We start from the raw sequence: 129,339 nt of genomic DNA, 5'->3' as shown, positions 1-129,339 counted from the left end.
GATTTAATATGATCACACATATTCATTCAAGCTGCCTGGAGGTTCACCTCACCACTTTGTGTCAATCATTAATTATTTTGTGACTAAATGACTCCCATTTACAAGCTAATCTGAATTTGGTAATACACTAATCAGTGCTAATGCATCCCTAATTTACTTTCCCTTTCTTCACTTTCTCCAGGGTCTGGACCTTCTGGCCTCTGTAACAAAAATACTTCAAGAGCACCCTCTTCTGGTGAAGAACAGAACATATCTAGAGCCAGAGAGATTGTTGGACTATATCAACTCCCATGTAATCCCATGTAATATGTGAACAACCATACAGCCAAGAACATGACAAGAACAAGGATGTTATAGCCAAAGACTGTAAAGAAAACACAGCGAAACCAACACTAAGAATGGAGGCTTCTCGTTCAACCTCTACTCCTACCACAGTCATAACCAGCACTGTCCCAACTCCCTCCTCTCCCAGCTACCTGCAATTCTTCTGGGAGTACCAGGACACTGATCTCATTGTGAAGCATTACAATCACACTGGCAAGCTGCAGGGAGACCGTTACCGCGAAGGGCTCAAACCCGAGGGAATAGCCTTCCTGGTGGTGTGCATCCTGATTGTCCTGGAGAATGCTGTGGTTCTCCTGGCCATCTGGAGGAACAAGAAGTTCCACCTACCCATGTATTACTTACTGGGAAACCTGACACTGTCTGACCTGTTGGCTGGAATTACCTACATGGCCAATATCATTATGTCTGGACCCAACACTTTAAGACTGACACCACTGCTGTGGTTTCTGAGGGAAGGAGGGGTCTTCATCACACTTGCAGCCTCTGTCATCAGCCTCCTGGCTATTGCCATCGAGCGCCACGTTACCATGGTGACCATGAGGCCTTACCATGCGGCAAAGCGGGGCCGGATGTTGGCATTGATTGGTGCAAGTTGGGCCTTAGCGGGGCTCCTGGGTGTGCTGCCGATTCTGGGGTGGAATTGCATCCGCAGGTTGGACCAGTGTTCAACGGTCCTGCCACTGTACGCTAAGAGTTATATCCTCTTCTGCGTATCGGTGTTCATTGCAGTGCTGCTAGCCATTGTGGTCCTTTATGCCAGAGTGTTCCGCATTGTGCGCACCAACACAACACGCCAGCGGTCGGGCCTGGCGGGTAGCCTAAGAAAAGGCCTGGCCAGGAAGTCGGAGAAGTACATAGCCCTCCTCAAGACGGTCACCATTGTCCTGGGTGTCTTCATTGCCTGCTGGCTGCCACTCTTTCTCCTCCTCCTCCTAGACTTCTTCTGCCCTGCTCGCACCTGTCGCCTGCTCTACAAGGCTGATTACTTCCTGGGAGTTGCCATGGTCAACTCACTGTTTAATCCTATCATCTACACTCTGACCAGTAAGGACATGAGGCGGGCCATCCTCCGGCTGCTGTGTCGGCCGTGTCTGATGACCAAAGACGGCCAGGTGAAGAAGCTCGGGGTGCCGTTCCTGGAGTGCAGCTTCAGTAAGACAGAGGTGGCCTCCCAGAAGTTGGAGGGCGGGCAGGAAACCACCATCTCCTCTGGGAACAACGTCACCACTCCCTCCCCCATCAAGGACCTATACCCCAAGCTCTTCAAGTCCTGAGGACCCTAACGGACATGCATTTAGTGTGGGTGTGTGTGTGTGTGTGTGTGTGTGTGCGTGTGTGATGGATCTTATTGGTCTACTCTGCGTTGTGTATTAAAGGCTGATGTCCCGAGGGAGAGTCGAACTGGGGGCTCCCGCTCCGCGGGCGACGACATAGACCGCTGCACTAAGAGGTGAATTCACCTCTGGGTACCGTACCTATGCGTCTATTAACCCTGTTATGAGGAAGTGAATTTAACTCGCAGCCCGCTTACTGCCACAGTCACTTCTCAACACACCTGTTTCTGTGACTGTGGATATACTCACGGACCTCCGTTACACGTGCGTGCGTGTGAGTGAGTGAAGGATGAAATGTGTGCCTAACACACCTTCTATTAAAAGTTAAGCACTTCTGACATTCTCCTGTTTTGGAGCAGCGTCTGCAGAACGACCAAAGGCAGTGGCACATGATCTAATAGAGAGCAGCCAATAGCTATGGGTGTTGGCAGCTTCACGTTTAAACAAATCTCTCCCTTCAACAAGTCACTAGTGGTGCACTCACAGCAATATATCCACATCAAAGGATTTTGTTGTGGGAATGATTATAAAACATTGGGCCAGGTGGATGGGACTCAAATGTGAACAAGTCACTAGTGGTGCACTCACAGCAATATATCCACATCAAAGGATTTTGTTGTGGGAATGATTATAAAACATTGGGCCAGGTGGATGGGACTCAAATGTGAACTAAGCAAGTTTTTTTTATGTGTAGATGCTAAACTCTCCCATGATGGATTTGCAGTTGCACTGAACTAATGTCATGATAGAGTGAGCTGCCTTGGTCCTGAATTTTACTGTGGTACTTTTGTTACTCTGTTCTATAACCCCAAAGATTCTAAAGTTGTGACTGAACTCAATGTAAATGCAACATTCCAACCTAAGCTCACTGGGTCGCTATGGCAAATCAACATGCATCCCTTTGCCCTTGTTTACTGTGTTTTTCATGAGACTGTCTCACAGAGGGCACAATGTGGGCACGAAAGCGAATGCACCTGTGGACGTCTGGATTTCGCTGGCTCGAAGTCCCAACTAGTTCTGATGACTTGTGTCGTACCACCACGCAGTCTACCCAAACGCAAAAGGGAGAAACAGAGGGAGACAGAGAGAAATGTGAGAAAGAGAGAGTATTTGTGGTGTTTCTTGTCAGTCACTCATTACATGCAAACACAGGAACCTACGTTTTACCCAGAATATCTGACAGGTGTGAGAGGGGGGGGGGGGGGGGATTCTCATACCGGGATATGACTGGGTGTTAAAACCCCACACCACTCAGAAATGACAGGCGGCTCACTGAGCACGATTCTCGTCAAATGTCGAGTGGAAAGTCTGTGTGGTTTGTGTCACAGTGTCATCCCCCCCAATTGGAAGAAAACCACCCCAGTAAGAAGAGTCAAAATAATAATAATAATAATTAATAATAATAAAATAAAGTACTAATGTGATGACAGAACTTTTCCTAAAAGAACAAGTTCTTTCTTTGTGGAATAAAACACCCGATGAGTGGCAATAGCGGCACTCCAAAGGAAATATAGAGATGCAAGACTTGTGGCTTGGTTCACTATTCTTTCTTTCTTTCTTTCTTTCTTTCTTTCTTTCTTTCTTTCTTTCTTTCTATCTTTCTTTCTTTCTTTCTTTCTTTCTTTCTTTCTCTCATGACATTAATCATGCCGTTAATCTTTTCACTGCAACCACATCTCACATCTGAAAATGCAAATAAGGTATGAGGAGTTTGATGGACAAGAACGTGCTTGTCCTCAGAAAAAAGCCAAAAGCTAAACAGACTTGGGCCAAAATCAGCTGTGCACAGTGCAAATATGAGTTCTAACAAATCCCCTCGCTATACCTTTCACAGGGACATGAGAACATCTGTAGTTACAGCACGTAGCACTGAATGCATTGCCATCGACAATTGCAATACATTTTATTTCATTTGAAAAAAGTATTTTATTTTGTACAGCCTTGTCACTATATTGATGGATGACCTATGCTATTTTGTACTGTACATCATGTATTAAACATTGTATTTTTGTATTTTTTTGTGCAACATTTTCTTATGGTTTGTATTGTAAATTATATGCATTTTGTATACAAAAAAAAGAAAAAAGAAAAAGAAAGTTTCTCTAACTTCACCTCTGACTTTATCAAAGCAATAAAATGCTTTCTTCACATGTGTGTGTGTGTGTGTGTGTGTGTGTGTGTGTGTGCGTGCGTGCGTACGTGCGTGCGTGTATGTGTATGTGTGTGTCTCTCTCTTGTGTGAGTGTGTGCATACTGTGTTTGTAGTTGTACAGTATATGCATGTGTATTTCCCAATGAGTCGACGGAGGTGATTGCATGAAAGTACAGTTCTTGAGAGAAAGCAGCAGGAAGTCGTCCCCCATTTCACATCTGGTAATAGCATTGGTTGGCCTGGATACTGTAGCTGCTGTCTTCTGCCAGCATTGCATGTCTCTGGGCTGCTCCCCAACACACACTGTGCTCTTTCTTCAAAGCCAGACCCCTTGACCAATCTCCTTCCTTACCTGCGCACAGGATTGGTTGTCACAACACTTTGACACGCGTGTCCATGCTTTTTATGCATGAAACATTGGAAGACCTCCACAGTAAAAACCATATGCAGCTGGTTTAAACATTGTTCTCCGCTATCTGTGCATCATATGCAGACATGTTAAGAGAAAGCCAAGTCTAGAGGCTATTCAACATTCTATAATATGCCATTCCCTGCAGGCCTAGTTCTTGAACTATGTCATCCTGACATCCAATTTAAAATGTAGTCTCTCTGAGATTTAAAAAAAAAAAAACATTAAAATATATTGTTACTTTTATGATATAGGGACCAAATTCCTTGTGTCCCATTCTGTATCTGTAGTTTAATTTGGACAGACAGAGCAACTTAAACATCCACATTTCTCAGTGCAGGAGCCTAGGACAGTAGGATCTGTGGTTTAATAAATGCTGCCCTATACCATATCTGTTGATATTTAGATAATTAACAATGAAATAAACTCCTAGCTTGACCTGTGAGAAATGAATCTGCTTGTGTTGTGTGTGAAACCACACAACTGTGAAACCACATGCACATAAGGATCGCTTCTCTGTATAAGACTGCTTTCAAAACTCCAGCCACAAAATTATCAATCTGAATCCAAACATGAGGATGACATATACAGCAACATTTAGCATAATGCAAACAAAGAACACACAGGAGCCTACCTAGGGACACACAAGAGCCTACCTAGGGACACACAGGAGCCTACCTAGGGACACACAGGAGCCTACCTAGGGACACACATGAGCCTACCTAGGGACACACATGAGCCTACCTAAGGACACACATGAGCCTACCTAAGGACACACAAGAGCCTACCTAGGGACACACAGGAGCCTACCTAGAGACACACATGAGCCTACCTAGGGATACAATACAAGGTTTCCAAAGCTCTCAAAGAGGCTTGGCACAGGCTAAGCCACTCCGCTTGAAAATAAACACATTTATTATCCTCTTGCGTGACAAAGCTATGTGGCCACACATGCAGAATAATACATGGGTATAGAATAGTTTGTGTTTTGATTTAACACTCAGTAAGCCCTGTTGAGCAGCAATAAAACAAACTACTGAGACTGTCATAACTCGTGAGACTGCAATAACCTTTGATGGCATTTACAGGTGCCCAGACAGTGCTGTGGCTGCCCTCGCAGAGGTCAAGGGGTCAGAGAGGTCAAGGGATTCAGGGAATCCTTCCTGTCTCCTGGCTTCCTTCCTACAGTAAGGTTAAATCATAGAACAAAGGGGACAGGGTCTGTTGCAGTAGTTAATACGAGTGAAGTTGTTCTTGACGACTGTCATCACCCCAAACCATAGGCTGCTATACAGATAGAAATAGCATGTTTCATATGCTCACTCACGGCACTTGTGCTCAACGATGCAGTGGGAAAACATAAGGTGGTAATCAGAATAGTATTCTTTTGTTTTATTTCCTCAAAAAGACAATATTGGCATAAATATAATACTGCTTACAATCATAAATATCAGCTTTAAAGGGTGGGTAAAGGATCACACAAATGAAAAGGTGGGTAAACTGAGTTTTGTTGGGTTTACCCTCCACTACTTGTTTTATTTCTCAATAATATGATTCATTATTTTAAACAAAACATACATACATACATACATACATACATACATACATACATACATACATACATACATACATACATACATACATACATACATACATACATACATACATACATACATACATACATACAACATACATACATACATACATACATACATACATACATACATACATACATACATACATACATACATACATACATACATACATACATACATACATTTATGAAATAATACAAATATAATTAAATATAAAATAAAGTCCTGAAAGTCCTAAAATCCTGCATCCCCTATAGTATATTACATGCAGGTTTGGGGGGATTTCTACCATTGAATAGTATTCATGGGGGAATCGCTAGCCTGATCCCCAATCAGTCTGTCTGTATACTGTAGGTGCAATGTCACACCATGCACCTCCTCCCCAATGCTAAACCTTAATGAAATGAAGAAGACAAGCTGTGGCAGAGGTAGAGGTGGATAGACAATATGGAGCATGTCTAGGTCTGTCCATCAAATACCCAGGGGTGATCTAACCTAATTATGCTGGAATGGTATCTGAATGGACAGGCATGCTCATTTCTGTTCATATGGGAAATACTTGATTCAAGGTTTCCCAAAGGTGTCGTATGATATCAAGGTTTATTCGTGACCATTGAAGCTGCAAGGATGACTTCTTTCAGACAGTGCAATGGACCTTTTTAAATCTCATTAACATGAATGGGTGTAATCAAGTGTGGTACCTGGCTGCAGGCAGGTTTTAATGAACACATAGCCAAACTAATAGAAGAGATTTCCGCACATTTAGATCTACATTTGTAAATATTGAAATGCACACATTAATGCCAGTGCAAGTCAGTTTTGAGCCGCGCCATTCTGACTCCTACAGTATCTACAGTACCATTCTGACTCCTACAGTATCTACAGTAACTCTGAAAATCTCAGAGCACATCAACCTATATATAAATAAAAAATAAATGATATAGGTAATGCATCTAAAATATTGAAAAATTAAATTTTTGCTGACGATACAAATGTCTTTTGTGAGGGAGAGAACCTCCAAATGCTATTAAAGAATGTCGCAGCTGAGCTAACCAAGCTGAAAGTGTGGTTTGATGTAAATAAATTATCATTAAATATAAAAAAAAACAAATTCATGATATTTGGTAAACGTGATATACAAGTAAATACACCGGTTGAACTAATGATTGATAGTATTAAACTGGAGAGGGTATTTGAGAATACATTTCTGGCTGTGATAATAGACCACAAACTCAACTGGAAACCTCATATCAAATATGTCAGCACTAAATTGGCACGGAGTGTTGGTGTTTTATGCAAGATAAGACACATTCTAAACCAAAAAACACTGTATACACTGTACTGTACACTCTTCCTACCATATATGAGCTACTGTGCGGAGGTGTGGGGTAATACCTACAAAAGCACTCTACAGCCAATATGCACCATGCAAAAAAAAGCAATAAGAATAATCAACAATGTAGGATATTATGAACACACCAATAACTTATTTATAAAGCTACAAGCATTGAAATGTATGGACCTAGTGGATTTCAAACCTGCCCTCATTGTATACAAAGCCAGATACAAACTAATCCCAGGCAACATTCAAAAATGGTTCAGAGACAGGGAAGGAGAATATAACTTAAGAGGGAGAGGGAATCTTAAACAACCAATGGTACACACCACGCTGAAAAGCATGTGCATATCGGTGTGTGGAGTGAAGTTGTGGAATAATTTACCCAAATACATCAAACTGAGTAAACATGTGGCACAATTTAAAAAGCAGCAAAAAGAATACACATTAGAGAAATACAGAAATTAGTATTGAGGATAAACAAAGTTATGTTATATTGTGTATGTAGTGCTGTACTATATTCACTGCTGTCAAGTGAATCAAGTTTTTTCTTTTAATCTTTTAATATAAGTAAAAGTATATTCTATATTGTAATATACTAAATGATGTTATATCTAGTAAAATTAATGGAAGAACAAATATAAATGTAAGGGGGTAGGGATCAATAAGCTTAGCTTCCCTCTACTCCTTTTTTGGACATGTCTGCTAACCAAACACATTGCTCTTGACCTTTTGTTTATAATTCCTTTTTTTTCTTCTTTTTTTTTATGTTTTTTTATTTGTTGTTATGATTGTTTGGTTTGACGGAACAAGATACCGTGAGTTGTTTGGAGAAATATGGAGAATAACATGTTCAAAAATTTACTTTTCATTCATCATTCATTCATTCATTTAACCTCATTCCTTGTCCATTTGCAATTGATTTATTACATAATTTTTTTTTCTCAGTTTATCAGACCTTCATCAGCAGCCTACAACTGACTTTTTTTTTACCCTGTATGGACAATATTGGTCATTGGTATATACGTTATTTTATAATCTGATAATCTGATACGAGAGCAAATTATCATTAATGTTTAAAACCTTTAAAATCTTGACTCCTCTAGCTACAGCCTTTTCATTGTCTCATAGTAGGGTTATACCGCCATCTTGTGGTTATGAACCAGAACAGAAGATTCTCAGCCTGGATTACGTATTTTCTCAGGAGGAGAAAAAAACGTATTGGTGTGTCAGCACCTGCCAGGAGCAGGCAGTCTATTGAGCTGGCGTGTACTGTTGGAGTCCTGCCTCAAAATAAATAGAGAACCTGGCTCTTGGATACCTGGGCATCTAAGGTGAGCTAGGGCCTACAAGGGAACACGTATTTAGGGTTTTGGAACGCTGAGGGGAATTCACATTTCCATATTGATTGATTGATTTAAAACTGTATTAACAGATTGCAGAATGGGTACACTACAGTACAGCTCAATACACACAATTGTTAAGGGGATGCAGACCAGAGAAAGACTTTCGTCTTGTTTACATCAGGGTCCCCCATTTTCAATTCATCGTAACATTTATGACATACACGACATACAGATAGACAGCAGGGGCGGATTTAGGATTGTAGGAGATCCGGGGCTTAGCCCAGATGGGCCCCCCTTTTTTAAATTTTTTTTTAAAATTTTTAATTTAATTTTCTTAATTTTATTTATTTATTATTATTTTTTGGGCAGGCAAGGGGTGGTTTTGGCGGTCAGGCACGACCCCCTCCACGACAGATTTTTTTTGAATTTAATGAACCTGTACGTGCAATTTCCTGCAATATAGAGCCTTCAATCTTGACCAATAAAGCTGCTCTTTATAGATTGGGGGGGATATATCATATTTTTCATATAATCAAAAAGTGGTGGAGCAAGATCATACCTTTGCTCCCCCAAGTTCAATAGTGGGAGAGCAGAGATGCTCCGAATGCTCTTATGGCCAGGCGTCTATGATTCACCGATACAAAGTAAAATAGCGCAGTGCAATAAAATAGTTAGTAAAATAGAATAAAATAATGCAACAGTGCATTGCAATAAAATAGTTATCATCGTATTTTTTCGGGAGGCCGGTAAGGAGTGCATTACAGTAGTCGAGTTGGCTTGAGATAAATTGGCATGGATCTGGTTTTCAGCGTCCTTTTGATTTATAAATGGCCGTACTTTAGCTATGTTTCTAAGGTGGAAGAATTAAGTTTTTGTCAACTTGTTGATTGTGATTTAAAGCTTAGGTCTGAGTCTACCATAACACCAAGACTTAACTCACTCAAATACAGTTAGCAGCTGGATAGACCACAGATGGAAATTAGCTTCTGCTAAATCTGGTGCAAACATATTTTCATGTAACAATGATGAATTGTAAAAAATTAAAAAAAATAAAAATCATTTTTCTTATTTTTTTTTTATTTAAAAAAAAAATTAATAGATTTGGGGCTTTTCAGAATACATCCGGGGCTTGAGCCCAGGTAGCCACCCCCTAGCTCCGCCCCTGATAGACAGTACTGCTACATCCAGACATTTATGACATACAAGATATCCAAATGTACACTGCACAGGGGTGTATTTTATCATGTTATTATCAGGTGCACACTAAAGAGATAGTATTTTATACTATATGATACTGTTGAGATGTTGCTTCAAGGTCTGTTGTGGTTGTTCTCGTTGCTGCTGTGATCATTATCTAGCTTAATTGAAATTTATTTCAACATGTAAACTACAGCCTTCAATCACAAGTGCATAGATAGCATGCTGATTCTAACCATTTCTACTTTGATCAATCCTATTTCACATGATTTCACTTGCTTTTAAATATCTCGTCTATAACTAAATAATCAAATTTTGAACAGATGTGATTGACAGGTAGCCAGGCTACAGTTTAAGAAATGGCCTTTATTTCCCTTGATTCTGAGAACTCCTCCTCAATAAAAGACCCCTCCCTCCGAGCATAACTCACCGCCATTAGGAGTAGTGAGAGGGAAGTCCCGTCTTCTCGAGGCGGACTCTTATTGTGACAGCGAGAGGAGGCTCGTACAATGCTTAGTCATGGTGAGTTACAGCTTTCCCCCCGCTCCGATGTGGCGCACAGCTAGGCACAACACAGCGATGGAGGAATGGAACTAGACACTACGTGAGTTTCTTTTTTTCCTCTTCTAAATATCAGATATTACAATAGATTTTGATAAACGAAACGTTATTGATCTGAATACGATAACGTGTTTATTAGCAGGAACATATTTCGATGTCGCTTTAGTAACATTAGTGTTCGCGGAGGATTGGACACACTGTGTCGCGGCTACTAGGTCTAGGAGCCTATGTCGCTGTCAGCTTTATTTCCCAAACGGTATAACTTGTTATTCCTCGGGTCTCTCCGGCGTCGATCGTGAATTAAATTAGTTTACACTCGTCGCTTAAAACACGGGCTTCGATCGAGGCTGTCGGAGTTGCCGTCATGATGTCGGTGCAGCGTGTCGACACTTCAGATGATTGTGACCAAGCAAGCGCAGAATTCATTCCTCATTTGATTCGAGGGGAAACCAGTCCTTTGTGTGTTTAGAGACCAGGATCTATTGCGCGGCAAGCAGATCCCCTTCTCTGTGGGTTTCTATAAAGGACTGGCGTCACTTCTTCTGGCTCATGTTTTGGTTACAGTCAGTTCCTCAACCCGATGCTCGTTAAGCGACATAGTTAGTTCGAGATGAGTCACTGGTGACGGCATGTTGCCAAATGTCAATAAAACATGTTACTGTAGGCTACCTACTATCTGTAGCCTATATGACTACAATCTAGCCTACCTTTCAATACTGACATGTTTTAAGTCTAAAAAAAACCATTTGTTTCACTTTGGACACACAATAACCTAGATATGAGCCGAGCACATTTGATTTTGACTCGATTAATAATAAACCGAAAGGCTCTAAAGTTTGGCTTGTTCGGACGAACTGGAATATTATTGTGCAATGTGTGTGTGTGTGTAGGCTACCGACCTGCATCATTTTAAAACAACAACAGCAGCTGCGGGTGTAAGATCGCATGTCAAACTGAAACTGTTTCTTTATCGCAGGAAATATTAACGGTAAACGATCAACTTTAGCCCGTGGATTCTAAAGGCCTGTCAGTCAAGTCATTTCCATGCGAGTGCGTCTTGCATCTCGGAGAAGGTTGAGCAACATGTTCTTCTGTGAAACTATTTTACCTAGAAACTTGGAAGGAAAAAGCAACACCCCAAATACAAAACGGTGTTGCATCTAGGCCTATTATGGCTCTTCTGTTTTATACAACACTGATAGAAAGCTAGGGCCTATGATGTCGTGTTCTATGTGCCATCGTGCCTGTGTCGTTATTCTTGATGAAGTCCCAGTGAATATTCATCTTTGGTTTCTCTTCAGTTGAACGGATACAGTGGCGGGAGTCGGGACACAATGACCTACTTAGAAATATACACACTCTTGGGTATCAGCACTTGCACTCCCTTATCAGCTTCAGGTAATGATTACTGTACGTGCACAACTTAAAGCATTGTGTTATATAACTCAGAACATCTGCTGCACCGTTGTTGCTGAGTAACCCTGACTCTCTCAGTTCAATGAATGCCAGACAGGCGAACAGTGGGCTGGTATCTTGTCATTGTTGCAACAGATGTCTGGAGACACCAACTTGTAGAAGACACTCTACCAGTGGTGCAGTGGCAAATTGACAGTAGGTCAAACGCCTAGCGTAGAACAAATCTGATAAACATCACGTTGCCTTCCAAGGACCTAATATGAGCATTCCCAGCTTGTCCTGTCCTGTGTTCTTCTACTGGAATACATTTCCTGAGAATGGTGTTAATATTTGAGAGATTACTCAGCCTTTAAGGCCCTGCATAGTGCACACAATGGCTAATTGGCTATAGCTATAGACCCTTGAATTTCGGACTTTATTTGCTATATTGTGCTAATACACTTTGCGTACACACGTAGGTCACACGTGTGTGTGTGTGATGAGTTTCCTAGCCCACCATCGCCATTCTTTCACTCCCACCTGGCCCGGTCACAGGACAGGGCGAAAAAACACCCAGTCACGATGACCAGCTAAATTCAGGCCTAATTTAAGTCACTCCGTCTTCCTCTGTAATGTGCGTCACTCCCAGTCCTCCCCACCCAGCTATCTCTTACACTCCCTGCATTCCCATGTGTGCGTCTGTGGAGACATTCTAGAAGCCCTCCGAGGCGATGTCCACAAACAAATCCAACAGTCATGTGTGGAGCCCTGGAGGGCTCAACAATTTGGATAGAAAAAAAACATCTTAATTCACTGATATTGCCATATGATTGACAACATTAGAAGGAATTATAATTTGTGTCGCCACGTCTCATTTTAGTTGAAAAACATGTTAAAATGTGATTTTTGTGAGGCTCTGTGGTAAATAATGTTTTCTCAAGTCTGGAGTAGAATACGATTTATAGGCCAGGACATCTCTGCAGCACCACAATACTTAAATTAGAATGGTATTTTGACACAAATTTCACCTTTAACAAATATTGCACCTCCTGTGATAGATGGATGGATGTTGCACCATATTTCGATGGAATTTAGATTAATTATTCAGCCCTACTATGCACCCTTGAAAGGTTATAGGACTTGAATGAAACAAAGCAATGGAGTTCTTGGTTGTCGAATATAGCTCATATATTCACCCTTGATCAGCACCTCTACTTCTGCATGACTCTTGACATACTGTACATGTCTTGTGTAGATTTGGTCACAAATATAGGCTTGGATTAAACTATAGTTTGTCAAACTTGTAATTGGTCATGGGCAAGATGGAAACCGCCTCAAACCGGCAGCTACATTTTATCAGTGTAAAAGTGAATTGGCCTATATTACAAGTAGTCTAGCCTTTACCTTCATGGGCTTCAAAACGGCGCTTTAGAGCTGTCCTCAATGTAAGAAATTCTTAGTCGACTAATACTAATCATAGGAGTTTGTAGATTCGTCGGATTAGTTGATTTAATCAACAAATCGGTAAAATGATGCAGGACCACTTTAAATCTAGTGCTCGCCAGGCATGTGTTTATAATTCTTTCAGGAAATGACTCATTCAGGCGCAGGGGGAAAAAGCACATACACACAAAAGAAAAGAAAAGACAAATTGACTTGGTGGACTAAGACCAAACCGAGTGATGAGTCGACTCAGAGGGGACAGCGGTGCTTCCACCCGTACGGTCTTATCAGAGACACATCTTTGGTTCTGGATGTGATGTTCAGGAGCACGTTCACCGTGACTAAGAGGAAACTTTGACCCCACTATACAGTACAGGGAAGAAATGCCATGGTGTGAACATCTTGATCATTTTGCTCAAATAGACTGACAGTGCACATTTAGCTTTTCTTTCGATGAGCCACTTGCTTCCCATATAACTTTCATCTGATATTCGATCATGTTCATAAGTAGCTCTATTGTCGAGCTTTGTATGCATATACAGTACGAACCACGACGATTCTGAGGGTTAAGTCAAAACTCGCCCTAATTATTGCAAGTTCGCATTGTGTTTTTGAAGGGATCAACAGAAAGCTCAAAGGCCGGTGGGGTGAAAACACAAGCAGCTGTACTGTAAATCCAGTATAAAATTACTCTTTTCTCTCCAAAGCCGCCTTTCAAATCCTCCAGTTGACGAAAGTTTGGTGCTGCCACCACTGGTGGTCACCAATAAGATCAGCACCTTGACCTGACAGGTTAACAGTGATAGTATGTATAGTATAGTAATGTGTTCTATTGGTGACCAGTGGTGGCAGCACAGAGTTGTTTGTCAAGCTTTCCCAGAAAACCACAGAAGAAGGGTCGGCTGGAGGATTTGAAAGGAGACTTTGGAGAGTAAAGGGTAATTTATACTGTATTTCAGCAGCGTCTTGTGTTTTCACCCCACCGGCCTTTGAGCTTTCAGTTGATCCCTTCAAAAACACAATGCAAACTTGCAATAATTAGTTAGGACGAGTATGACTTAACCCTCAGAATCCGCAGTGGTTCGTTATAGAGCTTTGCATACAAAGCTCGTCAATATAGCTAGCACTCAGCAAACGTGAATAGCTTATAGGCTATATAGACAGTATTTATTTTCTCACATCACTGGTTTATACATAACCAGTGACATGTTCATAAAAGTTGTATAAAGCTGCATATGTACAACTTTAGGGTTGTAATAATGTATAAAAGCAGGTGTGAACGGCAGCCTGTGTCTAAAGGCTATTGTATCAAATCCATTGTAAAAAGAAAAAAGAGCAAACAACACAAACACTCAACACAACAACTCTCTCTCCCTTCTCTTCCAGTTGTCTGCTGAGCCAATTGCTTCCCGGTAAACACAGCGGTGCAAACGGATTCCTGAGCCGTGCAAACCTCTAAGAAGGCCTCTCCAGAGAGATCCACTGAGCAACCCCCCACACGCACACACACCCCCATTCCTGAGGCTACGAGCTGTGCTGACGACACGTTTGGCACCTCTCATTCCCCACAGAGTTGAAGAGCCTTCCACGGCCTCATCTACAGGAAGCATCCCTGCAAAAGGAGTGTGGCACCTCTGAGGGGAGGATTTAATTATTACCTCCCGTTAAAATGTGGCCGTAAATCAGCCTTCACTTTTCTACCCACAGAGTGGAAAATCAATATGCAAGTTTTACTTACCCATCACTCACAAGCAAGCATACATTTTCACTGCAAATAGTTTGTTTTGCTCTTCAGATTTCTATTTGAGCTAATTGGCTATTTTGGAAACGGGAGTGTGAATCTAAGAAATTCATGTTCCATTAGACAAAAGAGAGTTCCAGTAGACTCCTTTTTGTTCGCTTAGATTGTTCTACGGATTTGTTGGTCACATTCTCAACATCCCACTAAGGAGGGAGAGAGAAACTGGTTTGTGCCAACACAAACAGTTGGAACTAAAACAGGCAAATGATTTCCTTAAATTCTTCTTTAAAACCTTCTCCCTTAATCCTCCCCCTTGCCTTGATTTGTGAGTTATAATACGACCAAACGTAACCTCTGGACAGAGGCGGAGGAATCCAGAACTAGGACGTTAATGATACAATAAATCATACTGGAACTTTGACAAATTTTACAGTACAAAAAACAACCATGGCTGGCAGTTGGCATAAAAGTATCTAGTAGCTCCTTAACGATCACAATGGCTGGACTCGAGTACTAAATAGAGCCAGAAGAGACTTGCATATATGCACACAAAACTAAACCACTCTCAAACCTCCAACCAAAAACCAGACTCATCCAGAAGGGGAGCAAACCCTCTCAGAGTTCCTTAGTTTAAACCTTTCCCATATTTCTCCCTTGCCCTTCAGTGGAGTGAGGATGCCCCGTAACACGAGCCGCTGTTCTTGAGCCGGGGGGGATAAGGAGGGGAGGGGAATAGGCAGGAGATGACGGAGTGCATGACAGAATGCAAGGCGCTGGTGACGCCGTCCACTCGCAACGGCCACCGTGTGTTCAGCTACACGCTGGAGAGCCACACGGCGGCCGCCTTCGCCATCATGAACGAGCTGCGGCTGGAGCGGCAGCTGTGCGATGTGACGCTCCACGTGCGCTACAACGACCTGGAGGCGGTGGACTTCGTGGCCCACAAGGTGGTGCTGGCCTCGTCGTCGCCCGTCTTCAGGGCCATGTTCACCAACGGCCTGAGGGAGTGCGGCATGGAGGTGGTGTCCATCGAAGGGATCCATCCTAGGGTGAGTCGTACAGTCATCTATTTTTTTTATTTTTATTTTTTTTCACTGGGTCGGCAGTGGAGGTAGAGCAGTAATCTGGTAAAAAAAACGGGAGGTTCCAGGTTAGATTCCCGCTCCTCCTGGGCAGCATGTCGGAAGTGTCCTTGAGCAAGACACAAAACCCCTAATTGTTCCTGATGAGCAGGTTGGCACCTTGCATGGTTGCTTCTGTCGTCTGTGTGTGAATGTGTGAGTGAATGGGTAAAATGTGAGGAACAAATTGTAAAGAGCTTTGGATAAATGCAGCTATTTACACATTATTACATGATGGAATTCCTTTGTAAGGAATTCTATATATTCTTATATTTTATTAGAATCTAATTTATTGTCACTAAGTACAGTACAACAAAAAGCAAATGTAACAGTAAAGTGCAATATTAATGTACAATGTACAGGTTATTAAACTGGGTATGAAATATATAAATGAGTACTACTGTGTGTAGCGCTAATCGGATACATGTACAAAGATGTAATATTAATTATGTACAGTGATACAGGTATCTAGACAATATGGTAGTAGACAATATGGTAGTAGGCATACTGTCCAGCAGTGTAACTAGTAAGAGTAGGTAAGGGATATAACTGGATAGATCGGAGAGATAAGGGATGAAATGATGTCCGAGCCGGACGCACGGCGGCTCAAGTGCATGGTAAGTAGTAAGTACTGTGTCACAAAGTGTCCCAATTGTAATAGTCTATTTTAAATGCTAGCTTTGGTTTTTAATACAATGATTGAAGGGGGTTGTTAATTATTCATGTCGTACAATTCTCCACCAAAAAAAATAAAGATAATCAGACTCCATTCCTATCTTCCCTCCAGCTAACTAGGATGATTGTTATATATATATATATATCATCATTTTACACTTAATGTCACATTTATGCAAACATTATATGCGTGTGTCTTGGCATTTCCTGTGTCATGACATAGAGGTGAATGGATATAGTGACCTACTGTACATTACATTTACATTTAGTCATTTAGCTGAACGCTTTTATCCAAAGCGACTTACAAGTTCTGTACGACAAGTCGGCAGGAAGGGCACAACTCTTACAGCTGAGTAACAATGTTCATCAAAGAGTGCTGAAACTTGGGCGCTGCAGTGTTGAGTGCATATAATAGTAAAGACATATTGGTATAGTAGGAACTAGGAAGAGTGCATGATAGTATAAGGGCCAACTTGTGTTTTTAGTTGACAGCGAAAGATTGATCCGATTTCGGCTGTCCTAACTGGTGGGAAGTTCATTGCACCATTGTGGAGCAAGGACCGAGAATAGGTGGCTTCTCTTTGATGAGCTGGTGGGAAATATGCTAGTTTATTCTACAGCATACTGTGCACAGATTAACTAGATGCATTGAGGGCAACACTTTTCCACATTGATTGATTGATTGAAAACTTTATTAACAGATTGCAGAATGGGTACAGTACAGTACAGCTCAATACATACAATTGTTAAGGGGATGCAGACCAGAGAGACTTTCGTCTTGTTTACATCAGGGTCCCCCATTTTCAATTCATCGTAGTTCACACAAGCAGCTATTGTCAAACTGGTCATTGGCCAGCTAACTCTGAATTGACTTACAAGCTGGAAATTACTTTATCAATTATGATCAAACGGGGATGAATTAATTAAGTTTGACTTATGTTTTTAAGCTGTATGCAGCACCTTTTCTCTCAGACTTGGTGAATATTTGCCAAACACGCACGCTGTTATCTGTGTGATAAGCTCAGGAGATGGTAATCTGTCTGCCCCTTCCTTTGGCGACTTAACGGACCAGAGTCCCAGAGCCTTGGCTTTACCACATTACAATGTTTATACATTACAATTTAGATTCTCAAGGCAACAATTTGATATTTGGAAATATATATTTTTAGCTATGGGTCAATTCAGTAACGTATGATTGGTGATCCAGCTAACACAATCATGTTGCAACATTTCTATCAAGTCACAAGCGTGTGCAACCAAAATGAGGTTGAGAGTGCAATTAAGCTCTGCTTAAGACTTGAATGGGGGGGGGGGGGGGGGGGGGGCATTTATTGGGTACTTGGGTTAAAACCCTTGTTGAATTGGACACTTGCTATACAACAAGCTTTTTTCTTTTTAGGGGATTTGGTTTCTACCTGTAATCCTTATATCAGGGGCGTTTCTTTCCCATGAGTCCTTGCTAGTTTCCCATCTTGGGAGTATATACAATTCATGAAGCGCTGCTAATGCTATTTGTTTTTTTGTTTTGATCCACTTTTTCTCCCATTTTCTATATTTTTCTCCCATCCCAATTTCGTATCATCCAATTCAACCCTCCCCTGTCACGGACGCTGTTTCTTGCCTCCCACAAGTCGGCTGCAATGTGGACTAAGTCATACATAGCACAAGTCCCCTCCGGTACTTGAGGTAACAGCAGTCGCATCTTTTCACCTGCGCAGCTCGATCTCTCAGTGGCGAGGAGTAACGCGTGGGAGGCTCACGCTGCCCCCGACACTTCCTGATTCTACTGTGCAGTCGCACCAACCGACCTGTAGGAGTCGCTGTCCACAACGCCCGATCCCCACCCTTCAGTTTCCCTCCCCGTAATACGGCCAATGTGTATTACTGTGGACGACCAGCTAAACTGAAAGCAAATGTGTCACAAAGTGTCCCAATTGCGAACAGGCGAGCCCAGCGTCTCCAGATTTAGTGGCGAGCGCCTTGCCCACTACGCCACGTAGCCGCCCTGCTAATGCTATTTGTATAATTTTCGGGAAATCTATTTGTGATGGGCTGTCGGATATTGTGGTGGACAGCCCGCTGCAAATAAATCTGTAAATGCGGAAACAAGAAAATGTACATTGCATGAATTGAATTGGGACGGTTGCCTTCTTGAATCGATGTATCCATCCAAATCAATGCGTCGCTATGCCATGAGCGTTGACCAATGATTTATACGTGATAATGTAAACATGCTACAGCTTTGATAACTAATATATCTGTTCCTAATCTCTGAACCAGTTTACATCCAAAGTCTGGTTAGTAACACCCCTGTCTTGCTGCTTCCTCGTTTCCCTCCAAAAAACCCTCTTCTGTTTCTCTCACTCCTCTCCCTTGCTTTTTCACCATATTCTCCACCTTTTCACACTTTCTTTTCACCCCCCTTGCCTTCTTTGCTTTATCCATCCATCTTCCTCACCCCCCCCCTTCTGCTCTCTCCCCACCATCCCTCTCTCCTCCTCTCAGGTGATGGACAGGCTGATCGAGTTCGCCTACACGGCCAGCATCTCTGTGGGGGAGAAGTGTGTGATCCATGTGATGAACGGCGCGGTCATGTACCAGATCGACAGCGTGGTCAAGGCCTGCTGCGACTTCCTGGTACAGCAGCTGGATCCGAGTAATGCCATCGGCATTGCCAATTTTGCCGAGCAGATTAGCTGCACCGAGCTGCACCAGAAGGCCCGCGAGTACATCTACATGAACTTCAGCCAGGTATGCTGTATACAGAGGTTGATGCTAGGTCTTATGTGTTTTCAGTATGAGCTGTGTTTTATACAGTTGGTATCAAAAGAGTAGGATGTACCGGTAGAGTTAAGGCTTTTTCACATTTACATATGTAACACACAAAGCTAGCGAACTGCCATTCAAATATAATAAACTAGTTTGTGGAAAAAGTTGGCCCATTATTTTATTGGCTAATAAACCAATTTAAAAAAAATAGTGCAACGTGAACCTCGGTGTAAACAAACCAATGCTTTCTGAAATGGAGGGCAGCGAGTGTGATGCGGGAGCTCCCGTTCCCGATGCAGAAGAATAATTAGTTTGAAAGACTAATTGCGCTTTAAAAGAGTGCAAAATCAACAGGCTGGCGATTATCAAAGGACTCGCTGGTCATGGATTATCAAATGACATAAAATACTGCCCAAGAAAGACCCTGGGAACAACCCTGCCCTGGGAACAACCCTGCCCTGGGAACAACGCTATGAAGCAGAATGAGACCGATGGCTCCATGGCTGTTTTGTGGGGTCTTGCGGACAAATTAACAAAATTATATGCATGCTTTTTATTGCCCTTTGAGTAGTGTTGATCAATAAGGATCACTGTAAGCCCCACAGCTAGTGGTCGTTTGTGCTGTGTGGTGAAATTAGTGCAGAACTAGCCCTAGCGCTACAACTCAGGTTATCTCGCACTCCTCCACTTGCTGAGTGTGCATGTTGAAACACGCGTGTGCAGTTACATACACATGGCATGGAGAGATTCACACAGCAATGGCCTGTGAAAAGCTGCAGCTCGAGGGCTAACGAGAGGGCAGGACCCTTGCCTTGTTTGAAGCGTTTTGTTATTTCATCAAGTTATGTCAAGCAGTTGCTTTCCAACACTGGCCACCATCGACTGCTCGCACTAGAACATATTCCAACACTGGCCACCATCGACTGCTCGCACTAGAACATATTCCAACACTGGCCACCATCGACTGCTCGCACTAGAACATATTCCAACACTGGCCACCATCGACTGCTCGCACTAGAACATATTCCAACACTGGCCACCATTGACTGCTCGCACTAGAACATATTCCAACACTGGCCACCATCGACTGCTCGCACTAGAACATATTCCGAAACCTTGACCTAGGGCTTGACTTGGCGGGTAGAATTTGGCTAAGAAAGTGGCTTTTCTTTTGCCTTTCGGTCCCGAATAAAGGCACTTCTCGTGGTGGCACCACCATTGTGTTAGCCATCAGAAGATATCCAGGACTGCTCTGTTTCCGTTTGGACCCCCGGAAATATTTTTTATAATCTTTTGGAAAGTTGTGCATGGGGAAAAAAGGCAACAATTTTGGCAGCGTGGGCAGCGGCAGCAATCGAGTCTACAATTGGCCGAATTGTCCTCTAGTCTGCAGTGTCCATAAATACCTGACTGTAATGGCCTTTTCTCTGGGTCTGCCTGTAACGCATCCATCCAGTCAAGAGTTTTATTTGTCTCGGCATACAAGCATACAGTGAAATGCGGGGGGTCATGCCCGCAGCGATTGTGCAATAATGCAAGTAATAAGAATAGGAATGAGAATAAGACATTTGTGCAATAATACAAGTAATAAGACATAACGGGTATAATTAGGGATGCACCGATATGAAAATTTGCCACCGATACCGATTGTTCAACTAACACAATCGGCCGATACCGATATTTGTGGCAAAAAATATTTTGATATTCTTTTTGTACTATTTATATTTATTTTGTAATTTAATTTTTTTTTATGAAACTACTGTATATTTGTGTTACAAATTGTGCTCACCGATATGAACATAGGCCTCTTTACTTACTTAAAAAAAGGAAACATCAAGAAATAGCACTATCTCTCTCCCAGTATGGTCTGCCGGGCTGCAGCTATATACTAGTTCTCCCAGTATGGTCTACCGCAGTGGTTCCCAAAGTCGGGGTCGCGACCCAAAGGTGGGCCGCGAGCAGCCACGGGAGGGCCGCGAGATGATTAATAAAAAAAAATTCAAGCGTTTTTTTTGTCAGGCCACTGAACTTAGAAGCAGGCCAGGACAGTGTTTCTAGTTGTATTCTAAAATTATATTCTATTGTATTCTAAAATGTGACTATGGTTTTATATTAACTTAATAAATAAACTAAAACAAAAAAATCTACTTATTTCAACAAACATTTCAAACTAAATAACAGATTATGCACATAAAACGCTGAAAACAACCGAAGCAACAATAGTATTTTAATGAGGCTATTATTATTATCATTATTTTGCAACAAGTTAGCCCTCTCATAAATGGCACATATAAATGAATAACTAACTTGAACTAACTTAATAGGATTGAAGTGATATTTGGCTTAAAAAATCGGTCGCCTGGCAAAAAAAAAAAAAAGCCTGACTATGTGCATTGGGCCGCGGCTCTCTGACGCCTTATTTTCTGGGTCCCGGCCTGAAAAGTTTGGGAACCCCTGGTCTACCGGGCTGCAGCTGGATACTATTGTCTCAACCAGAGCTCTCAACCAATGAAATTTTGATTGACAGTCGATTCTGCCAATTACGTCACACACCGCTTGCACCCGCCTCTGCTGTTACCACCAATCGGCAAGCGCGTATAAATGTTTTACTTCCGCTTTTGTCCGCCATTGATTTTGACGAGAGCTGAGCTCGTCTACAACAACAACAACGTTAGATCCCTGCGGCGGCGCGGCCGACTTTTAGCTTTTAGCTCCGCAGGATGACTAAACGAGGCATAATGATTTTACTGCAACGAATGTTATAATAAAACGAAGCCTTTCTATACATGTGTCTGATTGAAAACTTTATTAACAGATTGCAGAATGGGTAAAACTCAGGGCTCTATGAGCAACGGAAGGAACTGAGCTAGTATGAACGAGTAATGCTTGCTACGTTCGGGTAAATAATATGCTGATGTTATTGAACGTGTAACACTAACTATATAACGTTAATGCCACAAAACGAATGCATTTGTTAATCATAAGTAGTAACTTTGATGCAGTAGCTTGTGTGGGCCGGGGGTGGCGTTGTGCAGGTCGCGACGCGACTGAACTTTTTTTTGCCTTTTGACGCGACACAAATTGATGGATATTTATCGGCTACTGCCATCGGCACATTCAACGCTCATCGGCAGTCAACAAGGCACTTATCGGCCGATACCGATACCCGACCGATACATCGGTGCACCCCTAGGTATAATGTACATAAAGTTTACAAAAAGCATGGTAAGACATGCTAAGGTCCTGCGATAGTGCAATACAATGTTAGCTACGGATGAGGCACTGGGTCTTATGTACACTACTATACAATGCTATACTATACAATCTACATTTATACTATGTGTCCTTATGCTAACTTGATATATCCATCTATTTACTATACAAGCACCACTCCCATTCTCTTTATTTTTTATTTTTTTAAAGTGACCGTTGAGCGTGTGCAGCATGTGTGTGTGTGTGTGTGTTCATGCTAAAGTGACTGTTAGTGTGTGAGCGTATACAGTGTGTGTGTTTATATGTGTGGAGAGTTCAGTGTTCAAGACTGATGGCCTGGGGGAAGAAGCTGAGCCGGAGTCTCTCTGTCCTAGTTGCTGGTGTTCGCATGCGTTTGCCTGACCGCAGCAGCTTGAACAGGCTGTTGTTGGGGTGGTGAGGGTCTTTCATTATTCTGCAGGCTCTGGATTTGCACCTCTTGTTATTAGGGATGGGTACCGAATTCGGTACTTTTGAGGTACCGAACCGAAACACGCCGGTACTACCGAGTATCGATTCAAGTGAGATACCAAAAAAAAATAATCTTTTCATGTCAACGTTCACACGCACAATATATGCTTACCTAGGATTTGACTTGATTCAACAACAAAGCAGTCGGAGCAATGGCAAGCCGAAAACTGTCGAAATTGTAGTTATTTGAAGTTTGGATAATTTTTTACGACTGAGGTAGGTAAATTAAATTTCTTGAGACTAAAGTACCGAAAAAAGGTACCGTTGGGTACCGGTATCGATTCACAGGTACCGGTACCGTATCGGTTCAAATGTGAAAGGTACCCATCCCTACTTGTTATATAAGACCTGCAGGGGTGGTAGTGCAATACCCGTAGTACGCTCAGCTGAGCGCACCACTCTCTGTAGGGCCTTCTTGTCCTGTGCCTTGCTGTTTCCATACCAGGCAGTGATGTTTCCAGTCAAGATGCTCTCTACAGCTCCGGAGTAGAAGGACTGGAGTATCTTCCCCGATACTCTGAACTTCCTTAACTGTCTCAGGTGGTAGAGGCGCTGCTTCGCCTTCTTTACGACTGAGTCTGTGTGTTGTCCATGTCAGGTCTTCTGAGATATGGACCCCCAGGTACTTGAAGCTGCTCACCCGGTCCACGGTAGTCCCGTTTATCCTCAGTGGTGTGTGTGTCCCCTGCTGTCTCCTCCTAAAAATCCACAATCAGCTCCTTGGTTTTACCAATGTTCAGGAGCAGGCTGTTGTCCTGACACCAGCGTTCCAGTGCATCAACCTCCTCCCGGTAGGCCATCTCGTCATTGTCAGAGATCAGCCCCACCACCACCACCGTGTCGTCCGCAAACTTCACTATGGAGTTGGAGCTGAACTTGGCCACACAATCATGTGTGTATAGTGAATACAGCAGGGGGCTCAGAACACAGCCCTGGGGGGACCCGATACTCAGGGTGATGGTGATGGAGGTCTGACCCCCCCACCCTGACCGCCTGGGGCCTTTCACTCAGAAAGTCCAGTATCCAGGCGCTCAGAGCGGAGCTCAGACCCAGCTCGATCAGCTTGTCCACCAGTCTGGTGGGGACTGGTGTTGAATGCTGAGCTGTAGTCAATGAACAACAGTCTCACATAGCCCCCCTTCTGGCAGTCTAGGTGAGAGAGGGTACTGTGTAGTACTTGAGAGACCGCATGAGAGAGAGCAGTGAAGGAGGCGAAACAGCGCTTCTCAGGGAAACTGCAGCTGCAGTTCTCCGAGGGGAACTCCTCCTCAGTCTGGAAAGGACTCAAAACCATCACCAACTACAAGCCAAAATCCCCACAGACATCTGACAACCTTCTCCTTGCTAATGAGCTAAATGAATTCTACTGCAGGTTTGACAAGGAACCCCCGGCCCCCTTTCCTCACCCCCCCAGACCACAATCTCTTCCCCCCCCCCCCCCCCCCCCCCGGTCCCCAGTGGTAACCCTGTCTCCCCTACCACGACCCCTCCCCCCACCCACCCCCCCTCTCTGTCACAGAAAGAGAGGTGAACCGCCTGTTCAAGAGTCAAAACCCCCGGAAGGCTCTATTTCACCTGCCACCTTGAAGCACTGCGCCGACCAGTTGTCCCCAGTGTTTACTAACATTTTTAACACCTCACTGGAGCTGTGTCTGGTCCCAGTGTGTTTTAAGGCCTCGACCATCATCCCCGTCCCCAAGAAGGCCAAGGTCACAGGCCTTAATGACTACAGACCGGTCGCCCTGACGTCTGTGGTCATGAAGGTCTTTGAGCGCCTTGTCCTGGCCCACCTGAAGTCTACCACAGACCCTCTTCTGGACCCCCTGCAGTTTGCATACAGAGCCAACCGTTCCACAGACGATGCTGTGAACATGGCTCTGCATTACGTCCTGGAACACGTGGACACTGCAGGGACCTACGCCAGGATTCTGTTGGTTCAGCTCGGCCTTCAACACCATCCTCCCGCACATCCTGGAGCATCAGATGTCCTTGCTGCAGGTGCCGGACTCTACCTGCAGGTGGATCACAGACTTCCTGACTAACTGGTCACAGCGGGTGAAGTTGGGAATTAACATCTTCGATCCCAAGTCCATCAGCACTGGCTCCCCACAGGGCTGCATTCTGTCCCCACTACTATTCTCCCTGTACACCAACAGCTGCGTCTCTCTGCACCCCTCGGTCAAACTCCTGAAGTTTGCGGATGACACCACCCTGGTGGGTCTCATATCCAGGGGTGACGAGTCTGCCTACAGGAGGGAGATCGAGAGGCTGCAGAGCTGGTGCAGCTGCAACAACCTGGACCTCAACGCCCAGAAAACAGTGGAGATGGTAGTGGACTTCAGGCGGATGGCAGCCCCCCCCCCCCCCGATCATTCTGGGAGGCACCCCGTGGAGTCCTGCCGCTGCATGACACTCTCCCGAGACCTGAAATGGGAGCTGAACACCATCGCTCTCAACAAAAAGGCCCGGAAGAGGATGTTCTTCCTACGTCAGCTGAGGAAGTTCAGGCTGCCGAAGACTATGATGGTCCAGTTCTACACCGCCATCATCCAGTCCATCCTCACCCTCTCCATCATCACCTGGTTCCCTGCAGCCACGGTCAGGGACAAGGCCAAGCTGCAGCGGGTGATACGATCAGCGGAGAGGGTGATCTGCTGCCCCCTTCCCTCCCTCGAGTCCCTACATTCCACCAGGGCCTTGAGGAGGGCGAGGAAGATCATGGCAGACCCCGCCCACCCGGGTCACGGCCTATTCATTATGCTCCCCCACGGCAGGCGGCTACGGCTGCCCAAGACATTAAAATCCCGCCATAGACTCGGCTTCTTCCCCTCAGCAGCTCGCCTGGTAAATGAGTCTGGTGTCCCCCTGCTCCCCCCCCCCCCCCCCCCCCTCTATGGCGAGCTGCTAGGGCTGGACCTCTGGACTTGAACTGTGCTGCACTGTATCCATGTCCCCAACCACTGCACGTTACTGTCTTATTGTTGTCTCACTGTTCTGTCCTGTTTTGCACTTATTTATTTATTATTATTATGTTATTCCTATTTGTGAAAAAATTCATGCACTGTAATGTCAAATCACGTTCCATTTGTACCTGTACAATATGGTGAATAAAGTAATCTGAATCGTCAGTGGACCTGTTTGGCCTGTATGCAAATTGCAAAGGGTCCATATCACTGGGGAGGGAGTCACAAATGTAATCCTTAACCAGCCTCTCAAAACATTTCATGACCAGAGGTGAGTGCCACCGGTCTGTAGTCATTAAGACCTGTTGGGGAGGATTTCTTTGGTACCGGTATTATAGTGGACACCTTGAAGCAGGCAGGGACCACGGACTCAGCCAGGGATAGATTAAATATGGTGGTGAACACTGGAGCTAGCTGGTTAGCACAGGACTTAAGTATACGTCCTGTTATCCCATCTGGGCCAGCTGCCTTCTCACACTGTGTTCCGTTACTGAGAGAGTGCGCCCCCCCCCCCCCCCCGCGGATGCCCCCCCGCCCCCCCCCCTCCACGACGACCGGTGCGTCAGTGACGTCGTTAGCTGGTGAGCTAGCGTCGACACTGTTTGCACCGAACCGTGCGTAAAAGGAGTTGAGTTGGTCCGCTAGAGAGGCGTCGGCACTCCCCATTGAGGGGGTACTGACTTTGTAGTAGTTATCGTCCGTAGTCCTCGCCATAAACCTCTTGTGTTGTTCTGGACCATTTGTGCCTCTATCTTGTCAGCGTACGTCCTCTTAGCAAGCTTTACAGCCTTGCGCAGAGTATAGACTGTAGCCTTATACTCCATGTTTCCTGACGCTCTGCCCAGGTTATAAGCAGTGGTGCGAACGTTCAGAGCCACTCGGATAGTATTGTCAACCCACGGTTTCTGGTTCGGGAAGACTCTAACCTTCTTCGTGGGTACAATGCTTTCCGCTAGTGTTGCTATAAAGCTAACAACAACATCAGCAAACTCACTGACGTCACTGGAGCTCGCCTGAAGCATTCCCCAGTGGACGTCATAGAGTGCGTCCTGTAGCGTGGGCTCTGATTGGTCAGACCACTTCTTTACCTCACGTGACACGACAGCGTCACGTGATCTCTGCCTGTAGGCCGGGTAGAGCAAGATGGCGTCATGATCCGATGTGCTCGTTGAACCAGCTAATGGAGGAGCCGGTACTGCCTTGTAACCGGCTCTAAACGGGGTGTAACAATGATCCAGCGTAATTCCTCCCCTGGTGGTGCAAGCGATGTGCTGGAAGAAGTTTGGCATCACTTTCTTCAGATTCGCCTGATTGAAATCGCCGGCTATGATCATGGCTGCGTCTGGATGTTTGCCAAGAATGTCCTTGGTGATCGAAATAAATCACAATTTTCTGTTATTCTTCATGCTGGCTAAAACACACTTATTTATTTTTCACTGTTGCTGAGTGGCTATCTTTCTTTAGCCATTAGCTTGCTTCCACCGGCCAGATTAGCTAGTCCAGAGGGTGACATTCTGAATAAACAAATGGTTGGGAATTATGATTGTGACTCCACAGGAGTGCCATATGCCCTCAAGACTGTCGACAAACAAAATGTGGCCAGAGCATCTGATGTAGCATAATGATGATGGATGCAAGATAACTTTGACTGTTTGCTAGAGAGGGTTATTGTAGCCATGGCTACGACCCTTCAACTAGAACAGGGTCATGGTCACAGAGGTCAATTTATCGTCCTAAATATAGTCAAATGGTGCATTTTATATAGAGCAGCACCATACACTTTTATCCAAATCGCTTTACAATTATGTTCCTCACATTCACCCATTCACTCACACATTCACACACCAACTGCGGAGGCAACCATGTAAGGTGCCAACCTGCTCATCGGGAGCAATTAGGGGTTAAGTGTCTTGCTCAAGGACACTTCGACACGCTGCCTGGGAAGAGAGGGAATCTAACCGGGAACCTTCCGATTACCAGACGACCGCTCTCCTGAGCCTCTCACGCCTAATAGTGAATTTGTGGCAACAGACGCACTCTAGGCTTAATGTACAGCAAGTGTAGTCGTCAACATGACTGTACCGCATTGGCAAGAAGGACACAAACTCATTGAGACACAATTCTTTCAGCAGAAACATCTAGTTTTGATTTAGTTAATGCCTCACGTGTCATTAGAGTGTGAGAAAAGGTTACGTCATCTCAACTTCAATTTGAATCTGTGCTCGCCCGTCACATCAGAATCCCTAATCGCTGATAAGAATGTGAAGTAGGGCTGCAACTAATGACTAATTTGGTAGTCGACTAATCTGTCTTATTTTTTCGATTAGTCGACTAATCGAAAACCAATTATGTAAACAAAAAACAAACAAAAAGGATATAATTTTTTATTTTTATTTTTTTAAACTACCTATCTTTGTGAAAGTGGCTTCTCAGCTCTGGTCCAGCTGAAGACAGAGCAGAGGAACAGATTGGACATTGAGCATGACCTCAGAGTTGCTTGTCTACCATCACCCCAGACTTTGAGACTCTTGTCAGGACCAAACAACAACATCATAACATGATGATCCCATAGCAAATTAAAATAATGACTCATGAAACATTTGAATTTGGATCTTAAGCCACTTTAAATGAAAATGTATTTGAAGAACAATACAGCAATCACTCATAACAAGATAGATAAATTAAATAATACAAATTAAAGTGGAAGTGTACTTTAAATAACTAAAAAAATAATAATAAAAAAGAAATAACTAGCAGCATCTGCCCCCAGCACCGCGGCTGATGGGGCTGTAACTTGGTCCAGGACCAGGAGGGTGACGTGGAACAGCTGTAAGGGGAGAGGGGGATGAGTCAGATCGGGGATGAGTCAGATCAGACAGACTTCTAGGTCTTTTGTTTGCTGTGTGTGAGAGGAGTCCGTGTGTGTATGTGTGTGTCTTACTCTGATCGCTGTGTGAGTGAGAGGAGTGTGTACTGTGTAATTTGTGTGTGTGTCTTACTCTGATCGCTGTGTGAGTGAGAGGTGTGTACTGTGTAATTTGTGTGTGTGTGTCTTACTCTGATCGCTGTGTGTGAGTGAGAGGAGTGTGAATGTGTGTGTCTTACTCTGATCGCTGTGTGTGAGTGAGAGGAGTGTGTATGTGTATCTTACTCTGATCGCTGTGTGTGAGTGAGAGGAGTGTGTATGTGTGTGTCTTACTCTGATCGCTGTGAGTGAGAGGAGTGTGTATGTGTGTGTCTTACTCTGATCGCTGTGTGTGAGTGAGAGGAGTGCGTGTGTAATGTATTGTGTGTCTAGTCTGATCATCATCTCCTGCAGGGGAACAATGTTTTCAATGTCCAAAATTTGCTATGGGATCATCATGTTATGATGTTGTCTGGAACCCTGAGAAGCCACTCTCACAAAGATAGGTAGTGCGAGAAAAAAAAAAAAAAAAAAAATTAAATAACGTTTTTTTTTTTTATTTTTTTTTTTTATGACTAATCGACGCAACAATTTCTCGTCGACGATTTTTTATAATCGACGTCGTCGATTATGTCGACTAATCGTTGCAGCCCTAATGTGAAGGTGCACCCAAACAGTAAGCCACCATGGGTGACAAAATCACTGTTGTTGAATAGAAAGAGATGTTCAGGAGGGCAACCTCTCGGAATCCAACTGGTTGAAAGGGAAGTGAAATCTGAGAGAACGAAGCAGAGTTGCAAAGAAGTTCAATAACTTTTAGTTCAGGTTTGATGCCCCTAATTTCAGGAATATCATTATATAGCAAAAGATCCAACATATCGTTAGCCTCATAGCATAATTGCCTACGTATTTTTTTTGCCAAATTGATATTTCTGCCTAACTCTACTCTCCTCACACTGCTGCACCACCCTGGCTTAGTGGCTGTGTCCTCAGCCAATCAGCACCTTGTTATTTTAAGAATCCCTTTCTGCCTAACTCACTCGTGTGACTTTTTTTGTGAAAATTTGTTTTTTCTTTTCCGAAAGTCTTAAAATGACTTAGGCAATTATGCTATGAGGCTAACGATATCCGACAGTGATGAACGCCCCTTTTGATGGAACGTCAATACATTTTAAACGCTCCAGAGCTAGGAAAAGGCCTGGGCCTGACCATATGAGTAGCCGTCTGCTCATCTCAACTACTAGTTCTCATTGAATTTTACAGCTGTCCTTCGGTCAACCGAGTGTAGAAAATTGGGAATACTGTCTCCAGTTATCCCATTGGCCAAACACAATCATCCCCAAGTGCTCAATGACTTCAGGCCAGTTGCCCTGACCTCCTTAGTCATTGAAAGAAAAAAAGAGTTCCTTACAAAAACAGAATCTTCTTGACCCACTACAGTTAGCTTATAGGGCTCAGCGAGGGGTAGAAGATTCTAGTAAAAGGTAGCGAAGGTAGTAAAACGCAATTTTATTTATTGATTTTTATACAAAACCCCACATTTTAGGAGACAAGCTCTTAAGAAACCTTGGTTTTAACATAGTGGGCTGGATTCTTGACTTAATGGTTGCTTGTCTGAAGAGATGTCGTCATGCACAGGGTCTCCTCAGGGGTGTGTCCTTTCACCACTCCTCTACATTCTTTATACTGACTATTGCCACAGCCAGCGTGACAAAACACACATTTTCAAATTTGCAGATTACTAATCACGGCTCTGTTGTTGATGATTTTGTACACTGGTGTGTTGGGGACATTTCTGCAACCAAATGTGGCAAGGACGAAGGACATGCTCATCAACGAAGAACATGCTCATTGATATTAGGTGCAAGACCTCTACTCCTCAGAGCACTACCATCAAGAGGCAGAAGAAGGTAGAAGTTGTAAAAACATACATACAAGTATATTGGTAGCTTGATTGACAATAAGTTGAATTTGAACTCTAACACAGTGATTCTTTGCAAAAAGGGACGGCAACGAATGTTCTGCCTTCGTAAAGTTCCATGTTGATAAGACCCTTTTTTTATTTTTTCCTGTATTAACATTTTCTGTAATCTGCTGGTATAACAATCTCTGTGTCAAGGCTCAAATGGTGAAAATCAACAGTAAAATCCCCCTCACTCTGGCTCCAGGTTCAGATTTCCTCCTGTAAAGACCAAGAGATACAGATACTCATTCAGTCCCACCGTCATTTCCCTTCTGACCTCAGGCCAGGGGGGTACATGGATAGTAGTGATGGTGTTGTTCTTTGATGATGGTGACTCTAACTACAGTATGTCGATTCTGTTTTGTTTTTGTATATGATGACATTGTCGGCTATGTTGTTTACATAAGGTTGTTGAATTGTGCTACATATCCATGTTGTATTGTTATTGGTGATATAGGGATCTTGTAATTGATTGAAATTCAGCATTATTCTGAATATTATCCTATTATCCACTTCTATGTTGAGAAGGCTTCCCTTATACTGCCATAACCAGCAGCCAAAGGGGGCTTTCAGCAACCTGGTCCTGGTTATGTTTGACAATTTTTTTGTTTTGTTTCACCTAATGTGATGAGATTGAAATGCGTATTCGCACGGCTAAGGTTTAAAACGGATGTGGTGTAGCTCATGTCTAAAATCGATATGGACGAGCTTGTCTTGACATTTAATTTTGCCTTCAGTGCAGTCAGGCTTCTGTAAAGTCGAATCTAATCTGCATGATGTTGGGTCGCAATTGATGCCTTTGTGTAAAGTATTAGACAGGTACCGTACAAGGCCAAGACCCTTTATATCTGGCGACAGTGGGGGTGTTACTTTCAGCTGTTCTATTGTGGTTTCTTTAGGCGCACTCTTCTGCTTCAAGCCTGAGAACAGTTGGTCTTTGCCTTTTATGTGGTAATAGGCAAGTACTGTATGAGTGTGCAGTGAGTCATGGTGTTAGTAGTATGTAGGTTGGCACTTAGGGGTTTACTTGTGTACCAAGCCTGCATAACCTTTGCTGTAATTCTAACTAAGTTTCTACTACTGTGACATACAGTATGGATTTCAATTAGGATTTTGGCTTCCCATGATCATGAAAACAAGATAATTGAGATTAAACTATTATTGTGCTGCATGCCATGTTTTCCGCAAATTTTGTCTTGTTGTAAATGCAGTGCACCCTTCCTTCACAGCGGTGCACTCCGCTCTGCCCCTCCCCCTTTTTGCCATAATCAAGCAACCCATCTGTGACACAGTAGAAATGTTGGGCAGAGGTGTGTCTCAAATTCTCCTCATGCACACTCGGGTCTTCACACACTGTACCACACAGACACAATTAAATCATGAGTATAGTTCTTAAATGCATAACTTAAGGTCCCCAGATAGGCAATTGTATGGAAATAGCCAAGCTAAATGAAAATGAATAATTCATTTTGTGAACCTATTTAGTATTCCCTACAAATAAGACAATAATGGTGCCATTACTCATTCAAAACATTATCCCCCCTGGTCCTGAAAATAAAATGTAGCATTACTAGCTATTTCCATTCTGTGGAACATTCTGTTTCTCTTTCCATGTCTTCGCAAGAATCCTGATATTTCACCAAATGAATCGCTCCTTGATATTTTCATGACTTCTTTTCAGACCAGTGCCTGTTCAAAACCAGTGTCCTCATATAGTTGTTTTAACTAGTTTTCAGAAAGTTGATCTCCAACCTGCATAAAATAAACAGAGACCCAGCTCAAACGGTGAACTCTAAGCCCACGTGGTTGAACAAAAAATTCAAAAACAGACTAAGAAATGACGTAAGCACCATGATCAAAACTGCAAAAAAAACTGAGGAACAAAAACAAACCCCACAACCAACTAGGCTGCAGCAAAAAACTAAACCAGATTTATAAACAAAGACAGAAAACACTCATCACAGACAAACTGGATGTGGCCAAATACCTAAACATATTCTTTACAAACATAGCCACAACACTGGTTAATAAACTACCCTCCCACGCATTTTGGGGTATAACACATAGTAGCATACTACAATAACCTAGGGGTCCGCAAAGACTACTTCAAACTTGAAATGGTAACAACAGATGAGGTACTAAAAAAACTGAGCGCCCTCCAACCTAACAAGGCCACTGGCCATGACAACATCCCCTCCAAATTCCTCAGAGACTCAGCAGCCGCCATCACCCCAGTCATCACACACATAATAAACCTCTCCATAAAACAGGGACACGTCCCCAAGGACTTCAAAATTGCGAGAGTGACCCCCCCCCCCCCCCCTGCACAATAAGGGCAGCAAATTAGACCCATGCAACCACCGCCCTGTTTCTATTCTTACCTCCATCTCGAAAGTCATGGAAAAAAATCGTCTACAAACCGGTCGAAAAGTACCTTGCGAAAAAAATATCGAATCTACGAATTCCAATCTGGCTTCAGAACATCCCACTCCACTGACGCATGCCTTCTCTATTTGAACGACCACATCAAACAAGAGGTGGATGCGGGCAAATACTGCGGCATGGTCATGCTGGACCTACAAAAGGCCTTTGACACTGTCAATCACTCCATTCTGATTGACAAGCTAAAAGCAATTGGTTTTGATAGTCAATCAGTGAGCTGGATGCAATCCTACCTGGAGGGGAGAGAACAGATGGTGGGGGTAAACGGTGCTCTATCCCAGGGGTTCCCAAACTTTTCAGGCCGCGACCCAATTTTTTTTTTTTTTTTTTTTTAATAAATGGAAATGTATGGTTGAAACATGCACACGTTCAAACGCACACACACTAATAAGCATTGGAGGCTTTTAACCAGGGCCGGACTGGGGAAATCATTCAGGCCAGGAAATATAGTGCAAAATATAGCCCCAGTCAGGCCACTTTTTAAGCAGGGGGTCCCCCACCAGGACATTTCTTGTTACAAAGACTTCATTTCCTGCATTCTGGTGCAGGCATTTTTTTATTTGTACCCTTTAAATGCCAATGTTTGTGATGGCATCACAAATTATTGTTAAAAAACAGGCTAGCATATGTATGATTAGCAACAACACTGATTTTGATGGATTTTCAGTTTTTTTGTAATGTCAGATTGAAAATAATACAATCTTTTATTCAACTTCAGCCCTGATCATAACACCACATATTAATTTTATAATTCTAACCCTTTAAATGCCAGTGTGTGTGTGATGGCATATATTTGCAATATATCAAATGCAAAGTAGATTTTTCTGGGGGGGATTATTACAGGCTAGCATGTGTCAATGATTAGCAACAACCGTTTTTAAGGGTCCCGCCTCCACCAATCACATGCGGCTCCTTTTGTGTGTGTGTGACAGAGCGAGAGAGATAGTTCTCCAACTTGTGTGAGTTGCAGTGATCTCCTGGTTGTTCCCCACCTAGGTTATCTAACTATTGCGCTGCTGCAACTAGAAACACTGTCCTGGCCTGCTTCTAAGTTCAGTGGCCTGACTGCAAAATTATTTTTCAATCATCTGGGGATTTAAAACATATATTTTTGGTGATATATGATATTAACGCTAACATTGAAGTGGATGGTGGGCATTCAAGCACTAAATTGTGCGCCCCCTGCTGGGCACTGAAAGTGTTAAAGAGCACCTACGGGAGGCTGCAATTCGAAACTGGCCACCGTAAATGTCCAACCCCCCCCCTCCTAATAGACAGTCTCCTCTCCACCGTATGTATATATTTTCTCCCACCCCCTCCTAATGTACAGTCTCCTCCCCATCATATGTATATATTTTCTGTTAGGATCTCTGGGTAATAGGTTAGAATCGATTATAATAAAAAAAAAAATTGGTGTATTGTTTTATTGACCTATAGTCCATTCATGCTGAGTGAATCAGTTCCCCCAGCCACATTTGTGGAAAAAAAAATTGGGGGGAATTAACTGATAGAAAATGTATCAAAGTGATCAAATGAAGAGATTTCATGATGCATTGAATCGTTGCCTGAATAATCGTAATAGAAATTAATCGTTGTGAGGTCGCATCGTTACACCCCTACTGGGTAACACAACAGTACTGTATATTTGCATATCGTATATGTCACAAATGTAACGGTACTATATACCTATATGTCCCTATGCCATAAATGTCATGTATGTTGTGTATGTCATAAATGTCACTATGAATTGAAAATGGGGGACCCTGATGTAAACAAGACAAACTTCTTTCTCTGGTCTGCATCCCCTTAACAATTGTGTGTATTGAGCCGTACTGTATTGTACCCATTCTGCAATCTGTTAAATTAAGTATTCATTCATTCATCCAGGGAAAACTGGATCCTAGGGGTGGGAATCGCCAGAGACCTCACGATACGATACTATCGCGATACTTGCGTCACGATACGGTAGTATCGCGATACTAAATATATCGCGATACGCTGAGTATTGCAGTTTTTTTTTTTTATCACATTTTATTTATTACCTTTTTTCAACTGCAAAGTAAAACTTTGTCAACATGTTTTATCTAATAAAATAAAGTCTGTTAATCTCACTTCAATAATTTTTAATGCAGAACATGGTATTTTCTCAAGCAGACGGATGTAAACACTGTAATCTGACTGTGTTGCATGTACCTGACAAACTGAACTGTTTGTATTACAGTCATATTCCAACTTAACTGAATGCACATGTGTGTGTGTGGACTACTGTACTATTACAGGTATTGAAATGAACAATGCAACTTCCTTATACAAAGAGAAATATTTTTTTTTAAATTTATTTTTATGAATAATTAAATATCGATACTTGGCGTCCCTGTATTGATACAGTATCGCCGCGCAAAGTATCGCGATACTACTACGTATCGATTTCCCCCACCCCTATACCCTGTATGGACCTGAGGAATTCGGGACACTAATGTAATGAAGCTTGTGCCGTAATGGAACCTACATTAGGTCTGGGAACTAAACGGGTCCACAGTAGAGAGAGTGAGTGAGAAAGCTTCTTTCATATTTAGGGCAGCTCTGGTGGCAGGCTGATTTTGATCTTTAAAATAATATCTGGTTTCTTTTCATTTCACTGTATGTCTTATATATGTGACAAATAAAACTCTTATCTTTGTCCTCTCGGTTCCTCCTGGCCCCTCAGTTTCCGTTCACTTACCTGAGACCCATGGTAATAATGTCAGACTCAACTTGGAGCTCTGGTTGGGTCTCAGACTCAACTTGGAGCTCTGGTTGGGTCTCAGGTTTTCAGTTAAGACTGGACTGCTGAAGACCTAGTTTGAGCTAAATAGAATAGTACTTTTTATGTTTCAATGACTTAAAATTGTGTCTCTGACTTCTTTTAGTTTGGTATTACGTTTTTGACTTCTTCCCTACTGCAGTTGTGAGTATTAAACTCTTAAAACACACTACCTGAGGCAGTTCTGGAATGTAATTTGGCGAGAAATAAAACATCCAGATTAGGGATGCTCGATATTGGCTTTTTTTACCTATACCGATATTGTCCAACTCGTAATTTCCGATACCGATATCAACCGATACCGATATATGCAGGCCCCCCCCCCCCAAAAAACGGAATAATTTCAGGTAATTAACATTACATATCTCTTGTCGTGTAATTAACACAACATTATGCATACTTTGACAATAAATAAAATAATAATTTGTTCTTACTTGCTTGCCTGGGTAAATAAAGTTTAAATAAATGTAAAAAAAAAAAAAAAAAATGAAAACCGATACTGATATTTTCCCATTATCACATTTTTATGCCAATATCGGCCGATAATATTGGACATCCCTAGTCCAGATATCGTGTGCGAACAGCAGCAGTTTATCCACAACTAATTTCCGGTCCCAATCCACACTTTAAAGATCCTTCCCTTCCTCCCTCTTCACCCTAGGTGGCGACCCAGGAGGAGTTCTTCAACCTGTCTCACTGCCAGCTGGTAACCCTCATCAGCCGGGACGAGCTCAACGTGCGCTGCGAGTCCGAGGTCTTCCAGGCCTGCGTGGCCTGGGTGCGCTATGACCGGGAGAACCGGCGGCCGTACGTCCAGGCCTTGCTCCAGGCCGTGCGATGCCACTCCCTCACTCCCAACTTCCTGCAGGCCCAGCTCCAGTCCCTGGATTGGGACCCTCAGTGCAAGGACTACCTGGCGCAGATCTTCCAGGACCTCACCCTCCACAAGCCCACTAAAGTCAACTCCTGCCGGACCCCCAAGGTGCCACAGCTCATCTATACGGCAGGCGGCTACTTTCGTCAGTCGCTGAGCTACTTGGAGGCCTATAACCCTTGTACGGGAGCCTGGCTAAGACTAGCCGACCTCCAAGTCCCCCGCAGTGGCCTGGCGGCGTGTGTGATCAGCGGGCTGTTCTACGCAGTGGGTGGGAGAAACAATGCGCCTGACGGTAACATGGACTCCAACACGTTGGATTGCTACAACCCTATGAACAACTGCTGGCTGCCTTGTGCGCCAATGAGTGTACCACGGAACCGTATCGGAGTTGGCGTCATAGACGGGATGATCTATGCGGTGGGCGGGTCGCACGGATGTATTCATCACAATAGTGTGGAGAGGTAAGTGGTTGGAGATGTGACGTGCGTTTTATACAAGTGCTTTTGATGTGTTCTGTGTAGGGATGCTAATTCCAACTGGAATCTGGATATACGGTTATTTGCATAATGAGGATAGCGGCTACAACTACGTGAACGTGCCTCGGCCGAGAGTGAAGCATCGGTCTCACTCTGTTCGCCTGCCTCCACCTGCTTTGCATCAACAGGGACTGCTCTGCTTCAAGTGATAGCCTACTTGGTCGTCTGTTGTAACTAGGGCTGCAACTAATGACTATTTTGGTAGTCGACTAATCTGTCTTATTTTTACCGGTATATAAACGAAACAAAAAAAAATATATATATATATATTTTTTTTTTTTTTCTTTTTTTTTTTTACTACCTATCTTTGTGAAAGTGGCTTCTCAGCTCTGGTCCAGCTGAAGACAGAGCAGAGGAACAGATGGGACATTGAGCATGACCTCAGAGTTGCTTTGAGACTCTTGTCAGGACCAAACAACATCCCCAGTTATCCCATTAGTTCCCCCAAACTTACTGTCGGTCTGTTATGTTAAGCTAAGAAGTTAAGAAGTCTTCAGCTGGCTGGACCAGAGCTGAGAAGCCACTTTCACAAAGATAGGTAGTGCAAAAAAAAAATTATAATATTTTTTATTTATATTTTTTTTTAATGACCAATCGACGCAACAATATCTCGTCGACGATTTTTCATAATCGACGTCGACTAATCGTTGCAGCCCTAGTTGTAACCTTTCAAGCTTTTCTACGTTTCCCCCATTGATCACAGATCGCTTGGACATTTTGGCATGGTACGCGCGGCCTGCTGAATCGGGCAACCAAATGAACAGAAATAAAGTAGCCTAACGTCTGCTACAAAGTGTAAACTTGAAGCGCTCCGAGAAAATCAAACATTTCCCAAGGGATGGGAATTGATAGGATTTTATCGATACGATTCCATTATCGATTCTGCTTATTGATTTGATTCTTTATCGATACCCTTATCGATACCTGATCAATTTATAATTTACATAAATAAATTGGAAATGCAACAGAACTACATTTAGATTTAGTCATTTAGCTGACGCTTTTATCCAAAACGACTTACAAGTTCTGTATGACAAGCCATCAGGAAGGGCACAACTCTATCAGCTGAGCAACAATGTTCATCAAAGTGTTGAGTGCTACAGTGTAGGTTAGTTTATTAGGACAAGTGCATGACAGTACGGTTAGTTGGGGTTAGATATATTTTTTTTTATTCAGATAATGGTTGAAGAAGTGCGTCTTTAGTCGACGGCGAAAGATTGGATGTGATTCGGCTGTCTTAACTGGGGTGGGTAGTTCATTCCACCATTGTGGGGCAAGGACTGAGAATAGGCGACTTCTCTTTGATGACCCTCCCGGAGCTTGGATAGGAGTAGGTCTGAGGCGGCCAGAAGATGCAGAGCGTAGGGGTCTAAGCTGGTTAGAATAACATGCAACTTGACATTTCTGATTGTCATTTATTGTTGAGCCCCCATGTCAGAAAAATACAAAAACTGTAAAAAATAAAACATTAACTATAGCCTACACTTAAATAAAATAATGTATTTGAGATTCTCTTAAAATGTATTTATTTTTTTATTCTTAAACTAATTTAATCTATTGAATAACAGGTCGTTATTCCTCTGACTTCTGTCTCACACACACACACACACAGAGCTCCCTCCCCGGGCCCCTGTCCTATAAGGTATTGGCTTGTGTTGCTACACGGACACATTTGTATGTTGCACCACCTCGGTACTTCCTGGCTTACAGTGTACAGACTTGTAAACAAACACTCCGCCTCTTATTATATGTGAATTAAAGAGTACAAGGTTTACACAACAGCCCCCACCTGCTGTTTTATTGTATTTGTACCTGTACTATCCGCTGTCAGCTGTTTATCTCTCTTTGTGAGCTTGATTAAATAGCGTTAGCTCACGTTACCTAGCGTTAGCTCCGCGGCTAATTTGAGCTCACCCTGAACTAAATCAATGACTAGGTTCTAAAGCATTCAAGTAGTTTTCACTGCACATAGAAGTAGCCAAACAGTGGGAGCATTTCGGGAGCATATTACCAAAACCCAGGCAATTTCGAGCCCTTAAGGAATCAAATAGAGTCTGCCATGGCTACATGCTAACGTTATTGCGCAACTGTAGGAAAAACCTGGCAGCGATAAGGGAATTGAAAGTAACGGGAGCCACACGGTTCCAGGCATCGGCCAATTAGGAACCGGTTCCCAACGGGAACCGGTTTTCGATTCCCATCCCTCACCACTCACCTTCAAGTATGAACAATTAACCGCTAGCTATAACGTTTATGGCTACAGGTTGTAGTGTAGAACTAAACTACACTTCACTACACTACATTTATAGAGGGGATTAAATGTTGTTTACAGCAAAAATACCATACAGTCTCCATAGTAAAGTGTAGGAGATTTTGAACCAAGGGGATGGGGCAGAACGGAATGTCACTCCTGTGGTCTATAGTGCTTCTAGCCAGCGGAGTGCCCTGCAGGTCCCCATAGCTGGATTATTTCCCATTCTGCATTTACCACACAGCTCGGAGCATTGATGGAAATGTCTGTTCTATACATTATTCTAGTTCGATTTACCTGCTGCTACGTGCTCTAAGTGTAACACTGTGGCATAACACAGCCGAATATAGGGTTTCCCAGGGATCTCCTTGTATTACAGTAGGCCTACATAATGTTATATTCAACAAATAAGGCTGTAATCAAAATATCTAACTCTGAGAACTGTCAGTCTGGTTATGAAACATTCATATTATGAGCTCATAGGAGAGAGAAAATACTGAACCCCTTTCAGAGTGAAAAGCAAATTCTGTCTCACTGGAGTAGAGGCAAAACTTAGATTATACTGTAGATGTAGAGTCCAACTGGAGTCAGCAAGTGACCTCGGCACGTGGGGGTAAAGACACAACATGGGAGAGAGTGAATAACGGTTGTGTCACTAGGGTTTACACTAGCTAATATCAACAGGTGCACAGTTGGAAACTGTAAATATTAGTGACTGATGAACATGTTCAAATCAATTAAAAAGGGGTGCCAGAGAGTTTAAAGCTGCAATAACTCTTTTCTGACCGTATACTTCACATTTTCAAAACTTCTTCTGCCATCAATGGGGGTCCTACTCAAACAAAGTGTGGTGCCGGTGGCTAGTGTGTTGTTATTCCATCAATACTTTTCATTGTGGAAAAAAGACCCGGCCTGCACTATAGCTCTGCATAAACCTATGCATTTAAAATGTATTTAAATCAGTCAATCTCTTTTAATTACATCAATATTGTGCTGTCTGAACAGTAATGTGTTTGTAGGTGAGGGATTTATTGTAGTTAACATTTTCAGTAAATCTCTTAGTTTCCACTTTTTTTATGTTTATACTGATGAGGCTTTCGTTTTGTTTGTAGTGGCAACTCTATTGCAGCTTTAAGGCTCACAAGAGTTTAACTGAAAATAAATCCTAAATACAACACTAGTATTTCTGGACTTGAATGAAGCGTGTCTGACAGACACTTCTTAATCTAACTTTCTCATTTATTATTTTCAAATGCCTATGTTGCAGTGAGTCTTTCTAACCGCACAGTATTCATGAGGAGGTCTGGTAGCTTTCTAACCGCACAGTATTCATGAGGAGGTCTGGTATCTTTCTAACCGCACAGTATTCATGAGGAGGTCTGGTATCTAACCACCACAGGAGACAGACTGGTGCAGAGTAGGGTTGCCGCTGTGATGTGAAATTGCCCATGACTAATTAACTCATGACAACACTGGACATTTTACAAAATGACGCTCAATACCTTGATACCTTACCTTGATTTTAACTTTGATCTTGATTAATCTTGATCTTGTCTACCCCCTGTTTTTAATAGTGTCTATTTGTTGGACAGTTGACATTTGGTTCTAATTAAAAAAAAATAAACCAACGAACGGAAATACCTTCCGTCAATTTTCTATCCGCTCGTATACGCCGGATCAATGTAGCTGCAGCCTTATTTAGCGTATCGCACAAACATACTTTTGCTGGTCTGGACTGATCCTCTGAGCTCCTCCAGTTGAGCTGCTGTAGGGTTTGAATCTGACTGATTGCCAAATGCTCCACCATAGACCACCACAACACTTCCGGTATTCTGAAATCATGGAGGAGAAAATTAATGAATGTGGATGAGAGCCTTGCCATTAAGTGGTTGTAGCTACGGCTGTGGGGGTGCTGGAGACCTAATCCAATAGACTTGTATACGCTTGGGGCGGCTACGTGGCGTAGTGGGCAAGGTGCTCGCCACGAATGCGGAGACGCTGGGCTCGCCTGTTCGAGCCCAGCGCTCCACATTGCTTTCAGTTTAGCTGGTCGTTCATACTAAAACACATTGGCCGTATTAGGGGGTGGGAAACTGATGGGTGGGGATCGGGCGTTGTGGACAGCGACTCCTACAGGTCGGTTGGTGCGCATGCGCAGTAGAATCAGGAAGTGTCGGGGGCAGCGTGAGCCTCCCACGCGTTACTCCTCGCCACTGAGAGATCGAGCTGCGCAGGTGAAAAGATGCGACTGCTGTTACCTCAAGTACCGGAGGGGACTTGTGCTATGTATGACTTAGTCCACATTGCAGCCGGCTTGTGGGAGGCAAGAAACAGCGTTCGTGACAGGGGAGGGTTGAATTGGATGATACGAAATTGGGATGAGAGAAAATATAGAAAATGGGAGAAAAAGTGGACCAAAAAAAAAGACTTGTATACGATTGAGTCTCCTGAACACGGAGAGACCAATCCCAAGTCGATCGGCACTTTCTTGGCCGAGCTATAGTCCCTTTTCCGCACCTAGTCCCCAACTCTGCATGCACAGATTGCCCACGGAGTCTCTCTGGTTTGTCCAGAGATCTAGGTTCATCAATCTGCGCATGCGGAGTGAAGTTCACGTGAAGTTAAATCTACTCTAAAAGTGTAACTTAAGCTACTCTGTGCTGCAACTCTGCTTTTTTTTTAAAGCGATGAATATACAGAAATGAACAAAATGGGTTTTATTTCTATTTCTTTTAAAAGCATACACTGGTGGGGGTGAATGCCTGAACACAGAGTAACACCTGTAACACAGACTACCATGGAAAGCCTAATCCTAAGGTTTCTCTCAAATAATTTGATATCACTTGCCCAGTCCAAAAACATGCACTGTTCTTTCACCAAATCACAAAGACTTTATAATGTTAACCTTTCCTCCTCTGTTTCCTGCTATAAGGGAATGGCAGGTGGTCAGGGCATGGCCACCTTCATTTCACTATGTCTTGTGTGTGTATGTGATTAATAAACCTCTTGAATCTATACACGTCTCATGTCCTCCATCAAGATGGGGGAGTAACCATCCCACTCCTTAACACAATGGCCGCCAAAAACGAGTTTACTCGAGTCGTTATTGGCCGCCATCGAATAGCGCCAACAACGAGTTTACTCGTTTTTGGGATCGTTATATCGTTTATTCGCTATATCTATTCATAATTCATAGACGCAGCCTCTGGTATAGTCTTCAGACCCTGTCTGAGCTGGCAGATGGTCAACACCGCCCTCTACTGCCAGGCAGAGCTATTGCATCTCATTGAAAATGGGCTTGTGTCTTTTAGGAGGCGAGCTGAGCCGGGCGGGCAGGGTTTAAATATTCAGGCGAGCCACTTCTATACAACGATGGCATCAGTAACTCCGCCCGCCCGCCATTGTGAAATGGTCGGTAGTGTGGTACGTACCTCCACAAGCATTATTTGGAATTGCGATAAGATATTTGGATGATCTCTTTTGCATTACATCAGATACGAGGTAAGAACATCATATATGAATTTTGACATTTTATTTCTACCGCGATCAAAGCGATCTGTGTGTAGGTGTATGTGCTTATTACCGTTGGCTGCAGTGGGGGGACGCTACGACGGTCATTTCATGTATGGACGAGGAGACATAATAGTGATAATCTAGCGTTGATTTCAGGATGATTAGATAATCAGCCGAAAGATTACAACGTGATAACTGGATTACAGTCAAATGCATTTCTCACCTTTTCCTGGAATTACTGAAAAACACCCAAACCATACTCAATTCAAAACGGTATAAAACGGAAATGTACGAATGAAAAAACAATCTGTCTCGGCAATGTTGACTAGAAGCAGCTCACTGAGACCCGACAGCGTTATTAGACCCATAGATATAATATAAGATATATTTTAAGCACTCGCAAATGCCAGTCTAAAACTATATCCATTGAATAAAGACCTGGCAATGAATGGGGTATTAGCGCCCCCTGCTGTGGCGGTCAATGTGTTAAAGGAAAATAATAATATCCAATCCAACATTGGGAATGGAAAAGGCAGATTTCTAAAGCACCCAGATTGCCAGCAATTCATCACCATAACGGACCCAGAAGGGGAATCTGTGATTCATTTTCATGGATAATAAAACAGCCCATCCATCAAAACGTCACACCAGTAAATGCATTACCCATTTATCCCACTCCACAAGCATGACCTAGCCACCTAGACGGGGGACCTGTGTCTAATCATGAACGTTAAGTAGGCAAACAAAATTACCTTGAGAAGGGCAAAATCACCTGCCAAATGTGTATTATATTAATAAGACATTAGTTTTAACAGGTTGTGATTCTTATTGGGGGACCCTGATGGAAACAAGACAAACGTCTTTTTCTGGTCTGCATCCCCTTAACAATTGTGTGTATTGAGCCGTACTGTATTGTACCCATTCTGCAATCTGTTAAATAAAGTTTTCATTCATTCATTGTATTGTCAGGTATGACCCAGATAGGGACCAGTGGCAGCTGGTCGCTCCTATGCTGACGCGGCGTATCGGCGTCGGAGTGGCCGTCATCAGCCGGCTGCTGTACTCCGTGGGCGGGTTCGACGGGACCCACCGCCTCAGCTCCTCAGAGTGCTACAACCCTGACCGAGACGAGTGGAAGACTATGACCGCCATGAACACTGTGCGGTCCGGTGCAGGTGAGGAAGACACGACAGACTGCCGCAGTCGCATTAAAACCTTTTCCTTAACAAATAATCAAATTTTAAGGGATTAAGAGAAATTATGTTATTTTCATATTAAAGGGGAACAATGGTCGTTTTTTTATTGTATTACATTTTAGGGGGTAATACAACATGTTAGAAAAAACACATTAATCAGAAACAAGCTTGAAAGCCTCTTGGGGAGAGCAGCATCAAAGTAAACACACGCCAGGCAGCTCAACGCAGAAATTAAAACTTAAAAGAAAATACATATTCAATAACTGAATACCATTCACTGGAGGAGGAAACACTTATAAGATGGGACAGGGGTATCTTACATTTCTGTGTTTGGTCGTTGTTCTGTATCCTTTGGTTTTGTGAGCTTATTCTCTGGGAAGCATGGACGGTGCAGTCATGGGCTGTTTGGTCCAAGTAGCACAGTCTTCGCTAGAAAGCAGTGCAATGGAAGCGATGCACTTGTAAGTTATGCTTAACGTTGCCAAGTAAGATTGAGTTAGAGTAGCGATGGTGATATTGGTGGCAATATTTTGTCATTTTAAGTCAGGAAACGCACAATGGGCCTCATTCATGAAATGTTCTCATTGCACAAATTAGTTTTGACACACTAGGAGTTTTTTAGCCATCAATTTAGTCTTGCATACAGGAAGCAAGGCCTGCTGGCTATGTGTAACTCCTTGACCTTGACAATGACATCTATTTTGAACCTCTTGTAAGTTACTGGCAATCACCCAGGCTTGCAAAGACATTCATGGTGTCTAAATCCAGGGGTTACGTAGACTTTAGCTTGAAGGCTAAAAGAAAGCTCCATGAGTGTTTTAAGAACTATTTTGTGCGTAACAACATTTCATGAACGAGGCCCATTGAGGGCAATTAAGTGCAAAATGGATCAAGCCGGGATGGTGCAATAAAACAAGCCCTGCCTGAACTGATGCACTAACTACCCTTGAGTGCTAACTGCATCAACGGACAGGGGGAAACAAAACAAACTCAGAATTCTAAGACATATCTGTCCTGGCTTACAAGCGTTTACACACTCTCCCCAAGAGGCTTTCAATTGCACATGAATACACAGGCATGAGTACGTTGCAGTGTTTCTCCTCTAACATGTTGTACTACCACCTAAATAACATTTAGTTTTCGAAAGATTTAGAAAATCCGTTGTTACCCTTAACACATTCGGGCCATTTGGATCCGTCTAATCTCACTCTATAAGGCCAGTTTATCATAACAACCTTTCATTATGCGTGAGGCTGTTTGTAGAGCTAAATCTATACTTTATATTATTGCTATCTGTCCATTGTCATTGTCAATTGACACTATAAACCAGGGATCGGCAATAGGCGGCCCGCGGGCCAACATTGGCCCGCCAGCAATAATTTCTGGCCCGTCAGATTATTTTGAGAATATGATATTTATTTGACGCACGGGAAATATTCACTCGGGACGCCAAGGTGTCTTTTATTGTGAAGCTGTATCTATCTACCGGCAGTCATCAAAAGCATGTCTGTCACTATAGCCAATTGAAATGCTAGAAATGGTCAGGTGGACTGGGAGAACCAATGGAATAGTCCCACCGGGCCCTGTGTCTTTCCCTAACACACTTTCACTTCCGCGTTCGAGATGCGACTCGCGGGCGAGTTGAAGAAAACAAAACAAACATCTTTGGATAGATTCTTTGCAACGGGGAAATATAACGCTTCTTTTAATAAACAGGAGCCATACTTAAAATACGGGTTTATCGTAACAGGTCGGTGATTCTTGCGTGCCGAGCCGACGTCCTCTCTGCATAATATGTGGCGACAACAACAACAACAACAACGAGGCAAGTTGGCAGATAAAGTAGCTGCATTCAACGCCAATCTGGAATTGGAGGGCGGCGAGTGGATGACATGTTTCAAACATTAGCAGGGATTTTGGAGGACTTAACAACAAACAAGAAGGTATGGTGAGTCGTGTTTTCATGCATTCTGATCTGTTCATCACCTGCCGGTGTTCTGCAAAATTCTACTCTTCCTCGAATTCTGCTGCCAGCACTCCTGCGCGCAGAACACCGGCGCCGCGGTGATCTGCAACAGCTGAGAGCTGTTCATGAATGAATGGATGAGTGAGAACTTTGTTTGGCGGATTGCAGAGTGGGTGCAGTGCAGTGCGGCGCAGTGCACACGGTTGTTGGGGGGATGCAGACCAGAGAAAAACGTTTGTCTTTTTTCAATATCAGTATATTAAATTAGCCATTGTTTTTGATCCTGGCCCGCGAAGCAAGGGCTTGGGGAAAATCTGGCCCGCGGCAAAACCTAATTGGCGACCCCTGCTATAAACCCTTCAATATGCCTTAAATTAAAAAAAAAATCATCAATACGTTCCCATTTTATAGCGTTGTGAATATGAACTATATACCAGAATGTTCTGGGGTATTTCCTGGAAGGAGAGATATAGGGTGCTAAGCTAATAACGTTAAATCGAATGACGTTTCGGCCCTACACGAGCTAGAGCTAAAACTCAAAATGCATATTATCGGTATCATGGTCCACCATGAATGCATGAAAGGGGGGGGGGGTCTTGTTTCTGATTATTGATTACCAATAACGGCATTAGCCTCATACGCTGACCGGGTGGATGGCTATCAAAGCAAGGCCCGACCAGGCTGAAATTGACGTCAAAATCGCTCTTACCTGTGGCCGGTTGGACTGCATTGCTGATTCCTTTACTGCATACTGATTTCAGCGTCCCAAAAAGTATTCCACGCGATCGGCTACAGGCATAGCTTCAGGCTAACAAAAAAGTCAACTCATGATAAAAAAAATTAAAAACACCGGTCTGTAACAGGGAACACTGCATTATCGAGACAGTGCCCCTACGAGGATCTAGCCGGTAATGCACTTTTCCGAATTCCAAGAGTAGGGTAAATCTGCAGTGCCGCTCTGTGATATTGAGTAGGATATTACAATGGAATAAAAGCCAAAACAACCTTACCACGTATATATACGTGGTTGGCCCTCAAGCGTTGGATCCGAAACACGTGTATATATACGTGGTTGGCCACGAATGTGTTGACCATTGAATCCGGGAAACACATTTGTGTGTATATGCAGGCAATATAAACGGTAATGTCACCCATTTTAAGAATTCACATGTTCTTCCTGTGCCCCAGGACAGTTCAGTCAGTATTTGTGAACATACACCACTTGCTCCTAAAGCTAGAAATCGGAGAGAGAACCCTCCAATCGGTAATGTCACCTGGATGTAAAGTCTGGGGCTGCTCCGTAGACGATGAATGGGACTGACTTTGTGAGGCTATCAAATGTGAGCTCTTACACCCAAAGGAGGTTTATGTTCTAGCATTGCTAGAAGGTCTGAACCAACATTAAAACCTCATTTGGGATTAACATTTCATGGCCTCATAAAGTCATAGCCCTATTCCTTTTCTTTGGAGCAGCCCCAGATTTTACATTCTAGCAACGTCACCAATGTAAGGGTTCTCTCTCTCTGATTTCTTGCTTTAGGAGAGAGTGGTGCATGTTCACAAATACTGACTGAACTGTCCTGGGGCACAGGAGGAACATGTGAATTCATGTTAGCCAACTGGTGTCTAAATGCAGGGGTTACGTAGGCTCTACGTCCTCTGAGACCAGCTTGAGGGCTAAGACATTTATTTTGCGTAAGAACATTTCATGAATAAGGCCCATTGAGAGTAATTAAGTGCAAAATGGATCAAGCCAGGACAGTTCCCACGCATTGCTAGAGGCTACTTCAGAGCAGCGACAGGAAGTTCAGTTCAACAGAGACTGTAACTGAGGGGTACAATTCCCTGACTGTATTGTTAGATATGATACTTACTACCACTACCTCTTGTACTTTAGACTCTGGCCACCCAGTACTAGGTATAAATAATTATGATAAACACTCCCACCTGATGAAACGGATCCAACACAAATGTACCAAGTCGAAAGTCTGCGTTTAATAATAATACATAGCAAAAGGTATGTACAACGATCACTTAATTACATTTATGATTTGAAATAGTATGCACTTTTATGGCAAATGAGTATTCGTAGGTAGATCAATATCAATGTCCAATCTCTGATTGCGCAGGAAGCAAATATACAACCTGGAATATTTAGGGAACAATAGCAATGATACTTGAATGATTATATAGCTGGATACACTAGGGGAAGGTTCCGACTGCTTGTAGGACAGCTGGAGGGGGGGGGGTAGAGTCTGGCTGTATCCCGTCTGGCCGAGGGTATCCTGGGAGAGCCCACAGTCGTGCGACCCGGTGCCCAGCGATCCTCGATCCACAGATGAAAGCAGTTGGACTCTCTGTGGCCGGCGTCCTCCGGTCCACGATGGAGAGACGTGAGGCGACCTCGTCGTGTAGAGCGTCTTCTCACCTGTCGTCCTCTCCGGGGGGGGGGTATTTCCAACACACCGCAGTGTTGGCCTTTATCCATAGAATAATCAAAGTACTCAAAGCATAATCCAAGCCGGGGAAGGCTAGCCGTCGTCGGTAGAATAATCCAATATACAGGTCCACTCGCTCTTTGGCCTGGAGCTCCTCGGGTGCAGCTTCACGTGGGGTCAACCACCCTGGATAAGCGTCCAGCTGATGCCCAAAACGATGGGGGTGCTGATTACTATAGAACTCTTACCGCACGAGGCACTACATATGAATAGACTATTATTAGCTTAATAGAATACGTCCAACTCGACGATATAGTGCCAAATATGACTATTCAAATATTAATATACACGATGTCTCAATGCCGATACTGGGCCGAATTGGCCTTACTGCCCACACGTGGTTCGCGGGGAGGCTTTTGCGTCTGTCACTCTGTTGGAGGGTAAGGAACTGGACTAAAAGGAAAGCTCTACTTTAATAGCGCAGTATATATACGCACTATGAACAAATAGTACCATTAGTGGTGCGGTAGACATATTCCTACGCGGAACTAGGACTTGTCCATACATGTTGAGCGGTACGATTGAACCTGGTCTGAGGGGTATGGCGACCTGGCACCAAGGTCTCGTCCAATGGTAGAATGGAGACTATTATGGGATGTTCAGTAGACTAGAAGGGATATTCAATGCATATTGTACAAGGAATATACAAGGGATATCAGGGGATATACAAATACAATTAAATATATATATATAAATAAATATATATATTCGGTTTAATCTGATCCTTCAGAACAGCCGCCCCCTAATTGGTCCCAACCCAATTAGTTAAGCAGAGACTGATTAACCGCACTGTCTACCACTCAAGGGTTCGCTGTAAGGGTCAGTCAACTCACAAAGTCATAGGGTCATGGTCATCATCGATTGTGTCTGGGAGTCGGGGCAGTTCTATGAGCCTCGCCACAGGACGGGTGTAAATGCGCCCCTGGACGAGTACTTCAGCTGCTCGGACCTTGCCATCGGCACCGGTGATCACTTTGCTTACGCGGCCAGCCGGCCACATAGCTCTGGGTAGTGACTGGTCAATAATCATGACGACTGTTCCTTCCGTCAAATTGTCTCTCTCTTTTACCCACTTCTGGCGGGTCTGTAGAGACGGTAGGTAGTGCAGTAGGAAACTGCTCCAAAACTTGTCGGCTAATACTTGGCTGTACCTCCACATTCGTCGGCCGTTCGCTTCTTCAGGCCGGTACATTGTCTGGGGTAACGCAGGATCTAGCCGCCCCATCAGGAGGGTGTTGGGGGTGACTGGGTCGACATCTGCTACATCACTGGAGACTTAACCGAGGGGCTTTGAGTTCAATACTCCCTCAATCTCCGTGAGGACTGTCATTAGGACTTCTTCCGCCACAGTCTGGGCCCCAAGTACTGCGTACAGGGCTGTCTTTATAGAACGTACTTCTCGTTCCCAAGTTCCACCGAAGTGGGGTGCGTTTGGGGGGTTGAATTGGAAGTCAATCTGGGCTGGAGCGAGGTGGGTCTTAAGTTCTGGGCCCATAGCTTGGAAGCTCTCCCTCAGCTCTCTTTCTCCGCCTTTGAAGTTTGTCCCGTGATCGGACAATAATGTAGACTGTTTTCCTTTCCGTGATGTGAATCTTCGGAAGGCCATAAGGAATGAGTCTGCGCTCATGGTCGGAAGGAGCTCGATATGTATCGCTCTGGTGGTCATGCATTTGAATACAATACCCCACCGCTTCTCGGTGCCTCTTCCTTTCTTTATGTGCAGCGGGCCAAAACAGTCCATGCCTGTTGAGTGGAATGGCTTGTCGCCGAGTCGGAGGCGACATGGAGGTAGGTCAGCCATCCGTGGTATGCTGGGCTGTGCGCGCCACTTTCGGCAGTCTAGACAGGTTCGCTGGAAGCGTCGCACCGCCTCTCTTCCTTGAAGTATCCAGTAACGACGTCTGATTTCCACGAAGACTCTCTCTGCTCCTGCGTGGTGTACATCCTCGTCGTATTTCTTTATAATCAGCTCTGTGACCTTGTGTCGGCTGTTCAATACGATCGGGTACTTAATGTCATCCGGTAAATTGGGGGCTCTCCGCAGGCGACCACCCACTCTGATGAGGGTATGTGTGTCACTCTCGGGGGCCAGATGAATCAATCTGCTGTCTGATGGGACGGGCTTTCCTCCCTGTAGACAGTCTAGTTCATCGGGGAACGAGTCTCTCTGGGCTCGTTGCAGTAGAAGCAGTTCTGCTTCCTCGTAGTCAGCTGCTGACATATCAGCGGGGGACTTAATCTCTGGGTGGTGCCGCAGGAATGTCCGTTGCTGCGCACTCTCTATGGTAATGCAATCGTCTATGTTGGGGTCTGCGGAGACAACAGTGCTCAATCCACAGAACATGGGTTTCTTATTCTCAGCCTCCTGGTCACTTGCTTCCCTCGGGGTGGGCGTGGGCCAATCTCCTTCCGGGAGCTTGAGGAATGCTGGTCCGTCACTGTAGATGTTATGACGGGTTAAGTCATCTAGGGACATTCCCCGGGTGATGACGTCACCTGGGTTGTGTTTTGTATCAACATAGCGCCAGTTTGCTTCTCCGGTTAACTCTCTGGTTAACTCTTGAATCTCAGTGACTCTGACTCCCACGAAGACTTTGTATTTGCATGAATCCGATTTGATCCAGGCGAGTACTGTCGTGGAATCTGACCACAGGATTGTTCTATGCACCGGAATGGTGAGCTCACGTTGGATGAGCGTGGCTAGATGCGCTCCTGCGAGGGCTGCGCAGAGCTCTAGACGTGGGATAGACTGTTGCTTGCGTGGGGCTATTCTCGAGCGGGCGAGGATGAATGCTGTGTAGATCTCTCCCCCCTCTTCTTGGGCCCGCAAGTAGGCTACTGATCCGTAGGCGACCTCGGAGGCGTCACTGAAGACGTGTAGATCCATTTTACATGTCTCTGGCCTCACCGTGGGTGGGAAGTAGCTTCGGCGTATATTAACGCCTGGGAGTGAGTGGAGTTCCATCTCCCACTCTCTCCAGATGGATGCAAGGTGTGCGGGAATGGGGTCGTCCCAGCCCTGGTCCTTGTCCCACAATGCTCGTACAATCATCTTTGCCCTGGTGGTGTACGGTAGTATACATCCTAACGGGTCATATTGTCGGGCGAGTGTTCTGTACACACTCCGTCTGGTGGTCGGTATTGCCGTCGACCTTCCCTGCTCCGTGGTCAGGGGTTTGTGTCTATAGTGGAGCGAATCTGTTTTGAAGCGCCACACTAGTCCTAGTGTCATCTCTTGGGCTTCTCCTGGGATTGTGGCCATCCAGGTCTCGCTGCTCGCTGCCTTGTCCTCGGAGGAGAGGCTGCGCAGTACGTGCGGATCGCTGCTGGCCCACTGCCTGAGATCAAAGCCGCCTTTGATCAGAGAGGCGCGGAGTTTAAGTAGGAGAGCCTCGGCTTCTTCCTGGGTCGAAACGCTTTGTAGACAGTTATCTACGTAGAAGCTGTTCTTCACACTGTGTCGGACCTCTTCGTCCGCTGCTGGGTCCTCTGCGACATGTCTCTGTAGTGCAAATGTAGCACAGCATGGGCTGCATGTAGTTCCGAAAGGGAGGACTTCCCATTGGTAAATGGCTGGGTGCTCATCTCCTGGCCTCTCTCTCCATAGGAACCGCAACAGGGGCTTGTCCTCCTCTACTAATCTCACCTGCAGGAACATCCCTTTGATATCCCCGCTGATAGCCACCTTGTCCTGGCGGAAGCGGAGTAGTACGCCTAGTAGGGAGGGGCCGAGTGTAGGACCGGGCAATAGCTCTTTATTCAGATTTTGGGATCCGATCTGGTAGCTGCAGTTAAACACGATGCGGTCTTTGCCGTTGTGATGAACCTTGTGGTGGGGCACGTACCACGATTCAGTCGTCTGGTCGGCCTCTTTAATGTCAATCTTTGTGACGTGTCCCGCTGTGATGAGCTTCTCAATCTCAGCACGGTATACACTTTCTTGGGCGGGGTCCTTGGCTAAGCGCCGCTCTGTGTTTAGTAGGTACCGCTCTGTGGCGTCTTTCTTTGCGTGAAAGGTAGGCATCCCTTCCCGCCGCAGGAGTGGCGTGGCGTATCTCAACACGCCGCTGACTGGGACTCTCTTTGTTCCCGTCTCGAGGAGGTTAATGGCGTAGATGTCGTCTTTAGAGCGAATGTCTTTCTTTTCGTTCTTAAAGGGCATTTGTTCTAAGGTCCATAGCCTCTCTACATGCTGCAGGAGTGCGGTGTCTCCCTCTGTGACTCGGGAGTGGAGACAGCTTGTGGCTGTGGTTCGGTTGAGAGATTTGGCGAGTGGGCCTTGGAGAGTCCATCCTAGGTGGGTCTCGACTGCTGCAGGACAGCCTCTGGGTCCGGTATGAACCCGGTCTATCGGGACAATGAGGTCTGCATGGTCGGAGCCTATCAACAGTGTCGGGGTAGCACCGTCTATGAGTGGGATCGGTAGCTTGCGTAGATGTACATATTTCTCCATCAGCTTGGCTACGGGGTATGTGTACCGCGAGAGTCCTATTTCTTGGCTGGTGAAAGCGTCTGTAATCCTGTACTGTCGCTCGGGCTGGCCGCTTGCTGCGATAGAGAATGAGACATTCTCGCCCTTTATCGTTTTCAAATCTCTTCTTATTGTCCGAATTGTCATTTGGTTTTCGCTCCCCCGCAGCCCTAGCTGGGCCGCAGCGGACGCGAGCAGAAGGGTCTTCTCTGACCCGTCATCATGGACGGCGTAAGTGTCCATGACTTTATTCTGGTAGCTCAATGTCACACGGACTACCTTTAAGAGCACTCTGGCTCCGCTGCTGCTGGCGGGGTCGATGTACATGACGCTTGCTTTGCTGCTTGATGGTGCGGGTGGAGGCCGCCGTCTGTTACTGTCGTGGAGTATGTCCAGATGGGCTCCATCGCACCGACTGCACTTTTTCTTTAAGCGGCATTCGGCTGCCATGTGTGATCGCGCACAGCGAAAACAGCGTCTGTTGGACTTTATCCATTGACTCGCTTCCTCCGCATTCATCTTGGGGAATGAGTCACATTGTGACAGCCAGTGTTCTTTCTCACAGTAGGGGCACACTATCTTCCACTTCTCCTTTCTTGAGGGGGTACTGTGGCTCCTACTGCTTGGCACTGACTCCGATTGGTGCATGACAGTCACCGATCTTCTTCCATCATTTAGTCTCCTGGTTCCTTCTCTGGAGCCAGGGGTGCTCCGTCCGAATGTATCTAGCCGTAAGCTGCTGACTTCTCTCGCCAGGAAGTCGGCTAGATCGAGGAGGTTCGGTTCGGGGCCATTAGGGTCTCGTGGTCTCTCTGCCGCCTGAAGCGCTCCTGTCGGGCGGGCGGTAGCTTCTCCAAGATCCTCTCTACATTTGAGTTGGCGTATAGTTCATGCCTACCCTTTTCCCTCTGCGCTCCCAGCATCCCTACCAGGGACTGCACTCTGATGGACAGGTCGTCCAGTGCTCGATTGTCTGTTGCTGGGGGTAGGCGGTCGATGTGCCTGATCTCCTGGATCACGTAATCCCATATACGTCCATATCTCTGGTCCAACGCTACCAGCGCTGCGGTGTATGGGGTCGTGGAAGTGGCGTAGGCGAGCGCTATGTTGTGCGCGCGGGGTACCTTTAAATGCTTCAGTAGTATCGCGTATTTATGGCGTTCATCAATGACATCCACCAACATTGTCTCCAGACACATGCGGAGCTCCGTATACTGGGCCCGGTTCTCCTGGGTGAAGTCTGGTACCATAGGTGTGCCAATGTATGACGCGGATTGTTGATACATCGGCGAGTGTTGGGGGAGAGGCCTCCTAGGCGAGTCTCCTCCTGCTCCTTGGCGTGGGCTGGTACCGGCTGTGTACCATGGCCCGCTGGTCCAGGTGCTGTTCCTCGGTGCGGGTCGTGCGTCGTGCTCACCCGTGAATAGCGTCGGGGGTCTGTAGCGCAGCTCCGCGGGGGTATAGCCTGGGCTGTACAGGACCTCCTGGTCCGGTAGAGTACTGTGCTGTCGTCGGGCGTGGTTCTCCTCCTCTTCCTCTTCGTCTTCCGTTAGGTCATCCAGGGCTTGTAGTCTCTGATTTAGCCTCTCCGCAGTGTATGCTGCTCCTTCCCGGTGGCTGGGTCTCGCTTGGACCGGTTGGGGAAGGGGGTCTGCGGGGGGTATAAACCTCGTCTGTTGGTCAAGTTCAGGGTCGCTTACTCGGCTAGGGGATGCCGCCCTGGAGTGATGTCTAGACGAGTTCCTGGAGCCTCTGGTGGAGGGAGGGGGTGTTGTCCTTCTGATCAGCTGTTCTATTAGTTGCGCTTGTGCTCTGTCGCGCTCGGCTTCGCGCTTGGTGAGATCCGATTCTCTCTGGGCACCGGTGGCGGCGCGCTGGGCGTCGGCCCGGTCTCTTGCCATATTCTCTTCCATCTGAATGCGTCTTATTTCCAGGCGTATGTGCTCTTCTTCGCTCCGTTGCTGTATCTGCAATCGATCGCGTTCACCCTGGAGTCTATCGCGTTCAGTAGAGGCTTTCAGGCTGACGAGGAATGCCTGCTGTAGTGTCCTCTCTGCCTCGCTGGGAGAAGACGGTTGTATAGGGGGGCCGTCCCTTGGGGTACTCCGTGCGGAGTCTTGGAGCTCTATCTCCACGGTGCTCTCCTCATCTTCTTCCGTGCCGAGTTCTCTCTCGGTAGTGTTGTCTTCCTCCCGGGACTCGTCGGGGACTACTTCTTCGGTATTGGCGGGGTGTAAAGTCATGTCTGGTTCCCCCTGGTCCCCACCGTGAGCTGGGTCAGTTACGTTAGAACCCATAGGGGCCTCTATGGTCGGGGTAGCCTGGTCGTTAGGGTTAGACATAATTTTACTTTCTAGTTTTACCGCGTTTACTGTTGGTAGAAGACTAGGTTGTTGACTGACAGCGTAAGCCTCTAGGTACTGAGGGAGCTGTCGTTTGCGCCGCGGGCGTTGTTGGTTAGGAGGATCGTTTCGTGGAGTGTTCATCATAGGCCATTTTAATATTAATAACACTATATTAATATTACACTGATTACCATCCGGCTCGAAGGACCAATTGTAACTGAGGGGTACAATTCCCTGACTGTATTGTTAGATATGATACTTACTACCACTACCTCTTGTACTTTAGACTCTGGCCACCCAGTACTAGGTATAAATAATTATGATAAACACTCCCACCTGATGAAACGGATCCAACACAAATGTACCAAGTCGAAAGTCTGCGTTTAATAATAATACATAGCAAAAGGTATGTACAACGATCACTTAATTACATTTATGATTTGAAATAGTATGCACTTTTATGGCAAATGAGTATTCGTAGGTAGATCAATATCAATGTCCAATCTCTGATTGCGCAGGAAGCAAATATACAACCTGGAATATTTAGGGAACAATAGCAATGATACTTGAATGATTATATAGCTGGATACACTAGGGGAAGGTTCCGACTGCTTGTAGGACAGTTGGAGGGGGGGGGTAGAGTCTGGCTGTATCCCGTCTGGCCGAGGGTATCCTGGGAGAGCCCACAGTCGTGCGACCCGGTGCCCAGCGATCCTCGATCCACAGATGAAAGCAGTTGGACTCTCTGTGGCCGGCGTCCTCCGGTCCACGATGGAGAGACGTGAGGCGACCTCGTCGTGTAGAGCGTCTTCTCACCTGTCGTCCTCTCCGGGGGGGGGGGGGTATTTCCAACACACCGCAGTGTTGGCCTTTATCCATAGAATAATCAAAGTACTCAAAGCATAATCCAAGCCGGGGAAGGCTAGCCGTCGTCGGTAGAATAATCCAATATACAGGTCCACTCGCTCTTTGGCCTGGAGCTCCTCGGGTGCAGCTTCACGTGGGGTCAACCACCCTGGATAAGCGTCCAGCTGATGCCCAAAACGATGGGGGTGCTGATTACTATAGAACTCTTACCGCACGAGGCACTACATATGAATAGACTATTATTAGCTTAATAGAATACGTCCAACTCGACGATATAGTGCCAAATATGACTATTCAAATATTAATATACACGATGTCTCAATGCCGATACTGGGCCGAATTGGCCTTACTGCCCACACGTGGTTCGCGGGGAGGCTTTTGCGTCTGTCACTCTGTTGGAGGGTAAGGAACTGGACTAAAAGGAAAGCTCTACTTTAATAGCGCAGGATATATACGCACTATGAACAAATAGTACCATTAGTGGTGCGGTAGACATATTCCTACGCGGAACTAGGACTTGTCCATACATGTTGAGCGGTACGATTGAACCTGGTCTGAGGGGTATGGCGACCTGGCACCAAGGTCTCGTCCAATGGTAGAATGGAGACTATTATGGGATGTTCAGTAGACTAGAAGGGATATTCAATGCATATTGTACAAGGAATATACAAGGGATATCAGGGGATATACAAATACAATTAAATATATATATATAAATAAATATATATATTCGGTTTAATCTGATCCTTCAGAACAGAGACGATTAACCCTCTTCAACTTGTCCTTTGTTATTTGTGTGCGTCAGTGATTAAGGTCAGAATTTACTTGTGTTTAACTGTAAAGCTAAATTATTTCATGTGTATTTCCCAGTTTGTGTTCGTAAGATGAATTGATAAGCCACGAGTGCGCTAGCTTAAAATGTGAGTTAACGTTTGTTTAGGTTATAGTAATAACCTTGGTTCTCTGAATACCACCTGTACTACTCTTCCTGGGGAGCTGTTTCAACATTTTTGTTTGTAAGATTAAAGATTTATAATTGTACAATCACCCCTACTGTCCCTAATATAAGACAGTGTTTTTGCCACACATTACACCCTAAAAAAAGGGTGTTTCTTTTATAATTGCACTCTAGAAATTGGAAAGTAGCTACTCTGGAGTGATATTTATCCCAGTAAGCTAGTGTCATGTTTGATAACAATGGATTCCTAGCAATCACAAGATTCATATGATATCAATGACTTTGTGCTAGCTTGAGCCCGGTACAGCCTTCAAAAGACTGTGATGGTGCAAGGTAAGGATGGTATATGGGCTGCTAGCATTAGCTAGCAAGTGTAACCAAACATCCCACAACTACACACCACTAAATTCTATCAAACAGGTAATTCAATCTCTGGTTTTGTCAAATCTTGACTATTGTACTGCAGTATGGTCGAATGTAACGACGAATAAACTGAAAAAATTACAAATGGTACAAAACAAAGCAGCACGTATAGCGCTTCGCTGCGAGTACAGAACTAATGTTGCAGCGATGCACAGTTGTTTAACTTGGTTACTTGTCAAACATAAATTACTCTGCTCACTCCTTGTATTCACTAGGAATATTCTTGTTACAAAGATCCCCTCAATTTTATATAACAATTTATCTATAAGTCTTGACAGACACAACCATTCCACCAGACATGCTTCTGCACGAGGTTTTACACTTCCAAAAGTGAGGTCGAATGCAATGAAGCAAACTGTCATGTTCTGTGGTATGCAGGAATGGAACTCTCTTCCCAGACATGTTAAGCAGGAGAATAGTAAATGTCGTTTCAAAATCGTGGTAAAACAACATTTTCAACCAAAGAAATTGACATTCCCTAATAGATTGTGTGTACGTAAATGAAAATGTATGTGTCTGATAAAGGGATAGGTATATATGGATGAAAAGGCATGTGTCTGATAGGGATATATTAGTAAAATATTGTATAATTGGCTGATATGAACATAGATAATGTATGTAAAAGCTAAATAGTATATTATGCTGTATTGTATTATGAATGAATTATGAGTAGGAATTATTGTATTGTATTATGAATTCATAAGGCGTATATATTGTTATATTGTATTATGAATTTGATTAGGGTTTTTATTGTTGTTTTAATTGTCTGTATGACATGTAAATGTTGTGAGTGTATAAGTCTGTAACTGTATTTTATGTGTTATGGACCCCAGGAAGAATAGCCCCAGCACTGCTGTGGCTAATGGGGATCCAAATAAACTTAAACTTAAACTTACACATAACATTAATTGCACCATGGGTTTAATTTGGGTGAACTTCCCATTTTAAGTTGAAGCCATCAGCTGATTTACTTCCTAAATTGTCCTTTCATCATAACTGCCATGTAGCAGTTCCTAGAATAGAATAGAAATCCTTTATTTATCCCGATGGAAATTCGGCACTACAGATCGCTAACAGTAAACATTTAGGTAGTCAATAAGAATCAAATTAATGAATAATCTGACCACCAAAAGCTGTCATTGTAGTTTTTCTTCTTCGAATATCTGAACCATATTCACTGCTCTTCTACCCAGGTCTAGAAAATGATGAATGGCCGCAGAGGCCCAATTCCCTTCCCTTAGCCCAGGTGTCAGCAACCTTTACTATCAAAAGAGCCACTTTTCCCCCCTCCCACAAAATAAAATGTTCAGGGAGCCGCACAACCTATTTACCCTTAAAATTAAGATAACACAGTGTAAAACGTTTTATATATCCCCAAGCATACCCCACATTTAGCATAAAACGCCTGACGATTGCATACCCAAAGTAATTTGCGATTTATTATACTTATAGCAGAGAGTTTGTTGCATTAGTGGAATTATAAAGCAACAAAAAGAAAATTTTTGACTTTTTATTGCTGTTTTTACCCGTTATAACAAAGGAAAACCTCAAACTCTTATGAAGAGGAGAAAAAATACTGGCTGTGTAGACCTATTTTTTTTAATAAAACACAAGAGGATACAAAACACTGGTGTCTGTAGACCGACTTTGAAATAAAACCCTGAACTATTCAGGTATATTGAGTCCTTCCCTTATTTGTAGAAAATCTATAAAATAAAAAAAAAAATCGCAAATTTCGCACCACATATTAGGCATACAGGTATGTATCGTTAGTCGTGAAAGCAAATTAATCTGTCCACGCTGAATTAAACCCTCTATTTTCCTCAGACTTTCCTTTTTTGGGATGTATCCATGGTTAGCTTACTGGGGGGTCGGAAACTCAAGATTAGCCACTTGCAGACAGCAGGGAGAGGCGCGGGGTGTGACATACTGTATATTTTAGTTGATGAAATATTTTTTCATTTCAGTGTCACAGTATGACATCGATCTCCAAAATAAGCGAACAAAAAATAAATTAAAAAAGTAAAAGTAAAAAAATATATATATATATTTGGGCCAGGGAGCCGCAGCTGATTGGCTAAAGAGCCGCATGCGGCTCCGGAGCCGCAGGTTGCCGACCCCTGCCTTAGCCCTATTCCTAGTTTTGGAGTGCCCTTGACTGGGTTGTGGTCCTTCAAAACAAAGCTATAAGGGGTAGGGATTAACATCTTCACCTAGGAAATGAGACATCCCTCGTTTTGTTATCATTAGTAAAATAATGTAAAGGACCTATTTCTGTAGTGATACAAGTACGTATCAGCTTATTTGTTAGTGTAGTTGCATATAATAATGAATCATAGACATACCTATATTTCTTGTATGTATTAAACACAGCACTTTACTGAAATGTAGTGGAACTGAAATCTTTGGAATGCTGTGCATCTGGAGAAAAAGACACAATTTGGCGTTTTTCCTAATATCACCATAACTGGACAGGTCTCCTACATTACTGACACCAGCCGTGGAGAATAACCATCATGCCTCCCCGCTTTTTATTTGGAGCAATGGAAATGGTTCTAATCATCTTTGTGAACGGTGTGAGATAGGAAAAAAGCGACATGCAAAAACACTCTGTTTGGAGGACCACTTCCCCTTAATCCACAAAAGGTCAGGCGGCAGGGCCAGGCGGCAGGGCCAAGGGAAGGGTATTGGGATTAACCCTAACTCTTTTCACCCTCGTCTCCTTCCAGGTGTGTGTGCTCTGGGAAACAGCATCTACGTGATGGGGGGCTACGACGGCACCAACCAGTTGAACACGGTGGAGCGCTACGACGTGGAGACGGACGCCTGGAGCTTTGCTGCCTCCATGAGGCACCGGCGCAGCGCCCTGGGAGTCACCGCCCACCACGGACGCATATATGTACTGGGTAGGTGGCCGGGGATCACGGAACAGGATATGCACACGAGAAACTCTCGTCGCCCCGGTAGAAAAGCCACCACGTTTATTGATGTTTAAGGCCTTCAGTTAAACATGAAACAGACGGAAAGATGGGGGGGATTATGAAGGAGTTCTAGCCACACTCCGACTCGCCCACCCCACTCCATACCACACCTGCCTATACCCGGGAAGTAGCCTTACCATTTACCGCACAGCTGTGTTTACCAGAGGGTAAACACAACGGTATTTTCTCTGGTGTTCACAGAATGTAGCTACTGTATCATTGCAAAGTGAAACTGCCCTATGAATTAACCAACCAGTTAACTCATTGGCTGCCAGCTATTAGCCTTATCCTGTGGTAGCTACTGCCACGCTGTAAACGATGGGAGTTAGTCACCTTGTTTGTAGAGCTAAATCTATATTCTTATTTTTATTTTTTTTATTGATCTTTTTCCCCCTCCTTTTTCCTCCGATTTTCTCCCATCCCAATGTTAGTCGTTATGCCAATTCCCAATCCCCTTCCTGGTCGCTGCGCACTTACCCCCCACAGTCGGTCTGGGAGAGTGGAGGCTACCACGTGCTTCCTCCGACACACGTCCAGCCAATCAACCGCTTCTTTTCACCTGGCAGCGCGGATTTTCACTGAGAGGGCGTAGCGTGTGGAAGGATCACACTATCCCACTTAGATCCTATCCGCGCTTAGCAGGCGCCCCGACCGAACTGTAGGAGTCGCTGTTTACAACGACCCGGACCCACCCCGCCAGCTTCTCCCACCCTCTTGTATTAGTGTGAACGGCCAGCCAAGCTGGTGACAACCCCGGAGCTGTGAGCTGGATTCGAACAGGCGAATCCAGCCGCTCCGGGGTTGGTGACGAACGCAATCTCCGTTACGCCACCTGACCGCCCGCTAAATCTATATTCTATATTATAGCTATGGTCATTTGACATTGATTTTCTTCCGGTCAAGATGCAAAAAAATAGATAATTTGTCCATCCATACGTTCCTGTGTTATACCGTGGTGAATATAAGTATGGTTTTAGAGCGGTCTAGGGTAATTCATGAAATGCTTAGTTATGGCAGTATACGTCGATTCCATTGTAGACTTTGCCGTTTCTTGCCTGAACCCGCTATTGCTCCAAAATCAAATCTAGATCATAGCTATATGGATCGGAGATATTTGACGTGCTTCAATGTAACCGGCAGAATCGTTCGTCTTGGCCGACAAGGGAAAATGAAATCCGAGACCTGGGGCCGTCTCACAGAGAAATATACAAGGATAGAAAGGGTGCTCGATACCGCCGTCTAGCGTGATGCGGCCGGTATTGCACTTTTACATTGGCATGAGGATTCCCATGTTAACCCCCGAGTCAGTGGGCCTGTAATGAATAGAAATATTGAATAAAAGAAATAACAAGTATACTTGTTGTTGGCGTTCAACGATTGGCAGCCAATAACGAGTATAATCCTCATTGGCAGTGAATGAGTTAAGAGTAGTAGTGGAATAATAATAACTAGTGCTGTCAGGTGATTACATTTTTTTATCTAATTACATGATTTGTAATTAATCGCATTTTAATCGCATAACTATTTTAGGCCTGATATTTTATATTCTATAATCATATTTCATGATGACAAAATTCAGTACTGTATCTACAAAACCTTCTGTTTAATCATCTTCCATTTATTAATTTGCTTAGATTTTTCAGGTCTGGTAAATTTTAGCAAGGTGTTATTCACAGTCAAAAAAATAATTTGAATTGATATTCTCATTTGGTTCATTACAATTTACTCAAGCCTAGTAACAGACACAGTATTTCTGACACTGGGAATACATTCCCTGAGATCCATAGATGTCCCTAGAATCAGATGCCAAGAACATGCAAATAACTCATAAAAAAAAAGAAAAGATAAAAAAAAGTTTGTAAATGTGTATTCTACATTCTTATGGAATGAATGAGATAAAAAAAATAGTTTAAAAAATATATATATTTTTTTTTAATTAATTTAGTTAATTTTCATAACGCGATAATTTGCTGTGTAATCTAATTAACGCGGTAAACTGACAGCCCTAATAATAACACAATAAATCGCCCATTTTATATTTACAGGAGGTTACGATGGCAACACCTTCCTGGACAGCGTGGAGTGTTACGACACGGATACGGACACGTGGTCAGAGGTGACGCGCATGACGTCGGGGCGAAGCGGCGTGGGCGTGGCAGTAACCATGGAGCCCTGCCAGAAGGAACTGTCTCAGAGGTCGGAGAGGGAGAGGGAGAGCGGCGCGGCGTCACCGCCCTTTCATTCCGGCAGCTCTGGCTCCGGTTCTCACCACGTCGTCCAGAGGCACGGCGGGCCCTTCAGTAAGGGCATCTGAGCCCTTCGCTGGATGGGGTGTTGGAAGATTCACGCTCTGAGCTCTCTCTCTCCAAGTCTTCCATCGTGAGAATAAAGTGCTCCTCCTGCCTGATCTGAGTAGAGACCGACATTTTTGTCGGAGGGGGAAAGAAAACCCTGCCTGCCTCTTTTCATTCTTCACTTGCTTTGAGTGACGAGTTACAATAATCATTTTAAAAAAATTGTACATTTTCAGGTCAGTTTCTAATTCACAACTTTGGTTATTTGTGGTCATAGAATTCTGATCATTCGAGTCAAAAGAGATCTAGTCAGTCCATGTTCAGTTTAGTTCAGTTCTGACATTTAAAGTCCCCAACTGGACCAATGTCTCCCACTCATTGGGAGAAAAGGGCTGAATTAATAAAAGGCTGTTTGCTGGCCTAGGGCTCAACAAGTAGTCTGGGCTTTTTTTATACTTTAAAGACCAGCCTGTGCAGACAAACCAAATCTAAGGAGGGAGAAAAATATTTCAAAAAGGTCCATTGTTTTTGTAGTGATGGAATAGCATTTGTCAGTATGAGGAAGTAAAGTGCCATTAGAACGCCTGTGGACTTGGTTCAGTAGACTCTCTCAAGGTGCTTCAGCTGGAAAGGTACAAAACAACAGCACTGTTCTTTGGCATATTAACAAAGTTAACTCGCAAGAGGCCCAGCCAGCTGCAAGGTGAAGCCTATACTTAAAGATGGGGCTATAATGTCATTGAAATATGATCAGAGAAAATCTCATGTTAGGACCTGATTGTTAACAACATAACTATGAACTTCTCTCAACCTTATCCACGTGTAGCTTGATTAGATCTGAAGGATTTGAAGTTATAAGTAAAATTGTGAGACGCTACATAGCTTGACTCTTTTCAGAGGACAAGATCTGTTGTATTACAGTTGTTTTAGACCTACATGAAGTGCCAAGAAGGTGTTGGAACAGGGGCCGTGTTTTGATCATGGCCAAGGTGGAAAGGGAATTCTGTAGCATTTACAAGTTTGGATTCAAGTTAGTGTATCACCGAATGTGTAAAAAATATATAAATACAAATAAAAAACACTACACATGGACATAATTCAAGACCTTCCCTGCAGTTGATATTTAGTTACCATTTCCCGCCAAACCTCAGTAACAAGTGACCATGTTTGTGCATTAGGGGCACATGAATATTGGAATGGAAGAAAAATTCTCTAAGAAATGTATTTGTAACAGCAATTTAAGCTTCAAGGGTTTTTTAAGTGATGTTTTGTACATTGATATTCTAAGACGTCTTGTACAGAATTTAAGAGCTCAGTTTTTATTTATTTGTCCCTTTTTTTCTTGTTCACCTAAACTGACAACAAATTTTTATTGAATTGGACTCAGATGTTGTTTCTTGCTAACTAGCATGCGTAACTAAGGAATGCCTGTGAATGCTAATTTTGGATGTTTGTAAAAATTTGCTGCAGTTTGAAAGGGCAGTTTTTCCTGTCAGTCGGTAGTTGAAATTAAAGTATAGAATAGCCTATTTAAGGTCTGCTTTGTACATTTTTCAGCAAAACCATACCCTGTACAAAACACAATGTATAATAAAAGTATATGTTTATTGTACCATATTTGCAATGTATTGATTTACAAAGGGAATTGTCTGCGTCTACTGCCTTAACATGCAGGAATCCTCAGTCTTCCTTAGGGTTCCGGAATGTCGAGAACCCAGTCTGCCTTATAAACATTCTAAATTGGTTAACTTTGTAAAAACCTTGTCACTTTTACTATAAATCCTATATTTTTTACGTTTTAAAGAGTTATAAATTACTGAAGCGTATTGCCAATATTTAGATCATTCTTTTTATATAGTATTTTCTAGTTACTGATTTGCCGCAGTTTTATTAGCTGTCTAAATTAAAGGGCTCCAGTGATTTGGACAATTTACTTGAATCTGTGTTTAGTCTTGTTAATCTGACTTATTTCAAACCCTGGCCAAATGGCAAGGAGAAGCCTACCTGACATTTCCCCCCAGCTAAAATAATTAGACTAAGCAAAAACCCATCTTCCGTATAAATGTCTGTTGAGATGAAATAATGGAAGTGTTTATCTCGGATCCTTATGAATAAGGCCCCATCCACTATGACCAGGTCGTAGATAAGAAAATTATATAAAACGGTAACATTGTAGAGAACTTGCAAGGGGGAAAAGGTCATGACATGACCAAGGTTCTGACAATGGTCGCTAGATGGTGACAGAGATCATTTTTTGGAAGACAGGCCAGGACCAGTCCAGGTTTATAACTAAATAGTTAATTTCAACATAACAGACTAGTCATATTATTTTATTGTGTTGGCTTAAATTTGATTTGCACAATGTTTGATTGTATACACGTCTCTATAGTATTACAAGTCGTATACACGTGTAATATACCGGCAATAGGCCTCCCGTGATACTTGTCGACACCCCTCGTTCCCTTGTTGAATCTGGCAGATGAATGTGACATTATCAGAGGAAACCCTGCATAACTACACGAAGGCGTACTTTACAGTATCTGGAAGGTATAAGAATATGGTATAAGTCACTAATAAGTGCCATTAAAAAATAAGCATAGGAATACAGTAGGATACAGTCATGTTCATACCTTGCCGTAGGCCTGTTAAAAAAACGAAGTCCGTTGCACATGAGTGGTGGCGTGTTTCTGGAAGAGGAGGCTCCTGTCTCACCTTCGAGATAGAGCTGCTGCCCTGCGTGCAAATGAAAGGACCGATTGCGTGGGTAGGACTGGAGTCAGTCTAGCCTGTCTGAGTGTACACTACACTGTGAATGGAACTATGCTAAAAGGCGCTGTCAAGCTGTGCTTATGAATTCCTTGTGTCAAAGTCACTGTCAACCGGGAAAGAGAAGGACGCGCAACTACTACTACTCCCCAGTTAGAGCGATACAATCCTGGCTGAACACTATGGGACAGCGCTCCTCGTGATTCTCTGTTTTGGAGAGTTCCAACTGACACCTGTGGATCCAGGTAAGTTGATCGCACCGCACCTGTAACAATTGTTTGATCCCCCCCCCCAAATCTACTTTAATGTACAGTAGTTGTCACGTGTAATATATTATCATAATCCAAGGACAACTCGAATAGGTTCAGAATGTACAAAGAGGGAAAGAATGCTATGCCTTTCACTAGTAGTAGTCATTGTGACGCTATTATAGGCCTACTATAAAAATGCGTTAAATTGTATAACCTCAGATTCCGTTTATTCTATTTAGCCAAAGTCAGTTCATGAAAATACGTATTCTACTTACAAAGCCTTAGGTTAACGAGTTGGCAAACCTATTATGTAACTTTGAAGAAAGAATAATAGTCTATACCGAAAGATTATTAGACTTTGGCTTCAAATCCCTGAACGACTTTATCAGGATCGGGACTAAGTTCTCTAATTTAGACTTTGTACACGATACAATTACCTCAACTGTATCCCTTCCCTAAACGAGAGGAACCTTTCTTTTTTTGTTCTCGGCAATTGTTGTCAAACTAGTTTATCCAGTTTGAAACCCTGTACTGTATGGGAACTGACCGTTTAGGGACATTCAAGGCTGTTTTCACATGATCCTTTTTGCTGACAAGAAATATTCAGCCTTACATAAAGTATATCCTCTATAAACCTGTCCTTTAGTTAAACGGGCACTTCACCAAAAACAATGCTGAGTGATTTATTTAGCACATAAGCTCACACACATCCAAAAAACGTTAAACACTTGTGCACACTTTCATTTAGTTTGCCAGTTATTGTTGAGAGTAAATTTGTTTGAATATGCCCACCTGTGATGTCAGCGGGGACATTGCATTCTTGTATTGTGTTAATTACGTCTCAATGATATACAAGGTATTGCTATGTTTTCATCTACATCATGTCATGCTGCTGTACTGAACACAACACAAGGATCCAATGTCCCGATGACATCACATAATATATGCAGATCATATGATACTGGCAAGAGAAATTCCCTAATACTAAAATCTGATACCATGGGCGTTTGCAGCATAACAGAAATCAAACCAACTACCTTTCTTCATTTTTGACATAGAAGAACCACATTGGATCTCCCTGGGGGGGGGGGACAATTGGTTATATCAAAATGTTTTGTCTAATGGCCCCAAAATAATGGTCTGTTTCGTTGGTAAAAGTAATTGGACTAGTAACCTACACGGTTTTGTCTGATAGGCTTAAAGGAGCACTTCATCCAAAAATTATAATTTGTATATCAATTACTCACCCCGTAATGCCTTGAATTCATGAAGGTTTATTTCTTCTTCTCACGTGTCTCCACTCAAAGGAGAATCCAAAATAACAGTAAAATACTTGATGAATTGAAGTTAACAGATATTTGGTTTAACAACAGCAAAACAATTACCACACATCCGTTTACAATCTCACAACTTGTGCAGTATAATCCAAGTCTCATTTATCCAGTTGTATTCTCAGTACTTCACAAACATGCATTTTCGTAAAGAAATTAAAAAAAAATAACCTTGCTAACGAAAACATTTCCAGTTCAATGCTGCAAATTGAACTTGTGAGTTTGTGATCAAGTGTGTTGAAGTCATGAGGACACCATTGCTATAGGCAACTGCTGGGCAATGTGTCTTAAGCCACTGAGGCTAACGATTTCCCACTTACAACGTTACTTGAATACCACAACCGTGGGCCATTCATTGACTTTGTGAACACAGAAAACACAAGTTCCATTTGAAGGCAGCACTTAACCGGAAATGTTTTCGTTGGCAAGGTTTTAGCCAAAATGCAATGAGACTTACTGCACAAATTGTGAGAGAATTAGTAAACAGATGTTTTGATATGGTTTTGCTGTTGTTAAACCAAATTTCGTTTACCATGGAGACATGCAAGAAGAAGAAAATAATCGTCATGAATTCAAGGCATCGCAGAGTGAGTAATTGATATACAAATGATCATTTTTGGGTGAAGTGCTCCTTTAAGACTCAAAACCATATCTGCACTGAAAAAGTGGTAGTTGTATGGTGCACTGCATTTTTCATCTCACATTTAGTTCCCCATTGGCTATACTCACTTTACCATCGCCTTTCCTTTCTCATTTCAGACACCAGCAATAATGATCCCAGTAGGTGAGTTTCGGAACTTTGCCACGGAACAGAATCCTCAGTTCCGGGTCCTGAAGCCATGGTGGGATGTTTTCTCAGAGTACCTGTGCATCGCCATGCTTATGATTGGAGTCTTTGGATGCACATTACAGGTGAATTTCCTTCAAACCAACCGTGTGTGCACCATTTATTTTTAATACCATTAGGTACAGGGGTATAGGATCTATTGACTTCGCAACCACTTGACGTTGACATCTCTGTGCCTACCGATAATATGCAGGACTGATTTGAAGCTATTTGTCAGAATGAGTTTTTGAAGGAACCTCTCATTCAACAAGAGAAGGTGTCAACAATACTGTGTTTGCAAAGGCCCTTGCCGTAGAGACCTGTGTCTAATCTAGTGTCACATTCCAATAACCATTCTTACACTATGTGACCTTCAAGTTAGCCAAAGATTGTGTAACTGAACCAACATTCCTTAGTCTTTCCCTGACCCAGTCACCATGGATTAAGGTCACTAACTTTCTGTTTAATGTGTCATCCCCAAACCACCTGACTTCCATTCCTGTTTCATGTCAACTGAAATTAAAATATAACACAACACAAAAAACAATTTTATATGTAAACAGTGATGGAAGATTACAACACTGGCTCTCTAGATTCAGAACATGAGGGAAGGGTAGGGCCATCCATAAGAGGGGGGGGGGGGGGGTCTGGGGCCCAGCTGCTAGGGGGGTGGGGCTCATGGAGGCCAGGAATAAACGTATGATATGAGTTAAGCAGGTTTGGGGAGGGCCTGAGGAAGGGTAACAAATAGACGTGCTGCTTTGTTGCTTTCTTTTCTTTTCGTTTTACTTAATTTTTCAAGAAAGGTGGGAAGGGTTCTCTCTCCTCGACTACCCTCCTTAGCTGAGACAGTAGGATTGATTAGAGGGTTACAGAGGAGAGCTGAATTGAGGGAGACACAATGGTGTCTGGTAGGGACAGCAGTGAACATTTATGACTGCAGGTCCAGGCACAGCAGTTGGAGCAGCCTCTCTAGAAGTGCTCCTTAGGTCAAAAGTGATTATATACTTGTTCTTTGGAAACCCATAGACTTGACACAGGGGAGCGGGGCTTTGCCTGTAATGCAGGTGGCTTGGTCAAATAATTACCCACTAAAAACCAATAAGCTCCAAATCCTAATTCTACAAGAATAATTACACTTGACCTTCATCAGTCAAAGCATGTGTCAGAATAGTCCATTACCTGACGATTCCAATGACATTTTTTCTCTTTGTTTTAACTTTTAATTTTCCATAAAAAAAAAAACTTGAAATCATAATAATAACATAGTAACAAAACATGCTGTCTCAAATTGTTATACACAACAAAACATGGCATCTGTCAATTAATGTTGATTTAAATTGTTTCGATAATTTCAAATTTCGGATATTTCATAGATTTTATTCAGAGAAAGGGAGGACATTCATTCATTCATTCATTCACTTTCACAGCTGACCCAGGATAAGATCTCCTGCCTTCCAAGCCACTTCACCAGCCCCACCCCGGAGGCCATTGACTGCAGCCACATTCGACGCTATGGGCAGAACGAGACGTGGGAGCACTCACTCGTCTTGCCAGTCAGCCCCATCATTCAGGAGGTGTTTGGCCGCAAGAACAACCTGGACATCCACCAGTATGTGTTTGTCAACCACTACTGCTACGAGCGTGCTGTGCACTGGTATGGGAAATACTTCCCATATCTGGTCGTCATCCATACCATGATTTTCATGGTAGCCAGCAGCTTCTGGTTCAAGTTTCCTGGGACGTCCTCTAAAATTGAACTCTTCGTCACCATCCTGGGGAAGTGTTTTGACTCGCCCTGGACCACCAGGGCCCTGAGTGAGGTCTCTGAAGAACGAGGTGAGGAGAAGTTGGTTATTTTGAGGAGAAACACCATGTCCAAATCCACCCCAGATGGGCCGACTGCAGAGGAAGAAACTGTGGGGCTTCTGAGGTCCTCCTCTGTGAAGTCCAACCCAGATAAGAAGACTCTGGAGCCTCAGCCAGCTGCCTCTGTCTTGGATAAGAAGGAAGGGGAGCAGGCCAAGGCTCTGTTCGAGAAAGTGAAAAAGTTCCGAACTCATGTGGAGGAGGCAGATATCCTCTATGTCATGTATGTGCTGCAAACATGCCTCAAGGTCTTCAAGTTCCTCGTAATTACCATCTACAGTGCAACACTGGTTCCTAACATTGAGATTGTGGTGCGTTGTGCTGTTCCCCCAGAGCTGACTGGATTTGATATTTATTGCTGTAACCACAACAAGGCCCACCTCTTCTCTAAGTTGGCCTACTGTTATATCTGCTTTGTAACGGTCTATGGCCTCCTATGCATCTATACCCTCTATTGGCTGTTTCATCGGCCTCTGAGGGTATACTCCTTTGAGCAAGTACGGTTTGAGACAGGTATTAACGACATACCAGATGTGAAGAACGACTTTGCTTTCCTTCTTCATCTCAGTGACCAGTATGATGCTCTGTACTCAAAGCGCTTTGCCGTCTTCCTCTCTGAAGTTAGCGAGAGCCGGCTTCGCCAGGTGAACCTCAACCACGAGTGGACTGCCAGAAAGCTACGTGCCCGCCTTGCCAAGAACACCAGTGACCGCTTAGAGCTCCACCTATTAATGCTCCCGGGGCTCCCTGACACTGTTTTTGAGGTTCCAGAGGTGGAGTCGCTCAAGCTGGAGCTCCTCACTAATGTCACAATCTCAGGTAGTGTAGCACAGCTAGGTTCTCTTCAGGAGCTAGCATTGATCCACTGCCCTGCCAAGCTCCAGTTAGCTGCCCTGACTTACCTCAAGGAGCATTTAAGGGTCCTACGTCTGGCCTTCGAGAGTTTAGAACAAGTGCCCCTGTGGATGTACTCCTTACAGGGCCTGGAAGAGCTGCATTTGAGTGGTCCTCTTACTAATGAGGTGTCCAGAAGTGCCACTTTGGACTCCCTTAGAGGGCTCAAAGCCCTGAGAGTCCTTACTCTCCGCAGTAACCTCACCAAGATCCCGCCCAGTGTTGGGGACGTGGCAGCACAGCTGCAGAGGCTGTGCATCTATAATGAAGGCTGTAAGATCCAGGCTTTAAGCAGCCTGAAGAAACTAACCAACCTCACCTCACTGGAGCTGGTGGGTTGTGAGCTGGAGCGCATACCCAGCGCTGTCTTCAGCCTGGCCAACCTCCAGGAGCTGGACCTGAAGGAGAACAAGCTGACCACTGTGGAGGAGATCCTAAGCTTGCAGCACTGCCAGCGTCTGGTGACACTGCGACTGTGGTACAACTCCATCAGCTACATCCCCGAGCACATCAGCAAGCTCCGTACCCTGGAGACTCTGGACATCAGCTGGAACAAGCTCCGCAAGCTGCCCTCCAGGCTTTTCTACTGCACCAAGCTTCGGCACCTGGACGTCTCTCACAACCAGCTCACCTGCCTGCCTCCCGAGGTGGGCATCTTGCAGAGCCTCCAGTTCTTCTCTGCAGCCTTCAACTCCTTGGAGTCGTTGCCCGATGAGTTGTTCTCCTGTAAGAGGTTAAAGACGCTGGCTCTGGGGAACAACCGCCTGTCCTCCCTGAGCCCCAGGGTGGCCAACCTGACACAGTTGGTCCGCCTGGAGATTAAAGGGAACCGCATGGATTATGTACCGCTAGAGATAGGGGACTGTCCCCTGTTGAGGCTCAGTGCGTTAATACTAGAGGACAGTCTGGTGGATCTGCTGCCATCAGATGTACGAAACAGGATGACTGACAGTTGAGTTAGTCACATGGAAAGTTGAGTTAGTCACAGTAGTTGGCTGTCATCACTTCCATCACTGAAACATATTCAAAATGCGATATGATGGTCTTCTTCATACTTGCAGAGATGGAATTGAATTTGTAAAGAGTCTTAATGTATTCTCTTATGTATGTATTTTTTATAGAAGAAGAGTTTTTTTCTTCTTATCCCTCAAACTCATCAGCAAAGCAATCATCAAGAGATGTTATATATCGTCGCTGGCGGAAGAAAACCTTGTAACTAAAAATAAAAATCTTCATAAATTAACTCAGTAGATCATCCTCCATATGTGTGTGTGGTTTTACAAAGTTTAAACAATAGGAAAGCATTAAACCGATCATCTGTCTAAACCTTGTAACTCTATTCACCCTCAAATCTGTGTTCGTTTTTTCATCTCCTGAAATCTTATCCGCCAGCGACGATATTTTGATCAAATCAATGTAATAAGTGAATAATCCACTTGTAAAGTTTTATTAGAAAACATTTTATATACATTTTAAATACAAATATATTTGTAATAATACAATGTTTATAAACATTTTGGTATATGAATAGTTGTGTTGTAGATATTTCCCTATGTCTTCTTTTACACTGAAACTGAAGGGTGTTTAATGTTGTGCTAGTGCTGGTCTGAAGGAAGTAAGGTTTACAGTGAAAGACAGAGGACTTCAGAGTTTCAGTCTACTGTTGCAGTAGTTGTATACATCACCACTAGCAGGTATTGTCTTAAGGTTTGTTGGGTCTTTCTAGCTGGGTTTATTTTTATTCTAATATATTGGTTGTTTTTTTATATTGTCTTTTGAGTAAGAACTCTTACAGCGTCCAGCCACAGACCAAAAAGGGATGGGCAGACTAACCTGAATCCTGTTCAACAGGTTTTTATGCAGAATGAATGAGCGTTGTATCGTAGAGCACAACGGCTCAAGTTTCTGTCTTTCAGTGATGAGACAAGTGTGGAGAGGAAGCCTGCCTTGGGAATTGATCTTTCCTCACACTTTCAGTCAAACGGAGGGCAACTTGATTTCATACACTAGATTATGAATCGCATGAAAGTTGTTTTCAGTCAAGATTGGAATACAACACAGAATACTAATTATACAAGAATGCAGTATGCAATGTACTACCAAAAGCTGAAGTGAAAAGTTAAATCTCTCTTCAAATTTTGTCCACGATTAACGATTGCTACAAATCTTAGCAGAAAATTTAGTTGTGCCGTTTTTGCTTATTTAGTTCTATGTCTACCTACCTTGTCAGCACAAGGTTCACCCCACCTTTGAATTCCAGATATAAAACTCACCTTTTTCAGAGTGCTGTCAAGGGATTGTCTGACAATATTATTTAGGAAATTAAATAGTCACCAGAAGGGAGTTTCATGGTCACTTGAAACCCAATATGCCTGTAGCTGTATTTGCGTGAGGTCAATATTATTATTACACACACAGGTGCAAATTGCTACAAGTTCATCATAAACATTGCACATTGTGATTCAGTCTAATTACATGCTTATCTCCAAGGTGAATGGTAGGTGTTAAAATATTTGCACTTCTCAGAAGCGTGTTATATGCAATATATTTTTCTCTCTCTCTCTCTCTCTTCCAATCTCTTTAGAAAAGTACGAGAGAGGCTTGTGAGTCGGAGAGAGTGCGGCCCTCCTCTGGAAGGTGGGCAGGGATAGAGCCACTGAATGTACTAGAGGTTGTAGAGTGGAAGCGCTGGGGGTCGATCACCTTGGATCAGTGGAGGTGACGGCTATTTTATGACCTTTTTATAACAACACTGACCCACCCTCTTATTTGACAAGGAGTTGTGAAGTACAGGTGCCAACCTTTGGATGTAGGTATTACATAGGAAATAATAGGCCACATAATTCAAATGTGCAAATATAAACCACTCCAAAAATGAAGATCCAAAGAAAGGATGCAGAAGGATGGGTAACAGCAGCTTATCTGGCATACAGTCTCACTGATTGGAGGCAGTACAGAGACTGTTGCAGCTGGGCCAGGGAGCGTGAGGAGGGACTTCCATCACTGTCACCATGCTGCTTTCATTCCAAATGGTCTATTTCCATTTTGCATCACAATTTGCATCACAGATACTGCTTCAATGTGCAGTTTGTATATTGGATTAAGAGATAAATAAATAAAATGGATAACGCTGTTGTAAAAATGTTGTTGTAAAACCTTTAACAATATACCTCCCAGCTCTACACCATGTCTTGTCCTTTAAACCTTCTCAGCTGGGGGAGTTCCAGCAAATCAAAGTAACTGATGTCAGTGAAGGTTCATTATCAGTCCACACTGAGGGGGTGGCATCAAGGTGGCTGTGGGAACTTGAGGCTGAGCTCTTCTCTGAGAGAGGATGTTGGTGCAGCCTGTATATAAACCTTCCATACTGCTAAGCAGTGCACTGAAGGATTATTCACAGGGTTGTTGTATTGACAAGCAGACATGTAGCACACCTTGACCCAAGTGATCAGGACAGGTGTCTTTTCTCTGGGGAGACTGAACGAGTGGAGCATCATGCTTTGCCTGATGAAGGTAAAAGAAGGTAGGGCTTAATTTTTACGTACTTTTTTTTATCTTATTTGGATGGTGTATTGTTTTAAGTTGATATTGTTTTATATTGGATTGCATTTGCAACAATAAAGACATTTTAGAATTTGAATGATCTCTTTCACTCTTTCTCTGTACCACAGACACACTATTTTCTGTGTGTGTGTGTGTGTGTGCGTGTCTCTCTCTCTCTCACACACACACATACAGGTGGTGTGGCCAGTGTTTCTCCTCACCCAAACAGCAGTGCACAGTCATGTCCTGGCTTGTGTCTCTACAACACAGGATCGTATATTAGCCAATACAGGGACATACCTCAGTAATCCTTCAAGGCAGCTGGAAACCTGTCAGGAGGTTACTGCCAGTCCTAACGCAATCCGAAATTTGACAGGGAAGGTATACAGCACTTATAGAGGGAGAGAGGAAGAGAGAGAGCACCAGATGGAAATTTCCATAGCTGGGTTTGTAGACCCAGACCACATCATGATCTGACAATTATTTCCCTTTTCTCTCATGAGTCTGGCTTTACTGTGTCATCGATCTGTAAGGTTGAATGATCATTGCATGCATAAATAACATTCCATCCAACTGGAGTTAAGGAATGATACTCTGAAGTGACACTTGTTGGACTCTCAATAGCCCTGTTTTATGACCTCAGGAGTGGCCTTTAGTTAACCCTTTAGGCCTACCGGTCACTTCTTGAAATACCTGGAAATTCACAATTTCAACTCTAGAATGTTATTTTGGTGCTATTTCAAAAGTTATCTACAATAAAAAATAAAAAAAAAGATTTCCCCCTGTAAATTTTGGCTGCCAGGAAACGCTTAAAAGCGTCATTCCCGGCCATGCTCAAGTTGCCGGAGGACGCTTTACAGCGTCCTTATATCAATATTTCAAAAATCTGCGATCGGATTCATATGTCCCCTCCGCTGGCCTGAGATCCACCAGGAGGACCCACTGAGCTCTCTGGCGGTTCAGGAGCGCCATCTGGTGGCCGATCGGCGCAATCGCTTAACAGGAAGTGGCATAGAGGTTGTGCTGGACGGCCGTATTACTTCCGGGCACTCGCTATAGGTCCCGGCATTCTAGCTCGTCACAATACACAGCGATCGATTGCCAATAACTCGATAAACAACATGATTTGGACGTATATACCATTATACAAGCTGGAGATGGACCGGGTAAATCTACATCCCATAATGATAAAATGTCTACTCTACGATGATCGCCCAACGGCGCGCGGAGACTGGGGTGAGTTTTAGCGTGTAACGTTACCGTCTTCGATACTAACTGCTATGATCAACATTTGACCCACATTAGATGATTGGTATAACGCTGCCCACGGAATTATAAACGCCCCCTAGCCCATCCGGTCAACATCAGATGATGTGTAGTAACTTCTAGAAGTACGTCTAGTTGGAATTTTTTATATCGCGCTGATTGCCATAAAACTGTATTGCATCATCAATATAATGCATTTGGGGCTATAGATCACATTCTGGAGAAAGCTGCAGAAAGAGATGAAAACATACTTATACATTAGACCATACTTTACTATGAATATGTGAATGAAAAAGTTTAACGTTGCTACACAATGAACAATACATATAGGACTTTGAATGGGCCCTAATAATGGCAATGTAGCAATAGAATTTAAAAAGTTATAGCCATGCAAAGAAGGGGTACTTCTCCATAGCCAAATAGAGCCGGCAACCTATGGTATATCATGAATTTAACCCATGGCAACCAAAGTGTTAGGTCCGTGAACAGGCCCTCGACCGGTACCCAAAAAATGTGGGTGCTATGGGGCATATTTTTCCTTAGGGGGCATATCTATGAAACTTGGCAGGCTGCTTCATAACCTAAAATAAATAATAAAATGTATTGGGAGTTTTCTTGAATTTGCGTTGCCATGGCAACAGTAGCCGATAAAGGCCCAAAGAAGAATAGCGGACAAAACTATATAACTACATGGTACAACATGGTACTACATGATACTACATGGTACTACATGATACTAACAGGGTAATACATGGTACTACAGAGTACCAATGTACAGTGTCCCCCCTACCCAACCCCCCCCCCCCCCCCCCCCACCTCCAATGTACAGCCCCACCCCACCTACCCAACCTCCCCCAATGCACAGTTTCTATGTCAAATGTATATACACTCTTTTTCTGGATTTTTTTAGTATCACAAACAGTACTGTATTTGAAAATCTGGTATGTCATAAATGTATAGATGTAGCAGTACTGTCTATCTGTATGTCGTGTGTGTCATATGATGAATTGAAAATGGGGGACCCTGATGGAAACAAGACGAAAGTCTTTCTCAGGTCTGCATCCTCTTAACAATTGTATGTATTGAGCTGTACTGTACTGTACCCATTCTGCAATCTGTTAATAAACTTTTCAATCAATTAATCAATCTACATGATACTACAGGGTAATACAGGGTACTACATGGCACTACAGGGTACATGGCAATACAGGGTACTACAGGGTACTACATGGCACTACATGGTAGAAGTAATACCCTAAGTGTGACTGACTAGATGCATCGGGCATAGGTCTAAAAATTGACACTATGTCACTTCACCTGAAGGGGCATATGACCGCTTATGGCTTCACCACTTTTTAGCTAACAACAAATCCTGATTTCACTAATCCTATGCAAAAAACACCTATCCCATCCTTTACAATGATTGTTCAACTGCAAAAATTAGTAAATGTTATCAATTCACCATGACTTGTTAAGGAAATAATGGATTTTGAAGAGTAGAAGCAGGTGCAAAAAATTGCATTTTTTTGCTGTGGTGAAAAGAAGGAAGTTGCAGATCTCCAGGGTCTATCCTGATTGGTCAGATGGGATGGTGACAATATCTGTGTCATAGCCTGACCTGTGCTGATTGGCTGGAAGAAGTTTTTTTCATAGATTAAAGATCCCCCCTCTCCCACCTGGCTAAATATATTGTATGGGGAAGTGGCCAAAAATGGTTACTTGGCCGGTAAAGGGTTCTGTATCGTTAGTGGCTTAGCTTGGCATCGCCTTCTGCACTATCTCGCGTACGTGCACGCGTACTGAATAAACCACAAATGTACCTCTAATACCAGTATTAGTCTGACCACACCCCTCATCAGCTTACCTTCATAAGCAGGTGTGTGGTCACCTGCTCTCCTCCTTCTCGCTTTCACCACAAGGAAGAGGTGCCTCGGTAGATCCCCACACTTGACACCATGATGGAAGAAATTGGATTAGGAACAGCTTGGGAAACAAGGATACGTTGACATCATATCTTTATTTTCTCTCTCACTATTTTCGAGAAAATACGGCGATATTGTCTTCGTACTGGAGTGTCTAGAAGATGATGATCATTCTACAAACCCTCCACCGGTTTTCGTATTGGGAGCACGCCGCTGCATGCTTCTCAACTGCAGTTCCTTGCTGTGTTTGTTGGGGTGAAACCTGTCAGGCCACAGCTGAACTGTCGGACATGCCGCTGTTGTGAGGAGCGGTGCGTTCCAGGTTGGGTGAGTAGTGTTTTGCTGGCGGGCTCCACTTGTCTGTTAGTGCTATGGGGGCTACTAGACAAAGTTTATGGAAACCGGCCCCAGGCTAGGGTCCTTTGTTTAGCCGTCTAGGCGACAGAAGGCCTTGGTCTGGCGACCATTATAGTTTTAACTAGTGGGCCGCGACCATTGACACTGGTGATCCCTGTGTGTTCTGGACGAGTGGATTCTCTCTGTCACCGTGTTAAGACCCCATCTTTCATATCCAAATGAGAGTATTCCTTCACGAGGGGATATGTGCATGTAATGTGCGATAGCGGCAGATTCATGTTCAAAGTCAGCTATACAGGCCAGTTGGTACTGTGCTGATTCCGCCGGACGTGTTAATGTCACCGTTGTGAAGCGGTGTTGACGTCTTGTTTTCTCTTTTCTCTTAAAAAGTGAGGAGGGTTCAGAACGGCGGCCTGTCTGGGTGAGTGTTATGTCATTGTTTACATGTTCATAGCTTACGGTTAGCCGGTCGGTGGCCTGGCGCGGGGTAGCTTGGCTTCTCGCGCGCCGCCGGGAGCTCGCTCCTGATCGCGTGCGTCGTAGATCGGCGTCTCGCGAGCGGAAGCGATAGCACCCGAACGGTTGGAGCAGCCGTTAGCTTGATGCTATTCTGTTGAACGTGCTTTGATTTTTAACATGTTTTACACTCTTGACCACGACGTCATCCTTGACAGGGGATGTTCGTCAACCCTGCCTGAGCCTAGACGGGGATTGCGTCAACAAAGAGGGCTGTGTTCTACGGTGGCTTGTGACTGCACTTCGCTGATCTGCGTTCCGGGCAGGTACGGGGTTGGCCAGACCCTCATAACACGTCTTCTGGTTTTACCTTGCTAAATGTATTGTGAATGACGGTGTTTTTTCCCAAAACGTGTGTTGTTGCAATGCATTTGAGATACGTTGCGGGTTGTGTGTGAGCTGTTTTTGTCACTGGCAGTAGCTTCTCCGTGCAGGTCGTGATGTATTGATCTGGTTGTTGTGTGAGAAACATCATGGTGTTTATGTGTACCGTGTACTCACTACTAAGGCAACTAACCTATGAAGCTATGCTTGGTGACGAGTGAGTAAAAGAATGTTCTTTCTCAGACTGTAATGACAATGGACAGTGAGTTCACACATTAACAGGTTTTCCTGTTTTAACTGGCCGTATTGAGGGTAAAATAGGAGGATTGTGTTTTTCCCCCCCCGGTTCCCTGGGGACTTTATCACCTCCTATCAGACATGTTGTGCATTAATTGTGTCTTTTGTGTGGTAGGGATACGATGTAACTCTCAGCTTGATTGCTGAGGTTGTGCTAAATCTGCTGGAGAAACTTATTTCCTAAAGGGAAATTGGTTTGGTTGCTGTCATGTGTGCTTAGCAAGGCCTGTGGTTGATACTAATCAAGAATTATGTATTCTCTCATTGTGATGATGATGGGTTGTGTGTGTCATGTGACCTACAACTGGGTTGTACTGGCCACAGAAGCACATGTGTATGTTGGACCGGGGTTCTTAGAGCCCTCTCTATTCTGTGTTTTTCCTTAGTAAAAATCAGATAGCAGGTTAGCTCGTGCGCTGTGTGGAGCTGTGAAACGCTTCATAGAGCTGACTATGACTGTGTCATATTCTCTTTTTGTCGTTACGTCGTATCATGGGTGTGGGGTCGTAAAGGGGTGAACTGGTAACCTTTCCTCTCCCCATTGTTCTGTCGGTCAGGGGTACACCCCCTGTCCTTCAAGGTTCCCGTCACGTGGCGGTTCGGCACGTTACGGGGGGGGGGGGGGGGGGGGGGAGGGAGTTCCTGGTCCCACGGCCTGGTATATTGGGCGTGTGCACCGCAGGAATTCCCCCGCCATAGAGTACGTCACCGTGCGCGTCTCTGTTGGTAGGACTTCCGTGTGCTGTTCAGGTCCATGTGATGGATCTGTTTTCAGGGGGGGTGGTCAGGGCTCCTCCTCACCAAGCGCCTACTCAGGCCTTCTGTGAGTTCGGACTCCTTCTTCCATGTGATCCATGTGAGGAAGCCTCCATCAGAGTACAGAGCCTTCCTCCTCAGATTGTCAAAGTGAGTGGACCCTCTAGAAGGGTCCTTTTCTATTGTATGTATATTCGATTCAATTCGTTTATTGAGTGTGTATGGGTTCGGTGCCTCTTCCCCGGAGGCCCTAAAACCAGTTTTTTACATGGCTCAAGGTGCAATATATTCTTTTCAATCTGTACAGCTCGCGTGGGAAGTCTCTCTGGGGATCCCCGTCTCTTTCCTATGGGAGGGTGGTGGGATGTAAAAATGTGAACATTTTTTACCCCGGCTGTGTAGACTGGGATACATACTGTTGATGCTTCCTTCTTTCTATTCCAGAAGTGTTGGAGTTAGGGAGTGTCACACCCCTCTTGTCGTTCCCCTGGGCGCCTTGGGGATTCAATGACAGGTCTAAATAGCCTGTTCATTGATGGGGGTGTGTCCCGACGCACGTATAGTGCTAGCTCGCTGTAAACAGGCGATTGACTGGCACGCCTTAGTTGCTTGTGGTTGAAACAGCGTTTTTATAAAGCAACTGAGATGGGGGTTTTTCCTCTTCCGGCGACCACATCCCATGACCTGGGTGGGTTGTCGACGGATCCTCGTTCATGTCTGGGGGATGATGACGGGATGGATCTGAACATATGTAGTGGGGTCTCACGCCCTTGGGGTGGGCCACCAGGCGCGGTTCGTCCCGACGTCTGGGTGGCGCCTTCTTTTCATGTTAAGATCAACACGCATATCTGCCCTTCTCCTGGAGTAGGCATGTCGGCGTGGTTAGGGCACGGGACTGGTTCTGGTCACGCTGGTCCAGATCAGTTGAACCCGTTGTCCGCCGGGGATGCAGATCTGCTGTTCTGGTACCCTGAGGGACTTGGGCTTTTTTCAGGGGGAAAAATGCCAGGTCGGTCTGGGTGTCACAGGGTTAAGCGCTATGGAGACCCTGGTTGGGTATGTTTTTACTCAGCACTGTCGTCATGGCTTACAGCCATGCCATTCTGTACGCGCTCGATCTCGTCGGATCTCGGCCGCTACACAGGTTGGTCCTGGTTAGTACTTGGTTGGGAGACCGCCGGGGAATACCAGGTACGGTGTGCTTAGGGGCTGGTTCTCCATTGTTTTTCGCTCCTCTCTCACGCATGGCGAAGAGGGGCCTGTGGGGGTGGTTTTTTGACCTCCTCTGGTGACCCTGTGCTTCCCGTACCGCCAGGCCCGGTCCGAAGTGATGTTTGCGACCCGTAGGCCTGGGTTAACCCTTTTTGGAAACTGAAACGCTTGTACTGCGGTATAGCCGGTGTATACCCGCAGGTGTGTTTTGGAGTTTTTTCTTGAGGGGTTATAGGAACAACCACCGCATTGGGTAACACCGGGGTGGTTGATTCCCTGGTGTGTTGGAGCAGTGTCAACTCCCGGGTTCACCGGTTGAGGGTGCCCCTGCACGTTCATGACGTCTGCCAATCGTGTCAGCCTTCTCTGCCTCGACCCCTCTGGGTGGGGGTTGTTAAATGGAGGCTTGGTCATGCAACACCGCCAGCTTACGCTCCTTCCGCCGGGGCGGCTGTGTTCAGCTGTCCCCTCTGGCGCCTGTCTCGTCCGCAGTCTCCAGGCTAGGGTTAACAGCCTGTTGCCTGGTTTTTCCCCGGTGCGCTGCCTGCTTCCGTTGGTTAACCTTTTTTGTGTGCTTACGGCCATGCTGACTGCCTATTCTGCAGGGTCAGTGTGCCAGGCGGTGTACTATTGGGGGGACGGGGCCCGCTCGGCTTACTGGCCTGGTTGGTTCCGCCTGGGAATACCAGGTGCAGTAACTGAGGGGCCTTTGTCCGAATACGCTGGCGATGTGGGGGGCGGGGCACTACGTGCCCACCTGGTGGGGTCTTGATGCTGGCATCATGGACTTCTCCGGGCCCCCATTCCAGGGAGTCCAGTCCTTTTGGTGGGTCTGGGTCTTCCTTCGTGCTCCGCTGCTACGGCCTTGCCACGGGGTTGGGTTTGCCCTTGACCCCGTGATTCTGGGGGCAGTAACGAGGTTGTTCCTCCGTTCGTTCCCGGGTGGCATGCGGGTTGTGCGTGTGTGTAGTCGTGGGTCAAGCCACGGTCTGCTCACCCTGTGCGTTGAGTTGCTTGAGTGCCTCTTCGCACGGTCGGGTCCGTCGCCCTCCCGTGACGTCCCTAATAGGGGGGCTACCCTCCATTAGGGGGGGTCGGGGGGGCTCGGCCCTCCCTGTTCTGATGGTTTTGGGGGGCTGTCAGCGGGGTGTATTTGTCAGCCAAGTGGCTCCGCTTGGCCTCCCTTGTGCAGAAGGCGATGCCAAGCTAAGCCACTAACGATACAGAACGTTAGGTTATGACTATAACCAAGTTCTGTTAGTTAGGGGCGATGCTTGGCATCGGACGCCGCTGCAGCCCTTGTCCTCACCTTGTGGTGAAAGCTTGGGAAGGAGGAGAGCAGGTGACCACACACCTGCTTATGAAGGTAAGCTGATGAGGGGTGTGGTCAGACTAATACTGGTATTAGAGGTACATTTGTGGTTTATTCAGTACGCGTGCACGTACGCGAGATAGTGCAGAAGGCGATGCCAAGCATCGCCCCTAACTAACAGAACTTGGTTATAGTCATAACCTAACGTTTTAAGCGGTGCCATTAAAAGGACAGATGAGGGGTGCGTTATTTTCTTTCCTAGCCGCATTTCTGGCAGACGCTCTCTGATTGGCCACTGACTGACGCTCTCTGATTGGCCACTGACATGTTTGCCCAATCGCGTGACGAGCTGTGTCTTTGCCCATTTCCGCGTCGAACAGCCTGCAAACTACCTGGCGTTCTATCGCCATGCTCTAGTCTAAGACAAACTCTAACCTTATCCAACTTCGAAAGAGTGCCTAAGCTTAACCGTCGAAAGAACTTGCCGTCACACTCTAAGACAAACTCTAACCTTAACCAACTTCGAAAGAGTGCCTAAGCTTAACCAGTGTAGAAACAGGCGTCGGCCAATCAGAGAGCGTCTTGCCAGAAATGCGGCTAGGAAAAAAGAATAACGCATGAGGGGTTGATGCATGCAGTTTGAGGTGGTGTGCTATCTTGCCTGCCTGATTGATTGATTGATTGATTGATTGATTGATTGATTGAACATTTTATTAACAGATAGCAGAATGGGTACAATACAGTACAGCTCAATACACACAATTGTTAAAGGAAGAGTCCAACATTTTTGGAAATTAGCTTATTTGCCATCTACCCTGGAGTTAGACAAGAAGATACATACCCTTTTTCTTCTCTGTGCATGCAGTAGCAGTAGGAAGACACGCACTGTTAGCCTAGCTTAGCGTCAGTCACTGGAAGTAGGTTCCTCCATTAGCCTAGTTCCCAACGTCTTCCTACTCCTACTGCATGCACAGAGAAGAAAAGGGTATGTATCTTATTGTCTAACTCCAGGGTAGATGGCAAATAAGCTAATTTCCTTTAAGGGGATGCATACCAGAGAAAGACTTTCGTCTTGTTTACATCAGGGTCCCCCATTTTCAATTCTCATAACATATATGACATACAGATAGACAGTACTGTTACATCTAGACATTTATGACATACCAGATCTACAAATATACAGTACTGTTTATGAGTACAAAAATAGTTTAAAAAGAAAGTATATACATTTGAGGGGGAAGAAACTACATTGGAGGAGGTTGGGTAGGGGGTTGGGTAGGTGGGGGGGGGGACTGTACATTGGAGGTGGTTGGGTGGGGGGGGTTGGGTAGACGGGGTGGGGTGGGAGAAACTGTACATTGGAGGGGGTTGGGTTTGGACATTTACAGGGGCCAGTTTCGAATTGCAGTCTCCCGTAGGTGCTCTTTGAGAGTGGTTTTGAAAGTGGTGATTCACATTCCTTTACAGCTGTGGGTAGGGCGTTCCACATTGATGTGGCATAATTGCAAAACGTGTTTAGTCCCTTGTTTGAGACAAATCTGGGTTTAACATGATTTGTGGAGCTCCCTTTGGTGTTGTGGTCGTGGTATTCACTGACCTTTGGGAAGTATTTTGACATGTACATGGGTACCTTGGTGGTGTAGTGTATCTTGTAGACCAGGCCCATTGCAAGTTGCTGTACTCTGTCGTCTACTCTAAGCCATCCTAGGTTGTCAAAGTGGGCAGGGGTGAGATGGTTTCTAGGAGTGAGGTCAAGCAGTAGTCTGACCAGTTTGTTTTGTGATGTTTGTAATTTTGTTTTTAGCGCCTTTGAGGTGCTTTGGTACCATGAGGTGCAAGCACAGTCGTAGTACCCTTGAATGAGTCTTCAGGGTATTCTTGTTTACCAGAGAGGAGATCCGGTACAAGAATCTAGTTTGTTGGTTGACTTTTTTTTATTACATTGGATGCCATTTTGTCACAGGAAAGATTTGCCTCTAGGATGGAACCCAGGTATGTAATTTCATCTTTCCTTGTGACAATATTGTCACCCACTGTAACTGAGAAGCCATCGGTCTTGCTGAGTTTGTTATTTGAACCGAAGAGAATGGACTCTGTTTTACCCAGGTGTAATGATAGTTTGTTATCAGCGAGCCATGTGCAGATTCTGCCGAGTTCTGAACTGATGGTTTTTTCAACCTGTAACTTGTTCTTGTCAGAGACCAGCAGGGCTGAGTCGTCCGCGAACAGGAACAAGTTGCAGTCACAAGCTTACGACATGTCGTTTGCATAAATTAGGAACAGTAACGGTCCTAGTATGCTTCCTTGTGGAACACCACAGCTCACTGGGGGGGGGATAGAGTACCGTTTACTTCCACCATCTGTTCTCTCCCCTCCAGGTAGGATTGCATCCAGCTCACTGATAGACTATCAAAACCAATTGCTTTTAGCTTGTCAATCAGAATGGAGTTATTGACAGTGTCGAAGGTCTTTTGTAGGTCCAGCAGGACCATGCTGCAGTATTTGCCAGTGTCCACCTCTTGTTTGATGTGGTCGTTCAAATGACATGTTGTCAGCTTGTGACTGCAACTTGTTCCTGTTCGCGGACGACTCAGCCCTGCTGGTCTCTGACAAGAACAAGTTACTGTACAGGTTGAAAAAACCCTCAGCTCAGAACTAGGCAAAATCTGCATATGGCTCGCTGATAACAAACTATCATTACACCTGGGCAAAACAGAGTCCATTCTCTTCGGTTCAAATAACAAACTCAGCAAGACCGACGGCTTCTCAGTTACAGTGGGTGACAATATTGTCACAAGGAAAGATGAAATTACATACCTAGGTTCCATCCTAGAGGCAAATCTTTCCTGTGACAAAATGGCATCCAATGTAATAAAAAAAAGTCAACCAACGAACTCGATTCTTGTACCGGATCTCCTCTCTGGTAAACAAGAATACCCTGAAGACTCTGGCAGGAGCACTCATTCAAGGGTACTACGACTATGCTTGCACCTCATGGTACCAAAGCACCTCAAAGGCGCTAAAAACAAAATTACAAACATCTCAAAACAAACTGGTCAGACTACTGCTTGACCTTACTCCTAGAACCCACCTCACCCCTGCCCACTTTGACAACCTAGGATGGCTTAGAGTAGACGACAGAGTACAGAAACTTGCAATGGGCCTGGTCTACAAGATACACTACACGTACATGACTATGGTACCCTTGTACATGTCAAAATACTTCCCAAAGGTCAGTGAATACCACGATCACAACACCAGAGGGAGCTCCACAAATCATGTTAAACCCAGATTCGGCTCAAACAAGGGACTAAACACGTTTTGCAATTTTTTATGCCACATCAATGTGGAACGCCCTACCCACAGCTGTAAAGGAATGTGAATCACTACCCACTTTCAAAACCACTCTCAAAGAGCACCTACGAGAGACTGCAATTCGAAACTGGCCCCTGTAAATGTCCTAACACAACTCCCTCCAATGTACAATGAATGTCCTATTAAACCCAATAATACACAAGACCCTCTTCTTGGGACCAAGTAAGGTTTAGTCGATAATCCAATGTACAGTTACCCACCCCCACCAAATTCAATCTACATTATCTGTGCCAGGGATAGTACCAGTGACCTCTCGGTTAGAGGTCAGCCTCTACCACAGGCCACCTTGCCTCCCCCACGAGATGCAGGATTAGCCGCTACTGATGTCAGATGAGTGTGTGTGTGTGTGTGTGTGTGTGTGTGTGTGTGTGTGTGTGTGTGTGTGTGTGTGTGTGTGTGTGTGTGTGTGTGTGTGTGTGTGTGTGTGTGTGTGTTTGTGTGTGTGCATAAGGGGGGGTTCATTTGATGTTTACCTTGTCATATTTTTACTACATCTTGTTGCCCGGCAGCACCTAAGTAAGCTCATAGATTTGTTCAGCCTATTGTAAAAGACAGAGGAGGGCCACAACAGTATTTACCTAGGGAGTGTTTTTAGAACTGGTGCCACGCCTACATTTCTTCTCTGTAAAGTCAGGGAGCTCTACCTAGTGGTTCTGTGTCTAAAAATCTGCATCTTCGCTGTCATTGGTTGCATCTCTTTTACAACTGCTTTAAAAACATTATAATCCTTTAATTACTGAAGTTTGCAGCCAACAGGTACAACTACTATACTCACTATTTTCTTAATGGAACCACAAGGTCTTTCAATCAAGAAGAGCATGCTGCCAATGTCGCACAGCCATAATAGAGAATGTAATAATGCAATGTTTATAAACATTTTGGTATATGAATAGTTGTGTTGTAGATATTTTCCTATGTCTTCTTTTACACTGAAACTGAAGAGTGTTTAATGTTGTGCTAGTGCTGGTCTGAAGGAAGTAAGGTTTACAGTGAAAGACAGATGACTTCAGAGTTTCAGTCTACTGTTGCAGTAGTTGTACACATCAGCACTAGCAGGTCTTGTCCTTTAAGGTTTATTGAGTCTTTCTAGCTAGGTTTATGTTGATTCTAATATAGTCTTGTCATCAAGAAAATTTGAATGTATTTATTTTTCTTTTCGTGTGTGTGTGTGTGTGTGTGTGTGTGTAGAGGATTATATACCCAGTAGTTGAAATGTGAACCTCTGTGCCAGCCAGACTAAGTTTGGCCCACACAAGCTGTGGCCGAAATTGAGCAAACTACACGACTCCACCATCAAACCTTAACCAAACAGGGCCCTTTGTGTTTCAATCCAGCTATCATTCTGACCTTGAGTTTGTTTTCCCTGTGCAGTGCATTCCATTGTAGAGTGATTAGAAATGTCCTTAGAGACTCACCTTGGGGAAGCACTGAATTCTGGGTGTATATGTGTGTATTGTGTTGAGCAAAGGACCAACAAATAAATAAACTTGGAATCCCCCTCAGTTTTCATATGCCTTACTTTTTTGTTGTTGTCCTTAGCTCTATTTATTAAAAATATATATATTATTTTGTACCTTAGACTATTGTTACCTTATATATATAAATATATATACATATATGTGTTCCATTACATGTATATATACATTCATACCAATTATTCACCTGTTCTATTCTCCATCCATCTATCATCTATTGCAACAATCTATTGCAACACTATATTATCACCAAGTTTCTGGATCCTTTTTGAACAGCCCTTCTGAGGTGTCTCTCCTCCACACCTGTGGTGCTTCACCCCCCCCCCCCTATTGCTAGGTTTTTAGTGAGTTGTTTCTTATCTTCATTGAATGTCTGGGAGTCTTGCATATTTGGATTTTATAGTGGTTTTTGTTTTTGATTTTTTGTGATGTTTCTTCTTGACTTGTACAGCCCATGGGGGCTATTCCATGTGATCTCGGGTTATACAAATACATTTGATTTAGTTAGCTTTTGTACCCTGAGGCAGTTTATGTTGTATTAAAAGATTAATCACCATATAACAAGAAACTGTTTCACCTGGGTATCATGATTATTGTGCATACACATTGGTTAATAGGACAATTGGTTTTAGCCTATAGTCTTTGTATGGATTTGGCAGTCTGACATGTTATTTATGCGCTGGGGGGAAATTACATAGGTACTATGTGCCTGTTGGCCAGCGTTAAAAGTCTTCAAATCAACATACCTAAACAAGCTGTTCATTATTATTGCCCTTTTTGTGTCACAAGGTGGACCCTTAGTTTGATTAAAGCTATTAGCTGTGCTTTTTGGATGCAGGAACACTAATATAATGTCAGTTCGGTTTTTACTCTTGGATGTGGAGTAGTCAGGCAGGAATGTGAATAATTGATTTAAGATTTAATCCACCAAAACGGCTTGTTCACTATGGGAAGGAAGAGGTGCTGGAAAATAAACAATACAAATTTGAAACATGTTCCACATATTTAAGGTAGTTGTATACAATTGTTGACAAGATACAAAAAAATATATATCACTTTTAAGTAAAATCTCAAAATCTCGGCACATTTAGGCCTAGTTAATGAGGTCCAAAATATTTAAAAGTTTTAGCCACTTAATAAGATGTTAAATTGAGTAGTGCCCTCCTGTGGACAAAAAACTAACTACAGAGCATATCTGGAGGCCTCTGCTACTAACTAAGGGGACATATTGATAGAAATGGGTTTTGCTTAGTGTTTGGATGGATTTTGTCTGAAATTGGCCAGGGTTTGAAGGCTTTAAATTAACAAGCCTAAATAATTAAATGTCCTTTGTGATGGTACAATGGGGACACAAGCTAAATCTGCCGGGAACACTGCCTACCTAATGTGGTGCACAGTTTGTAAATGTTTGTTATTCTTTGATGTGGAGTGGTCAGACTCAGACAGGGAGAAAAACTCACTGAAAAACATGTCCATGTCCAAGTCTTTGTATATATATATATACACAATTAAAAAAAATTATATATATATATACATATATAATTAAAAAAAAACATTTAAAATGTTCCAGATTCAAGGAAGTCATATACAATTGTTGAAAATATGCATGTGCCCTTATATTCTGTTTATCAGTTCACTTAAATTGATAAAAAAAAAATTGGCATTTCATACTAAATAATTATATTTGTCCTGTCAACTGTACACAAGGTATTTATACTGTAGGTGTTCAGAACTAGAATGATGAGGCATAACAAGTATAGAAGAAGTTAAACACTTTATTGTGTGCTTCAGTCCTCAATAGTAAAAGTGAATACTTTCTCATATAAATAACATTTCACCATAACACAATAAATGTATATTTACAAATTCATATTATATCAATAAATAAGTGTACATTCAAAACTAAGTACACCTAATTAAAACAACTATGCAAAGCAGTCATGGTGCACCATGTCAAGTCTCATAAAACTTGTTGTCCAACAAACAAAATATCAACAGTTGAAGTTGCTACACAGAGGAATAATAACACAATCATTCTGAAACAAGAAAACAATTCTATTTACAAGTGTGCATTCCCAGTCCTTAGGGAAATTCATGTAGGTGCCTAAATTGCACTGTGCAAAAGGGGTGTCCAAAAGTCCACCAATTCACTACAAATAAGTTGCCATGTCAATAAGTTCAGTACCAAACATCAACCATGACACACTTAAAAAAAAATCAAGCCTTTACACAGCAATGAATTCAAGTCACCAGGTTTAAAGAGAACGAGGAGGACGTGGTGGTCGCCCAGAGAGCAGCACCAGAGTCCACCTGACTAACTATGAACAATAAGAAAACACCAAATCCATCATCTCCGGCACGCAGGACGCTTGAGCCACATCCACTGCAGTCTGACCACTGGTGTTGGGGTGCGTTAAATTGGAGCGCGGTGCCAAAAACTCAACAACATCCCGATGTCCCTCCCGGATGGCAAGGTGGATGGGTAGGGCGCCACTCTTGTCTGGGGCGTTCACAGATGCACCAAACTCCACCAGAAGCTGCAGTGTGTCGAGGAAACCCGTACGAGCTGCGTCGTGGACTGGCGCTATTCCGTGCCTGTCCTGGACGTTGGGGTCCGCTCCGTGTTCCAACAGCAGACTGGCCACTTTGGAGCTGCCCATCATCATGACCTTCAACAGAGATGCACGCAGGAGTCAGAGGAGGAGACTAAAGGTTGCATCTATAGGTGACAGGACCTGGAACCTGGGTTCTCCCACATCCTGAGAGACTAAAACTAAAACACTAACATTAGCTTATGATACAGTGTGTGACAGTACTGTATGTGCAAATCTGGTATGTCATAAATGTATAGATGTAGCAGTACTGTCTATCTGTATGTCATATGTTATGATGAATTGAAAATGGGGGACCCTGATGTAAACAAGACGAAAGTCTTTCTCTGGTCTGCATCCCCTTAACAATTGTATGTATTGAGCTGTACTGTACACATTCTGCAATCTGTTAATAAAGTTTTCAATCAATCAATGGCTGCCTGGTGATGCAACCAAGTACCAGGTTGATAGCCAGGCCAATTCAAGAAAGGTGTAGTCTAGAAAAAAGCAACAAGCACAGTAGCAATTTGACTTAGGCGTAGGTTTTTACGAGGAAACAAATTTCAGCAAAAGCACAGGCATTTTGTTCTGGACAATTTAGTAACGACGTCAAAAACACCTGCAAGGCGGTCCTGCCGAATTCATTGAGGGTGTCCGGCGGCACCCGGGAGTCCTGCAGCATCCCGCGGACCGCACTCACGTCCCCCTGGGCTGCAGCGGCGGTCAGAGCCCTGCCCGCGTCCATCAGACTGAAGACCATTTTAGGCGGCTTTATTATACCTGCCGATATGTGATAACGAAATGTAATGAAATATTAGATTGAAGCTCAGACTCAAGTATCGTTAGCTTAAAGACAGTGGTAACGGTCAAACAACATAGGCTGGGAAGGTAATAATAGCGATCCATGTAATTTGGTATCAGACATATAATGAACCAGGCGTAACGTTTCTCAGTTACACAGCATGATGATCGATATAGCTGCTCAACAGTGAACATAATGCTGTTTATTATACAACGCTCAAATGTAAAGTAAAAACGGGCCGTGAAAAGTTATGTATGCCAGAAGACGTGACGTTATTACGGTAACGTTAGCACGTTAGCTAACGGTAGCGTAGGAAGCGCCTCATCACATAACTTACCTTGTTCGTCTTGGCGCAGACTAGATACACAGGCGGGCTGTTCTCTTAGGCCGTTTGTGAAATCCTGTAACTTTCAAATAAAATCACCAGAAGAAATGTATAACCCAACTGTATAAAACAGGACATTTGCGCGCTGAGACCTAACGCTACTAGTACTACACACAAGTGTTCCTTCCTCCGGCCACAATAATACAAACATTAGAGAGAATGTGTTTCAACCTATCAGAGTTCGTCTCGTGGGCGCTGCTGCCCAAATAAGGTGAACGGGGCGGGGCCACAACTCGGTTACTACGCCATCGCTGTGGTAGTAACCGCACGTCGACCAATGAGAACACCAAGCGCAGAAGGCGGGCTATTCGCGTGTACGTTGATGTTTTGAAAGAGCAGTTCATTCACAGTCGGACCTCTGATGTAAACCTCTCAGGGCAGGTATGAAAAAGGCGGTCCAACTGGCGCGGACTTTTTTCAAGTTACTAGTAATACATTGTTTTAGCGCTATTCCACAAATGTATTGTGAAGGAAACAATGCTAATCAACAAAGAAAAGAAGGTGCTGCATTATTAATCAATGACAAAATGCCAACGGATATAGGTTGATACACATTTTAATCATTTGCAATATAGGCTTACATTTAAAATAATTAAAATCAAGCTGCATATTATTTTCATAAAACATACATAGGTAGCAAAATCTTGCATCAAGCAGAATAATCAAGTGAAATTCAAAGACATTATTTTGAAGTGCAATTAAATTGAACGCTGGGTCATAGGCATCCTCTGGATGTTAGGAATTGATGAATATAGCTCATAGGTTTAGGCATTTGTCCGTAGTTGATAATCTAGAGAAAGAGAGAAAATAAATCATGAAATTAAAATTGTGAGATGTCTACAAATGGTTATTCTCTGGGTACTACCTTACAGAAGGGTAAGATAGCTGTCCTTACCTCCACTCTGCGTGATGTACCGGACCCAGGGTAAAGCCTGGAAGCCGCTCTTCTCTATGATCTTCATGTATCGCACCTGATATCAAGAGAGTGATGGGAAAAATCATATCACAGTAAAAATCTAACAACCTGATTTGCCTAAAAAAATTAGGCATATGCAAATTAATTTCCACACCAAGGGCCTCGGCTCAAAAATTAACTTGTTCCCAGGCCATATTATATTGGGAGATAGAAAGCTATCTGGCTGCATGGAAGCGGACATGATCGGTTAGCCTAGGCATTGTCCAACTAACACCTCTCCCGAACACCTCTCACGAAGGCTAACCGGTCATGTCCGCGTCCATTCATTGTGACAGAGGAAACTGGTATCTATTTTCTTGTCTCTCTCTGGAGAAGACGGTAAGCTAATTTCCCAAAATGTTGGCATGTTCCTTTAAGTATAAATGTAGCCTACAGGGAAACACACACTGGCCAAATTCTTGAACACGATCTGAACACTTAGTTTATATTCTTATGTTGGCTGCAGTGGTGGAAAGTAATGGAGTACAAGTATTTAGTTACTGTACGTTAATTTTCTGTACTCTCTGTACTTTACTTAAAAGGGGACAGATTATGCATCTTTTCAACTTGTGAAGTTTGTGAATATGTTTTTTGCCAAGAAACTAGTCTAAACCTTTGAATTAGCCTTACAGCACCTCTTTATTTGCTTGTATTGAACATGCCTGGTCCCCAAAATGCACAGCGAATTGATTCATTAAAGCTAATTTATTGCTTGTTGCTTTTTAATACTTTTTACAATAATAATACTTTTTGTACCTGTATACTACAGTATATCTACATATCTGTATCCACTACCTACTCTTACTAGTTAAACCACTGGACAGTATGACTTACTACCATAGTGTCTTTATACCTGCATCACTGTACATACAAATACTACAACACTGTACATACATCTGATTAGCATTATTACCCAGTAGTACTCATTTATATATACTCTAGTTTAATCACCTGTACATTGTATATTGTTAATGCACTTTACTGTTACATTTGCACTCTGGTTAGATGCCAAACTTCTTGTACATGTGGTGTATAATGAAATTACATTTGAATGTAATCTAATCTAATCACAACAAGCCTTCATTCTGAACAGCTTGTTTAGGCGTTTTAATTTGAAAAGTGATGTCATTGGGAACATTGAAACCTTGTGATGTGTTAATTACATCACCATAAAATTATGTAGATGTAAAAAATAGCAATGACTGCTACCTTCTCATTTCATTGAGCTGTAATTAACACAAGGATCCAATGTCCCAGATGACATCACTAGTGGCCATATTAAAACTAATTTACTCTCAATAACTGTCAAACTAAATGAATGTGTGCAAAACTGTTTAGAGTTTTTTGATGTGTGTGAGATTATGTACAAAATAAATCAGCATTGTTTTTTGGTGAAATGCCCCTTTAAGTAAAAGGTTGAAGTACTTCTTCGAACAATGGTTGGCTGATCGTAAAAACTAGTCCACACGTAAACACACCATAGGTTTATCACACACCTGTATCCCTGAGACTGTGAAGTAGGGGATCTCAAATTTGACTGTGATGGGAGGCTTCCCCTCCTTCTCAGCATTCTCCACACTGGGCAGGCCAAAGTGAGCCCTCATTAGAAACTCCTTACCTCCCTAGAGAGAAAGAGATAAGAAAGTTTGAGCTTATATTCCATCAATAGATCAAATTTGTCATTGTATAATGTGCACATCAATATGATAAAAGAAAAAGAAAAAAACACAAATAAAACCACTGATTGGGCTTTAATATAAAACATATACAAATGTTTATATATCACCCATACTGTCATACAAAAAGTAACATCTTAACCCCATGTATCCTTGTAAGTGCCACTCACAGGGAAAGATTTGATGGTCCACACCACCAGGTTCTTCTCAGGAACGTACTTGGCGTGGCCCGTGCTCGTCTTGAACTTGGGCGAGTCGGCATCACTGGGCACAGGAACACTCACCTCGACATTATTTGCCACAGACTGCTTTTTGAATTGGCCTTTAGCCTAGAATTGAATAGAATGTACAGGATATTAGTTGTAGTAGGCTAACACAGAATACAAACTATACGCACATTTGTACTTCAATTTAACCTACTATTCTGACTTAAGTTTGTACTGCGATTGGTTTGATATTGATGTCTATGACTGATTGGTTGGACATTGATGTTCGTGAAATCTTTTGATATCTTATTTATCAGTGTCTATTATTTTTCTTCTTAATTAGATCTTAATAATAAAATATCTTTTATGGTTTCCTTGGTTGCCAGTGCAGCAGGCGTTAGTGTCGTTGCATGACAGGAAGGTAGTGGCTAGAAGGCATCCACATGAAAGAAAGATACGGACTAGAGAATAGGGACCACTTTAGATATTTACAGATTAGGGACTACTATAACAAGGAAATTAAGCAAGATAGAGACAAAGAACAGAATGGGGTAATTAAGATAATGGTAAAGTCATACGAAGGACGGAAGGGAAGGGTGATATCAGCACTATATCAGGCAATAATGGACAGTAAGGGAAATACAACATTGTATGTAAAAGAAAAGTGGGAAAGAGAGTTGGAAATAGAGATAACAGAGGAGGAATGGTATGACACATGTAAGACACAACAAACAACCACAGGATCAAGGATATGGAGGGAGTTTGGGTGGAAGAATATAATTAGATACTTTATAACACCAGAAATACAGGGCAATTACACACCAGCAAAGAAAACATGTTGGAGGGAGTGTGGACAGGAAGGGGCGAACCATACACACATATTCTGGGGATGTCAGAAGATAAGGCACTACTGGGAAGAGATAGGAGGGATAATAAATGAAATAATAGGATACGAAATACCCCAGGGAGGCCAAGTGTTGTATTTGGGGAATCTGTCACAAGAAGGAATCCAAGGGGAAGACAAATACTTGATTAAGATATTGATAGTGGCAGCCAAAAAAGCTCTAACTAAACTGTGGTACAAGGTAGAAGTGCCGACAAAGGATCAATGGATAGAGTTGGTAGAGGGGATACAGGAAATGGAGAGAATCACATATCTGCTGAGGCTGCAAGAAGAAAAGTTTGAATGGAAATGGGGAAAATGGGAAGAATACAGGAGGGGAAGTAACGACATCACAGAGGTTTGAAAAGGATACAAGGAAATGAATGAAAATGTAAATAAATAATGCAAATATAGAATGGACCGAAGGACCCATGCCACACTTTTTCTTTACTAATTTTTTGTCTATTTGTTTTATATTTATGTACTGTTGAGATGTTGAAATGTATTGTCTATGAATGTTGTCTATGTATGTTGTTGAAAAAAATGAAAATAAAAACTTAAGTTTAAAAAAAAAGAAAAAAGGCATCCACATACAGCAGGCTGCCTCTGACCGTGACACATAGTTGGTGTTCCTAAATGGCCTAAATGTTGGCTTCAATTATGTCACAGCAGCTTTATGAATGTCTGCCATTGAACTAAATTGAATTAATGTCCAGTAGGTAAATACCTTGACCATAATCTCCACTCTGCTGTGAGAGAACTTCTCTATGACAGACTCAATCCATATAAGAGGTTTCACCTGGAAGGAATCAAGAACAGATCAATTAAACACATTCTTAAATAATAATTCCGGTTATTTTCAACCTAGATCCCCTTACTCTAGTTCAGCGGTTCCCAAGCTTTTTTGGCCGTGCACCCCCTGTCACCTCCCGACCTAGCTGACGCACCCCCCAATGGGTTTCGGTTAGATTTTTTTTTGCTGGTCTCCGTGCACAGATTTTATATTTTATTTTATCTCTTCCCACGGCAACTATGGATAGGGAATTTCTTTATTTAATTAAAATGTTCACCACAACATGGATGCATGTACTCTGCCAGCATGTTTAATATCCATAATACTAAAGGTTTGACTAAGATTTGTATGAAATTTTATTGTAAAAAAAAAAAATTTACCACCATTAGCCTTTTCATGTCACGCACCACCTAGAGGGGGCTCACGCACCACAGTTTGGGAACCACTGCTCTAGTTCATCTGACATACTATACTAGTAATACCATTTTATTTCAATAAAAATCTTGTCAATTAAACAACGAATGAGCATGTTTTTCTGGGCACTCAATCTGGCTGCAGCAGCTCCTCCAACTGCAACTCAACCCAATAGGGCAACCGGGCAAAAAAACAAAACAAATAATGTTACACAAAATACAAAACATGTCCTTTTAAAGTCATTTCAGAGTCAAATAAAAATGTACATGTTAGGCTGCTGTTGAGGATGTTTTGTGACTGTTGCCTGGTTGGATTGAATAGCCACCAGGGGACCACAAGACCACCCGCATTTCATTGTATACTTGTATGCCGTGACAAATAAATCTCTTGACTTGACTTGACAACTCACTCCTCTGTGATCCAATTGATCGCTATGATACTGGATGATTATAAAATAGGGTCTAGGTGGAAATTACTCACACAGACAACATGTTTATAATTTAATGCACAGCGATAACTGGCTCAGTGAAGTGAGTCAGACATATATTATTTCAGCTATGCTCTGGAGATACTCAAGAGTGGCATTACTTGAAAAAAATATATATATTAAAAATGTTTACTCAATGTGCATCCAGAGACAGACCTTTATAGATCATCTTAAATGGGTGTCAGATCATGGAGTGATGCTGTATTCATAACCAAGGAATGTGAATTAGTATCAAATGTGAAAATGAGGGATTGAATGTGACTGACATGGGTGTTGATGCGGTAGGACATGAGTTCGGACTCCCCGTCTGGAGGGATGAAGGAGATGGTACGGTCGCTCTCAAAGCGCGAGAGGCGCACGCACTGGTGGAATTTCACGTCTTCCATGGACACCGTCTTCCCCTTGTCACCTATAACCAAACAAACACAAACCCATAGTTGGTGGTTGATGTATTTTGAACAAAACAAAAACAAAAAATACTTGAAAGAAAGATGAAGAATGAGAGTGCGACAGTTGCGACACGTACGTCCGGTGAGGGCGAAAAGCACTCTGTCGTTTAGGCCCAGCCTGAGCTCAGGCATCCCTGACAGCATGGTCTTCAGCTTGATGCTGCCCACAATGTCACTGCTCATCACACTGCCATTGGCATTCACCTAGAAACAAATAACAACACAAACTAAATATTAATATACCATATGAGGAGAGAAATGAGGCAGTATCCACCATGGAATAATCATGTATGAAATGTGACCTGGTTTTATCACTCAATCTATCACACATTACCTAACTAAAAACATATGAATAAAAGCTATAGTCTGAAGAGAGCTGTATGTAAATGAGCCATTTCAAGTGCCAAATTAGGGGGGGGGGGGGAAATTGTAGCGATTGTAAAATCAACTGATAAACATAATAACATTGGATTAAAGATGGTCTTTGATTAACAGTAGCTTGCACTAGCTGCAACATTTGGTGGCTGATATTAGCTCTAATGTTTGGTAGCTAATGTTAGAGCTAATGCTAACTAACAGTAAATTAGTATGTATTCAACAATTTCAACAATGACATCATTAACCCTTTTCCCGCCAATAACGTCGTACGACGGGTTTCAAGTTCATGCGAATTCTGCCAATAACGGCGTACGACGTGGTTCTGATCATAATTTCATATTTTCGCCATGGTATTCATATTCCACTCACGGAGCCTTGTCAGATGCTGATGGACTCAGCACAACTCTGCAACGCTTCAATACTGCCACCTGGTGGCTGATCGGCGAGTTGGCAAACCGGAAATGCCCGTTGCAGCTCGGTCCGTCCCCTAATTCTGTCCGGCCACTCGTTTTAGCGTCCCGGGACTCAATACACACACCGTGGATATGGATCTTTGCCATAACTCAATAATCTACATTATTTGGGTGTGTATTAGTAATATACAAACCGGAAATGGATCGCCTAGATCCCCACCACATAACTGGGATCTGTTTGCTCCACTCTCATCGCCCAACGGTACAGGTACGAGGAGACTGACGGAGTTTCAGCGTTTTTGTTTATCATTTTCGATACAAACTGCTCTGATCAATATATCACCCATACTACATGAAGCATCTAACGACTATCACGGAATTATAAACGACCCCTCCCCCCTCCGTTCACCCGCGCATGATCAGTCATAACCCTTAGGACCATGTACAGTTGACATTTTTAATATAGCGTTGATCGGTATCAAACTGCATTTGATGATCTAATATATGCATTTGTGCCTATATCTCACGTTCTGGGAAATACTGCAGAAAACGATAAAAACATATTTATTTTCGTATGAATGTGTGAATGAAAAAGTTAAACGTTCCTACATCCTGAACGATAGGTAATCGATGTTGAATGGGCCATAGTAATGTCAATTTAGCAGTACAATTTAAAAAGTTATAGCCCTGCAAAGAAGGTGAACATCTCCATAGACTTACAGTACTGGCAGAGAATGGTATAAGATGATCAAAGTGGTGGCAGGGAATGGGTTAATGGAGCAGCCATTCTTAATACAGTCCACAATTGTGGCTCAGTGGGCTAAGATGCCATGACGTTACAAGTTCAAATCTGACTCACAGCCGTTGCTGCATGCCCTCTTGTCTCTCCCAGCTTTCCTCTCTACTGTATGCTAAACCAAAAGTGCCACTTACAATAATCAGAAAATATAACGATAATTTATCCCTGTTCACACTCACCAGTACATTGATGGACTCAATGACATCTATGAAGACTTCATTCTTCTTGTACTTGATGCCCTCTGACCTCCAGGACACAGCGTTGGTAACGGTGGTCGGGACCTTGCTCTTGGCCACTTCGAGCTTGGTACCTTCCTGGGTGATGTACCTGCAGGGATGATTTTTGTTTGTTTGTTATTTTTATGCCATTTCTCCTCAGTATATTGTGGATAGTGAAAATAAAGGTGTAACACACACACACAGAGAGAGAGAGAGAGAGAGAGAGAGAGAGAGAGAGAGAGAGAGAGAGAGAGAGAGAGAGAGAGAGAGAGAGAGAGAGAGAGAGAGAGAGAGAGAGAGAGAGAGAGAGAGAGAGAGAGAGAGAGAATGGCAGACAGATATGGAGGGATAGGGACAGAAAAAGAGAACGATTTACAGACAGATCATCAGATCAGATCAAGGGAGGGGGACAAACAGAAAGAGACTGTCAAACAGACAAATACAGAGAGATTGAGAGAGTTATGGTCAGACAGGCAAAAAGAAAGAAAGAAAGAGGCGTGTGTGTGTCTGGCTGAGCCTCACTCTTGTAGGATCTTGCTGTCAGTGGTCTGAGGGAAGCCAAAGTCCATCAGCTCATCCAACAGCTCATAGACGACCACAAAGTTGTCCTGGATGCTCTCCTCCTCCAGCTCCTTAAAGTACTCTGTAAACACCTGCATTTACAAGCAACACAGATTTCACATGGAAAACCAACACGATTTTACTGACATAATATATTATGGAATCAAGAATTTATCAAAATAAGTAAAGTCAGAGTATCAAAATAAACAGGTGCATATCCCATTCTAGAATGTACATCCATACACAGTCATTCACTCACTTTCACAAATTTGGGTCCAGTTTCCCCCAAAAAACTCTTTGGCATTAAGATCAACTTAGTGTCATTTTGAGTCAATGGGCTGAGATGTTCTTAGTGCTAAAATGGTTTTGTGAAACTGAGCCCAGATTTAATTATAAAAGGATGAGAAGAGAATGAGGTATGAAGTGGAGGGGCTCAGTTCATTTTCAATTCAGCAAGTGGATTTACCTCAACATTCATATTTTTGCCACTGTACTTAACATTATAAATAGCAGCCTGTCCTCTGGTGTGGTCCCGGCACTTTTTAAACATGCGGTTGTGCAGCCCCTGATCAAGAAGCCTGGGCTTGATCCTGCAGCCATGTCAAACTTTAGGCCCATCTCTAAACTGCCATTTTTATCAAAGATCATAGAGAAAATTGTCTATACTCTGCTAATGAATTTTTTAAATGAGCACAATATTCGAGGTTTTCCAATCTGGTTTTAAATCCCTGCACAGCACTGAGTCTGCACTTAAGAGTTTTTAATGACATCTTTTTAGCTACCGATTCCAGTGACTGTGTTGTCCTTTTAGACCTGTCGGCCACATTTGACACGGTGGACCATGTCATATTAATTGTGTTAATTGCCCGCCTTGAACAGTGGGTGGGTATCAGAGGCATAGCCCTTAAATGGTTCAAGTCCTACCTGGCAGATCGATCTTTTTGTGTCAGGCTCGAGGACTCTGTGTACTCTACTTCCCCCCTATTCTATGGTGTACCCCAGGGCTCGATACTTGGCGCCGTCCTGTTCTCCATTTATTTATTGCCCCTTGGTTCCATCCTCAGAAAGCACGGCATTCCTTTTCACTGCTACGCTGATGACAGCCAGATTTATATGCCACTAAAAAAGTCTGGCTCCTTTTCCATAGAGCCGTTGACCAAATGTCTCGATGACATTAAATCCTGGATGGCATTGAATTTTTTTATTTTAATGATAAAAAGACGGAGGTCATGGTTTTTGGTGGCCCCTCTGTGACCTCTGCTAGACCTGGGTTCGCTGGCACATCATGTCAAACCAATAGTAAAGAAAAATCGACCCAGACCTTTGACAGCCAGATCAAGGCCGTGGTCAAATCAAGCTTTTTCCAGTTGAGGCAGCTGGCCAAAATTAAGCCCATCCTACAGGCGCAGCATTTTGAAGCAGTAATCCATGCATTTGTGACTACTAGGCTGGATTACTGCAATGCACTTTATATAGGGGCGAGTGGATTCTCGGTGGCTCGCCTTCAAATGGTGCAGAACGCCGCTGCGCGTCTTTTAACTGGCACTCGTAAATATGACCACATCTTACCGATTTTATCCTCACTCCACTGGCTCCCTGTGCACTTTAAGATTCATTTTAAAATTATTTTATTTGCTTTTAAAGCTCTTCATGACCTTGCCCCACCCTACCTCTCTGAGCTGTTGCAGTTATATACACCTTCTCGCTCTCTCAGGTCAGCTGACCAGCTGCTCCTAGTAGTGCCTACAACTAGGCGTAAGCTCAGGGGGGACCGTGCCTTCTCCGTTGTCGCCCCCAAAATGTGGAACGAGCTGCCGCTGCAGATTAGGCAGGCCTCATCACTGCCCCGTTTCAAAGGCCTCCTTAAGACCCACCTTTTCTCTCTGGCTTTCGACACCATGTAGCTTGTTGATTTTATGATCTTATTGTTTTACTGTTATTGTTGTATCGTTTTGTTACTGTGTCCTTTGCTTTTAAATATTTTTTAAGTACTCTGATCTATTTTTATTTGTATTGCTGCCTATGTTTACCCCTTTTTTCTCTTTTTTTGGTACTCTTGTCTTTTTTATCTATTTTTAGTGCTGCTTATAGTTTTTTAATATGCTCCCTCTGCACAGCACTTTGTGCCCCTGTGGCTGTTAAAGCGCTTTATAAATAAAGTTGGATTGGATTGGATGTAGAAAGTGGTAGTTTCCAACACATCAATAAAGAAGAACAAATGATCCATCATTAAGCAAAGCAAACATACAACATTCAGACACTAGATGTCGCACTAGAGCACCAGCATGTAATTTACCCAATCAGGTGCATTCCATGTGGGGAAATGGATAGTAGGGAGGGGATACATGCACATAACATTCATTTTAGACCTGCCACATGTTTTTTAATGAAAAATTAAAAGACTTTTATTCTACACCTTTCTAAAAGCTCTGTGGATGTATTATTTAAGATTGATCTACATGAAAATATAATAATTTTTTTTGCATTCACTTTTTCTCTTTTTTCCTCCCATCCCAATTTCGTGTTTCCAATTCTCCCCTCCCCTGTCTTGAACGTTGCTCGACTATGCCCCCCACTGGTCGGTTGTAGGGAGGATAGAAGCCTTGCATCACGTGTCCCCTCCGGTACACGAGAAGGCAGCTTGTCACATCTTTTCACCTGCCAGCGCAAGGTGTAACGCATGAGAGGCTCACACTACCCCCGCCACTTCCTGTCTCTGCTGTGCAGGCGTCCCCCAACCGACCTGTAGGAGTCGCTGTCCACAACGTCCAAATTACCACCCATCGACTTCCACCTGCTGGCTCTGCCAATTGAACCAGTATGACGGCCGGAGGCAATGCTGACACCCGGATTCGAGACCGGAGTCTCTTGCATTGGTGACGACTCGAGCGCAATCTCCGCTACGCCACCCAGCCGCCTCATATGAAAATATTATCTATAGCACCTTTAAGTCTAGTCGTTTCTATTTAGCAAGAACTCTGCATGGTTGAAGCAGAAGTGAAATGACCCCCACCCCTGGCGGAGACCTTCATATAGTGACACAGTAGTGAACTACTTACTCACCTCAACTAGTTTGTAGAGGAAGGAGTAGACCAGGGAGGCATTGGAGTTCTTATTTGTAGTGGCCACCACTGTATGGATATAGAATCAAGGACTAACACTTCTCACGTATATGGTATGGCAGGGATTCAGCCCAAGACCCACATGAGAATAGTTGAGTCTTACCCTGGAAACCAGTCTAATGACAAACATGTTACAACCTTCGTCACTAGGGGCTCCGACAGATGAGGCCTGTGACCCGTTTCACATTCTGAACCATCATTTTAAGAAACCAGGCTCTATGGCCAATATTTGCTATTTTACTAGGTGAATTAAGAGGGATTCTTCAAGAAAAATGTCTGTTCATACACATAATTACATCAGCATCCATACAGCTAGACTGGATTAATCAAATACTGTGTGTCACATTGATACTAGGGATGCACCAATATGAAAATGTTGGCCCATAACAAAAATACATTCTGTTATGGCCGACAACCTATATTCACCAATATGGATATGATGTGGCCTGTATAAACGGTGATCCAATTTTGTACATACTAAAAGTGATAACGAAAACTGTCTTTTGTTTTCCGTTTCTGCCGTCTGATTCAATGCTGCTGCGCAGGTATTAAACAGTATTAACTTCAATTAATATCTGAAATAATAATGTAAAATGTATTAATAAAAAAAAAAACTTTGTCTTTTACTATTGTACTTTATAATGACCAGTGTTAAAAAAAAATTAAAAAAAAATAAATAAAAAAAAAACTGCACAGCCAGAGATATAATCATCTGTTGTTCACATCTTCCTAGTTCTTCTCAGGCCAATGCTGGTAAATAATGTAAATAAATAACTATCATCATCCAATATTCGTTCGCCTATCTGCCCAGTTATGCTCATAGGACAAATGACGATAAATAAAAGAATCGCTGATAAGAATAATAAATTACATTTATATATCGCTTTTCTCGACACTCAAAGCGCTCCCCACAATGTACAGTAGGGTGGAAATAGCCTCCTTCACCACCACTGGTAGCACCCAACCTTGGGCTACGCAGGCTCAATGGCTGCCATACACTGGCACCAGGCACACATCACACTACACAATGGCTGAACGGCTCAGGAGACAGGGATTGCTATCAGCCAATTAAGGGGAAGGGATGATTAGATGGCCTTGATGTCAGAGACCTGATTGGGAATTAGGCCAGGAATGATATCTGATATCAACAGAGACCGATATGGTTGTCGATATAGTGTGCATCCATAATTACATCCATAAGTACCTTGTTAGTACCTACTACCATGTCTCATTGTTTCCCATTTCATGGCCTTAGTTATGTGACACATATAACAGACCATTAGGGAGTCGACTAAATTCTAGCAAACATTAGCCTTATTCTTTATGCTCTGTTTAACAGAATCTATGGCAACGTCATCCAAAACAAAGATACAGTACAGGTTGCTGTGCTTGATCCACAGGAAGTGAACATTGCCGTGCAACATGACAGGACAGATAAGCCCTTCCTCTTCCTGTTGCATGAGTAAGGGCAGGAAGTGGTCAATTTCTGCCATGTCCACATCACCTTTGTAGTTCCGACATATCAGCACCTGATGAGGGAGAATGAGAGTAAGATAAATACAATGAGATGACCCGTTTAGCAAGAGAAATCAGACAAATCAACATCAACTCAACAGTTGGGGGTTAAATTATGGATTTTCTTTTTTAAGTGAATGGGGTTAGTGATTGTAGGCTAATAGAGGTCAATGGGTTAACATGTGAAAAGTGAATGGGGTTAGTGGTTGTAGGCTAATATGGTCAATGGGTTAACATGTGAAAAGTGAATGGGGTTAGTGGTTGTAGGCTAATATGGTCAATGGGTTAACATGTGAAAAGTGAATGGGGTTAGTGGTTGTAGGCTAATAGAGGTCAATGGGTTAACATGTGAAAAGTGAAATCCTGCCAAGGCGCAGAGGAGCAGTGCTTTAGAACCCCCTCTCAGATGTTCCCTCTGCTGCCCTGCAATTAGATCCGGCCAACCGCTTCAATCACTCCATTATTAAATTCTTGTCTCTGCTATGTACAGTCTCAATTAAACATTTGAGGAGAATGGATTGCACCTAACACTGAAAATAAATTAATACATGAATAAATAAATTAATAAAAAATGCAGTTTATAATTCTTTAAAAGATCTATGTCCGTAGATTATATTTTGGTATGATAGCACTGAATGTGTGGATGACGTGTGATATATAGTTTACCTTCCATGAATTGCAATCTACCTCTGAGCTACTGTACATCGAATTAAAATACAGAGAAGCTTAACCGTGTCTTATGCTACAATAGATAAGAAGTCTTGAGATAGTAGGGGTGGGACGATACATCGATCGAGATCGATATATCAATCTATTATCAATGATCAAATAGGATCGATGCAACGTAAAAAGATCGATTCATATTGCGATACTCTTATTTTGAAAATCCCATGGAGTGTCGTATCCGCTCGGCTCGGATCAAGAGCACACAGCAGTAGCGTCACTCAGTCTAGTCTAGAGCGTCACTAGAGCAAGGCTAGTGTGCCTATTCGGCAACCCAAAACATGTCCCTGCTTTTTTATTCCGCAACGGGTCAAATGCATCTAACCTGCTTTGCAATCCTCGCCATTCCATTATGCCCACATCGCGTTAAAGATCGAAATTATTATATACAGCTCTGTGACAGTGAATAGGATATTAACACTTTGATTACCACTGGTGAACATGGTAAAACCCTGTTAAATGCCAGCACCCACTTCAATGATAGCGTTGTGAACTCATAATCTCCGTCTTAAATTATGGCTATTATGGCTGCCCGTCGCTTATCAATGACTTGTTTGCAGTCAACATTGTCGAAACGGATTTTCTTTTTTTATTATTATTATTATTATTTTTTTAAATCGGTTCATTTCCGTTTTATAGCATTTTGAAAAGCCCTAGTTTTTCAGGAAAATATATAGATTCCGTGATAAACGGCATTTACTGGAATATTCTGGCATACACAAAAACGTTGTCATTTTTCGGCCTATTTATGAATCGTTTTCAAATAAACGCTAGATTATCGATAGTATATGTGTACTTATGCACACTATAGAAGCGGGCTGAAATATCGATTCTCTCATTTCCTGATCAGCGCGCACACACAGACACACACACACACACATGGGACATGTTGATATATCTGTGAAAAAAGCTCTGATTATCCCAAGACTGGTAAAATAGATTCCTTACCTCAGATCAGATGTTATCCAAAAAGATTATTCCAATTCCTGATCACCATTCCAAATATCGATCGCATTTATTGATTCAGCGTTGGGTGCTGGAAATACATAATCCACGCATTTCTGAGGGCCGGCGATCACTTGGTCTCTTCAGTTGGCTTGACGGAAAAGTAAAATGAGGAAACTGCCCCCCCCCTTCATCTGTCTAAACTAATGGGGTGCAGTTACACAGGGAGAGACGATAGGGGGCGGTATCTTCCCAATTGAGCTCAGAGAGACTCTGCAACACTAGCGTGAGGCTCGATTGATGAAATATGAATTCAAATCGCCAATAAAAAAAAATACGACAAACAAACGCTATATGTCGTTGGCGGCACTCAACTGGCAGCATGAACTAACGACTTATAGCGTTGTTGGCATCCAAAGTGTTAATATCGGGGGGGGGAAAGAAAAACGAACCAAAAACAGTGAACAGGAGGTCTATTTGTATTAAAAACAATAGATTGTTTTTCATTTAAATGTCTGAAAGAGCTCAAAAATAAAAATGTCAAATGATATTTCCATTGCCTTTTTTTTTTTTGATTTAAATGTTACCGATTGTGTTAAATGGGGATATAATATCGTCTCATATCGATCGCAGGCACCTGAATCGAATCGTATCATATCGTGGCAGACTTTGTGATATCGGAAAATATCGTATCGTTGTCCAAAGAATCGATATCGTATCATATCGTGATGAAACTGGTGATGCACCCCTATGAGATAGTGGTCAAAACAGGTCCAACCTGATATCTCCTCAGAATACCTAGACTACCCAACAGGTAATGTACCCTTTTGTCATAGGGACATTTCATAGCTTGCTACAGTCCACTCTCCTTTAAGGCCTACAAGTTATTTGAAACCATGTTTGCTTCCGCTCCCATTTCCAATTGTGGCTCAAGTTACAGTCTCTTTCTTGGAGGATGTTTTTCTCATGCACTGTAGACACCAAAAGACATGCATGCTAGGTTTACTGCCATTGACCAAGGTACTGGCATTACAACTGGAGGAGTTGTTGGTCCCGGGCACCGAGCTGCCCACTGCTCCTAAATAGTTAGGATGGGCCACTTTCAAAAACACTCTCAAAAAACACCTAAGGGAGACTGCAACTCGAAACTGGCCCCTGTAAATGTCCGAACACAACCCCCTCCAATGTACAGTAAATTACCAAGTATGGTCTTGTCAATAATCCAATGTACAGTTTTGTTTGTACAGTTGTACAGTGTCCCCCACCCACCCCTCCTACCCAACCCCCCCCCCCCCCCCCCACTCCTACCCAACCCCCCCACCCACCCAACCACCTCCAATGTACAGTCCCCCCCCACCCCCACCTACCCAATCCAATGTACAGTTTCTATGTCAAATGTATATACTCTTTTTTTTTTTTACTCTTTTTGTATCACAAACAGTACTGTAATTGCAAATCTGGTATGTCATAAATGTATAGATGTAGCAGTACTGTCTATCTGTATGTCATGTAGGTCTTCTTTCTTTCTTTCTTTCTTTCTTTCTTTCTTTCTTTCTTTCTTTAATAGTTGTCATACAGAAGTACAGAATACTTTCATACAAAATGCTTCTTACTGTTACGCTCCAGAGACTGTGCTAGACAAGATAGTATCAAATAACATAGTATAGCATGTAATTTAGAAGAAGAAAATGAGGTCACAGTGTTCGGTATAGACATATGTACAATGTTCTGAATTACCATATAATATACAATACTATGCAGTGTACTAATGTACAGTACTATATAGTGCAAAGCAGAAATGGGATGAGGTACAATTTAGGTACAATTTACAGTAAGGTGTACGAGTTGTAGTGCAATCCTTCATCAATAAATATAAAGTGTGGGGAGTGGGTGCTACAGTGTGTTTGTTTAAAGTGGGTGTGTGCTATAAAGTGTGTGGAGTGGGTGCTACAGTGTGTCTGTTTAAAGTGAGTGTGTGTGTGTGGATGTGTGTGCTATGTGCGTTTGGTGGTTGTTGTTGTGTAGTGTTCATTGTTCGTTTAGCAGTCTGATGGCCTGGGGATAGAAGCTTCTTCTGAGTCTTTCTGTGCTCGCCTTGAGACTCCGGTATCGCTTGCCTGACCGCAGCAGTTCAAAGAGGCAGTTGTTCGGGTGACTGGAGTCTTTAATGATTCTCTTAGCCTTGCCCTTGCAACGCTTGTTGTAAATGTTCTGGAGGGTGGGGAGCCCCCCTCCAATTGTGCGTTCGGCTGAACGTGTCACTCTGTTCATATATGTCATGTCACTCTGTTCATATATGTCATATATGTTACGATTAATTGAAAATGGGGGACCCTGATGTAAACAAGACGAAAGTCTTTCTCTGGTCTGCATCCCCTTAACAATTGTATGTATTGAGCTGTACTGTACCCATTCTGCAATCTGTTAATAAAGTTTTCAATCAATCAATCAGTCAAATGCAGAGGACGAATTTCCCCAAGGGGATTAATAAAGGTTAAACTGAACAACTTAACTTAACTAATGTTAGACTACACCAGTGGTTCTCAATGGGGGTTTGAGTTGTCTCGAAAAGACATGCAAAGCCATTATCATATTTATATTTATAGAAGCTTTTTTCTTTCAAGTTAAATGGCTAGAAAGGGGGAAATAAAAGTCCTAATGTGGTGTCAAAGTACATCATTCTTTCTATGCTCAACTGTGTATGGGGGGTCAAGAAAAAGCATCCCTGTTCTTAGGGGTTTAACTCCGGTTTAGAGCCACTGGTCTACACAATGCAAAATGCGATGGCTGCAGTCAGACTGTATGTGGATAATGTGGTACTACTAGATGTGTTGACTTTTTGGTGGCATGGGGCTTGCAGCCACAGGAATTCCACTCCAAATTACCAACTGTCTCGTAACGCCAATTGTTTTAGGCTGTTTCCTGGAAGCAACTACTGTAGGCGGCAGGCGGCCTATGGTATAGCCAATGAGTGGACCTGTCGCAAGTTACTTATTAATTTTTAACGACACAGGAAGAACGCTATTAAAGTTTTACGGTTAAAGCAACAGTTAAACTTAAAATCCTGAAATAATACACAAAGATAATGGTCCGGTGGAAAGCAACTGTCAGTCAAAACCTAGGCTATACAGACTTCAATGTTCCAAAATCACTTACCTTTCCCTTCAGATCCAACACAAATACAGCGGAGGCTGACATTGTACAGGTTATATCCAAAATGATCCGCGAGTCCAAAACTACAAACTTGAAATAATCTTCTAGACAAACATTAGACTAACTGCTAGACATTTCGTTGAGCCATTAAGACAACAACAAAAACCATAGACTATAAAGGTGATCATGGATTCCACCGTTTCTTTTCCTGAAGATGTCGCGAATACGACGTCATCACCTCCAGGTAAAACATTTACCAGAGCACCACTCACCTGTGTAAAGGCGGATGTGCTGCTCAAAATACCCACTAGAGTGCGCTGTGGATTACCAACTGTTAAATGGTCATTTCACTTTAGTAGGACTTGTCAAACATCAGCAGTCTTACCCATATAGTTTGGCCATGACATGGTATAAGCAAGCAGTGACAAGTGGAAAGATCAAACCTTCCAAGCACATCGTTTTGCCATTCAGTGTCAAGTCATTGACAGGGAATGTAGAGCTGATAAACATCCTCAAGCGACTTGGTCACAGCGTGTCCTGTACCCTGCACCTCTCTCCTGCACCTCTCTCCTGCACCTCTCTCCTGCACCTCTCTCCTGCGCTGCACCTCTCTCCTGCACCTCTCTCCTGCCCTGCACCTCTCTCCTGCACCTCTCTCCTCTCCTGCACCTCTCTCCTGCACCTCTCTCCTGCGCTGCACCTCTCTCCTGCACCTCTCTCCTGCCCTGCACCTCTCTCCTGCACCTCTCTCCTGCCCTGCACCTCTCTCCTGCACCTCTCTCCTCTCCTGCACCTCTCTCCTGCACCTCTCTCCTCTCCTGCACCTCTCTCCTGCCCTGCACCTCTCTCCTGTCCTGCACCTCTCTCCTGCACCTCTCTCCTGTCCTGCACCTCTCTCCTCTCCTGCACCTCTCTCCTGCCCTGCACCTCTCTCCTCTCCTGCACCTCTCTCCTGCCCTGCACCTCTCTCCTGCACCTCTCTCCTGCACCTCTCTCCTCTCCTGCACCTCTCTCCTGCCCTGCACCTCTCTCCTCTCCTGCACCTCTCTCCTGCACCTCTCTCCTGCACCTCTCTCCTCTCCTGCACCTCTCTCCTGCACCTCTCTCCTCTCCTGCACCTCTCTCCTCTCCTGCACCTCTCTCCTGCACCTCTCTCCTGCACCTCTCTCCTCTCCTGCACCTCTCTCCTCTCCTGCACCTCTCTCCTCTCCTGCACCTCTCTCCTCTCCTGCACCTCTCTCCTGCCCTGCACCTCTCTCCTCTCCTGCACCTCTCTCCTGCACCTCTCTCCTGCCCTGCACCTCTCTCCTCTCCTGCACCTCTCTCCTGCACCTCTCTCCTGCACCTCTCTCCTCTCCTGCACCTCTCTCCTCTCCTGCACCTCTCTCCTGCCCTGTACCTCTCTCCTCTCCTGCACCTCTCTCCTGCACCTCTCTCCTGCCCTGCACCTCTCTCCTCTCCTGCACCTCTCTCCTGCCCTGCACCTCTCTCCTGCCCTGCACCTCTCCCCTGCCCTGCACCTCTCTCCTGCTCTGCACCTCTCTCCTGCACCTCTCTCCTGCCCTGCACCTCTCTCCTGCACCTCTCTCCTGCACCTCTCTCCTCTCCTGCACCTCTCTCCTCTCCTGCACCTCTCTCCTGCCCTGTACCTCTCTCCTCTCCTGCACCTCTCTCCTGCCCTGCACCTCTCTCCTGCCCTGCACCTCTCTCCTGCCCTGCACCTCTCTCCTGCACCTCTCTCCTGCACCTCTCTCCTGCACCTCTCTCCTGCACCTCTCTCCTGCACCTCTCTCCTGCACCTCTCTCCTGTCCTGCACCTCTCTCCTGCCCTGCACCTCTCTCCTGCCCTGCACCTCTCTCCTGCACCTCTCTCCTGCACCTCTCTCCTGTCCTGCACCTCTCTCCTGCCCTGTACCAAGAAACCTTCAGTGGACTAGGGCAGTCATGGGATGTGAGTGAGGAGCTGTTCCAGAGAATTGAGGAGTTTACATGTCACATGTACTCTGCTAACAGCAGCATGGTAAAGATGAACCAACTGCGTTACCAGCTCTTCTGTACCAAAAGGAGAGAGGTCGAGTCCAGCCAGCTGCCACCATGTAGAGACTGTCTCTTCCTGCATGTTGAACAAGCCAACTATCAGGCAGCAATCTGGAAGGGCAGTCTGCAGTCTAACCCTGTGGTCCCAAGTCCTACAGAGCATGGATGGAAAGAAGATGAGGGCAAGCTGGCAATTTACTGGATGCACTCCCCACCTGCACCAGATGCAGGCCTGGAATTGCTAACATGCAAGTGTGTCCGTTCATGCAAAATGCCAAACTGCACATGCTTATAATTACACTGTAGCACTCAACACATGCTTATTATTACACTGTAGCACTCAACACTTTGATGAACATTGTTTCTCAGCTGATAGATTTGTGCCCTTCCTGATGACTTGTCATACAGAACTTGTAAGTCGCTTTGGATAAAAGCGTCAGCTAAATTACTAAATGTAAATGTAAATGTTATAAAATGGACTGGCTGCAAGTTACAGACATGCAGCAACCAAAAATTGCAGGATGATCCAGAACCTGACTTCGAACTCGAGGAGTCAGAGGATGAGAGAGACGAGCAGTTTGAGTGACATTATGGGGTGATTCTGGACTAGGTTACCCATCTCAACTCTATCTTAAGTACACACAGATCGTGATAGCCTGACTATAATCAGATCTTGACATAGGCCTATTCCCATTAATAACGATACTGTATACTGTGGGATTAAATGACGACATAGTGGGGATAATACAGAGAGAGGGAGACAACTTAGAGACAAGACAGAGAACATTTTTAAATAAATAATAATACTAAAGTATAGGTCTGTACAGATGTGAAAATGTAAGTGATGCAGGGGTTGGAGGGTCAGGAGTGAGGGTATGCAAGTTTGAACAGGTGGGTTTTGAGGTGGGACTTAAATGTTTCTACAGATGGGGCTTCTCTGATGTGTAATGGGAGTTGATTCCAGAGTCGGGGAGCAGCGGAGGAGAATGATTTGTTTTCTGTGGATTTAAGGCGGTAGTGTGGTGTGCTCAGAAGGGCTAAGTTGGATGAGCGGAGTGAGCGGGAGGGAGTGTAGTGTTGAAGAAGGTTGTAGATGTAATCAGGTGCTAGGGAGTGGAGGGCTTTGTAAGTGAGGAGACAGATCTTAAAGTCAATCCTATACTTGACAGGGAGCCAGTGAAGTGAGGAGAGGACAGGTGTGATGTGGGAGAATTTGGGGCAGCGGGCTGAGGTGTTCTGAATTAGTTGACGTTTATGGAGGGATTTAGATGTTGAGCCAATGAGCAATGCATTACAGTAATCTAGACGGGAGAAAATGAGGGCATGAACCAGCTTTTCAGTGTCGGAGGGGGACAGTAGTGGTCTAATGCGTGAAATGTTCCTGAGGTGAAAGTAGCATGTCTTGGTGATGTTGTTGATGTGTGGTTTGAATGTTAGTTTGGGGTCAAAAGAACACCCACGTTTTTCACTGTGGGGGAGGGGAGGATAGAGTGGTTGTTGATGGATATGGAGCAGTCAGGGTTTTTACGGAGAAGGTGAGGTGTGCCCATTACAAGGATTTCAGTTTTAGTGCTATTGAGTTGGAGAAGGTTGTGGTTCATCCAGATTTTTATTTCAGAGAGGCAGGAGGAGAGGGCAATGGTAGCAGCAGGGGTGTCGGGAGGGGAGTGAATGTATAACTGTGTGTCATCGGCGTAGCAGTGGTATTGAAGACCATGTGTTCTGAAAATGTGGCAGAGGGGTAACATATAGAGGGAGAAGAGTATGGGAGGGACCAAGGACTGAGCCTTGGGGGACACCAGATGTAACAGGGAAAGAAGTTGAGGTATGACTGTCCATGGTAGTGAATTGCTGTCTGTCTGATAGATAGGAGTGAAATAGGTGGAGAGCTGAGCCTGTGATGCCAACTGTGTGTTCTAAACGGGAGAGTAGGATGTTGTGATCAATGGTGTCAAAAAAAAAGATTTAGTTTATAATGTTATTCTGTTTAATAGGTTGTTTACTAAACAGTGGTTCCTTATCTCATTGTGGTGTCCTTTATGTCCTGTATATGTATGATAAAGATAGACCACTTTGTGACATTATCCTAGTGGCTGTTCTGTATAGTTTAATATGAGCCTAGTACTGCTCTTCTAATTTAAGGCTCACAACAATCACCCCTGACAAGAAATAGTATAGGCATATTATACAGTTCCTGAATCCTTATGGTCCTGAGAGTGTTGTAGATTTTGTATTTTGTGTCCCTGTTGCTCCTAGATGACACAAGGCTAAAAGATAGAAGGGCTATCATACCAAAATATCATCTACAGACATAGATCTTTAAAAAAAAAAATGATATGTAAGTTTCGTCACCTTGAGTGGTACCGATATCTGGTCTGGCCCATAGACTAGGGGGGGGGGGTACAGGTATGGGCACAGTAGGTAGTAGAAGATATAAATACAGGCAATACAATTATAGTACAGTGGAAAAATAAAAATAGGCAATGTAAACAATATAATTAACTCTGAATATACGCATATGAGCAACTAGGCAGTGTGATCAAAGGTGCAGATGAGGGTCTGTATGCCCTATCAGTTATATTATACATTACAATATATATGGTCAATAACACTAGAATCCAAATATAGAATGAGTAAGTAAAGTATACAGTATAGTACACAGGTGCAGTATCGTACAGTATATACATAAGGTACCATAACTGGCGTGATATACATCCGTGCAGTTTACACAACATCAACATCAATAATAACACGACAACAATAATAATAATAATAATAATAATAATAATAATAATAATAATAATAATAATAATAATAATAATAATAATAATAATAATAATAATAATAATAATAATAATAATAATAATAATAATAATGACAATAAGAAATAAGAAATACTTATGGATCAAGACTTAACTAATAATACAAAATACAAAATAAAAATACCAAGTAAAAATAATAAAGACATCACAAACAACACAAAAGACATTAGACATTGATTTTTGGGGGCCCTTTTTGGGCGGGGGGGCCCCTTTTTATGCTTTTTGGGGTTTTTTGGTGATCAAATATTGAATATTGAACTATAATAATCAGTGCAGGAGCTCACTTATCCTTGAAAGACACTTTTATCACTGACTTAAAAGGCCCATACATCTCCATAAATGTTCAGGGGGGAGGGAATAAGTGCTTACCCTACAGACCCCAAGAAGTGCTGTATATTCTGTATTGTTTAATATAAATGCCTTTTTTATTCCAATCCCGATTTGTATTTGAGATTCCCAAATCCCATCGGACTTGACTTCTTCGTGTCCCTCAGTGAGTGTAATACCAGCATTCAACTGTATGGGCGATATATAGCGGCTGGTCGCAGTGACGCGAGTTGAACGAACACATCGGGAGGAGAATGAATGAATGAATGAAAACTGTATTTAACAGATTGCAGAATGGGTACAATACAGTACGGCTCAATACACACAATTGTTAAGGGGATGCAAACCAGAGAAAGACTTGTCTTGTTTACATCAGGTTAATTCATTCATTCATTCTCCTCCCGATGTGTTCGTTCTACTCGCATCTCTGCGACCAGCCGCTCTATCGGAGATAGGATCACATTGTGTCATGTTTTGCTAGAGGGTGTATATGTTTATTATTCCAAATAGATCTACATGGGCTTATAGCCTATAATACGTGACATTTGAAGCAGGCACCACTGCTGTTGTAATTGTCTGGTAATAGCTGTTTTGAGTGTTTATTATTGGGTTGTTGTCGCAGACTCACTGCATGTTCAATTTGCGGCCCGTATGGTACTGCCTTCCTATACCCAGTTAAATCTGTCTTCATATATCACGCCCCAAAGGCGATAGCGAGGGGGGCGTACGCATGTAGGTCAGTGGCCAATCAGAGCGCAAAACGGGAACCCGGAAACACAACTGCGTTGGTAAAAGCATACACGCGTATGGGCCACAGCAGTTTCTATCATCATCATCATCACCACCCACGCTATGCATAAAATATATAGGTCCGCAGAGAGGCACGCTGAGGAGGCCGTGCAAACTGCAATGAAATATGGGGCATCTCTCTCTCTTTACCTAATATTTTTATTCTATCCTGACATTTTTCAGTTGGAAGGGCAATCTATATGTGCAACGGTTAAAAAAAAGAAAAAAGAAAATCTTTTTATTTATTTGTAATTCTTAAAAGGGCACTTTTTTATGAGGGCAGGTGCTCGAGCACCCCTTTGGCTCTATGTGTGCACGTGCCTGGTAGTGAGGATATATCGTTTAGAAGTAATGTTAAAAGTAATATATATATATATAATATAATTCAAATACATTTGTTGGTGATTAGGGTTGCGGGAGGCTAATATAGCATTTGTCCAATCGTTGTCCCAGCTGGAAGAAATATTCTAAACATTCTGTAAGAAATTGATAGTTGGTCAAACTACACCTCAAGTGAGAAATAGTTTCTATACTGTAATGTAATTTGAAAAATAAATCTTTAACTGAGAAAAATATATCACACAGAATGATATTGCTGTATTGTTTGGGACAGCAGTGGTCATTGACTTCTTCAATGCTTGCATCCGTTGTCATTCTCGTTGGCTATTCGCGGCATTTCATTGAAACCATGAATAAAATGTATACAAAATTAAAACTAGGCATTTAAAAACGAATTAATCAGGTAATCAGTTTTATATCTATGCTCGTACCCATGACTTTTTTCCTTGTCTTTCTCAAATGTAAAAACACATTTAATTTAAAGGCGCACCAGATCTTTTTTGTTTGTTTGTTTGTTTGTTTGTTTGTTTGTTTGTTTGTTTGTGTGTTTGTTTCAAAGGGTGATTTTCTGGATTTGTGTCAAGATTATAAACAATATTCAAGCATTGGTAACTCAGACTAGGTAATTTCTTCTTCTTAAAACGACCCAGTGCAGCTTTAATTATACTCAACTCTGTTCCTGTCAGACTGATTGAATAAGTGGAACCATAGAACCCCACTGGGGGACCCTGATGTAAACAAGACGAAAGTCTTTCTCTGGTCTGCATCCCCTTAACAATTGTATGTACTGAGCTGTATTGTACTGTACCCATTCTGCAATCTGTTAATAAACTTTTCAATCAATCAATCAATCAATCACTACTGTAAGAAACTCCTATGGTAAAAGACCATAGGCAAAAAAAATTCTAGAACCAGGTGGGTCTTAAAACTATAATGTGACTTGCCAGGTCTATAAATTCATCTTCAGTCCTTTGATTCATGTTGACCTGGGCTTAGTCGACGTCATCACCTCCAGGTAAAACACCCTGAGCCTATCCATGAGGAAAAGGGTGGATGTGCTGTTCAAAATACCCACAAGAGTGTGCTATATATTAACAACTGTGCTTCGGTTCAAAAGAGTTCTAGGTCCTACACATAGGATATCTCAAGTAGGCCTAGTCGTCTAGTCATCATTGTATTAGGCTACTAATGTTTGTCTGTAGATATGCATCATTGTATTAGGCTACTAATGTTTGTCTGTAGATATGTAACTCTTCCCTTGATATGGCTCCGTCAGTCCACCTCTCCATTATCAAGACAAAGATATATAAATATTTCTCATGAATTACTGTTAGGCCTCCAATAACTTAAAATGTTGCCAAAGATTTGAATAGCATGTCCATATGCACAAATCACTATAAGCCTGTATGATGTGATGTGATGTGAGGTCATGTCATGTTGTCAAGTTTTCAAGTTTCTTTAATAGTTGTCATACAGAGGTACAGAATACTTTTTGTACAAAATGTCATGTCATGTCATGTCATGTCATGTGATTGCCCCTTGTCCCCTATTAAGATGAAGAAAGATGTCTAAAGTGACTGTGACAGAACATATTTCTGATTCAGGATTTGATTGCACTACCATAAGCTGAACATATTTCTGATTCAGGATTGATTGCACTACCATAAGCTAACGTAAAGCTAATATTGAATCTCGAAACCCCCAGATAAAGATTTTATGAGCCCATATAATCTGTCTCCTGTTCACTGGCTTTAGAGCTGCTCCAGACTTTACATGGTATGACATCACAAATTGGAGTTTTAGTTACAGTATTTGGCCTCTATTTGTGTATGTCACACAGAAGCTGAAACAGAATATCAACAATGAAATGACAATTAATTAAAAGATAAAATAAAAATATGACACAAAACAGAGGAAACGTAAGAACTAAGAACAACAGCACAAAGTTTAGAAGATATGCTGATCAATAATATAATATTCTTTGGCCGACTTTTTAAAAGGTAAGGGGTAAGGCTGTTACAGTGGGAAGGAAGTGCATTCCATATCTTGGAGCCTCTACAGTTGTTTCAAAGTGATAACAATAACATTCTAAGACAACTCGAATTCATTTCCTGTTTCAATGTTCCCTAGCAACAGAATTCCAGTGAAACCGTCTATCAAATTCTAAACTGAGATACAGTTGAATTATGAATGGAATGATTACTGATTGTATTGTTCAAGTCAGGGATCCAATGTGTATATTATAGTTGAAATATAACACCCACCAGTGTTGTAGTACTCGAGTCCAGGGACTCGGACTTGAGTGATTTTCAGGACTCATGACTCGACTTGGACTTGAGCAATGATGACTTGGACTTAAACTCGAGCATTGACTGCATTCGGACTCGGAAGGTGCAGACGAGGACTCGGACTTGTTAATTGATAAATACTAGGAATGTCCGATATTATCGGCCGACCGATATTATCGGCCGATATCGGCAGTAAAATGTGATATCGGAAAATATCGGTATCGATATTTTTACATTTATTTAACCTTTATTTACCCAGGCAAGCAAGTAAGAACCAATTCTTATTTTATTTATTGTCAAAAGTATGCATGTTGGTTTAATTCAACAACAAGAGATATGTAATGTTAATTTTTACTTTTTTAATTATCATATTTTGCACAGATAATGCTTACATTTAGAAAGCCTTTTGAATGCATCCAGTGAAATTATTAATTACCTGAAATTATTCAGTTTTTTTGGGGGGAAACCCTGCATATATCGGTATCGGTTGATATCGGTATCGGTATCGGTATCGAAATTAAGAGTTGGACAATATCGGAATATCGGTATCGGTAAAAAAGCCAATATCGAGCATCCCTAATAAATACAGTTGTAAAAATAAACAGGTGTAGGATAATTCAGCTTTTAAAAGCATCCATTATCTCAACATCTCAACCCAACCTTCCAGTTTTACAATGCACTACAACTATACTGTAGGAATGCTGTCTGATGACGTGCCTCTGGAACTTGCTAAACTGAAACTGGCTTTTTTACAAACTAATAATAATCCCCCTCTGGGCCTCCTCCTCCCATACGTATCTGCCCCAGATCTGTCCCATAGGCCGGGACTAACAATAACACTGGGAGGTGATGCTGTGAGAGTGCATGCTTTAGGAGGGCTAGATTGAAATCAGTCATCGCTGACATCCCACTCCTTATCTGGATGCCGTGGGCTATGTCTAACTAGATCCACATTTAAGATTACATTTAAGATAGCAACACAGTATTGAAACACGTGTAATGTTCACAGAGGATATGATCTGCAATAGTAGGTAATAAAGGGTGGTTTATGCTATTACGTGTGGCTATGCAGAAAGGACATTTTCCAAAAGTTTTACCTTTTGATCAATTAATTTTGTTTGTCTTATTCATCTTACAACTTGCATACAGTACACCCACTCTCCAATTCAACAGGGTTTTGGGTGGGTGTTTTGACCCCAGACCCCCCACCTGCCACTGTTCCTGTGGCCTGGATTATGCAGTAAAGGAAAATAAATGCAGACAGAAACCACTTCCCCATGTGGAGCCTGAGGTCCAAACATATGGAAAGACTTATGGGTCAGACAAGTCAAAATACTTTCCCCTTGGTACGTCTGCTGGTCTAACTCTGTAGGACACAATATATTTGGCCTACTGTTAAATAGTAGCTCTCTGCTACTAGCTGACTGGAAACAGACTACCACTCACTTTTCATATTAATTGAGGTAGAAGTGGGCTTCCAAAAATCATATTAGCCCAAGATCATGTAACTCCATTCTAGTTCAGTAAGGATCATGAGCTGTGATTCACCAAAAAATAAAGATGATTTATCATACCCAAAAGAGAGTGCAGAAGAGCCATTCTGTTTGTCCACACCCCCTACTTCAAAAGTGCCTATACTTTACTTTGAAAACTATGAATAAAACCAAAGAAAAACGTAACTTTGATTTATTTCACAGAGAACTGTTACCAAGTTTACTTGATCTAGCTGAACAGCAACCTGGCTTTCTGCAGCACAATAATAAAAGGGGTGAAATGGCTAAATTCATACAAGTTACTAATTATTTAATTTGGCAAATATCATAGTTGGTTTTATAGGTGTGGTATTAACCTATTATATTAATAGTTTTAAACAGACTCATCAATACCAAGAAAAATGTCAAGCTGATCCAAGTTTTATATTGGACAATATCATACAGTCTCCATAGTAAAGTATAAGAGCTTTTGGACCAGGGGTGTCGGGGCACATGGTACGGCTCTTATGCAGTCTATACATCTATTCTTTGGGTGTCCCAGTGCACTATAAAATTAGCTAAAGGAGCAATAGGTGGCCGTTGATTTGGGGCAGAAATATTTTTAAATCTATAAACTCTAAATTCGACATCGCCCTTCCCAATCAGAACGCATCAGAATGCCTCCAAAGCCATGCATGTTAGTAGCAGGCCTTTGTGTATGTGCGCAACTGTGTATGATTCAAGATTCGAGATTCAAGAGGTTTATTCATCACATACATACACAAGACATATAGTGAAATGAAGGTGGCCATGCCCGCTTCGATTGTGCAAAAAATACAAATAATAATAGAATAAAATAGAATAGAAATAAAATAGACATGATAAAAATACTAAGATAAAATACAAAAGGCAATGAGTCCTATGTACACTACTATACAATAGTATACAATACAATACAATACAATACCCTATGTCACTATGCTATCAGTATGCGCATAACAAACATGCATCAAGGCCTCAGTCTCCATTGCTGCCTTCAAGGCCAGCCTTAACCCTCTGCCTTCCAATAGGGCCTGTTTTTTAATCTGCTCCTATGTTTTGTTTATTTTATTTTATTTTATTCATTTGAAATGTTTTTATGTTTTAAAACTTTTTATTCTTATCTTTAAATCTTTATAAATTTTAATGTTTTCTTGTTTTAAACCTTTTTATTCTATTTTTAATTTTGTTTTCCTTCTGCTGTGAAGCACATTGAGAGCTCACTGAGTTTAAAGTGTGCTATATAAATGAAATCTATTATTATGTTCGTTCCAATCATTTCACCTGGTCGTTTGTTTGATTGGATGTTGTTGTTTTAGCTCCTGCCCCTTACCTGAATGACAGATATTTTTCATTTCGGTGTGACAAACATTGTACTATTGATTACTGTCGAGATATAATAAGATATTTTAAACGTTGCCAAAAATCAGCAGCCACCTATTGATCTTTTAAGAACTCTTCTATAAATAAATAAATATGAAGATACATGTGTCAGAGGTGAACTTAAAGAGTATGAAGGGTGATGGACGCCCCATATAAAGACAAATTATGAAATGCATATAGATTTTAGGGGAAAGCAAGAAAACCACCCACACCGGCTTGTCTTTATTTTCTGAGTGATTGTCTGGGTCAAGCCAGTTCAGCTCAGCATGGCACACTGGAGTGAAAGAGATATTACCCTGGTTTACTATGATGTGTGCTATCATGATAGCCGTGGTTACTAGTTCTAGAACTGATATGGAGGAACCCAACAGAGATGCTCTCAACCTCTATCAACATCTTAGTGGTCAACAGTGTGACACAACGTGTACTCTATCCTCTCCCCTTCCCTTTAAGAGACAGAGAAACCGTGGTTTGGCTTGTTTGGCTTGTTTGGTTTCTGTCAAGCGGAGATAAATTGTTATTACCTTTTGTCATCAGCACAGTGGGTGCCCTTTTTGGTAACCTGTCAGTGGAGTATCTGTTCATTTCCCCATTGTCATCTCCGAGGACACGCCCCCCTCGCTTACAACTCTGTGGGGTGATTTTTAACTCCGCCCATTTGTAGCCAACTCGGCCAATGGGGAGAGACAGCAGGCACATGTAAATAGTGAGGTGAGGAGAAGATACTGCCAATAGTGTAGCCACGACTCCGCCCCCCCCCCCACCTCCATCTCTGAGGGAAACAGGTGTTGTTTGTCACCCGGTGCATGTATTTGGGTCATCATGTATCTTTAGCCTCTGGGGACTGACACACGATGGCAAGAAGGATAATTTGACTGCCGAACAGGTGGCTGTCAGTAATGGTGCTGAGGGTGGTGGAAAGAGTGTTGAGATTTTCATTGGTACATGCACCTGTTGTGTCCTGTCAATGAGAGCGCCTAGACGATTACCTGCTTTCCTTTCATTCATTGTTCAAACAGAGGCTAAAAGTAGAGGGAGATTCAGTAGACTGCTTTGTTTGACCATTAACATGGGTCTTCAGATAGAGCTCTGATGGCGAAAGGATGGAAAGGATGATCAATAGGATGATCCTGTTTTGCTCTTTTATCGGACGTGACTGAACGTAGAAAGTGCCACTCCTGCAGAATAGAATGTGGATCTCAGATCCAGAAAGACAACATGCCACAGTAAAATTACCACTCAGCACACATCCGTGCACACATACGTCAGGTATGCATGTACCCATACCTGACTACATGTCAACTTTACATTACCTTACATTTATTCCTTAGCCCTTTACCCTAACCATAACCTAACCCTAATTCTAAACTGAGCTCAAATCCTAAAAAATATTATTATAATAATAATAATAATAATAATAATAATAATAATAATAATAATAATAATAATAATAATAATAATAATAATAATAATAATAATAATAATAATAATAATAATAATAATAATAATAATAATAATAATAATAATAATAATAATAATAATAATAATAATAATAATAATAATAATAATAATAATAATAATAATAATAATAATAATAATAATAATAATAATAATAATAATAATAATAATAATAATAATAATAATAATAATAATAATAATAATAATAATAATAATAATAAAAAATAATAATAATAATAATAATAATAATAATACAAATAATAAGACAGGCCCAAAATGTCCTTACTTTTAAGGATATCGCTAACCTTTCTATCCTGTGGTCTTCACAAGGATGGAAGTACAAGAGCACACTCTGTGGCACAAAATGTGAGGCCAATGAAGCCAAATTAGCATTTTGTAATCGGAGAGGTGAAAGAGAGAAGGGGTAGACTCTAAGCCTGTCAGTGTTTAGTCTCAAAGTCTCTATTGTCTACTTGTGTGCATTGACTCTTCTGTCAGGTACAAAGGTAACCTATCAGGTTTTGGTGCTGTTACTCTAGGCAACAGGTGTCTTCCTTCAGCTTCCTTGGAACAGTCACCTGCTTTCAAATTTGGGTTTTCGGTACCCAAAATGGGTCATGGGCAATTCTCTCTGGTGGGTCCTCAACACATGACAATATGAAATGTGTTTTCATGAGCTGGTGTCAAGATGGGACTATGATGAATCTACAGTATCATCACCCACAGCATGAGAAGCCTGCCTCTGAGCCATATCGTCTTATCTTCTTCTTCTCAGCTTAAACCATTCAACACATCTTCCTTATGATATAATCTTGGCTTGTATCCTGTATCCTCAGCATATTAAGTACAGTAATATGTTTGTATATGTTCACTGTCAGTTTTGAGTGCTATATACAGTATGTTGTTGTAGATTATATGATCCCCATGTACTACCATTTAAAGCTACTAATGGTTGCCTTCATTATTTCCTCTCTCTCTCTCTCTCTCTCTCTCTCTCTCTCTCTCTCTCTCTCTCTCTCTCTCTCTCTCTCTCTCTCTCTCTCTCTCTGTCACTACCTCTTTCAGAGCACTCATGGGGATGTGCCCATTTATGGAAAGGGCCCATCATTAAGGATGAATTATGGATGATGATTATTATACTAGTGGGATAATGCTGGTTGGTGGTTTGCTAGAATTGGGTGTGTCGGGCTAAGAAGCCACCTGGACTACGCAAACAGTGCTGAGAAATTATCTTTCTTTCTGTCTCATTCCTGTAGGATCGTATATGTCTGTTTTTTTGTCCACTGAATTGTGTGAAGACTTGATCTTTGGTCCTTTCATTTTTGCTTAATTTCACGCAGTTCTCTCAAATACAGGGAAATACCCTGAAATGTTAATCTGGTGATGATTGCAACCGACCTACAAGAATAAAAAACATTCACACAAGTGTTTAGTACACAACTTCTTCCCCCTTTGAACTGGTAGAGGGGTTGCACCGTTATGGGTGGTTCCCAATAAACCACTTGAAGAAGAATACGAAACATTAGAGTGTAGATATTTATTCCACTGTAATTGCTACATATAGCTGCCTCGCTGGCCTGTAATGCGAGCAGGCTCTTAAAAAACCTAGTTGTCCCCTCTTAACCTGTTAAGCTGTAGCCCTATTTTCAGACATTTCGTCTAAAGGTACATGCCTAAGTAAATGGAAGATTGCTCCACTTCTACAAGGCCAATTTGCATGTTCTTGGTATCTAGGAACATCTAGGGACCTGGGGGTATGTATTTCCATGTGTATCTGTTACTAGGCTTGAGTAAATTGTAATGAAAAAAAGGAGAATATAAATTACGATTTATTTTTGCATCTATGCCGGTGAATAACACCATGAAAACATTGAGGTTCTTTTGATTTCGCTCACTGAGCTCATTCACCACCTTCTTGAGATCAAGTGTAAAGAAAATCTAAGCAAATGAATAAAGGGAAGATGATTAAACAGAAGGATTTGTAGATACAGTAATAAATGATAATCGATTTTAATTATAAATTCATATTTGACCTTGAACTTGACCATGACCTTATTATGGCCAAATCATACATCTATGGATAGGGAAAAGGCTCCTCTTTCCAATGGCAGTAATATTTTGTAATTTCCTTGCGGTTTTACAATAAAAGAGCATTTTTTCGATAAATTCTTATTTTCGGTAAATCGTATAAAACATCGGTAAAAATGAAAATATACACTGCTGTTTTGATAGGGTTATGGTCTTTACTCTTGGCTACAAAAAAAGAAAAAATGCAACAGCCCATATGTGGGACGTTTTTAGGAGGATTTGCCCACCGGCATTTTGGCTCGGGTGTCGAATTGAAGGCTTAATCTGTTGCCTGTCGATAGCGACAAAATCCGACAAAATCCATTCAGTGGTTCTCGAGTTACATGCCGGTATTTGAGGCTTGTGCAAAGTACACAATATTGCGCAAAATACCACTCCCGGCTCAGGCTGCAGTAGTTCCGTCAATCTAGATCCGATCTAGAAAATTATTGTGGATCCTTGTAGCCAATGGGTCTCATTCCCGAAAATCTTTCAAAGATATATTCTGGAAGACTTATCTTGGAACCACTGAGACATAATCTATGACAAGTACACTCTGAGTCCTGAACGTGCTGGTAATATGTCTTAAGTGGCTGAAAAGGTCGCACAAATTATATTATCTGATATCTGCTTGGAGAATGGCATTCTGTCTTAAACTCTAAAGCGCGTTCCCGTTCAGCTCATTTGCATACAAAACAACGCCTCCATAGCTCCTTATAAGGCAACTGGTGACGCAGCTGTGTGAAATGGAATGGCGGAAGTGCTTTGCAAGCCGCGTGATTACGAAACCTAGCGTCAGTCAGTGCCAATCAGAGAGCGTCTCCGAGAAATGCGGCTAGGTTTCGTAATCACGCTTGCGCCCATCAAAACAGCTCGCGGTACACACCTGCCGCAGCGCGCGCGCACACACAGACACACACACACGCGCGCGCGCAGTACTGTATATGAATGAATGAATGACATATAATATATATAGCCTACGGCGGGCGTAATGAATGAACGCAGTATGGCTTATTATTCCATAATTAAGCCTATAGGCTACTGTTCATTCGTAGGCGCACACAAGACTTGTTATGGAATATTAATGCAGTATATTTCCACCGATTAGCTTTAGTTCTTATTTATTTATCCACTGTCATTTCAGTGTTGGTGTATAGGCTATATAGTGTATTTCAATATAAGTTTAATTGATTAATGATATATTCGAAGGAATGCAGGTTTATAGCTATATCAACCCCCTCCAATGTACAGTAAATGACAAAGTATGGTTTTGTCAATATTCCAATGTACAGTTTTGCTTGTACAGTGTAAGTCTATCCCCCACCCACCCCTCCTACCCAACCTCCTCCAACAGTTTCTACATCAAATGTACTCTCTTTTCTGGACTCTTTTTGTATCACAAACAGTACTGTATTTGCAAATCTGGTATGTCATAAATGTATAGATGTAGCAGTACTGTCTATCTGTGTCATGTGTGTCATATATGTTATGATGAATTGAAAATGGGGGAACCTGATGTAAACAAGACGAAATTCTTTCTCTGGTCTGCATCCCCTTATGTAATTGAGCTGTACTGTACTGTACCCATTCTGCAATCTGTTAATAGAGTTTTCAATCAATCAATCAATCAATCAATCAAACAAAGGTCTGTCCCATTGTATACCAATCAATGGGATACATTGCATGTTGACCTGCATTCTTTCAAATGTATATAATTAATCATTAAAACAGATGTGTAACAAATAAGAAATACAAATTCCACAGAAGGCATTAAATTATTATTATTTTCAATCATTTCACAATAATTGCATAATTGTGTTTGAATATCTGAGTAATTATTTGTCCAAAATAGCTGGTTCAGATATGGTTAATCCAGCTGCCCTGTGATCAGATGAATCCATATTATTTATTTTTCCGACATCAAATGCGTAATTTCTTATCGTACAAATATTGTCATATTTATTTTAATTATGATTAAGTAATTAATTCCAAGGAGGCCTGTAGCGTTGACGTGAAGGAATCACTATGAGAACACAGTCTGTCAAGTTATAATAACATTTTAAATTAGTCAATCAATCATGAGATTTGATCGTGGGCTGAGAGCATATTTAAGTGTGCTCCTCAGCACTCTTAAATCTGCTCTCAGCCACGATCAAATAAGATCTCAGGAAAGTTTGGGGACTCCCACTCCCAGCCCTAATATGTCTTAAATGGGCCGAAATCTGGCTAAGACGAAATATTTTGTCGTAACTTCGTTCGGGAATGAGACCCAATGAGTGTGGCTTCCAATGATACCCCATGTGGGGATGTGTGAATCAGTGATCTAGGTGAACAACTAAATTATTTAACAGGAAGCCAAATTAATTGAAGTCTATGAGAAAACTGAGTTTTTCTTTGTACACAGTTTACCAAAATCACTCCTAATAACTAATTTCTGAATGGATCTTTCTGAAATTTGGATATGTACTACATAAGGCTTCAGGCTAGGGCTCTGTCTGGATTTGTAAGCCATACCACCTTCTGGGGAAATACTACCTCTGGACTACTAACTACTAGCCACTTTAACATGAGCACACACACACTCATGCTGCACACGCTCACACTACGGACACTTTACAGAAGGAAAGATCACTTTAAGAATGTATAGATACAGATATGCCTACTTTGTTTACTTGTTATGTCGCTCTATTGGTTGGACTCTTATATTATATTATTACTTGTATTATGCACATCGTTGCGGGCGAGACCCCCCGCATTTCACTGTATACCTGTATGCCGTGACAAATAAAACTCTTGTATCTTGTATCTTGTACTACAGTAAATGTAAATGTAAATGTAAATGCACTACAGAAAAACTTGAGTTACAAGTTTTTCTACAACTCAAGTTCAGAACTATGTAACTCTATTACGTTAGCACTAAAAGTGAATTTTTGTGAATTTCAGGCATCCAAGGGCCCACATGTGGGCCCTCATGAGGACGATTCGCGATGATAGCATTAAAGCATAGAATTGTTGCCTGTTGATTGCCCTTTCAGGTGACAAAATCCATTCAGCGGTTCTCGAGTTACATCAATCAATCAATCAATCAAATTTATTTGTATAGCACGTTTAAACATGACGCTTGTCAACCAAAGTGCTTCACATAGCTAAGCTAAGTACAAAGAAAAGTATAAAATAAACAGAAAAATAAAATAAAATTAACGGATAGACAAAGGAAAAACAGAACAACACGACAACAAGTACGGCAACAGTCAAAGTGAGTCAGGGAAGGCCAGGCGATATAGGTGGGTTTTGAGTTTTGATTTAAAAGATTCGATGGAGGGGGCGATATGTGAAGCGTGCGCCAAGGTACACATTACCACCCCGACTCCCGGGACTCTCACTCCGTCAATCATTTGGCGATCTCGAGAATTTTTGGACAGGGTTGTAGCCAATGAGTGTGCCTTTCCAATGATACCCCACATGGGGATCTAATACGGTCTCTATTGATTGATTTATGATAAAGAAAAGCAGGGTCCCCTTATAAGGGGACCTTACGGCTTAACAGGCTAACAATGTGGCAATAGCCTCTTCTACAGGGATATACTGTAATATCTCCTTCACATGACAATTTATTGATGAAGACACCAATATCTCAGCACCAATATTCCACCAGGTTGACTGTGAAGGATCACCCACACAAATAGCACTCACACAGTTAACGTTAGTAGGCTACACCCGGCTTGGTTTTTAAATATTGGTATTGATATCAATACATTCTCATGTGAAGGAGATACAAGTGCATTTTTTAAGTTTCAACAGGCATATGATAGACTACAGGCTGTGATGACCAACCATCGCCCCACAGTCAACCTCTCACCTACAGTACAGTAGTAGAGTGATCACTGACCACTGAAACTTACTATGGCATAGCTTGTCTAATTGAGAAGAAACAGTTGGCTTATAGGCTCAAGCATGTTGTGTTCCCTGTCATGAGACTTGACATGTGATAACAAATCTGGACTTAAACTGAAGGCAGAGAAAAGAGACAAGAGTCTGTATATGCTTTAGTGGAATTCAATGTTCCCAAGGCAGCATACAAACCAAACTGGGTTGATTTCACAGCACTACAGTAGATCCTGGTGATTTTCTTTAAAAGGTCTTTCTCTATTGACCATTTTCATGGGATAGATTTAATTAATAAGAAAGTGTACAGTAATCTCAGGCTTCCATCAGATGCTAGAGTAGAATATAGTCTCTTCTCAGAATATCACATTATATAATACAGCAAAGCTCATTTCCGGTTGATAGCCAATAGCCACAGGGCACCACCAGTGTATCCAAACCAAGACAGATTAAGATGTTCAAATGGTTTAGTGTTTTATTTTTTCTTGCAAAAACAAACAGGAGCAAAAAATATATAAAATTACCAAAAGAGCAATTTTACACATACCATACAAGTTGTACCTTCAGTCCTCTAGACTTGCATCATGTACATTCTGACATGATACAGAAAGCATTGTGCTTGGCACACCGTGTACCTTGACAATAATCTCACCACAACATTTGAAGCATAAAATAGACGTATTATGGGAAACAAAAACATTAAAGCTTTAAGTTGACATTTATATATGTAACATCTAGCTTTACACTGGAGACAAACAACAACAGCTACCCAGCAGCACAGACCCATGTAGCTGTCTAGGGATGTCACATAAACACAAAACACGGCAAAAATTTAAGTTTGATTGAGCATGAATACAAAGAGCTTTACAGGAAAAACATACACTGCAGAGGTTAGAACGACTTGTCAGGAAAACAATTCACAATGGTACTGTAGGTGCTGATCTGTTGATATCTGTATTCACAGCCAGAGAAGTTATACAGTTGAGGTATAAGGTGAGTCCCGTTGAGATACAAGATCTCTTTTTGGAGGGAGCCCTGGCCAGGATAGCAGCAATAGTGTTGCAAACATACAAGCTAACATAAAAAACACTATAACTAAACATGCAGTAGCAACTCACAGAATCATATGCCTAAAAAAACAGACAGGAGTCTACTGTAGCTAAAGGAAGCAAATGACAAATTCCAATTGAATCTGCCTCCAAATCCTTTACTACATTTTTGAATGTCCTATTCGGGATCAGCTCATCTAGCTGCAAATCTGTCTGAAAGTGGTTCCAGG

The 129,339-nt window shown here is 42.9% G+C and overlaps 6 protein-coding genes across 9 annotated transcripts in view; 3 read left to right on the top strand and 3 right to left on the bottom strand.

The window, feature by feature from the left end:
* The window catches only part of s1pr5b (sphingosine-1-phosphate receptor 5b), a 4,951-nt gene extending 1,259 nt beyond the window's left edge, over positions 1–3,692 (top strand). Inside the window, exon 2 of the mRNA XM_084317822.1 lies at positions 182–3,692. Within this exon, the coding sequence (XP_084173948.1) occupies positions 399–1,619 (1,221 nt within the window). The 5' untranslated portion in view covers positions 182–398 and the 3' untranslated portion in view covers positions 1,620–3,692. The remainder of the gene's footprint in view (positions 1–181) is intronic.
* Positions 3,693–10,244: 6,552 nt separating this feature from the next.
* keap1b (kelch-like ECH-associated protein 1b) lies at positions 10,245–64,997 on the top strand. Of its 2 annotated transcripts, none has more exons than XM_084318749.1 (7): positions 10,245–10,318; positions 14,500–15,903; positions 19,156–19,401; positions 36,880–37,556; positions 44,365–44,570; positions 60,849–61,025; positions 63,146–64,997. In XM_084318749.1, exons 2-7 carry the CDS (start codon positions 15,598–15,600, stop codon positions 63,412–63,414), a joined length of 1,881 nt encoding a protein of 626 aa, XP_084174875.1. In that variant the 5' UTR covers positions 10,245–10,318; positions 14,500–15,597; the 3' UTR covers positions 63,415–64,997. The 2 variants fall into 2 exon arrangements, with proteins under 2 accessions (XP_084174875.1, XP_084174876.1); XM_084318750.1 differs by lacking the exon at positions 10,245–10,318 and having other exon boundaries at positions 14,500–14,525; positions 15,520–15,903.
* Positions 64,998–66,135: 1,138 nt separating this feature from the next.
* On the top strand, positions 66,136–74,057 carry LOC311232235 (volume-regulated anion channel subunit LRRC8E). Its single transcript, XM_084318968.1, has 3 exons — positions 66,136–66,405; positions 68,502–68,654; positions 69,999–74,057. The coding sequence occupies exons 2-3, from the start codon at positions 68,514–68,516 to the stop codon at positions 72,285–72,287; spliced, it is 2,430 nt and encodes an 809-aa protein (XP_084175094.1). The 5' UTR covers positions 66,136–66,405; positions 68,502–68,513; the 3' UTR covers positions 72,288–74,057.
* Positions 74,058–89,476: 15,419 nt separating this feature from the next.
* On the bottom strand, positions 89,477–91,582 carry cdkn2d (cyclin-dependent kinase inhibitor 2D (p19, inhibits CDK4)). The gene is made up of 3 exons (XM_084317941.1): positions 91,417–91,582; positions 90,897–91,057; positions 89,477–90,355 (listed from the first exon to the last, which is right to left on the bottom strand). Exons 2-3 carry the CDS (start codon positions 91,035–91,037, stop codon positions 90,005–90,007), a joined length of 492 nt encoding a protein of 163 aa, XP_084174067.1. The 5' UTR covers positions 91,038–91,057; positions 91,417–91,582; the 3' UTR covers positions 89,477–90,004.
* Positions 91,583–92,002: 420 nt separating this feature from the next.
* On the bottom strand, positions 92,003–109,380 carry ap1m2 (adaptor related protein complex 1 subunit mu 2). Of its 2 annotated transcripts, XM_084318944.1 has the most exons (12): positions 109,158–109,380; positions 104,191–104,347; positions 102,760–102,827; positions 99,658–99,788; positions 99,097–99,244; positions 97,405–97,531; positions 97,145–97,287; positions 95,912–95,983; positions 94,266–94,424; positions 93,916–94,041; positions 92,360–92,435; positions 92,003–92,254 (listed from the first exon to the last, which is right to left on the bottom strand). In XM_084318944.1, the coding sequence occupies exons 1-12, from the start codon at positions 109,197–109,199 to the stop codon at positions 92,229–92,231; spliced, it is 1,275 nt and encodes a 424-aa protein (XP_084175070.1). In that variant the 5' UTR covers positions 109,200–109,380; the 3' UTR covers positions 92,003–92,228. The 2 variants fall into 2 exon arrangements, with proteins under 2 accessions (XP_084175070.1, XP_084175069.1); XM_084318943.1 differs by having other exon boundaries at positions 97,145–97,531.
* Positions 109,381–128,509: 19,129 nt separating this feature from the next.
* The window catches only part of ldlrb (low density lipoprotein receptor b), a 22,403-nt gene continuing 21,573 nt past the window's right edge, over positions 128,510–129,339 (bottom strand). For both annotated transcript variants that reach the window (XM_084319246.1, XM_084319247.1), the window contains exon 18: positions 128,510–129,339. This exon is cut by the window's right edge and continues 1,775 nt beyond it. The gene's annotated coding sequence lies outside the window, so the exon portion shown is untranslated.

The sequence above is a fragment of the Notolepis coatsorum genome, assembly GCF_963971535.1.
Source record: "Notolepis coatsorum genome assembly, chromosome: 7".
In the NCBI taxonomy this organism is placed as follows: Eukaryota; Metazoa; Chordata; class Actinopteri; order Aulopiformes; family Paralepididae; genus Notolepis; species Notolepis coatsorum.
This window is presented reverse-complemented; position numbering and strand designations above follow the sequence as displayed.

Bases quoted from the DNA above. Each gene is read 5' to 3' on its own strand.
- ap1m2 (XM_084318943.1), bottom strand. From the start codon at position 109,199: ATGTCAGCCTCCGCTGTATTTGTGTTGGATCTGAAGGGAAAG. The intron at 104,348-109,157 runs GTAAGTGATTTT...CTCCCTCATCAG, and splicing joins TGTTGGATCTGAAGGGAAAG to GTGCTGATATGTCGGAACTA. The intron at 99,789-102,759 runs GTGAGTAAGTAG...TTGTAAATGCAG, and splicing joins TCCTCTACAAACTAGTTGAG to GTGTTTACAGAGTACTTTAA.
- keap1b (XM_084318749.1), top strand. From the start codon at position 15,598: ATGACGGAGTGCATGACAGAATGCAAGGCGCTGGTGACGCCGTCCACT. The intron at 15,904-19,155 runs GTGAGTCGTACA...TCCTCCTCTCAG, and splicing joins TCGAAGGGATCCATCCTAGG to GTGATGGACAGGCTGATCGA. The intron at 61,026-63,145 runs GTAGGTGGCCGG...TTATATTTACAG, and splicing joins CGGACGCATATATGTACTGG to GAGGTTACGATGGCAACACC.
- cdkn2d (XM_084317941.1), bottom strand. From the start codon at position 91,037: ATGGTCTTCAGTCTGATGGACGCGGGCAGGGCTCTGACCGCCGCTGCA. The intron at 90,356-90,896 runs GTGTTTTTGACG...TCTCTGTTGAAG, and splicing joins TCGGCAGGACCGCCTTGCAG to GTCATGATGATGGGCAGCTC.
- LOC311232235 (XM_084318968.1), top strand. From the start codon at position 68,514: ATGATCCCAGTAGGTGAGTTTCGGAACTTTGCCACGGAACAGAATCCT. The intron at 68,655-69,998 runs GTGAATTTCCTT...TCACTTTCACAG, and splicing joins TCTTTGGATGCACATTACAG to CTGACCCAGGATAAGATCTC.